The 144,179-nt window shown below is 39.0% G+C and overlaps 1 protein-coding gene across 2 annotated transcripts; it reads right to left on the bottom strand.

The window, feature by feature from the left end:
* Positions 1–51,195: 51,195 nt before the first annotated feature.
* dok7.S (docking protein 7 S homeolog) lies at positions 51,196–127,886 on the bottom strand. 2 transcript variants are annotated; one of them, XM_018243021.2, is made up of 11 exons: positions 127,677–127,886; positions 127,516–127,561; positions 124,428–124,658; positions 121,997–122,197; positions 94,747–94,866; positions 88,775–88,873; positions 86,863–87,737; positions 82,437–82,482; positions 81,280–81,345; positions 61,400–61,552; positions 51,196–52,728 (listed from the first exon to the last, which is right to left on the bottom strand). In XM_018243021.2, the coding sequence occupies exons 1-11, from the start codon at positions 127,728–127,730 to the stop codon at positions 52,592–52,594; spliced, it is 2,028 nt and encodes a 675-aa protein (XP_018098510.1). In that variant the 5' UTR covers positions 127,731–127,886; the 3' UTR covers positions 51,196–52,591. The 2 variants fall into 2 exon arrangements, with proteins under 2 accessions (XP_018098510.1, XP_018098509.1); XM_018243020.2 differs by lacking the exon at positions 61,400–61,552.
* Positions 127,887–144,179: the final 16,293 nt, after the last annotated feature.

The raw sequence follows: 144,179 nt of genomic DNA, 5'->3' as shown, positions 1-144,179 counted from the left end.
GATTTAATGCCCAAAACGCTCACATTTTTCGTGAAATCGCTGGAAACCCCCCCGAATTTTTTGTATTTTTGCCTGAGACTCAACACAGACCATGATATCTTCAAATTTGAAATGGTACCTTTGCCATTAACTTCTACAGGACCCGACAGCTTGGGAATGGAGTATTTTCAATTTTATAGTAAAGAAAACTAGAATTTTTTGGCATTCAGACTTTAATAAATAACCCCCTTAATGTAGCAGAAGCTGTGCAAGGGGTGCTACATTGTTTCAAGAGACAGATCAAAGTTTTTAATGCACTGTTTTCATAGCTACAATGTAATGAGAATCTAAATTACCGTAATTACTGATCAGACTTGTATATTGTGTATATTCTGTATATTGTGCTGCAGTCCCTAAACTCAGGTAAGTGACAGCAGGGCAGAGCATGCAAATTACCAGAAAAGGAGATGGGGAGCTACTGGGTCATCTTTAGAGGCACAGATCTTCCCTGCAAATGTGGCCTAGGGGTCTGTTTACTAAAGTTCGTAAAAATTGTCTATATCCCATCGCCTATCATTGCTGCAAATATTCTTGAGACAAAATGAACGCCGCTCGCATGTTTACTAAAGTGCGGTGAGACAAAATAGTCTTGGGATAAGTGGCGTTAATTATGCAAAGGTAGCAGTTTGTTTCAGCTTTATTTCTGGCAAATTGCAAGTTTTTTGGTGCAGGTTATCTGCATAATCTGCTTTAAATCTTGCAGATTTTCCTCGTGAGGCAACTTCGGCGACTTCGGAAAATGTGTGCCATCTCGCAGTTGAATTACATTCTAGCCGGCGGGAAGGCTTTTCGGGGAGCCCGAAAAAAAGAGGAGATATATCGCTGGGCGACTAATCTCTCCAGAATTTTAGCATGTGTCACCACCCTAAAGAGTGAACTGAAGTTTATCAGAGCACAAGTCACATGACTGGGGACACCTGGGAAACTGACAGTATATCTAGACCCATGTGAAATTTCAAAATTAAATATAAAAAAAACTTTTTGCTCATTTGAAAAACGGTTTTCAGTGCAGAAGTCTGCACTATTAACTGATGTGTTTTAAGCTGGAGTTATTCATGTTAATATCTCATTACATTGATTAAGATTTTAAGAAAAAGTTTCTCTTATCCAATCAGAACTATGCAATAGTTTGTGAGTGTGCCATGCTTCTAAATTATAACTTGTCAATAACTAAAGCAATAAAGTGATAAAATAATTCATTATGATTGCTCATTAAGGCTATATTTTTGGTGTTAACAAATTATATGGAAGAAAGCATGAGAAATCTGTGGGTGTAATGTGTCACTTCCAAACATTAGTGTATTTTTTCAAAAGTAAACCTCCTCAGACATATTCAATAGATGGTAAATATGCAGATTTAAATGGAAGTTAATGCAATTTCATACTTAAATTGAAATATTTTGTTTGCAGAGTAACCCTCTCCCCATCTAATTCAGGGAAATGAGCAGAGAAATGTTTTTTTTCCTGTCTCAGTTAAGCTCTTATCTAAGCTCCTATCTACTCCAGTCTCAGAGCTAAATCAGTCAAAGACTTTCTCTAGGCTACTGGGCAGTAAATGCAGACAAAATGTTTTAAAGGGGTTGTTCACCTCTAAATTAACTTTTAGGGGGTTATTTATCAAAGTCCAAATCTCTCTAAATATGTTCTGCTACAAACTCAGATCAAATCGGCTTGGGTTTTTTTACGCTTATTTATTATTACATTTTCCCAAAATTTGCTTTGCAGGAAAAAAAAAATTGTCATTATTTTTTTTCAGATATATATCCGATTTTCACGATTTTTTCAGATTTTTCACCCGAAAGCTACAAAAACTTTGGGGTACTGCACGAAACCCAGCGCACATCAAAAAATCATTTGGGACTTCTCCCATTGACTTCTTTTTCTGATTCAGACTTTTCCGTCCTCTGACTTTTAAATAAAAGTCTGATTTTATTTAAAAAATCACACGTTTTTCATGATTTTTGCATTCAGAGTTTAGTAATTAACCCCCTAAGTATGATGTAGAGAGTGATATTCTGATACAGCAATTGGTTTTCACTTTTTAAATTTTGATTTTTGAGTTATTTAGCTTTTCATTCAGAAGCTCTCCAGATTGCATCTGGTTGCTAGGGTTCAAATTTTCATAGCATCCATATCCATGATCCATGCATTGATTTGAATAAGAGGCTGGAATATGAAAAGGAGAGGACCTGAATAGCAATATGATATGATATGATAGCATTTGTTTTTTTGATGGGGTCTAAAAGCTGGAATAAAAATAAATATCAGTTGAAAAGTTGTTTAGAATTGGCCATTCTATAACATACTAAAAGTTAGTTGGTGAACCACCCCTTTAAGCTGGCCATAGATGTTGCGATATTAGTCATTGTACAACAAAAGCTTGGATAGCAAACATTCGATTTAATGCAACATCTGGGGGCAGCTTTATCAAGGGTCGAAGTGAAAATTCGTATTTAGAAATTAGAATTTCGAGGTTTTTTTGTGAAATTCGACTAGGAAATAGCTAAAATTCGATTCCAGTTTTTAAAAAAACTTTAATTGATTTTCGAAATTCATCATGTACTGGCCCTTTAAGAATTCAAATTCGACTATTCACCACCTTAAACCTGCAGAATTGCTATTTTAGCCTATGGGGGGGGACGTTCTGGAATCAATTTGGAGCGTTTGCAGCCTTCCTGAAGATAAAAAATTTTTTCAGAGAAAAAACTCGAATCAAATTCAATTCGAGTTTGCAGGTCGATTCCCATTTACCCGAGTTTGAAAAATTAAATTTTCAGATAAATTGCAGTTGGTCGAATTTTGGCCGACTTTCGAGTTCATGGGAGTTTAAAAAACTCCCATGAACTCCCTTGATATATCTGCCGCATAATATCTAACTAACCATTCAGCTTAAGGTATAGTATTTGAGTAGGAAACATAGCAAATTAGATGCTGTTCTGACCATTAATTGACAGACAACAATCGTATGAAAGTTATATCCTAGAAATAGTATTGACGGTCACCCATGGATGTCGCCAGGCAATACATGCAAAGATATTATTGTTAACCAACAGAAATAACCATAGCTGACAGATCGACATGGTATGAAACGGTCCCAAAATCTCTGCGTCTACGGCCAACTTACGTTGGCCAATGCATAAATATATACTCTGATTTTGGCAAATCAGACTGATCTGGTTGTTCTACCCCCCCCATCCAGGGCAACGATTGGATCCATAGGCTATGGCCATACTGTGTTGATTCTCAGCCTGCAGATAAACATACAGTGCTACGCAATATGTTGGCGCTATATAAATACATGTTAATAATAATAATAATAATAATAATAATAAACACCGGGCATGAATCAGCACCTACCATTGAATCAGAGCTCTTCTGTGGCTGCACCTGTACCAAACCTGTAATTTTTGTTACTAATATGGGCATTTACTGGGTACAGTTTAAGAAGCACTGACCGTTACTGTCATCAGCACCTTTCCCTCTGGTTTCATGATCAATAACTGTGAACAGCAAAATTTCCACTCGTGCTAATTCTATAATAAAACAACTTTGTTTTATTTTCAGTTCTTCCTGTGGGAGGTGAACAAATGAAGAACCTCTCTTAGTTACTTACCCTAAAATTGAAGCCCTGGTTTCAATGTGAACTCTGTCATGGAAGCTGCATAGTCATTAAAGTATTCAGACTGAAGTGGCAATCAAAGGCAATTGCTTATACAGTAGGAACTTGCATAATTAAGGGAAAGATGTGGAACCACACTGCCCCCCAGTGACTCTAAGCAAATGTTTTCTTTTGGATCCGATGAGGGCACTTTAAAATTGTATATATTCAGACTTTATTAGATTATCATTGTGTGCATTTTCAAAGTGCAAGAGAGGACCATGCTTGGTAGACTTTTGCCAGTAGATGTTTCGGTAGAAATTGACCTTGGTAAGGGTTTATATTTCTCATTAAATGAGTGTGTAGAAATTGATCCATTATGGAAATTGTAAGCTTGATAAATGATGAAGTACAGCAGTAAAGGTAGGGTTGATGATAGAAAAAAGGGTGTATTAATCTGGTTGTATAGTGCTTGGTTTTATTATTCTTCTTAATAGTGTTTTACTATACTGTATATGGTGCCTGTAAACACACAATGACTATAACATTCAGATCCCTTTATTTCTAGAATCCCTTTATTTCTAGAATTATGGGCAGGACCCACAAAACCAATCCTAACGCCATGCTTGTTCTCAGCAATATAGGTTAACAGTTAACAAGCCTATACGTCTGCACAAATACATATTTACTACAAAGGGCCATGAAATTGCAGGGTTGGACCCCCATACTGGTTGTAAGGATTTCAGGACTGCAGAAAGTCCACCATCCACTCTTAGGTTATAGCCTTTTTCTTGGACATTCCTATTATAATGAGGAATATATAATGAATAAACCCATTCATTCTTTAAAAGTAAAATATGCTTCTTGCTGATTTATCTATGGATTTATGCCCGAAATGCCCCCCTCCCCTGTGATGGTGGAAAGCCAGGGGAGATGCACTCATTGCTCTAATCTAAAACCAACCCTAGTTAAAGGTTAATTTAATTTTCCCCCTGCCTCTATGTACCATAGGACTGCTAAAGGCAACGTTCATAAACTGGATGCTCAATCAGGGATCCTTTGGGGAGCTCAAATGAATGAATGGTCCAGTTTGGTATGTCTTCTTGGTTCCACTTCTAGATACTCCTTAAAGCAGTTAAGGGGACTGTTTCGATGGTATTGTCTACGTTTAGTAACACTTTTATAAACTAAGGTGTCAAACAAGGGTGAGCCTAGTCCAGGGTTATCCTGCCTTTAGCGCATGCATGTCCAGAGTTGTATTCTACCCTTGATAACTACAGGTAACATCGAATATTAAACAAATAACTCAAATATATGCAAATACAATGTGTTATTATGAAAAATACATTGTCCCAAGGCCTAATTGACCTCAACATATACCGCCACACCAGCATTGATAGTTCTTTATAAAGATAACACAATGCAACAGTGAAAAACATGACATTTCCAAAAACACACGGATCCAGCCCAACCTCCAGTATTATCTTATTGAGTTGCATTATTGTGTTTTCTTAGATTTACCCTTATAACGAGTGACACAATATTTTGACAGAGCTGCTCCTGATTACTAAGCACATGATCAACCTGATCATAAACTAACTTATCAAGATGACACATATGGTTTGATGTGAATCAAATATATCACCATGAATACTCAGTGTTTTTTTATCTCGTATGAAGCTTAGGTTTGGGTGGTGTTATATAGAATCTATGTAACCCGCCTTATTACACCAGCCGGTGCAGGCACCAGATCCCCACACTCACTCAGCATATAGACACACAGCTCCTGACAAAAGGACTTGAGTGGAGATGTTATGGGTTTTTCAACTCTTTCAACTATTAAGGTGGAGAGCACTTGGCTGGAGCCCTGTAAAACAGCAGGGAACTCCACTGCTACTGTCATGTACACAGCAAGGCCACCAGCCCACCTACATCACAACAGGCAGTTATTACCACAGTTATGACCACATACAGGCAGTTAAGACCACATGTCATATGTTCAATATGGTACCAGTATTAAATATATGTTTGCAAATGCAGGGAGTCTGACTGGTAAAATAGGAGAGCTGGAGGTGCTGGTGCTGGAGGGAAAATATGATGTGATTATAGTGGCCGAAACATGGCTGAATAAGTCACATGACTGGGCAGTAAATATCAGTGGCTATACTTTGTTTCGGAGGGACAGAGGCAATAGAAAAGGAGGAGGGGTATGTCTGTATGTTAGGCAGGATTTAAAAGCTTATATAAGGGGGAGGTGATGTTAGAAAATGAGGGGGCAGAAGTCTTGTGGGTGGAGTTCTTCACCAATTGTAAAGAGTCCAGCAAATTAATTGTAGGCGTATGCTATAGATCTAGACACATACAAGAGTCCTCTGCACTCAACCCATTATCAATATATTTAAGACAGAGACATTATGTGCATACTGCTACTAAAAAATGCCTTACCCTTTACACAAAACAGGGATTGTTTGTCCATATATTGCAATATATTTAAGCTGGCCAACTACGTCAAAGTCATCCCATATCTGGCCAGTCCTACGCTCAATTTTCATCTGATTCATTAAGAATTCTATTGCTTCATTATACATTTTACAAAAGGGACTAGTTTTACCTGCAACTAACTTACTTTAGTAGTGAGCACAACTTTCCCTTGTTTGTTATAGTTATACAGGAGCAGTGACCAGCTCCATGTTGTAGCTCCCACCCCTCCCAGCTATAGTCAGGTGATCCCACTGGTGTCTAATAAAAGGGCAGCCAAGTTTGGGAGTTTTACTTTGAAAGCAGCAAGTAAGTTGCAGGTAAAACTTAGTCCCTTTTGTAAAATGTATAATGAAGCAATAGAATTCTTAATGAATCAGATGAAAATTTGAGCCAAATGACCCAGAACTTATAGCAAATGTGCAAGTCATTGAACCCCTGGGTAATAGTGACCATAATGTTATATCATTTAATGTCTGGTGCAAAAAACAAATATATACTGGGGCAACAAAAACCATGAATTTTGCAAAAGCTAATTTTAGTGCCTTGAGGGCTGCCCTACAGAGTATTTATTGGGGCATTAAGTTTTCAGCTAAAAACACAGAACAGAAATGGTTGTCATTTAAAATGATATTAAATCATTACTGTTCTCAATTTATTCTTAAGGAGTTAATGTAGAAGCTCTAAGAATCATCCTATGTGGCTTAATACAGAAGTAAAGAAGTTAATAGGGAAGAAGAGAAAGGCATTTAAAAACTACAAATCTGTAGGGATAGAAGCTGCATTTAAAGAATATAAATACTGTAATAAATGTTGTAAATCAGCAATCCGGAAGGCTAAGAAAGGAAATGAAGAGTTAATTGCGATAGAGGTGAAAACTAACCCTTAAAAGTTTTTTAAATATATTAATAGTAAAAAGATGCAGGTTGAGAGTGTTGCTCCATTAAATAATGGTAACAGTATGGTTGTAACAGATATAGAAAAGGCAAATGTGTTAAATCAGTTATTTTCTTCAGTGTATACAATAGAGGTGTCTGAGTTCCCAGGCTCACTTTATAGCTGCACTAATGGCTCAGCTCAATCTAGTCAGTGGCTGACTCAGGATATGATTCATAAAGCTTTAATAAAAATTAATGTAAACAAGGCTCCAGGGCCTGATGGCATACACCCCTGGGTTCTAAGAGAGCTTAGTTCAGTTTTAGACCAGCCCCTATTTCTGATTTTCTCAGATTCACTTTCATCTGGTATGGTGCCTATGGATTGGAGAAAAGCTGATGTTATTCCTGGCAATTAAAGGCCAGTAAATTTGACATCTGTGGTGGGCAAATTATTTGAAGGCTTGTTAAAGGATCACATTCAAAATGTTGTCCTAGTGAATGGCATTATGAGCAGCAATCAGCATGGCTTTATGAAGGATAGGTCATGTCAGACAAATTTGATTGCTTTTTATGATGAGGTAAGTAAGATGCTGAACAGGAGGGGGGGCAGTAGATGTGATCTATTTGGATTTTGCCAAAGCGTTTGATACTATGCCCCACAAACGACTGCTTTCTAAACTAAGGTCTGTTGGGCTTAATGAAGTCATTTGCACGTGGATAGGAAACTGGCTATAGGATCGGTTACAGAGGGTGGTTGTTAATGGGACATTCTCTACTTGGAGTAAAGTTCTTAATGGGGTCCCCCAGGGCTCGGTATTAGTTCCAATTTTATTTAACTTGTTCATTAATGACTTAGGGGAGGGTGTTGTAATGTAACTATCCAGCCCAATTAATTCCATCCAGGATGTGGCACTTGCAACACGATCTTGACAAACTGGCAATCTGGGCAGCTAAGTGGCAAATGAGATTTAATGTTGATAAATGTAAAGTCATGCACCTGGGATGTAAAAATATCCACTTATACCCTTAATGGGACTGCACTAGGCAAATCCATTATGGTAAAGGACCTTGGAGTCCTTGTAGATGATAAAACCTGGCTGTAGCAAGCAATGCCAGTCAGCAGCATCAAGGGCAAATAAGGTCTTGAGCTGTATTAAAATGGGCATAGAGTCACGGGAGGAGGGGGTCATTCTTCCACTGTATAGAGCACTTGTAAGGCCCCATCTAGAATATGCCGTACAGTTTTGGTCTCCATCACTCAAACAGGACATTATTGTATTAGAGAGGGTACAGAGAAGGGCAACTAAGCTGGTGAAAGGTATTGAAAATCTTAGCTATGAGGAAAGACTGGCCAAGGCTAATATATTAGATAGCTTTAAGAAGGGGTTGGATAGTGTTTAGCAAGTGAGGGAATACAGGGTTATGGGAGATAGCTCATAGTACAAGTTGATCCAGGGACTGGTCCGATTGCCATTTTGGAGTCAGGAAGGAATTTTTTCCCCCTCTGAGGCAAATTGGAGAGGCTTCAGATGGGTTTGTTTGCCTTCCTCTGGATCAACTGGCAGTTAGGCAGATATAAAAAAAAAAAAGAGGTTGAACTTGATGGACGAGTGTCTTTTTTCAACCTTACTTACTATGTTACTATGTTACTAGATATCCCTGAAAACATATTACTGGATTTTTAACACAAAATACATGAAAGATATGTAGATAACAAGCAATATCATTGCAGTGTGATGAAAAACTCATAATCAGGTAACAGGGTGCTGCTCAGACTGGGCCGATTTCTCATACAGCCAATGTTGGACTGGCCCAGCGGGAGACCGGGAAATAACTCGGTGGGCCCTGACCCTAGTGGGCCCCCACCGGGCCAGAGCCCCTCTTCCATCATTGTTTTTCCAAAATAAAATTATGTTTTTAGGCGCAGCGCCGTTTGCCCATGTGCACAAGCGATGTTGTTTGCACATGTGCGTGGCAAGCGTGCTTATTCGCATTACAGTAGGGGGGCCCTGGACAGTAGTCCCGGTGGGCCCATCCGGGACTGCAGTCTGTTCACATGCGCCAGGCGTGTGCATAAACTTTGGTTTCTTCTATACGTTCGCGTTCAATGTGGTTATGTGGCACATGTGATGATGTCACTTTGGCACAAAAGTTTGTGTATTTAAACCCATTTCTGCAGTGAATCAGTGCCCGTTGTAGGTCTATGTTTCATAGTTTCCTTGGTGTGCTTTCTGGATTGTCTTCCTACCGACCTTTGCTTGTTATGTGACCCTGCTTGAATTCTCCCTGTACTGCCATTTGCCTGTATTTTCACCCTTCTTGAACTCTGCCTGGACTGACCCTGCCTGTACCTTGACCTTGCTTCTGTTTTGCTCGAATACGTTACCTGAACTCTATACCTCACCACTGGTATTTCCTTCTAGTTAATATTCACCACGAATTGGCCCCTTTGCTTGCTCCGAACTCTCATCCTATTCCTCTCACACTAAGTCCTGGTGGCATCTAAGTATCTGAGGGCTCCTCCTAAAGCCAAAGGTGGTTGCTATAGGCAGAAGAGACCTGGATCTTGACGTTAGTTCTGAGTAGGGATGCACCGAATCCACTATTTTGGATTCGGCCGAACCCCCGAATCCTTTGCAAAAGATTCGGGCTGAATACCGAACTGAATCAGAACCCTAATTTGCATATGCAAATTAGGGGTGGAAAAGGGAAAACATTTTTACTTTCTTGTTTTGTGACAAAAAGCCACGCGATTCCCCTCCCAGTCCATAATTTGCATATGCATATTAGGATTCGGATTCGGTTCGGCCTTGCAGAAGGATTCGGCCGAATCCAAATCCTGCTGAAAAAGGCAGAATCCTGGCCGAATACCGAACTTCGGTGCATCACTAGTTCTGAGTTTTGGGTTCTGTTCATGGCACCAACAAAGCAGAGGATAGAGGCAAGACTAAATTCCACATGGATAAAATTTGGGGCTGACAAAACAATGCACAGTAAAGGGGGGTTAAATCCAAATGTGTGAGAGGCTTGGGTATAAAGATTATAATGAATACCCCTCATACACCTGCAGTTTAAGTGGGTATCCTGTGGAAGCACAAGCATCAGCTTTCTTTACCCTCTGTAGTACTATAGGAGCACAGTAAAACCAAGAGCTCCTAACAATTTACTTGCTCTGTCAATGTTTAATTGTGTTACTTAGCAGCTGCCTTCTAATAGCTCTTTCATTAATAGGTTGCATATTGACCCACCAAGGGTTCATCTGACATCACTACCTTCTCAGAAGAAACTACTAGATAGATAACTTCTTTTTTAAATGGCTACAGGGAGGCTAACTGTTAAAGAAGCTTTCCATCCGTCATGGTGTGGCATTTTTAAGACAATGGGCGAGATTCAACTCAATGAGAAAAAGGATTATCACGTGCAAACTCATGGACGGGATTCACTTTGAGATGCAATTCAATTCAGAAAAATTTAACTCACTCTTTATCACATGAAAACTCTATTAAAGTCTATGGGAAAAAACGAACTGAATTAAGAGAAAAGCCTTTTCTCCTCAAATTCAATCTCGTCCAAGAGTTTTCATGTGATAAACTGTTTAAAGCCATCATATGTTGTTCCTCAAGAACAAGAATGATCCATTTTGATGTGAATTAAATAATTATAAAAAATTAATAATTTCTTCTGGCACTAAGGTAATGCCTGATTAGATTTTTTTTACTGAAAATCTGACCTCATTCAGGGGAGAGATTCTCTAGAGATCTGAATTCGGGACTGAGACTCAGCTTAGCTTGAATTAGGCATCTATTTTTCTATTGTGGAAAGATTTTTGACTGCATTAAATGGGGATCATACCACTCCTAAATAATCCTGAATGTCTGCATGCAATTTGCATTTAGCTGCTGCTTTCAGGACTGTAAACCGTGTATCATTTTCTGTGCCAAGGTCTGTGTCCCAGAGATCCTTCAGAACCAATACATCTAGGATACACATGCCTTCACCCTCAGGACAAGTTCACGTGTTCCCGTTTTGTTGACTCCAATAGGGGTTTCCATGCCAACAGATTTCCTCTTGATAAATATATGGTTTTTAATAAGAGCAAACCAGACATCTATGTATCTCTTGTTGGGTTGGTCATGTTTGATAAGGATAACCAACGTATAAATGGTCATAACAAGACTCAACTCAATTAATGTGAGGCCATTACCAGGAAAACTCCTGGTGGGCCCAGCTGTCACTAGGCCCTCTTGCCTGTAACTATATGGCCCTATTTCACGGTCATTACTATTTCTTTATGGGGAAAAAACGTTTAATAATGGAAGAATATAGTAAATAGATATAAAAGACTAGGAGAATAAAAAGGTTGAATGAGGAGGAATAATAGTTTGGAAAGTCGGCCCATGGTCTAAGGTTTTCTCGTGGGCTCCTGGCATCCCAGTTCGACACTGTGTGATGGAAAGAATAACGTGTGCCAAGGCTTATTTGAGAAAAGGTAGACTTACATAGGCTTATCTGACTAATGAGCTGTAAGATATTGTGCAAAATGATGATATGTGAATAAATACTGTAGCTTGGATCCATTCTTTTGGGTCATAGCCCACCAAACCAAATCTAAATGGAAGTGAGAAGTAGTAGTAGTATGTGCCCAGAATATATATTTTTTGTATATTTGCTATCGTACATATTGTTATTATTACCGTAGTCATTTCAAAAGTACCAACATATTCCAAGGCAACGTAAAGGTATGTGCATTAGTAGCCACAATCAGTGTATTGTAACTGTTTTCTAGTGGTCATACAACACATAAATTGAAGTGCTCTGCTCATGGCAATGGATTATGCATTTTCCAAGGCAAGCGTAACCCTCGGCTCATAGGTATAAATAAATATATATATATATATATATATATATATATATATATATATATATATATATATATATATATATATATGTACTGTATAGACAAATACAAGAGTCCTCTGCACTCAACCCATTATCAATATATTTAAGACAGAGACATTTTGTGCATACTGCTACTAAAAAATGCCTTACCCTTTAAACAAAACAGGGATTGTTTGTCCATATATTGCAATATATTTAAGCTGGCCAACTACGTCAAAGTCATCCCATATCTGGCCAGTCCTACGCTTAATTTTCATCTGATTCATTCTATTGCTTCATTATACATTTTACAAAGGGACTAGGTTTTACCTGCAACTTACTAGCTGCTTTCAAAGTAGTGATGAAAAAAGTGGTGAGCACAACTTTCCTTTGATTGTTATAGTTTATACAGGAACAGTGACCAGCTCCATGTTGTAGCTCCCACCCTTCCCAGCTATAGTCAGGTGATCCCACTGGTGTCTAATAAAAGGGCAGCCAAGTTTGGTAGTTTTACTTTGAAAGCAGCAAGTAAGTTGCAGGTAAAACCTAGTCCCTTTGTAAAATGTATAATTAAGCAGTTGAATTCTTAATGAATCAGATGAAAATTAAGCGTAGGACTGGCCAGATATGGGATGACTTTGACGTAGTTGGCCAGCTTAAATATATTGCAATATATGGACAAACAATCCCTGTGTTGTTTAAAGGGTAAGGCATTTTTCAGTAGCAGTATGCACAAAATGTCGCTGTCTTAAATATATTGATAATGGGTTGAGTGCAGAGGACTCTTGTGTTTGTCTATATGTATTTTGTGGTCACACCCTCATTGCACCCCCGCCTAATGGTTTTAATAAATAGTGGTGAGCACAACTTTCCTTTGTTTGTTATATATATATATATATATATATATATATATATATATATATATATATATATATATATATATATATATATATAAGCAATGCCTTGTTCACACAATAAACCAGCCCACGTACTGTCTACACAGAGAAAAGATAAGAGATAAATGTTTTGAAGAGGCGACAACCTTTAAACAACATATTCAATCCCTCCAGCCTGGGTTAAAGGGAGGCTAATGTTAGTTCTTGTAGATGATTCACACGAATTCAACGTTCTAGAACTTTTCACAAACAACTCTCATTAAACAGAGGAAACTTGAAGAAATTGTTACTTAGAGCTGAAGTGGCTTCCCATAGATAGAATCTGTTCTAAATAAATCACAATGGGATCAGCGCTGGTGAAAGATTAATTAAAGGTCAGGCTGATTATTTGCCAAGTATTCTTAGACTGTTTATTTCTGGGGGAGAAAAAAGAAAAGAGTGAAGGTATTATTTCCCATCTTTGCATTTCTCAAGAAAGGCACATTTTATTCAGGTAGTAAACACGGTTTGACATTTAAAAATTGTAATTTGTGAATTTGTGGATCACTAATTAAGGAAGAAAACTTAGTGGATGGATAACCTTTTTGTAATTCAATTACATTGAAGAATTTGTAATCATTTTTCGAGAGGTTCTGCTTGAGCCGCTAGGGATAATTATTACAGGGTTTCAACAAAAGGAGCTAACTTGGTGCTAAGAAAAAAAAAACAATGAGCCAGAATCAATTTGATGAGAAAATGTTATTTTATGGTTTATCACTTAAATTGTTGGCAATGTTTAATTTTTTTAAAGCAAACTTTGGGGCAAATTCACTAAGCAGCGAAAATGCGCTAGAGACACCTTCGCCGCACTTCGCCAGGGCGCCGCTAATTCACTAAAATCCGAAGTTGAGCTCAGGGAGGCGAACGGTAGCGAATTTGCGCAAGCGTTAATTCGCCAAGCAAAGGGAAGTTACGCTAGCGATGCCTAATTTGCATACGGCGCCAAATTAAAGTACAATGGACGTATATGTAGCAGCAAATACATTACACTACACAAGCTGGGAAAACATCATAAAATAAAATAGAGTTGTTATTTTGCCCTACACATGTGCCCACTGTATAGTTTAGGTGCCATATGTTAGGAAATGTAGGGGTGAATGATGGTACCCCAAAAAAATGTATGATCTTTTTCAGCCTATCACCCTTAAAAAAGGAAAAAACGCCAGCGTTTTTTGGGACTTAGAAAAAATTTAAACTATTTTTGAAGTAATCCCTATCTACTCTATTACACTTCGCCTGGTCTCAGGTGGCGAAGGCAAGTCTGGCGCAAGAGGTAACATTCAGTAAAATGCACAAGTTAGTGAATAAGCGTAGTTACATTGACCCTTCGCCATAGCGCAACTTCGCCTGGCGTAAGTAGCGCTAGAGTAGGTCCACTTCGCTAGTGAATTTACGCCAGCGCCCGTTAGTAAATCAGCGAAGTAACGAAATGACATGACGCTGGCGAATTTGCGCTAACGTTAGGCGCTTCGCGCTTTAGTGAATTTGCCCCATAAGCTTTACTCATTTGTGCATTTGGAACTTAATCATAGGTTAAACAAACATGATGCATTAGTAGAAAGAAAGATATGTACTGTATGTTTGTACACTATGGTTCCATGTATTAAAACTGAATGGTGAATGTATTGTTTTATGCTTAAGTAAATATTGATATGCACAATTTACAAGTAGATATCTCACAGTATATCGTCAGATTGACTGCATGTAAGCCAATTTTTGTTTAGTCTAATTTTTTTTTTGTATTAGTTTTTTATTAGAAGTCCAGCATGAATAAACAAATGGTTTCACTTTTGCAATAAGTCATTCATGTTGTTAAAAGTTATATATGTGTACATATTCAATAAAATTATATAAAGATCTTGAAGGTTCATTTTTTCCAACATATATATTACGTGAACAGTTATAAGAGAAAAGATATTTGGTGAAATCTAAGGCAAGATTTAATTTTGAAGGGAAAAACATTTCTCCGAATTCAGTTCTAGTTGTTTCCCCTATAGACTTCAATAGAATTTCCATATGCTTAACAGTGAGAACACTGTTTTTCTGTCACTGAATTGCGATGGGCTCTATAGGAAAAACCGGGAATTGAATTAGGAGGTAAGCTTTTCTCATCAAATTGAATCAGTAAAAGTGCAGAGACCTGCAGCAATTTAACTGTAAGGCAAGGTCCAATACAATGTAAAAAATAGTGAGTTTTGCACTTTTTTTGGCATACATGTGGGGGTCATTTATCAACACTGGGCAAATTTCCCCATGGGCAGTAACCTATGGCAACCAATCAAATTACTGCATTCATTGTTCTACTTGCAGTTGGCTTCAAAAAGCTAATCACTGATTGGTTACTATAGGTAACTGCCCATGGGCAAATTTGCCCTGTGTTGACAAATGAGCCCAAAAAGGTGTGCGGAAGGGGAGCTTCAGGTATTGGATCTGGACATGGATGGGGGCCCCTGAGGGGGTGCAAGGGACACCTGAGGGGGTATCACCAGTTGGCCCGAGCCATACTTAAGAACTCTAGAAATGTTTAAGCAAGTGGAGTGATAGAGTGAAAGATGTTCATTTAGCCATTTACAAAATGAAGGGCATTCACCTATTTAATCATGGCTCCATATATCAAGGGCAACCTAATGTATTCAAGCATCAAAATCTTCACCAGTGAAATAACTCACCAAGTTGAACAGTGGCCCAGGTGCTCCTGCCCCAGGCCTATGACTAAGTGTCCCAGTGACACAAAACGCGTTAGGCATGAGATGTTTACATAAATAAAACTTTCATACTTTTATCTACTATCAGTTTGATCTATGCGTGACCTATCAGAGTGCCTTGCTCCAAAATTTTGTGTCTCCATATATCAAGGGCCCTATCAAGAACAGATCAGGCCCATAGGCTTTAGGTATTATTAGCCCGAATATTCTTATTTATGAATGTTTGTTGCAAATAAGCTCCATGTTTGGATGTACCTATACGTGCATATTTACTGCAAATCTTAATTCTGAATATGTATATGGGTGGGGGGAGGGTTATTAACAACTAGCATCACAAATAAGGCTTCTAGTTCCCTTTTGTTTTCTACTATAACATGGGTGTCAGTACAGGACAGAAATGGGTCTGCCTGTTTGGTTTGGTTGTGGATTATACTGGGTGTTCAGCTTCATCAATAGCACCAATAAAGAGTTCCCACTAGCTGCCTGAATAAAATCAGTTTAACCACAAAATAGCAATGGAAAAAAGCCAACACAATGGAACTGCTTTCAGATAAGCTTTTGTTTCTCCTAATAAATGTAACTGGAGAAGTTACAGTGGAACTTGCATTTTTACTGTTGAGTATTATTCTCATTATTACCAGGGAACTTTTCTCATCAAATTGAATCAGTAACAGTGCAGAGACCTGCAGCAATTTAACTGGAAGACATGGTGCAATACGTAAAAAATTAGTGAATTTTGCCCTTTTTTGGCATACTGTGTCCTCATGGGCCCTGCCAGCCCAGCCACTCCTTCCAAACCCCACCTGATTGCAGCAACAAGAAAAAGGGTATGCGGAAGGGAAATTTGCATACTGCTGCTCACTATAAAAATTGCCCATTTTATTTTATTAAGCTTATAATGTTTACATTTGTGAATCCATGGCATATTTGTGTCTATCTGTAATAGGATGGTTGAGAACTCTTGAGAATTTTTAAGCAATCGGAGTGATAGAGTGAAAGATGTTCCGTCACACAAAAACGGATGAGCCCCTTGGCTATAACAGGTTTCATCAGCTTTGGGCTCTTCTCTGGATAAAACTCCAAGGAGATGCAAGAAAAATATATAAATATCTAAAAAAGATTGAACAATAAAGTTAATAAAGCTGTGAATGATTGTCAGAGTCACTTACAAATCCACACAAATATTTCCATAAAGGCCATGCTGTTTCTGAGTAGCCCTTGACTCACAGAACAGAATAGCTTCAAGCCCGAGTGTTATTTATGATTCCCATTGCAATTAGAGAGAAGTGTCTTGCAGAGATTTGCTGCTTTTTGAAGCGTTTTCTTACAGAAGATCTCTCAGAAGGGTTCTTGACAACCAGGAATAATTTTTCATAGTTCTCAACCTTTCAAACAGCGACCAATGAGCACAATGTAGAAAGATAAAGGACCTTGATTTAATCCTGTTGAATTCACAAGTTCTTGGCAAGCCTGTGATTCTCATTTGTGTGACAATTATGGGGCCAAGAAGTGTTTGTTGCCATCGATCTAAGCCATGCATGCCCGCACATGTATCTCATTTGCTTGTCTTCTTTTACTGGAGGCCTTTGTAAGAAAAAAAACTAGAAATGTACTTCAAAGTTGATACTTTCACTAGGGATGCACCGAATCCACTGTTTGGGATTCGGCCGAATCCCCGAATCCTTGGTGAAAGATTTGGCCGAATACCGAACCAAATCCGAATCCTAATTTGCATATGCAAATTAGGGGCAGGAAAGGAAAAAGTGGAAAAAATTCTTCTTTTGTAATGTAATCACGTGATTTCCCTACTAGCCCCTAATTTACATATGCAAATTAGGATTTGGATTCGGTTCGGCCAGGCACAAGGATTCGGCCGAATACGAATCCTGGCCTAATCCCGAACCGAATCCTGGATTCGGTGCATCCCCAACTTTAACCCTTTTTAAGGTCTAGTGATGTGCCGGACACATTAAAGGAGAAGGAAAGCTCCAAGACAGTTTATTGGCAACAGATTAGCCACAATAGTGCAAGCTATAACACTATATTTATTCTGCAGAATGCTTTACCAAACAGCTCTAGACACTGTCTCTGTTTGTTTAGGATAGAAGCTGCCATATAAACTTGGTGTGACATCACTTCTTGCCTGAGTCTCTCACTTACAGCTCTGAGCTCAGATTACAGCAGGGATGGGAGGAGGGAGGGGGAGAGGAACAAACTGAGCATGCTCAAGCCCTGCCCTGGAGGTTAATGCTGAAAACAGGAAGTCTGATACAGAAGCCCATGAGTACACAATAAAAGGAAAGAAATGCTGTGTTTCTTTTGACAGGGGACTCAGAGCAGCATTACTTTGAGGATTTACTGGTGTATTTATATAGACCTTTCTGATAAAGCTTACTTAATTTTAGCCTTTCCTTCTCCTTTAACAGGTTAATGGCAAACTGAACATGGCTATGTGACATATTAAGGCATAAGGTTAAAAATCAATTCAAAATATACTGTTGGGATTAAGACTTTGTGACATGCTGAGGATGCAGTGGGGCCTGGGAGCTTGAGTACCACAAAAGCATTGAAATTAAGAAGGCTTGCGAGATAAACCAGGGGCACAAAAATGGGCACATGCCCAGATTATCCCATCTCTGCATGTTTATATCTAAGAGTCTAAGGGGCCTATTTATAAAGCCTCGATTTATAGAATTATTCCAGAAAGTGTCCATGGGCAGCATGCGCACTTATTTATCCACAGTAGCCCAGCAGTGCTCATGGGAGCCATCTTCCGGGTCTTTGGTCTTCTTCAGATCCTATTCCTTCCCTTCTGCAATTAACAGAACTTTTCGGCACATGGTACAAATACAGGACCGCCCCAGCTACGCATGCGCCAAATACAGCCTTCCCTTACAGAAGAAGATGGCTCCCATGAGCTCCGCTGGGCTAATCTGCATAAATAAGTGGGCATGCCGTCCAGGGACACTTTCTAGAATAATAAACTATGCAGGTAGGAAGCAGGGAGGGGGTACTAACTAGGGTAGTAGATGAGGCTTTTCTGTTTGGGGGGGGGGTTAATTCTCCTTTAATAAAAGGAAACCATCTCAAACCACAAAATATAAAATCTATCACATCTGTAATGTCTTTTTATATTATAAGCCCTTCTTCCCCACATCCAGAGGTAGACTCCTCTGCTCCTTTCCAAATAATCTCATCTTTCACCAATGTCCACCTCTCCGTACCCTCCTCCTACCCGTCTGAATATCTAGATCAGCATTAGAAGGGAGTTCCTATATTATCATCATTAATAAAGTAAACAAATAATTTAACAGATTATAGACCACTCACCCGCATAAGCAAGGCAACAATAAAGCAACACATGTCAATAAAATACAATGGGAAAAGCAATGTTTCATGATGTCTCTTATTGAAAAAACTGTCCCATTTTCAGCGTAACAGTCCCACTTTTGGCAGCTCAACCCGCAGTCCCTTGTTTGTACTGAAAAGTCCTGACTTTGTCTGCACTGAACAGCCAGGAAAAGACACAAAGTTTCTCACTTAATTGGCTTTTGGCAGAGAGCCCAGAACCAGGTGCAACAAAGATACTTTTGCAACAATTTTAAAATAAGTAATTGTAACAATTTAGATAAGCAGGTCTCTTGGGAGAAGTTAGACTCACAACTTAAAGGGCAATTCACCATCATTAGCAAAATTGTAATAACTGGGGGGAAAAAACACAGAATTATGTTCAAACTTTCAAAACCTGCCAAATTTTGTAAAATGAACATGGTAATTAGGGGGTCTCGTCACAATAATGGGCGTGGTCAATACAATTTTGCCGCACTACGAGCGACAAATGTTTTTATACCTCTATTTATTTCCAAAATGTTGGGAGGTATGATACTATATTAGGCCAAGAATGTGTTTGCATTGCTGTTTGCCCTTGCTTGCAAAATTTTCCCACCCAAAAAGATATAAAAAAGTATTCTAGGGTGCAAATTCCCCTAGCAACCATGCATTCATTTGAATAAGAGACTAGAATATGAATAGGAGAGGGATGGAATAGAAAGAGGAGTAATAAAAAGTAGCAATAAAAATACATTTGTAGCCTTACAGAGCTAGAAAGAGTCAGAAGAAAAAGGCAAATCTAGGAAAACAAACTCCACTTTCAATTCCAGAAATGTTTAAAGGGATCCTGTCACGCATAAGTTAATAGTGCTACTCCAGCAGAATTCTGCACTGAAATCCATTTCTCAAAAGAGCAAACAGATTTTTTTATATTCAATTTTGAAATCTGACATGGGGCTAGACATATTGTCAATTTCCCAGCTGCCCCTGGTCATGAGACTCGTGCCTGCACTTGAGAAATGCTTTCTGGCAGGCTGCTGTTTTTCATTCTCAATGTAACTGAATGTGTCTCATTGGGACATGGGTTTTTACTATTGAGTGTTGTTCTTAAGCTGGCCATAGATGTTGAGATTTTTAAAAGATCAGATCCTGAGACCATGATCTTCTTGGAACGATCGTACGATCGTACGAATTGACCATCAACTAAAAAGACCAATTTGCCAGGAAAACAAAGGGGAGCTGCCTGCTTGGCCCTGCAAACATAGATAGATTGCACTGGGACCGACAAAGATTTTTTGACCTGGCGATCAATTTCCTGACAGATGTCGGCCGAAAAATCGTAAGATGTTCGATCGTTTGAATCCCACTAACCACACGATAATTTCGAAGCAAGAAGATAATGTCGTTCGGCAAGAAGAATCGTCGCGTCTATGGGGAGCTTAGATCTACCAGGCAGCTGTTATCTTGTGTTAGGGAGCTGCTATCTGGTTACCTTCCCATTGTTCTTTTGTTTGGCTGCTGGGGGGAAAGGGAGGGGGTGATATCACTCCAACTTGCAGTACAGCAGTAAAGAGTGATTGAAGTTTATCAGAGCACAAGTCACATGACCAGGGGCAGCTGGGAAATTGACAAAATGTCTAGCCCCATGTCAGATTTCAAAACTGAATATAAAAAAATCTGTTTGCTCTTTTGAGAAATGGATTTCAGTGCAGAATTCTCATGCAGCAGCACTATTAACTGATTCATTTTGAAAAAAAAATTTTTTCCCATGACAGTATCCCTTTAAAGGAGAAGGAAACCCCCAGGGCGCTAAACCCCTCCCCCTCTCCCCTGTGCTGCCCCCCCTCCCTCCTCCCCCCTGGCCTACCTGTCCCCCTGGGCAAATGCCCCTAACTTTTTACTCACCCCTCTGCGCAGGTCCTGTCCACGGAGTACGCAGTCGCCATCTTCTCCCACGCGCGTCTTCTTCCTGCTCTGATCGGCGTTTTCTGGCGCATGCGCAGTAGGAACAGGTACCGGTACGGCTCTACTGCGCATGCGCCGAATGTCACGAAGTGAAATCGGAAAACTTCGTGACATTCGGCGCATGCGCAGTAGAGCCGTACCGGTACCTGTTCCTACTGCGCATGCGCCAGAAAACGCCGATCAGAGCAGGAAGAAGACGCGCGTGGGAGAAGATGGCGACTGCGTACTCCGTGGACAGGACCTGCGCAGAGGGGTGAGTAAAAAGTTAGGGGCATTTGCCCAGGGGGACAGGTAGGCCTGGGGGGAGGGGGGGCAGCACAGGGGAGGGGGGGAGGGGTTTAGCGCCTGGGGGTTTCCTTCTCCTTTAAGAAATTAAGATGGGCTGAGACTGCACTTCGGGATTTTTACTGTACTGTTTAGTTTAATTGTAATTGTAATGCTATAATGAATATAAGATCTAGTAATAAACTGAATGCTAAAGTCTCTGGTAGAGCGAAACGTTGTCCTGCTGTCTCTCACAGCATTCTTCCAGTATACAAAGAGTTACTTTCCAACAGAAAGGCGGTACACGGATACACGCTCAGCCAATCAGAACTGAGATCGCGTGTCCCGCACTGACATACATGCTTTCAGACCAATGAAAGGCATCGTTTGAAACTACGGCAAGTCGGTTGCTACAAAGAATACGTTCGCGTTCCGTAGTCCCCGGTACAATGTCAGGGAAGTATTATGGGCTGTTTCTACTCGGCTTCTCCCTGCTGCTTCTGCGGACTCGGGCGGAGGATGGAGCCGGAAAATACTCCAGGGACGTGAATGAGACGCGCTCAGACCGGGACTCCGCGGTGGAATTCAGGATAATGAGGCTGAACTAGGTTTGGGAGAAAGCGCAGAGGGTGAGTCATGTGATCGAGGTTGCGCAATCGCACTGAGTGGGTTTAGAGCTTGAACTGCAGCCCCCAGCATCCCTGTACTAGTTTAGCAAGCAGAGGCATCATGGGAATTGTAGTTTTAGATCATCTGTAGCGCTAGGGATGTGTTGGCATGGTTTGAGGCCGGTGGCTGAGTGGTATCCACATCATTTAGTCAGGGAAGGAGAGAAAGGGAAAGTGTCCCTGACCTCAAGCTTCATGTTCACTCTGGAGTCCTCCAGTTGTCGTCAAACTGCAGTGCTGGGAGTTTAGTATAATAAGTTAACAACCACCGGAAGGCTTCATGTTTCTCATGTCTGATTTATGTCAATTGAATCAAACTCAGCCCTAAGGGCCGCCATTGGAAATCACAGGGCCCCACCCCATATCCCGCTCACTCCACATCACAGTTAAAAGACCACACAGATATCAGCGCTAAAAAAGTAAACCCCCCCCCACACACACACAAATTATAAAAAGCTATTGGTGATCAGGGCCCCCTTACAAGTTAAAAAAAATTGGGGCCCCAAAAAAAATTTTAATTAAAAAAAAAACATTGGTGGCAGGGCCCCCCTTACAAGTTACAATTTAAAAAAAAAAAAAACATACGTGGCAGGGGCCTATAGAATATTAAAATAATACATTGGTGGCCAGGGGATTAAAAAAAAAGAACTGGTTTTCAGTAGAATTGAACTCAAGGCTTCAGAACTTCAACTTCACCTCCTTTCGTGACTATGGGTCTTTTCGGCGCTTCGGGACTTCGGATGTTTTCGTGACTTCAGGTCCTTCGGCTGTTCGGCACTTCCGCATTCGGGACTTGCGAAATGGCCGCGCTGCTCGGGCGCTCGTAAGGGGGGCCCGGCTCTTTCAAAACTGCAGCACTCCCAACCCCCCTTCATGCCCGGGACACTTGTCCCCCATGTCCCCCCCTGATGGCGGCCCTGCGTGTGTCCTTCCCATCACAAATGGACACATATCAGTCTGCTGAGAGTAAAAGTACAAAGTTGGCTGGAGGGAGAGACACCACCTGTACATACCTCCTAACATTTTGGAAAGAAAAAAAAGGGGCAACAAAATATTTGTGAGATTATGTGACCACGCCCATTTTGTGGCCAGACACCCTAATTACCATGTTCGTTTTACAAAAATTGGCAGGTTATGAAAGTTTGAACATATTTCTGTGTTTTTTTTCCAGTTATTACAGTTTTGCTAATGAAGGTGAATTGCCCTTTAGGGTAGACACATGGTCAGATTCAGGGAGATTAGTCGCCCAGCGACAAATCTTTTTTTCTTTGGCGTGACTAATCTCCCCAGCCGGATGACACTTAGAGCGCTTAGTTTTTTCCGAAGTTGTCCGAAGTTTTCTCCAACTTTTGGCGACTTCGTAAAAACAAAGAATGGCAATTACCATTCTAGCCGGTGCCCAAAAGGTAGATTGTGTCAGGAGCGCCCGATGGCGCTCCATTCCTCTTCGGCGCCGCACGGTGACGTAATGCGCCCGGCGCAAAATTGAATATTTAAGGACTTCCTGGTCATGGGTTCGATGCCCGATTGTAGGATTTCCTGTTTGGATCCTGGGTGCTTCTTTAATTTGTGTTTATTGTTTCCTGAGCTTCCTGAACTTCGTTTTTGCTACACTTCTGCCTGCCTACTGAACTTTTGCCTGGAATTGACGATTATAACTCTTGTTCTCTTCTGATACCGCTAACTTGGATTTTTACCCCTAAGCTTCCTCCCTGGTCCCAACTACTCCTCGATGGGAGCCGATAGGCCCCCTTACAGATCGGGATCTACCAGTAGACCTTTAGCTGGTGATCACTAGATCTCAAATACTTGTCAACAAACAGCTTGTCTAAATCACCCTCCTGTTTCATGCTTTTCATTCAGATATTTTTTTATGTTAAGGTTACATAAGAAATAAATATGTAAATATAACAATGTACATTTTTTTCATAAATCAATATTTAAGTAATATTTTCAATGGAACAGAATGTTATCAATGCTTTTATGGATGTAGATCATAATGGGACATCATTAAAAGTAGACCATGCATTATTAACGCGAGGTCACTCCTGTTCTAAAACAATCCATTCATGCAACTCTCACAAGTAACACCTGTTTCTAGGAGTTGCATAATACCTTGGTAATCCTATCACTATAACTACTCAGAATCACAGCAATTGGCATTGGATTAGTAGAAGTGCTCATATGCCGAGGACTTCCCACACCAGTCAGTTGAACTGAAGAAGCTGCTCGGAAAAGTAGTGAAACGTCTTCATACAAGTTTTTTTTCAAAATGAATCCTATTTTTAGGGACACTATTTATGTTTGGAGATTCTTGTTTAAGAATCATGGATATGACCACAGTTTTACACCTTTTACTCCAGTTTAGAATTTGGGTTCTTTTGTTTTTCCATTTCCCTCCCTTTTGCTTGGACATGAGAATAAGATTCCAACTTTGTTAGGTGAAATTTTGGACCAAGTTAAAGGGAAATTTTTTTTCATAGGAAGAGTTAGAGAGTAATTTTAATCTTTCTGAGAGTGAAAAGGTTTTATATTTTCAGATTAAAGAGCACTTGCGTCTATATTTTGATACTGGATCTTTGGCTTTCTCTGGACACAATCTGGCTCAGCTAGTGAACAAGATTATAAAATTTCCTTTTTGCGATAAAATTAATTATATATCCATCAATTTTTTGGATTTTCTATTTAAGTGGGAAGACCCTTTAAAGCTTTCGACTAGAAAATGGTTTTTGAATTTTACTATTTCATCAGGTCAGCTTATTAAATCTCTAAATAATTACAATATTCAATTAGGAGCTGAAAATTGGAGACTGCAACATTTTAAATTAACTCATACAGGCTTTAGTTGCTGTTATAAAAGAACTGATGAATCTAAGAATATTTATTTTTGCCCAAAATGTAATGCTGAAAATGTAGACATGTTTCACTATTTTTAGACATGTCCTCTAATATCTCAATTATGGAAAAGTTTAGAATTGTTTCTCTCTCTTAATTTAGATTTATAAATTAAATTGTGCCCTTTTTTTGCTCTTCTAGATTTAATTGATGTGACATAGGCTTTATTAATCGAGGCTTACAGGATGATAAATAATTACTTAATTTATTGATTTTTTTTATGAATGCCACAAGAAAAGAAGTTCCTTCTTTAAAAGAGATTTTGTCCTCGCTGGGTTATTGTTGTTGTGTTTGCAGGAGGCTTTTCTATTTGACTATAGGAATGACAAATCTTCCCATTCTTTTTATTATCTGTGGTCTAAATATTTAGATTTATTTGAAAGACGAGGTTGTTGTTAAATCTAGGGTTTATTTAACATCTAAGGGATGGTAATATGTTATTTTATGTGTTAATTATTTTATACTCTGATTATTATTTTGTGTTACTTCTTAATTTGGAGTTTGTATTTCACATTTATAACGTTGAAGTAATTTGCTGTTTTTTTCTTGTAAGATAGCAATTTTTGTCATATGGAATGTTTGCATATGTATTGTACTTGTTCATGAAACTAATTAACATATTGAAAGAGAAACGTCTTCAATGATTACTCAGCAAGTCCAGTTGTTTTAGAATTACTTATATTAGTACCATACTATACCTGGATGAATGAAAATATTCATAGTCATACTGGTAAAGAAAGTGTAGTATTCTGCTAGAAAAAAGACCCAATTTTAGCTTGATTGGACATTTTATCTCCAGAAAATAATATATACAAGTGAAATAATTGTGTAGCTTTTGTGTACCCTTACAGTTTTCAGCTTCTTTTCATTATGCCCCTTTACAAAGGCCAGATTGCTGTATTTATGTGACAGCATGAGATTATAATCTATACTTAAGGATCTGTTTATGCCCTGCCGAGTGGCTTTTTTGGGGTATACTGGGGGTGGAGAGACTTAGTTCTCCTTTAAAACTCTGATTGTTCCTGTGCGTTGTCAGAGTGAGACAAATACGGGAAAATAAATCAAATAGTGAAAAAATTGCCCTGTTGATGGATATCAAAGCTTGTCCCATTACAAATTAGAGGCCCTATGTAGCATGGTTTGCTCCTAATATGGCTACTCATCAAGGCTTTTATATTCAATGCTACTAGTGCAGGTTTTTATTAAAGACCCAGCTGATATTTTAAATCCGAGCCATTTCAAACAGGCCATTTTTTCAGAAACATGACTTCAAACTTTACTTTTAGAAGGACTAAACTCTTTGACTACACTGCATCATCCCGGCATGTTTGACTACTACAGGTCTTCCCACCTAGAGCAATTCTATTCATTATCCACCAAAACCCAGCTGGCTCACCCCCCCCCCCCAGTGTCCCTCAGAGGCATTGGGTGCATTTTGTGTACAAGCACCTGATGAAGCAAGTGGCCAAGCAAGATCATCAAAGATCCAGAAGAATACTGGGAGCTTGTGTGGGAGCATTTCATGTCACTTTGTTGACTGTTGTAAGCATGTTAAATCTGCTTTTCACATAGTCTCCATGCCTTACACCATTGTACTGCATAGAATACCGCATCTGTATTTATTTTCAGTAGCTTGCACCAAAGAAAAGGGTTTTTGTCCCTGGAGACTAATGTATTATTTAAAAGCAATCAAAATGAAGATGAAGCTGTTGAACGTGTAATTGTATGTGCCTGTAAGTGCTCAAGTCTCGGATTCAAAGCATAACCCAAAGTAACCTTCACACGCTGCAGCATCGTCCTGTAAATGTAAATGTTGTAAATGTATTTAACATGCTTGTTCCATGTTACCCTAAGAAAAATCCCAAAGGAAATTTGACAGGGAAGAGCTTTATAATTGGATAGCATATTCGTAGTCGATTTCATGCACACATAGAATTATTTTTTATACTATAGTAGAATATAGTTCTTGGCAGTACAGTGGAACCTCAATTCTGCATCCCATGATTTTAAGTTTTCCCTCATTTTACATTGTTGTTTTGCGGCCCCACCTATATATTATGTATAATACATTTCCCTCATTTTAAATTTTCCTGGATTTTACACCATTTTTTTTTTGGTCCCCTGAAAAACGTAAAATGGGGGTTCTACTGTATTCTATTTAGGATGGTGGTGGGAGTGTTCTGGTTATCCAGTGGCACATATGACTAGAAAATCATAGTTTTATGAAAATGGTTTTTAATTTAGATAAAGCAGGATTTTACAAATTGATTGTTTTATGCAATATATATTTTGTATAGAGACCTACATTGTTTGGGGGTTTAGTTTTACTTTAAGAGCTGCAGTCAGGCGGGGTTTTTAGACCATTTCTATATTCCACCACACACCAGCAGTGATCAAAATACCCTCTGTGCCACTGTCCTTTACCCATCATTCTTTTAACATGTCAAATATAGTGGTGCTTGAAAGTTTGAACCCTTTAACATTTTCTATATTTTTATATTAATGTGTCCTCATCTGATTTTCAAACAAGTCCTAAAAATAGATTGAGAAAACCTAGTTAAACAAATAAAACAAAAATTATTATATTTTGTCTTTATGTATTTATTGAAAAAAATGATCCAATAACGTCTGTGTGTGGCAAAAGTGAATGAATCCTTAGGAGTATCATATAATTTGAAGGTTACAAGGAATTTCAAGACCCGTGTTACCCTACCCAGAACTGGTCGACCATCAACTATAACTCCAATTGCAAAGCGTCTAATAGTCCAGGAGATTACAAAGGAGCCCCGGGTAACTTGTAATCAACTCAAGACCTGTCTCTTTTTGGCCAGTTTAGATGTTAGTGAATCCACCATCAGGAGAACACTGAACAGCAATGGTGTGTATGGCAAGGTAGCACGTAGAAAGCCACTGCTCAACCCAAAAATATTGCTGACCGTCTACAGTTGATTATGTGGACAAACCAGAAGTATACTGGAAGAAAGTTTTGTGAACGGATGAAGCCAAAACAGAACATTTTGGCTTAAATGAGGAGCGTTACATTTGTAAAAAGAAAAAAACTGCATTCTAGCATAAGAACCTTATCCCATATATGAAACATGCTGGTGGGAGTGTTCTGGTTTGGGCCTGTTTCCCTGCATCTGGGCCTTGACAGCTTGCCATCATTGATGCAACAATGAATTCTGAACTATACCAGAGAATCCTAAAGGAAAATGTCAAGACATCTGTCCATGAACCAAATCTCAAGAGACAAGCAGGTCATGCAGCAGGACAACGATTCTAAACACACAAGTCGTTCTACCAAAGAATGATTAAAGAAGAATAAAGTAAATGTTCTGGAATGGCCAAGTCAAAGTCCTGACTTTAATCCAAATGAAATGTTGTGGAAAGACCACAAGCAAGAGGTTCATGTGAGGAAACCCCTCCGAAATCCAAGAGCAGAAACTGTTCTGTATGGAGGAATGGGCTAAAAAATGTTATGGGTTGACTGATCAGCAGTTATTGTTGCACAAGGCGGTCACACCAAAAACTGAACGAAAGTAAGTGGATACTGATTCACTTTTTCCATCCTTAGACCCCTTACCTCATCCCTTTTGCATGGGGCTATTTTAATTTTTTCAACCAAAATCCACTTAAGTATGGACTTAAAGGGGCAGATCAATCTGATCAAGACATAAAAATTATTTTTACTCAGACACATTTTACTTGGACACTCAAGAAAGCGCTGCCTACCAAAAACTCAACCACTTTGCAGGTATTCTGCAAGTTTTTGACCCTTTGCAGGACTCTACTGTATACAGTTTCTCAACATATATTTTGTCCTGATAGGTTTAAAGGAGAATTCAACCCTAACATTAAAAATCCCCTACCCCCCTACCCTACATAGACCCCCCTCCCTCCACCCCCCAGCCTAAGTGTTACCCCGGGCAAATACCCCTAACGTTTAACTTACCCCTTGGTGCAGATTCAGGCATCAGAGTTCACGGGCGACATCTTCAGCCACTTTTGTAATCTTCTAAATGAGACTGGCGCTTTGGCAATTTTTGTGAGTTTTGGCGCATGCGCAGTTGTCGCAAAACAGTAAATTGCACCAACTGTGCATGTGCCGCCACGCCGGTCTCATTCAGAAGATTTCTGAAGAGAAGAAGGTGTCACCCATGAACTCCGATGCCTGAATCTGCACCGAAGGGTAAGTAAAACGTTAGGGGCATTTGCCCAGGGTAACACTTAGGCTGGGGGAGGAGGTCTATGTAGGGTAGTGGGGTAGGGTTTTTTTAACATAAGGGTTGAAGTCTCTTTTAAAACCCCTGGCAACAAAAAGCTGCTGACTTACTTTACAGAAGAGGAAGACCAAAGAACTAACAATGGAACATAGAAGCAACTTCAACAATCTTTTTGCAGGCTATATACACATAGGCCAATATAAGCACATTTACTTCAGAGTTTAACTAGGATTGGTTTTTTTTGCAGGCCAAGACATCAGCAAAGTTTTCTGATGACGAACTGGAAAGCTTGTGGCGTGAGTTTGTTCATCATAAAGAAAAAACCAATGAATACAACATACTTTTAGACACTGTAAGCAGGACAGAAGGTAGGGACTCCAATCCATTTGTGCTCCAATCCATTAATGACCGTTGATCTCATTTGTAGTTTCATTGCCCCACCCCAATAAATGCATGAGAAATGAAATTTAGCAGATTTATAAAAAAAAAAAAAAAAATGGCAATGGGTTGTTGAAATTGTAAAATTTAGACAAAGAGTGACTGACTATAGAATAAAGGACTATTTCTGATACAGTTATGGAACCTGTTATCCAGAATGCTTGGGACCTAGGGTTTTCTGGATAATGGATCTTTCCGTAATTTGGATCTTCATACCTTAAGTCTACTAGAAAATCATGCACATAAAATAAAGCGAATAGGCTGGTTTTGCCTCCAATAAGGATTAATTATATCTTAGTTGGGATCAAGTACAAGCTACTGTTTTATTATTACACAGAAAGAGATGGCCTTCCCGTAATTCAGAGCTTTCTGGATATGGTGGAATCCCATATTTATACAATGTATATGTATACAATGTATAATATATTGTCTCCACATCAGTGTTGGCTGAATGTGTGGCCAGTACAAGAATCTGAATCCAACACTGAAAATTTAAAAGTTTATCGCAGTGAAATTGCAAATGTGGAAAGAATATGAGAAAGGAATGAATGTGTCACCCTCACTTATACTTTTCTCTTGCAAAATATAAAAAGATTAAGAGCATTGAAGAAGCTGGGCACATCATTCCCAAAACTTGAACATGAGATGCCAACCTCCCCAGAACCAAATCTGGGTTATTTATGGTCATACCCATGGCACACCTAGATTATGGTGTTTGCTCCACCTGGGGTGAAAAGGAAAAAGTCAGCGAGTATTGACAGGTCTCCCCGAAAGCCTGAGATGAGCATTTAAAGGGGTCGCTCATCTTTACGTTAACTTTTAACATGTTCTAGTGTGTCCTATTCGAAACAATTCTACAGACCTACTATTTTATTGTTATAGTTTTTAATTTATTTGCCTTTTTGTTTTGCCTCTTCGCAGCTTTCAGATGGGGGTTGTCACTGATTGGGGCAGCCACAGACGATGGCTTCAATTTAATTGTTATTGTTACTTTTTAGCACGTATAATAAAATAAAAACACAAGAAATGAAGAAAACCAATTGTGAATAGTCTTATATTAAGGTCTATATCAAAAGTTAAATTAAAAGGTGAACCAACCCTTTACTAAAATGCATCTTATCTTCTGGTTGGTTTGATGCTTGACATCCCTACTGCTGTTGTACAGAGCTATAAGTACCAGTTTTCTAGGGTGATAAAAAACATGGACACTGGCCTAGAGTCCTGCACCGGGAAGGGTACTCGCGGAATACCCGCAAAGTGGTTGAGTTTCAGGCAAAAAGTCCCCAATTCCCTGGCCATGCGGCCAGTCCATGGGTAACCCGGCAAAGGTGATCCCACCCTCCTCTGTGGTCCCTGGAGCTTCCTTCTGTTTCCCAGCATTTTCGTCACTGGGGTGACGTCATTTCCGGTTTTGCGGGGCCCCTTGGGTCGGAGGGTAAGTTGGGCTATTGGGTTGGGTAGCAGTTTAGTGGGGGAAATTTGCAGGTATATGTCGGGTTTGGGTCTAATAAAATGGACCTGCGCAGGTCTCTACACTGGCCCATCTTTAGCACGGTCAGACGCTCAGATGTTTATATTAACAGTTTTTTTAATAGACCATAACCAGAAAGGGGGTTAGTTTAAACTGTGTCGCTGTGGGTCTAACCCTGCCCATTTCAGAACGGGTTATACATCTTCATAGGCCAAATGTGTAGGTGCTAACACTGCAGTGAAATGTGCCCCAATTAGAATTGTATTAATGGAGATCAAAACCCAACCTAAGCAACATGGGGAGCCATTTTTGGGTACTGACCCATAGGTTATGAATCATTGGTTTTCGTTTACAATAACGCCTACAATAAAACTCCTATGCACAGTTGTTTTTTAAATTTAGCTCAAGTAATCCTGTTTTTTTCAGGCATATCATAAATCTGTAACCGACATGCACATTTAAAAAAAAATAAATTCATAAGCTTTATAGCAGGTGGCACGCAATCATATGTCAGCGGCTCTGTTTATTTTAAGAGGTGCGACTGTGGCAGACAGGACGAGGTGGCGTGTAAAGGACAACTGTCATCCCGCCGATGGAAAATCAAGAGCAAATCTATTATACACATCGCATTCTCGCATCTCATAGCTTTATGGTTATGAAGCCATCACATATTTTACAAACTTCATTCTCCGAACAGTCTGCCCATTTTGATTTGCACACTGAATTTTATGTTTCTCAAGTAAAACTGACTGGGAAGCGGGAGCAGCTCAACTTCAGTTATGTCTTCAAGTAGAACATCTGCTTTATCTGTCTTCACAATAACACTCTGCCTTTAGGGAAAGTGTTAAATATATTTTGCTAAACAAAAAGTCAATTTAACACCTTTCAGTATGGGTTTAGATCTAATCGTCTTGAGTAAACAGCTGTAGAAAGTCAGTTATTCAAGCCTTTTAGATTTCAATATAAATCAAGTTTAATTACATATATGAGGTCAATGGGTTTAAACTATTGTTGAGGCCTATTACTCTGAGAAGCCCACCCCTAACAGCTTAGCAATCATTTTAGCTGTTTCATATATTCAGCTCATTTAAAGCAATATATTTTCTTATAAGCAATATATATTTTATAAAATACAGCTACGTGCTTAAGTAACAGCTAAATTGCCTAGCTAGAAACTAAATTTAGATATCAACGGCTTAATACATTAAGTTGTGGTCTATTAAGAAATAAAAGTTGCTTAAAGGAGAATTCAACCTGTAACATAAAAAAACCCTACCCTACATTGACCCCCTTCCTTTCTCCCCCCCCTGGGCAAATGCCCCTAACTTTTTACTTACCCCTTGGTGCAGATTCTGTCGTCGGGAGTTCACGGCAGCCATCTTCTTTTCTTCGTTAAACTTCTGAAGCAGCGTTTTGGCGTATGCGCAGTTGGAGTAATATTCTGGTCCCGAACAACTGCACATGCGCTGCAAGTTAGTAACATTTTTGGAAATATTAGTGCGCCGAAAGTCACGAAAATTTTGAAAATATTTGCGCCGAAAATGCCGTTCTGCTTCCGAAGTTTAACGAAGAAAAGAAGATGGCTGCCATGAACTCCCGAGGACAGAATCTACACAGAGGGTAAGTAAAAAGTTAGGGGCATTTGCCCGGGGGGGGCAGCTAGGCTGGGGGGGAGGAGGAAGGGGGGTCTAAGTAGGGAAGGGGGTTAGGGTTTTTTTATGTTACGGGTTGAATTCTCCTTTAAAAGTTAACTCTGGCCAAGGACAAACTTTCTGCCCAAATACAAAGTTATCCTTGGCATAATGACGCTGCAATGCTTTAACCAATTAAAGTTAAGAGAATGCTTTTGATATAACCTGATATGTGATAAATATCTGTGTAACGGTCAGCTTGGGCAGAGATCTCTCCGAGCTACCTGTGCTTAAATAAACTTTTCTGATTAAAACTTGATCAAGGGCATTGGCTGAATTATTGGAAACGACTATCATCAAGGTCCAAACCCAACACTATAATGTGCAAAACAATGTCTTTTTGTTACCGTTTACAATGAATCAGTACATTTGTAATCCATAAAAATGGAATTCTAATTAGTAATTATATGATAGAGTTGATGTATAAAACAACAACAGAGTGGTGAGCAGTTCTCACTAGGTGGGTCATAGTGTGGTTGCAGCTTCTTCCTAAAATTGTCATCTTCATTCATGAATCAGTTGACACTGTGCAAACAATGAAATGCCTAGTTTTAGGGCAGACAGACGTACCTCTGCCACCTGCTTTATGACGGCAGAGAGGGACATTTCAACCACTTGTGTTTTTCACCAAAGGACCGTGTCGTATGCCTCTTGTAACAGCTAGCCACCCTGTATCTGTGTGTGGAGTCTACACGGGTAGGATCTTCACAGATGTGTTCTTGAATGGGTCATTGGAAAGGGACCCTATCCATTTTTATGGAAGGTTATTAATACACAAGTAAATGTAAACAAAGTAAGAACTATATCTTATTTGCTTGGTGGTGGTGGGTTTGCCTAAGCTGTCGTCTCACCATTTGTAAATGCATCAACGGTGTCTCAATCCATTCTCCACCACAGAAGTTATAGTTATTTATCTAGCAGGATACAGTTGTGAATGATTTAAAGGCTAGTGTTGCCGCCTGGCCTGCCTTTCTGAGTTCTGAAAACCAGGCAAGAAATCTGCCACTAGGATCCCCAATATTGGCACTTACATTATCACTCCACCTATCGCCATCTCCACCATCATAACAAGATCTCCACACCCCCTTGACATCACCAACCATTTGTTTATAAACCAGAATAGGTTACAGCTGTATAGAGGGCTGGTTTCACTGATGTCTGGAACATTGCTCGCTCCAAGCTAAAAGTGTCTTTTTAGCATTATTAAATATAAGTTATGGATTTATCATAAATACTTTAAAAAATATATATACTTTTTTTATGTTTCCAAAAAATTCACAAAAATGTTATCAGCCCTGAAGAACATGAGATTAAGGAGGACGTTTTGCATACCAAGCACACTGATCTCAAAGAAAGGCTTCGAAGTATCAACCAAGGATACGAACGCCATGAGGGTTACGTAACTGCAAGAGGTATGCGTGCTCGGACACCTCGAGGATATCTCTGCTTTTAACCCCTTAATGCACAGTGGTTTGCACCCGAGTCAAGTCGGCTTGAGGGGGCTAAGCGTTTGTTGTCTTTGTACAGTGTGAAGTTACTTATAATCTAATGGATTAACTACATTTTATTCTTGAATCTAACGAACCTAGAGTGAATGATCTATGGGATATGGCAAAGGATGCAAACTTCTCTCATTCTGAGCTAGAATCATTTAAGGTAAAGAAAAGTCTATATGGAAGTCCATCTGTTTCATTGTTTGTTATGTGAAATGCTGCTTTTGGCAATATTTCTGTTTATTCAGGAACAGAAAAACATTTTGCTCTATAGGAGATATGTAAAATGTATTTTCAGAACATGTATTTTAAAACCCATATTCAAGGAGTAAAAATAGATGTCGCCACAGTTTGCCACTTCTAATTTCACGTACCAGTGGATCTTTTGCAGATACACCGTTTGTTCTTCCTTCAGGCTAACCGTGGGATTTTTTGTCTTTTCCATGAGAATGAGGTGGTTCTAATTGGTTTTACAATTCCATCTTAACCAAAACACATTGGGGTTATGTAATAAAAGGCACTAAGTTTGCCCAGGGAACGTAACACATAGCAACCAATCAGCAGGTAAAATTTGCTAGTTGCCTGTTTAAATACAGGCATCTTATTGGTTGCTATGGGTTACTGCTCCTAGTGTATTATACTACATATGGGGGATAGTCTTTCCATTATTTCATCTTAAGCACTCCATTACTAGAGTGCATACGTTGTACGTGGTATGGGCTTTGGCATTCTGCATCAACAGAATACCTGCCTTTGAGAAGACCTATTTTTTACTTGTGCTATGCAGGGAAGCCATTAAGGGACACAACTGTATTAATCAACCATTGGTTAATGGGCTTATTACATTATAGCTTTGGTAACACGTCTAGTGTAGCAAAAGGACAACAAATGCAAAAAATTCAAAATGGCAATGTAGTCTTCAGTGAAGAGACCTTCAGCAGGAGATTTTTTTCAGGCAGTTGTAGCATAGTTACTTTGTTCACTTAGTTTTGAGATGTTGTACCGTGTTAAAGAAGAAAATTACCGGCACTCAGGACTTAATGCAAGCGGGCCAAGCCCTGGGTGTTTATTTGCAGAGTAACGTTTCTGACGAATGGGGTCGTGCCCCTGAAACGTTACTCTGCAAATGAACACGCAGGGCTTGGCCCACTTGCATTAAGTCCTGAGTGCCGGTAATTTCCTTCTTTACCCAAGTACAATTGAGGGTGCCGAACCCTTTTTTTTTTACCGAGCACCGGATTAATATACTTTGAGAGGTTAGGGTGTGCTGGTGGTCTTTGTTTGGGTTGTACTGTGTTAGCCATTGAAAAAATGCAGAAAATGTAAAGTTTGGTGATACCTTTTATTGGCTAACACAGGCCTGTGTGCTCTGAAAGCTTGCAATTGTTACTTATTCAGTTATCCAATAAAAGGTATCACCAAACTTTACATTTTCTGCATTTGTTCACTTAGACATAGAAGTGCATTTATTTTTTGTTGGGTGGAATTTTAATGTAATCTGGGTATTTGTATTTACTGATAAATCCTTTTCTTGTAGTCCTTGTTTCTGTAGCACAGAGTCCCAACTTTTTTTTTCCTTTGGTATCTCTCTCTTACTTATATTAGTATGAACTGTCTACATCAGTGATCCCCAACCAGTAGCTCGTGAGCAACATGTCGCTCTCCTACCCCTCGGATGTTGCTCCCAGTGGCCTCAATGTAGGAGCTTATTTTTAAATTCCAGGCATGGAGGCAAGTTTTGGTTGTATAAAAACCAGGTGTACTGCCAAACAGAGCCTCAATCTAGGATCACAATCCACATAGGGGCTACCAAATGGCCAATCACAGCAATTATTTGGCACCCAGGAACATTTTTCATGCTAGTGTTGCTCCTCAACTCCTTTTACTTCTGAATGTTGCTCACAGGTTCAAAAGGTTGGGGATCCCTGGTCTACATAGTAAGTTAGGTTGAAAAAAGCCACACACCCATCAATTTCAACCTTTGAACTCTATTTTAACCTACCTAACTGCTAGTTGATCCAGAGGAAGGCAAAAAACCCCATTTGAAGCCTCTCTAATTTGCCTCAGAGGGGGAAAAAAATCCTTCCTGACTCCAAAATCAAACTAGTCCCTGGATCAACTTGTACTATGAGCTATCTTCTATAACCCTGTATTCCCTCACTTGCTAAACACCATCCAACCCCTTCTTAAAGCTATCTAATATATCAGCCTGTACCACTGATTCAGGGAAAGTAGCTAGGGAGCCTAGATCTGAAGGAGAATACCAATTTACTTTCCAAGATTATCCTGAAAGCCTCCAGCTTCAAGATCAGTTCTAGAGGAACATTTATTGGCTGCTCTAGATAATATGGCTGAATGTCTAAAGCAACCTTGACTCACCGTTGAACTTTTAAAGTGGGCTTTGGCCACAAAAGTTAAATACAAAAAACAAATGTAACAAATATTTGAATTTCTATGTTCTAAGAAGCAGATGGCTGATAGGGCCTGAAACATGAATTATTTTTAGCTTTGTCCAGCCACAGTGTGGGGTCTTATTGTGAAAGTTGATCAAATAGTCCAGGTCTAAACAGACCAATAAGTTTCCCTTGTTGTTGGATGGCTCTGTATGATGCAGTTTTCTACAGCAAAGAGAAGAGTTTTACTGGGTTTAGGGCTGTAAGGTGGTAGTTGTAAGCAAGCCCCCATTTCACTGCACATAGAACCACACATACATCTTGAAGTCCTTTGTGTACGGCTTGAAGTCAGCCATGATCATAGCCACATTAATATTCACAAGTAAGTCTCTCAGCTGACATTCATTGGTTGGTTGGTTGGTAGCAGTGACTTCATCGTATAATTATAACATTGTTTTACTACCTAAAGGAGGAAGTGAAACATTTTGAAACAAAAATTGAGAAGCACCAGCATTATCAGAAACAGCTTGAGATTTCACATGAGAAACTCAAACACAAACAGAAACAGGAGACAAGGATCACTTAATGAAGAGCAAAGAAAAGCACAGCATGCTTACCGAGAAGATGAAAGAACTGGGATATAAGGTTTGCATTGTTTAAAAAATGTATATGAACTTTCTCCAGATGCAGTGGGGTTATTGTATTGAACTACAGTCATGGGATCCGTTAACAGGAAACCCGTTATCCAGTCTCCCATAGACTCTATTTTATCCAAATAATCCAAATTTTTCTTTGTAATAATAAAACAGTAGCTTGCACTTGATTCAACCGAAAAATCCGAAAATTTTTTGCTTTTTGGGGAAAAGCCATGGGAAAAAATCATATCATTCAGATAAAACTCAGAAAATATATAATTCTGATTTTCTCTTGATTTTGAGTTTGTCCCCGATCCTATAAAATCTTGCTTTTTTTATTTATTAATAATCTCTCATCGTGGATTCTAGTTTGGTCGGACTTTTCTAGTTAAAAAAAAATCAGATAAATTCTAATTTTGATAAATAACCCCCTTAGTATCTGGAGGTGTTGTCAGATGATGGTGCTGTCAGCCAGTGATAATAATACAACATCATTTATACATGACTTTAAAATCATTGTTATTTATTTCAGGTAAAGAAACATCTTCAAGACTTAACAACCAGAGCATCTCGAGGTGGCGTTCGACATAATGAACTCTGAGGAAGTGCTTTCCATCTATTGTAAAATGAAGGGAAAAAATCTGACTTGCCAAAATCCTAGTGAAAGGTTGTAGGCATAACATAAATTCTTAATAGCCCTGTGCCTCTCCATTCTGCTCTAGTCATTTTCATTCATAGGCGGTCCAAATCATTTTCATAATATTGGCTTGTGCCTTTCATTTCAAAGTTTTTGCATTTCGATTAAACCGCAGATCTTTAGATCATTAACCCAATCCCACTAACATTTTCACGCTGTTTTGCTTTACCCAAATCAGTTGTCTGTAAGATCTTAAAATTGTACACTGCAAAATCTGTTATTTATGTTTTAGTACGAGTAGAAATACTCCTAAAAATAATTTAGGGGCAGATTTATCAAGGGTCGAAGTGAATTCGAGGGAATTTTCGAAGTAAAAAAATTTGAAATTCAAAGTAATTTTTTTGGATACTTCGACAATCGAATAGGATACTACGACTTCAAATTTACTTCGACTTCGATTCGAAGTAAAAATTGTTCGACTATTTGACCATTCAATAATCGAAGTACTGTCTCTTTAAAAAAACTTGCTGAAGTGCTGTGTTAGCCTATGGGGACTTTCTACAACCATTTTCTAAGTCTTTACACATCGAAGTAAAATCGTTCGATCGTATGCTAAAAACGTTCGAATCGTTCGGTTTGAATGATTTAATAGTTTGATCGAGCGATTTTACTTCGATCATTTGATGCCCAAATTCGGTGAAAAATACTTCGACTTCGATATTCGATGGTCGAATTTCGTAAAGTATTTTTTACTTCGAAATTCGACCCTTGATAAATCTGCCCCTTAGTGTTTTTTTTAAGAGCCTCTCACAAGCATTTCAGCAACTATTTAGCTCGCATTGAACAAAAAATTTTATTAAATATTTTATATGAAATTATCTGAAGTCAAGTGGTTTTATTGTGTTGAGTATAACAACTATTGAAATTGATGCTATCATTGGTTTTATGGGTAACCTCACCTTTGACTTTTACTGCGTATATCATACAAAAGTTAGAACTGCACTAGGTTAGATTCAGAGTTATTTCCACAAAAAATATTTCAACAAAATTATTAGTGCCGCATGGGAAGACCACAATTCTTACGACATTCAGATTAAAACACAAACAGTATAAAACCGAAATAAAACTGAAATAATTTTCCTTTATCTGCAATGTTAGGCAGGCCAACCTTTAAATAAGAACCTCGGGGGAGATGGAAGATACAAAGAGCACACAATAGTGTTACACTAAAAAATATTGCAGGCCTGTATCAAAGGGATAAGCGCCCAATAGTGTGTACCGCCAAGCTAGTCAATCCCGGTAACTTCCTTCAATACACTCACACTTTTCTTGACGGAATTAAGCTTTATATGTAAAGCATACCCTTTGCGCTGTTCTCCAGTGATCGCTTGGATTGCCTCCTTTTTCTTTTGCGCTGTTCGCCTCTGATCTACCTTCGATTTTGGAAAGATCGCTTCTTTGGAAAGTATAAAGGAAATTGTTTTTGTTCCGCTTTAAATAAATTACTTTTTATTTCTCAAAGTTATAAAAAAAAAAAACCAACTCGTTTCATGCGATAAAATAGGAACCTCGGGGGAGATGACTGATACAAAGAGCACACAATAGTGTAACCCAATGCGTTTCATGCGATATACATACTTCCTCAGTGGTGCTTATCCACCAATTGGTGTCTTGAACAATTTAAACGTTCGGTGACATCATAGCCTCTTTATCATACATATATACACAGTCCATTCACATCAATTTAAAAACCAGACATTGTCTCATAGTGTGTCAGCACATTTTAAAGACAAACATAATTGTGACCTGACTGGATTACTGTTCCAAGGAATACCAATGAAAAATGTGACAATGTAGAGGAGGAGACACTGTTCAATTGATCTCACGTGAAGAGACGTACTGGATTTAACAACTCAAAACCCTGGACTTAGGGGCAAATTCATCAAGGGTCGAATTTCGAGGGGTTAAATCCCTCGAAATTCGACTGGGGAATAGAATCGAATAGGCAATTCGGGCGAATTTACGCGCTGGCGAATAGTCGAATTGGCGAATATTCGCCAGGCGAATAGGCGCTCAATCGAATATTCGCTCGAAGGATTTTCATTCGATCGAATGCCTTTTTATTCGATCAAAAACTTGGAAAACAAGCCTATGGGACTTTCCCATAGGCTTTTAAAGCAATTCGGTAGGTTTTAGGTGGCAAAGTAGGCAGTCGAAGTATTTTTAAAAGAGACAGTACTTCGACTATGGAATGGGTGAATAGTCGCAGCGTTTTTGCGCTCGATCCTGTACTTCGACTATCGAATGGCGAATAGTTGCAGCGTTTTTGCGTTCGATCTATTCGAATAATTCTACTCAGGCGAATTTACGCCAATTCGATAGTCGAGGCGCACAAAAAAACACTGGAAATTCGAAGTTTTTATACTTCGAATCCTTCACTCGAGCTTGGTGAATTGGCCCCTTAATATTGAGATAGAGTTGAATTGTTTTTTAAAATAAGCTTTTTAAAATCGCATTAGATTAATATAATATATGTAAAATGTGCGGTTTTTAAATTAATGTGAATGAACTGTGTATACATATATGATAATGAGGCTATGATGTCACGGAACGTTTAACTTGTTGAAGACACCTATTGGTGGATAAGCACCACTGAGGAAGTGTGTATATTGCATGAAACGCGTTGGGTTACACTATTATGTGCTATTTGTATCAGTCATCTCCCCCGAGGTTCTTATTTGAAGATTGGCCTGCGTAACGTCGCAGATAAAGGAGAATTATAAGGAAAGTGCACAGTTTTTTAATGTTTGTGTATAAAATCATATTAATTGGTCTACTACAAATGGAAAAACAAAATTAAATCTCTGGTTGATCAGGGTTAGTAGCCCCCAACTGTTACTATTATTGATAGGTTTTTTAGAAAGTGTCTAATTTTGTTGTAAATATATTGAACTTTATTCACTGAGCTTTAACGCTGTCCTGAACTTTTGCCTGTGGTGAACGTCGTCTGTTTACATTCATTTACATATAAACAACCATAACTGCAACCCACAGATGAATCGGTGAAAAAACTTCATTAGATTGGGATCTTGATGAGTAATTTAAATATTTGATCTTCTTCAAGATCCCAATTTTCTTTGGATAACCAAAGAGCAGTTGTTTTTGCTTTCGGTATAGCAGAGTTATTAAAATAAAATCAAGCTGATTAAGATCTAATCATCCCTTCAATGCTGATATAGGGATTAAAATAATTGTCGCAATAACCAATATCGATTAGAGAAGATAAAACAGGTAACATGGATCATTGGCAAACTTATGATTTATTAAGGTTTTATACAAAGCATAACATATATATATATATATAAACTATAAGTTATTTACTTTATTCAACTATTTTGAACATTGTATTAATAAAATAATTGATAAACATCAATGCCTGAAGATTAATACAGGTACGAGACCTGTTCTCAAAAATGCTTGGGACCAGGGGTATTCTGAATAAAGGATCTTTCTAGAATTTGGATCCCCATGTCTTCTTAAATATCATTTAAATCTTAAAAAAAAATACAAGATTGTTTTGCCTCCAATAAGGATGAATTGTATCTTAGTTCGGATTGAGTACAAGGTACGGTTCATATTCCAGGACAAGGAAATAACTTCTAAAAATTATTTGTTTAAAATAGAGTCAATGGCCTTTCCGTAATCTACATCTTTCTGAATAGCTGCTTTCCAGATACTGGGTCTTATACAGGTATTTTACAGACTGCAGCCCTGAACCCTCAAAAGGTACTACTAAACAACATGGCTTAACTTATGCTGGATGGAGTGAAATGCCACAGGTTGAAGGACCCTTGCTGTAGCACATCATTACCAGTGGATGTATTCAAATTTCAGTATTGCATGTAGCACCCTAGAAATCAGTTCCACCTTTGTAAGGTGTATGATAGTGATGTGCAGACAGGGCCAAAATCCACAGGACCCCCGGGTTTACCTGTGAAAATGGTCGGTTCTGGCCGAACTCTGTACACAGTTTGCAGGCCTCGGGCAGGTTCAGGTTGAGCTCTTCCTTCAGCTCTCCCCACCCCTTCCTGTGCTGGCTTCTTATTATGGCAGCGTCCCTTTATAGGTGCATGCCTGCCCCGCCACCCCATTTGGGGTTGTCAGAGATGCGTGGGCCTAGATATAGAAGTGCCCTGTGGTTCAGGTTGGTGCAGATTCGAAGCGGGCAGATTAGGGTAGGGTGACAAAAAGTCAACCTGTAAATCACTAGTGTACAACCAATTTGCTAAAAACACAGGAAAACCCTCATTTTTGAAGTTTTGGCCATTGGACATTATGTTTGATGTTTGTAATCTCTCTCATTGCCCCAGAAAGTTGTTCTGCAGATGGATGAATTTCTTGGATTAAATTAGGATTGCTCACATTATAAAGTTAATGTTGAAAAATCGATCTACAAAATTTCGTTTTTAGGGGCTTTCTTATAGCCAGGCATTATAAGTAAATCTACTTTCTGAGAATTGTACTATGGACAATGAGAACAAATAACTTGTGCAAATGAATGTGATTCATTTTTTAGATCCAATGCCAACATGGTGGCCAAAGCGTCCTTTGGGGGTTGACGTTAGTGAAAAATGCCATCTTTACAAAAAAAGTGAAAAATGGGATTGATTTTACAAAATCATGGTAAGCCAGTTTTTTTACATTGATATACCTGATCCTGGCCCTTGAAGTACCTATTTCATGTTTTTTTCCCCTATGTGTACCTTGTTCTTAAACTATTGGGTTTTTAGACAGAAATAGCAATGACAATCAATGACAATCATTATCATGTACATCTACTTTTACCTTTAACTATGTTGGAAAGTGAATTTTATATTGTCCCATGTGCACGGACAATCAATACATTTCTATCACTTGTGTTAATGCACCAGATTTAGGCTTATTATGTAAATTAATTTGCATGGTCTATCTAACCCGATGCGTGTCATTAAGAATAAATATAAATACATTCAACAAAGAAGGTCTTATAGTTAGAAAAATGAATACTGAAACGTTTCACATCCACACAAATTGAAAAATGGGGACAGACAAAAACCAAATCATGCAGCTTTTATAAAATGTGTATTCTGTTACATGTTTGAGTCTATCCCTGTCAATGTTACAAATCCTAAACATAATCGTACACTAAAACAAACACAAGGAAAACAATTTGAAAACCAGTAGAAAAAATATTATTTTGTTAGAAATTGTAATTAAATATACCAAGGCAAAATACCTGAATTTCTGTAAACAATTCTTAAGTAAAGAAACTAATGTATACATCATAGTACACTAGACATTTCTATACAGTTACAAATACAATATAAACCAAAAGCAAACATGTCAGAAAAATCATTTGTTCATGATTTTACTTTTTTACATTATTCCAAGACACACAAAAAATATAAATACTACCTACTATAGAGTATTTTCTTTCTATTCAGTCTGTCCATATTACTGAATCCACCACCAGTTAATACAAAGTGTTAATACACAGTAGCTTAGTGTTCGCTAACATCATGGGGGTTATTTATCAAAATCTGAATTTTTCTATTTTTTTTTTTAAAAAAGTCTGACCAAACTAGAATTGACCTTATTTAATATTAAAAAAAAAGCTCAAATTAATCAGATCAGGGGAAAACTCGATAAAATTGAGCAAAAACACAAATCTTCCTATTTTTCCGGTCTTTGCCAAAATGCCCGAAATAGTCGGATTTTCATGCTAATTCCAGTGCAGACCACAGAAATTTCAAAATAGCATAGGGACCTCCCCCATTGACTTGTTTACAACCTCAGCAGGTCTGAGATGATGGGTTTTCGGTTTCAGACTTCTTCCATCCTCAAGTTTTTTCCACTAAAAATTCAGATTTTATAGTGGAGAGTGTAACAGAGAAGGTGCAATGATTCTTTGTTGTAAAGAGGGAGAATTAAGGAGAGGGTGCTACTGTACAAGAATAAAATACATAGTGAGTCTGAGAATGAAATATGGTGGGTGGTAATGTTAAAAGGATCAAGCAAGGGAAGAACGGAATCTTTTTTATATATTATATAGCCAATTATTTTTTATATATTAAATAGCGAAAAAAGGTGAAAGAAGATGAGTGGGTGTCAGAGAGAAAGCATTTTTAAAAGAAATAAGAAGAGGAAAGGGTGTTACCATGTATTTAAAGCACTAAAGGAATATGAGAGAAGTAATTGAAGCGATTAAATTGCAAAGTGTATATATTCTGTCCCTCAATCTGAAGCAGTACAAATTATCCAAAATACAAATACAAAAAGCCAAATCTATTTATTTTGCTCTACCAGCCCTGCATTTATCACTCATGTATTATAAGGGATAATGTACCCCCTACTGTAAATGATAAGGATATTAGAAGTGACTGAGGGGTTGTTCTGTGACCATATAAAGACACAAGGCTGCAGGCTGAGTTATACAGGGAATTCTGAGTATCACTCGTGTATTATAAGGGATAATATACCCCCTACTGTAAATGATAAGGATATTAGAAGTCACTGAGGGGTTGTTCTGTGACCATATAAAGACACAAGGCTGCAGGCTGAGTTATACAGGGAACTCTGAGTATCACTCATGTATTATAAGGATAATGTACCACCTACTGTAAATGATAAGGATACTAGAAGTCACTGAGGGGTTGTTCTGTGACCATATAAAGGCACAAGGCTGCAGGCTGAGTTATACAGGGAACTCTGAGTATCACTCGTGTATTATAAGGGATAATGTACCCCCTACTGTAAATGATAAGGATATTAGAAGTCACTGAGGGGTTGTTCTGTGACCATATAAAGACACAAGGCTGCAGGCTGAGTTATACAGGGAACTCTGAGTTTCACTCATGTATTATAAGGGATAATGTACCCCCTACTGTAAATGATAAGGATATTAGAAGTCACTGAGGGGTTCTGTGACCATATAAAGGCACAAGGCTGCTTCAAAATACTGTAGCATAGGGACCTCTCCCATTGACTTGTTTACAACCTCAGCAGGTCTGAGATGATGGATTTTCGGTTTCAGACTTCTTCCATCCTCAAGTTTTTTCCACTAAAAATTCAGATTTTATAGTAAAAAAAAACAAACATTTTTTTTTGCGTTTTTAGCATTCGGACTTTAATAAATAACCCCTTATATGTATCGTTAACATAATATTTGCATTCTCCTCAATAAAACTGCATGAAGATTTCAGCATAATCAAACCCTACTCATACAATTAGCTATTTGCTTGAACCAAGGAAAGGTGAATTCATATTTTTCCAATAATAGTAAAAAGTGTTGATTACAGTAGAACATGCTTACATTGTGACATCACTGATGTGGCCTCATCTGAAAAGCAAATTGATCCTTAAAGGAGAAGGAAAGGTAAAAACTAAGTAAGCCTTATCAGAAAGGTCCATCTAAATATACTAGTAAACCCCCAAAGTAATGCTGCTCTGAGTCCCCTGTCAAAAGAAACACTGCATTTCTTTCCTTCTATTGTGTACTCATGGGCTTCTGTATCAGACTTCCTGCCTTCAGCTTAAACCTCATTGCCCTGGGCAAGAGCATGCTCAGTTTGCTCCTCTTTCCCCTCCCCTCCCTTCTCTACTGTAATCTGAGCCCAGAGCAGGGAGAGACTCAGGCAGGAAGTGATGTCACACCACATTAATACTGCAGTTCCTATCCTAAACAAACAGAGAGTTTCTAGAGCTTTTTACTCAGGTATGGTAAAACATTCTACAGAATAAATATAGCATTCTAGATTGCACTGTTGCAGCTAATCTATTGGCAATAAACGACTGCGAAAATTTGCTGGTGAAAATTGGTCGAAAAAATGGGCACCGGCGTCAAAAATGGAATTTCGGGGACACGAAATGGCGCAAATTCGCCCATCACTAGTTATACCTAGGGATGTAGCGAACGTCGGAAAAAAAGTTCGCGAACATATTCGCGAACTTGCGCAAAAATGCGAACGGTTCGCGAACGGTTCGCGAACCCCATAGACTTCAATGGGAAGGCGAACTTTAACATCTAAAAAAGACATTTCTGGCCAGAAAAATGATTTTAAAGTTGTTTAAAGGGTGCAACGACCTGGACAGTGGCATGCCAGAGGGGGATCAAGGGCAAAAATGTATCTGAAAAATCTGCCTGTGTGTGCTTGGAAGAGATAGTGTAGGGGGAGAGCTGTTAGTGATTTCAGGGACAGATGATAGTAAGTTTGCTGGCTAGTAATCTGCTTGATACTGCTCTGTATTGGAGGGACAGAAGTCTGCAGGGATTTGAGGGACATTTTAGCTTAGGTAGCTTTGCTGGCTAGTAATCTACTGTTCTCTTTAAACAACTGCCATACGTTGACCTTGTAGGCATTGTTTGCCCAGTTTTTTTGGACGCAGCCACTGAAGCACAGTTGCCAGAAAAAATATGCCATATAAATGCTGAAAATAGTAATTTTTCGCCATACGTTGACCTTGTAGACATTGTTTGCCCAGTTTTTTTGGTTGCAGCCACTGAAGCACAGTTGCCAGAAAAAATATGCCATATAAATGCTGAAAATAGTCATTTTTTGCCATACGTTGACCTTGTAGGCATTGTTTGCCCAGTTTTTTTGGTCGCAGCCACTGAAGCACAGTTGCCAGAAAAAATATGCCATATAAATGCTGAAAATAGTAATTTTTTGCCATATACGTTGAGTCAACGTATGGCAAAAAATGACTATTTTCAGCATTTATATGGCATATTTTTTCTGGCCTCTGTGCTTCAGTGGCTGCGGCCAAAAAAACTGGGCAAACAATGCCTAAAAGGTCAACTTATACACTACTACAGCGGTAGTAAAATAAAAAAAGTAAAATAAAAAAAAATGAATATTAAAAAAAAAAATTAAAGTTGGTGCTGCTGAACTACTAGGAGCAGCAGATTAGCACACCAGTCCCACTCCCCAACACTGCTAGACTAATAGCACTGGGCTCTTATAGTAGTAGTAGTAGTAGTAGTAAAACAACAAAAAAATAAATAAAAGCAGTCCTTACAAGGACTACTGTTATTGCAGCAGTCAGCAGATGAGATCAGAAGCAGGACAGCTGCCCACTGCAGCTACATACAGAGCACTGCAGTAGAAGGTAGATTACTAGCCAGCAAAGCTACCTAAGCTAAAATGTCCCTCAAACCCCTGCAGACTTCTGTCCCTCCAATAACAGAGCAGTATCAAAACGATTACTAGCCAGCAAACTTTCAACTGTCCCTGAAATCACTAACAGGCAGCAGCTCTCTCCCTACACTATCTCTTCAGCACACACAGGCAGAGTGAAAAAACGCTGCAGGGCTTCGGTTTTTATAGGGAAGGGGAGTGGTCCAGGGGAGAGCTTCCTGATTGGCTGCCATGTACCTGCTGGTCTGGGGTGAGAGGGCAAAAAAAAGCGCCAACAATGGCGAACCCAAAATGGCGAACGTCGCGCGACGTTCGCGAACTTCCGGCGAGCGCGAACACCCGATGTTCGCGCGAACAAGTTCGCCGGCGAACAGTTCGCGGCATCTCTAGTTATACCATCTTCGGAGGGCGTAGTAAACTACACCAACACATGGGAGGCTTCATATGGACCATTAGCTCAGCCGCACATGGTTTTCATTTTTTAAATGCTGTTATCTATGCTATTTCATCAGAGAAATCGTGACCATACTATACTTGACTGCTTTTAATCTGTTTATGATTCATAGGATTCTCTAATAGCAACCATGCTATGCCCATTATATAGAAGGACACAATAACTAGAAAGTATTGATCTCGGAACGCTTGAAGGACAACTATTTCTCTTTATTTACTACTTTAAAAAAAGGTGTTAGAATTGCGTCTGCTGCATGAGTCAATCTCAATGAACTAATTGTTTTCTTGCATCACACCTTTCATGGGTCTGAGTATTAAATTTGAAAATTATATTCTTTTAAACTGTTTTTGTTATGGAGCTTAAAATCTTCAACATTTTATTAGAGAAAAAAATAGAATAATAAATGAGTGTATTTTGCTGATCTGCTGCAGACAATTTGCATTTAATTCTAGCATAAAGTTGCTATTGGCTATTTACAAATCATTACAGGACTACCAGGGCCCAGGTCGGACATTCTGTATTTCATGCCAGTGATAAACCTCCATCATCTTCTAAATAATGTTGTATAATACTTGTTGTATACAAAGTGTAAATGTTGGTGCAGGGCACACTGGTAATCTCACGTATTGATCAGACTATTGTATTGGTCCAGACTATTGTATAATACAGTGATCCCCAACCAGTAGCTCGTGAGCAACATGTTGCTTTCCAACCCCTTGGATGTTGTTCCCAGTAGTCTCAAAGCAGGTTCTTATTTTTGAATTCCAGGCTTGGAGGCAAGTTTTGGTTGTATAAAAACCAGGTGCACTGCCAAACGGAGCCTCAATGCAGGTTGACAATCCACATAGCGACTACCAAATGGTCAATCACAGCACTTATTTGGCACCCCAAGAAAATTTTTCAGGCTAGTGTTGCTCCCCATCTCCTTTTACTTCTGAATGTTACTCACAGGTTCAAAAGGTTTGGGATCCCTGGTATAATACATGCTACCTAGGTTTTACATCGTTGGGGCCCATTTACTATCAAATTAAAAAGAAAATTCTACAAGCCTCGAGTTTCTGCGATTTTCCTATATTTTTCTACAAATTTGAGATTTATCAAATTGATTTTTTTTCCGCTGGGAATTGTCGAAAAAAATCAAGTTTTTAGAGGTTTTCGAGGTATTCGCATTTTTTAGAGCAGCTTTTTTTATCGATCGTAATTTTTATATTCTGATACTATAATAAATTCCATGATAGCCGTGGTTTTAGAGAAAGCAAGTTGTTGTGCTTTCAAAAACCTCTAAAACCACTAACATTTGACCTGTGATAAATACGCCTCCACATCTTACTGACTCGTTTAATAAAAATGTATTGTTTAGATGCCTATAGTGGAATCGTAACACCCTCAGTATTTACCAGATCATCAAGCTATTTTAACTGTAGTCATAGGACTAAAATTAAACTGGAATTAAAGTGGGATATATAGTTTTGAGTTTCACTATAGGCAAACTTGTTTTATGTTTTGGGCTAGACTAGTGTAGAAGAATTCCAGGGCAGGGGATGATCTGTTGTTGGATACATGACAATGCATGTGAAAACAAATATCATAAATTCAACGTTTTTTTTTATTTGGTAAACTGGAGGTTGAAATCTTAACCCCAATGCATATAGGACTTTAACCCAAGTGTGCTTGACTAACCACCACACAGATTGCCTTAATTTCAATAGGAAAAGGATAAACTTTGGATCCCCAGCGTATCTCATTATGATATATACTACCCATCTCAAGATTTTTTTTATGATTTTTAAATATGCTGTTCACGTAAAAACACACATTAAGTGATGGGCGAATTTATTCGGCAGGCGTGAATTCGCGGCGAATTTGCGCGATTCGCCGCCAGCGAATAAATTCGCAAAACGCCCCCGAAAATTCGCCCGAAAAAATTCACCGGCGTCGAATAAAACCGATGCCAAAACGAGACGCCGTCGCCGTTTCGTGAACTTTTCGCCTTTTCGCGAATTTTCCGGCGAAGCGAAACGGCGCAAATTCGCCCATCGCTACACACATTTATATATTTGTGAAATTTAAAATCACTATATATGTCTGCTGCTAATACTATTTCTGCTACAAGAGAAAATCCAAAAAAGTTGTATATACCCTGCCTGTGTGGCTCACAACAGTGCTGATCAGTTAGGGGATAAAAGTAGAGAGTTTGATGGCCTCCATAGTGCACAACATCTGTACATTTCTTTTACCACTGTACAGGATATAGCATTAATTTATAAAGTACTGCCCATTATTACAACATAGAGAAATAGAGAAAATACTATCTCCTAACTTCTGTTAATAGTCTAAAAGTTCATAGGATTTTATACTAGGTAGATCTGTCTCTTGTAGAACCATTTTCTTTTGGTTGAAAAAAAAGCAACAATAAGAAATACTTAATAAAATACAGAATTCCCAGATGATGGATAAAGTTAAATTTAGAGGCTTACTTGGACCTGAGTAATGTGTTATCTCTTGTTTTTACTCTGCTTCAAAAAATGCTCAGGATTAAACAGATATGAAGTTTAAAAATTATAATTAGATTTTTTAGATGTTTCTAAATGAGCACCTAATGTAATTAAATATTTGCCCTTTAAAACAGATTTTCAAGTGGATGGTGCTAGATCAAACCTGTAGCCATTGTGAGCAGTAAAGCATTTATAGATTTTTTTAAACTCCATTCAGAAAACTCAAAAACCTTGAAAATGTTTTTTTAAAAAAAAATCATGTGAAACATGAAAAAAACAACTCAAATGCAGTAAAATTACATTCTACCCAACATTTGTAATGGGTCTGCCAAATTTCGAATTAGTCTCTAAAACTCAAATTGAAAAATAGCTTGAATTTCGGCAACAAAACTCCTGTTTGTTTCTACATGAACTCACAAGCTTTTAAAAACTGACTTTTTATATTCAAGTTTTTGATATTTTTGCACTTAATCTTGATCATTAGAGCTTTGGAAACTCAAATACAAATTTGTGATTTTTTTTCCACAAAAGAAACATCAAATTGTGGTACCAAGTCAAATTCAAATGTTGACAAATTTGCCCCAATGAATGTGTTAAAATGTTCAAAAGTTATTAGAACCAACTATCGATGTAACGCAACAAAAGATATATAATATGCTCCTAAAGGAATCCACTTTTCTTTAGTAGTATAAACACAGAAAAAGTAGTAGTACATTATATAGACTGGAAGATTCTTCTAATTTAATGTTACACAGTACTGTATTCAATTTAACATATTAATAAGTCTATTCAGTATTGCAGAAATGAAAAAAATATTTGAATACATGAATACAAAACACGTGAGAGTGAATTTTATGTGCTTTTGTGTAGTTCAATAAATGTTTATTTTTAAATTAATATAATATTTTTGAGTAATCATTGTATATTTGTTCCTCCCTGTAGACTTTCCTCTACAAATATAGTGTTGATTTTTTATGATATTCATAAAATCATTATTTCATTGTTAATTTAATTGTTTATAAATCTGTTACTATTGTCCTAAAAACTACACAGAGAATTTCATGTTTATGTTCTTGAAATGTAAATTCTAGAATGAAAAGATATAACTATAATGTAAAAATAAACATAAGCATTCTTCAGCTAATTACAGATAAAAGCACTGTTTGTAAAAGCACTGTTTGTATAATCAAATGTTTCTATTTTTACTATAATTTAACATTTGAATTCAGATACTTTGCTGTAATTGTACACTGGGGGCAATATGTCAAAACTCACATTTTAAGTTATTTTTCAATTTGAAAAAAAATCTTGAATGGGTGCTTGATATTTTTTCTTATTTATTTTTATGTGATCACTTTAAAAAAGTGATAACATAAAAATGAATCACAAAAAAAATGAATCACAAAAAAACTTTAATTTTGCTAATACAACTTACATTGACTTCTACAAGAACTCAACAGCTTTTAGATGCCAAATTTTTATATTTGAATATTCAAGTTTTTGTGCTTCCTAAATATTGAAATTTTGACTTTCAGAAATTTCTGAAATTCACTCAAAAAATAACTTTAATTTTGCTAATACAACTTACATTGACTTCTACAAGAACTCAACAGCTTTTAGATGCCAAATTTTTATATTTCAATATTCAAGTTTTTGTGCTTCATAAATATTGAAATTTGACTTTCATAAATTTCCGAAATTCACTGTTTTTGCCGCAATAAAACTCTAAATCGGCTAAAAAGTTGGATTTGAATGTTGATAAATCTGCCCCTTATTATTAATTCCATTTAAAGGTATGTGAGTCATCTACATACATCATATTTATGTTCAATACGTTTTACAAATAGTGTCACCTGCTGTTTTTACATTTTTATACAAATAACATATGCACATTTCTTCCTGGATTTGAAATTGAAAGACATATTCGAAATAAAGAATTATAATCAAGAAAAAGTTAATTAAACTCCAGTGAAGTACATAAATGCCCCGGAACATGTAATGATCATATACAGTAAAAAGGAGAAAATTCTACAAAAAAACATTGTGTGTAAGACCATTAAAACTGAGGAGGTATGTTGCAGAAAACCATTAATTATAAAATATATGCAAATTACATTAAATACTATAGACATATATAGATAGACACAAAAATAAATAGTATGTTATAGAAGTCCATACAAAATAATATTGCCACATTGAAGGACATATGGACTTTAAATTCAAATTCTGTTTTTAAATATCATTTAAATACAATATTCTAGACAACTTTGGACATTGCCTTCAACCATATATGATATTTTTTGTAAAATATTCCAGAAAACCTTAGGCATTGCCTTCAGCTCTATAAACTGCATTGACTGAAATATTCCAGAAAACAAAGTGTGATCATTTTATTGAACTATTTTAGAAAACCTTCAACTTTGCAACCAACAATATATAATAATTTAAATGGAATACTTAAAAAAGAAAAAAAAAGAAAACATTGGGCACTGCCTTCAACAAGATAGGATCATTTCTGTGAAATAATCCAAAAAAACCTTGGAGATTGCCTTAAACCAGATAATTCTACATGATTTCCAGTGTGGAATATGAGTTATGGAATGACCCCCTGTATCAATATGCTACATGTTTTTGCTAATAAAGTGTGAGCAGTTCTACAACAACAGGTAACCAAATCCTTTAATGGAACATTAGGCCTTGAGAGTTTGCAGCACATTTGGCCCACATACCACAGATATGGCCACCGATGCTCCTATGTTCAGAAAAAACAGTGTTGGTTTCTTCAGCAATTACAGGTTTATGGTTCAGTGCCCCTTAGGCTAAGGTGCACACTTGCTATTTCCTGAATCAGGTCACTGTTGTGCTCCTTTTCTTTTCTGTTCAAGCTCCTGAAGACGCTCTTCTCTTGACTGCGCATGTTGGGATCCTACTTTCTGGGCTGTCTCAGTTGCAGCAATATCTATCTGAGCATACTTGGTGGATCCTCCTCCTGTAAACCAAAGAAGATATGGTGTAAAGCTGAGTCATTTGAATTATTTGACAAAAAAGGTAGGGTTAATTGGGTCCAAGATGTTAAATTTGTTTTGTGCAATAAAAGTTTACCAAAACTTTGTTTGTATAAAGGTGAAATGAACAAAAAAAGTATAGAAAATTGTTTAAAGTGTTCTTCTAAACACTTTTACAACTTAAAGGGCATGTAAAGTGTAAAATAGAATAAGGCTAGAAATGCTGTATTTTGTATACTAAATATAAACATGAACTTACTGCACCACAAGCCTAATCAAACAAATAATTTATGCTTTCAAAGTTGGCTACAGGGGGTCACCATCTTGTAACTTTGTTATACATCTTTGCAAGACTAAGACTGTGCACATGCTCAATGTGGTCTGGGCTGCTTAGGGATCGTCATAAACAAAGCTGCTTGAGTTCTGCATGGCTGGGAAGTAAGGCGGGGGCTCCCCCTGCTGTTCATAAGTATGATTGTTTCCCTGCTCAGCAGTTAGGGACCGTCTGACAATTCCTATCCACAGCAGTAAATGAAGGGAGAATTTCACTGCATACAGTCAGGTTTCTTATAAAAACTGTACAAATTTTTTAATTAAAGTATATTGGAGATAGGTTTCTTTTTCATTAAAGAAAGTAAAAATGGGATTTTATTTTTTTGCCTTTACATGCCCTTTAAAGGGATACTGTCATGGGAAAATGTTTTTTTAAAGTTAATAGTGCTGCTCCAGCAGAATTCTGCACTGAAATCCGTTTCTCAAAAGAACAAACTGATTTTTTTTATATTTAATTTTGAAATCTGACATAGGGCTAGACATATTGTCAGTTTCCCAGCTGCCCCAAGTCATGTGACTTGTGCTCTGAAACTTCAGTCACTCTTTACTGCTGTACTGCAAATTGAAGTGATATCACCCCCTTTCCTTTCCCCCCAGCAGCCTAGCAACAGAACAATGGGAAGGTAACCAGATAGCAGCTCCCTAACACAAGATAACAGCTGCCTGGTAGATCTAAGAACAGCACTCAGTAGTAAAATCCAGGTCCCACTGTGACACATTCAGTTACATTGAGTAGGAGAAACAACAGCCTCCCAGAAGGCAGTTCCATCCTAAAATGCTGGCTCTTTCTGAAAGAACATGACCAGGTAAAATGACCTGAGATGCACCTACACACCAATATTACAATTAAAAAAAATACACTTGCTGGTTCAGGAATTACATTTTATATTGTAGAGTGAATTATTTGCAGTGTAAACAGTGTAATTTAGAAATAAAAAATACATTATAAAAATCATGACCGAATCCCTTTAAATTGTAGTTTTTGGTTTCATGATTTCTGTTTAACACTGCTAATATCATAGATTTGCAAAAACAGTGTCCTCTGCTATTCTGTCCAGCTGGCTGTCTGCCAGATTGTTAATCTTCTGAAAATTACTGAAAATGTTCCCTGATATTTCTCTGCTCAGTTGTATTATTGTTATCAACACTTTTACTCTATAAAACTAACAATGAGGAGTAGTACTGAGCAGAGACGCATCAGGAGCCACTTCCAGCAAAAGTACTATGAGCAATTTTATTTTATTTTTTTCAAATTGTTTGAAAACGAATAACATGAATTTGTTTGAATTATTTCCCTTTAAAGAATATATTTTCTGCAGCCCACTCCTGCATACTGTAATTATGATTCTTATTAAGTAGCAATAAATAACCGATATTCTCTTGCTCAAAATATCTTCCAAAGAGCCCACAAATAAAATGTATGTTTTCAAATAGTATATGGTTATGTGTCAGTGTGTGTCAAATTGTTAATTGAAATGTTTGCAGTTTGGTGATAATTAGAGATGTCGCGAACTGTTCGCCGGCGAACTTGTTCGCGCGAACATCGGGTGTTCGCGCTCGCCGGAAGTTCGCGAACGTCGCGCGACGTTCGCCATTTTGGGTTCGCCATTGTTGGCGCTTTTTTTTGCCCTCTCACCCCAGACCAGCAGGTACATGGCAGCCAATCAGGAAGCTCTCCCCTGGACCACTCCCCTTCCCTATAAAAACCGAAGCCCTGCAGCGTTTTTTCACTCTGCCTGTGTGTGCTGAAGAGATAGTGTAGGGAGAGAGCTGCTGCCTGTTAGTGATTTCAGGGACAGTTGAAAGTTTGCTGGCTAGTAATCGTTTTGATACTGCTCTGTTATTGGAGGGACAGAAGTCTGCAGGGGTTTGAGGGACATTTAAGCTTAGGTAGCTTTGCTGGCTAGTAATCTACTTACTATCATCTGTCCCTGAAATCACTAACAGCTCTCCCCCTACACTATCTCTTCCAAGCACACACAGGCAGATTTTTCAGATACATTTTTGCCCTTGATCCCCCTCTGGCATGCCACTGTCCAGGTCGTTGCACCCTTTAAACAACTTTAAAATCATTTTTCTGGCCAGAAATGTCTTTTCTAGATGTTAAAGTTCGCCTTCCCATTGAAGTCTATGGGGTTCGCGAACCGTTCGCGAACCGCTCGCATTTTTGCGCAAGTTCGCGAATATGTTCGCGAACTTTTTTTCCGACGTTCGCTACATCCCTAGTGATAATGCTGATTATGTCCTATGACAGCAGATAAAGACTTGGAAAATAGGGCAAGCTTACAAAAACCCAAACAATGGGAAAAATGTACCAGACTGGTAGTGCAAATTTGAAATCTTCAGATTAAATGGTTCACCCTAAGGGACAAATGTATTAAGGTTCGAATGGTAAATTCGTATTTCAATTTTTTATTTTTTTTGGTAAAAACTCACAAATTTGAATTTTAAATCACCAACTCAAATTTGAATTCGAATGTGAGATTTATCACACCTCGACCCAGGCAACAGTTCTAATTTGAATATTCGCCACCTAAAACTTGCTGAGTCCATTTACAAGTCAATGGCAGAGGTCAGTTGAACCATTTCATGGTTGTTAATTGCCTTCCTGACATTTAGAGGTTTTTTCGGAGGAAAACTCAAGTCAAATTTGACTAAATCCTAGGAGAACTAAATCCTAAAAATGAATATGGCTAAAAATAACTGGGAGCTTGGCTTTGGTTCTGGATTTTGGGAGCCAATTCGTGACATTGAGAAGCTAAGCTTAGGGGTCGTCACTAATTATCAAGCAGAAAATTAGATTGGCCTGTAATATAAGCTGATGCTACAGGGCTGATTATTAAATTCTGATGCTAATTGCAATGGTTTCTGTGCTGCTCTTTAGTAATTATCTGTATTAATTTCTAATCAGCTTTATATTGTGACATTTCTATTCTATATGTACTGTATATTGTGAGTGGGTCCCTAAGCTCAATAAGTGACAGCAGCACAGAGCATGTGCAGTGAATTCGCAGAAAAGAAGATGGGGAGCTACTGGGGCATCTTTTGAGACACAGATCTTTACTGCTAAGGGGCTGTGGTTGCCTTGGGCTGGTACAGAAGCACAACATATAATGTACAACATTTCTAGCTTCTTCTTTAGTTAAGCTTAAGTTCTCCTTTAAGATAGATTATATTGTCTGTTATCTTTTTTCAGAGTTGTTTATTGCTTTTCTTCATTTGCTTTTCCTGGGCTGAGACATCACTAGATTATGTAGGGTACAGCTGACATTGAAGGGCACACAACCAGTTCTACTTCAGGTATTTTGACAGAAGCTGTTATACTCATACAAAACTGATACCAATAACATTTCTATCTATTTTGAAGGAGTTTGTTTTAATTTTTTGAAAGAGTCCTTTTATTATATTTTCTAGCTGAGGTTTCCCAATAATCTATTGTTATACAGTAACTTCGTGATTTCAGATTTTTACTTTTATATGTTCATTAATTTAAGATAAATATTCTTACTGCTTTTCCATTTGATGCATATGAAGAATACATGGAAACCCTGGCACTTATCTGTATATATGTAGTGGCTGGTCAGAGAATGATAATTGCCTTAATTTTCTTATGCAGTTGGCAATTTGCTCCATCATAGTAACAGATATACAGTCGCTATGATCAGTCTATAAAGATCAGATCAATTATTATTTTATATGCTCTAAACTGCAAAATCTTTGGCCTCAATAAAAATAAAAAATAGGCTTATTGAAACAAAAAATATCAGAATTAATACTTAAATGCAACAGTATACAGCATATTTTATGTCAAAGGCATTGGTAACTATAACATCATGCTTTATTGTAAGAGATTAGTTTATAAAATGGATTGCCCACAAAAACAGGGGTTCCAATTTGCTGCCAAGACTCCCCCATAATGCCAATGTACCAACTGCCATCCTGGTTAGTTACACATTTAATTCTAAACACCACTCATTTATTATTATTATTAACATGTATTTATATAGCGCCAACATATTGCGTAGCACTGTAAAGTAAATGTGATTATACAACTAAATGACATGAATTACATACACAGAACATATGGAGTAAGAAACATCACAATCAATACAGGTACAAAAAGGTGAGGAAGGCCCTATGCATAGGCATACAGTCTAAAGGGAAGGGAGTAATACACAAGGTGTGGGAGTGGGCAAGATCGAATTAAGTGGGTGAGAAATGTGGTATTGTATGTTGTGTTTGGTAGTTAAGCAGATTGAGGGTAGGCTTCTCGAAAGCAGAAAAGTTGGGAGAAAGTCGGACAGACCGTGGGAGAGAGTTCCAGAGGAGGGGCGCAGCCCTTGCAAAGTCTTGATGCGAGCATGTGAGGAGGTAATGAGAGAAGAGTTGAGTAGCAGGTCAGTAGAGGAGCGTAGTAAGCGATTGGGTGAGTATATAGAGATGAGTTCAGACATGTAGGGTGGGGCAGAGTTATGAAGTGCTTTGAAAGTCAGTGTCATTAATTTGAATTTGATTCTGAAAGGTAACGGAAGCCAGTGCAGGGATTGACAGAATGGCGAGGCAGAGGATGAGCGGGTGCTGAGGTGTATGAGCCTCGCAGCAGTGTTCATTATGGACTGGAGAGGTGACAGTCTCTTAAAGGAATAGTTCAGTGTGAAAATAAAAACTGTGTAAATAGATAGTCTGTGCAAAATAAAAAATGTTTCTAATATAGTTAGTTAGCCAAAAATGTAATATATAAAGGCTGGAGTGAACAGATGTCTAATAAAACAGCCAGAATCCAACTTCCTGCTTTTCAGCTCTCTAACTCTGAGTTAGTCAGCGACTTGAAGGGGGGCCACATGGTACATTTCTGTTCAGTGAGTTTGCAATTGATCCTCAGCATTCAGCTCGGATTCAAAAGCAACAGATATGACCCAAGTGGCCCCCCCTCAAGTCTCTGATTGGTTACTGCCTGGTAACCAGGGTAACCAGTCAGTGTAAACCAAGAGAGCTGAAAAGCAGGAAGAAGTGTTCAGACTGACATGTTAGACATCAAATCACTCCAGCCTTTATACATTACATTTTTGGCTAACTAACTATATTAGAAACATTTTTTATTTTGCACAGCCTATCTATTTACCCAGTTTTTATTTTTACACTGAACAATTCCTTTAATGGCCAATTAAAAGAGAGTTACAGTAGTCTAGACGCAATATGACAAGAGAGTGAATAAGAATTTTGGCAGCATCTTGGGTGATAAATGATCGTATTTTGGATATGTTCCTTAGGTGGAAGTGACATGATTTAATAAGTGACTGGATATGAGGAGTGAATGACAGGGCAGAATCTAGGATAACCTGGGGAGAGGGGGTGATAGTGGAATTGTTAACTATGATGGATACTTCCGGGATGTTACTGGTGTTAGTTGGAGGAAAGAGAACCATTTCAGTTTTAGAGAGGTTTAATTTAAGGTAGCGTAGCGACATCCAGGTAGAGATAGCGGACAGGCAGGAAGAGACGCGAGTTAGGAGTTCTGGGTTGAGATCAGGAGATGAGAGATAGATCTGAGTATCGTCAGCATAGAGGTGGTAGTGGAAACCATACGAGTTTATTAATTTGCCGAGGGAGGAAGTATAGAGGGAGAATAGTAATGGTCCCAGGACAGAGCCTTGAGGAACTCCAACAGAAAGAGGTAGGGGAGAAGATGATACTCCATTGTAGGAGACACTGAAGGAACGATTGGTGATGTAAGACTGTAGGGACTGGAGAAGGAGAGGGTGATCTACAGTGTCAAATGCGGCTGAGAGATCAAGCAGTATTAGTAGTGAGAAATGATTGTTGGCTTTAGCAGTTAAAAGGTCATTAGTTAGTCGAGTCAGGGCAGTTTCCGTGGAGTGTTGTGGCTTAAAACCAGATTGTAGGGGGTCCAGCAGGTTATTGTCAGAGAGGAATGAGGTTAGTCGGTTGTAGACTAGGCGCTCAAGTAGTTTAGAGATGAAAGGTAGCAGAGAGATAGGTCGTGGTTGTCAAGATTGGAGGGATCAAGAGAGGGTTTTTTCAGAATGGGGGTGACAAGAGCATGTTTTAGTTGAGAAGGAAACAGTCCAGTTGAGAGCGAAAGATTAAATAGGTGAGTTAAGGCTTTGATTAGACAAGGATTGGTATTGCGGAGATGTTTTGAGGGAATTGGATCAATTGGGCAGGTGGTAAGGTGAGAAGAGGCCAGAAGCTTTGAGACTTCCTCATCAGTGACAGGGGTGAAGGAGCACAGGAGAGACTGGGGAGTGTGGAGGGAGGGTGGTGAAAGTCTAGGGGGGTTGAGTAGTGTAATGTCCCTTCTGGTAGTGTCAATTTTGTTTTTGAAGTGCTCAGCAATATCTTGAGCAGAGACAGATGTGCATGGAGGGGGTGGAGAAGGGGAAAGGAGAGTGTTAAAGGTGGAGAAAAGTTGTGCTGGTTTTTTAGAAAGGGAGTTAATGAGTGAAGTAAAGTATGTTTGTTTGGCTTGGAAGAGGCTGGTGTTATAGGAGCGCAGGGCAGATTTTTAGCTCCAAAAGTCTGATTCTGAATGGGATTTGCGCCAGCGACGCTCAAGTGCATGTGAGTGTCTTTGGAGCGCTTTTGTATGAGCAGTATGCCAAGGTTGAAGTGGTTTGGGTCTAGAACGTTTAGTTTTTATAGGAGCAAGCTCATTTAGGGCAGTGGTGAGAGTACCATAGTAGACAGATGTAGCCACATTAGGACATGAGATGGCTGAGATATTAGAGTGAAGAGAGTCAAAGGAAGAAGAGAGATGTGACATGTCTACAGCTTGCAAGTCACGGTAAGTACGTGTTTGGGGAATAGCAGGGGGTGAGGAGGGAGTTAATGAGAGTTGAAATGTGAGCATATTGTGATCTCACCAATGAATATGTTTAATGTGAATACATATTTGTTCAGCATTGTATGATTGCAAAACAGTGAATAGGAAAAATTATATCATAAACAAAAAATGCTAAGGCTGACCATGGCTGTGACCAAGGAGACACTGAGGGTCAGATTTATCAAGGGTCGAATTGAAAATTCAAATTTTCGAGTTTTTTATGGACAAAACTTTTGACTAGGGAGTTATTTAAATTCTATTTGAATTTTCCAAAGAATTCTAATTTCATTTTCGAGATTTATACTCTGGCCCTTTAAGAACTCAACTATTTGCCACCTAAAATCTGCCAAATTGCTGTTTATGTCAATGGGAGAAGTCCAGAGATAAATTTGGAGTTGTTTGCAGCCTTCCTGCCATTCGAGTTTTTTTCTCTGAACCGAGTTTTCAAAATTCAGATGGAATTCGATTCAAATTTGATTTAAGTTTTCGGGTCGATCATATTCGCCCGAGTTTAAAAAATGTGATTTTTCATTGGAGTCTATGGGAGTTTTATAAATCTCACATGAATTTGAAATTCAACCCTTGATAAATGTGCCTCTGAGTCGTCTGATGATACCAAGATCTTTCAGTGAATTACTAACCTGCTTATTCACTGTGACAGCAAACTCGAACAACAATTATATTTTGCTACAAATTTTTGGAGATTAGTTGGGAGAGAAGTTGATTTGGGAAATAAGTACCACTATTCTTGTCGCATGAATGTTGGGGCCCATTGTTATCCCAATGGCCAATAGTTAAAACCTATCTTGCCTCAGAGACGAGTCTGGTCAAAACCTGCAAGTAACTGTAGGTAGTGATGGGCAAATTTGTCTTGTTTTGCTTCGCCACGAATTTTCAGAATTTCCTGCAAAACTGGCAAAAAATTCACAAAACGCTGATTTTGACGCCAGTGACAATTTGCCCGCGTCAAAGTGGGCGTCGGCGTCAAAGTTGATGCCGGCGCCCATTAAAGTCAATGGGCATCCGTCAACCATTGTGCCTGGCAAATAAATTCGCCCATCATTAACTGTAGGCTCTTGATTTTTGAAGAGGCTGTTTAAACACTGTTAGGGGGCCGTTTAAACTTTCATGGGCACATTCACATAAACTCTAAAATGGAATAAAATTGTATGAACCAAGTTTGTAATGGAAATGTTGCAACATATTTTCTGCAATGAGTTCCTTGCTTGCCTTGCTTTGTTCATTGTTGTCTGGGAATGTTAGTTTTGTTACTAGAATATTCTGTTCTTGTATTCACTAATAAAGGGGACTTTTCCATCACCAAAGCGCATGCAACACAGTGATACAATAAGCAGAGACAAAAATGGCCTCTTGTCAATGTTCACTTTAAATTTCTATCCGCTGATGGAGTTGATTAACAATGGTTTATTACGGTGAAGACTTGGATGGTTTGGGTGGATGGGAGCAATTCATGTTACCTCTTATTCCTGTATTAGGATCTTGAAGTTCTAATGCCAAGTAATGGAGCTGTTTCTTTGCTGTAGGGCTGATGGGAATATTAACATATGTTGCTGATTCACTGCGAGGTCGGTCAGATACCAGTGGCTCGGCTGGATAAGCTGCTGCCCCTGCTGACCAGATGAAGCAGACATATTCTGGTTAATGCATACTTGCAGCACCGAATTGCAGATCGAAATCGTCCCTGCTAATGAACGCTGAAGCACAGACTGCACAGATTTCTAGGTATCATGACTAATTTGACATCAGAGCCATTATGAATGTCTGAGTAAATGAATTTCTTTTTCCAGCTTCACATATGGTTGTCTATTTTGAGTTTGTTGTCACTTTTGTACTAATAAAGATACTGGATGTGTTAATCTTCCACGGAGGTTAGTTGCTGCCCCTCTGCGTTAGAGTATATTGAAGGGAAGTGTACTCACGTGCAGCGCCGTTAGAGCACCAACCCACAAAAATAGCCATGCTTAAAATAAGTTAGAATGCACCTTATTTATGGGTTAATGGAGAGCCTTCCAAACTTTGTCATGTATAGCCTACAACTTTTGGCTTGGCAAAACAAGGTGACAGTTATATGAAAATATGGTTCTAGCAAATAAATAGTACCTATGGATATCTAAAATAAAATAGCTATAAAATATATGTTCAGTTTCACCCTAATTGGCTTTTTTTATGTCAAAGGCATTGGTAACTAAATACCTGTGTCCCTACTCCTGCCAGGTCAATTTTGGTAGCTAACTGGAAATGACTGAGCCTCCCTGGAAGAGAAAGTGATAAGTCATGAAAATGTCAGTTGGACAGTCATTGGCAATTTATTTAGTTGGGTTTAAGTGTCTGTTCTAATATGACTTTTTGTTCCATGGCCCCAACCATCATGCTTTATTTTAAGAGGCTCGTTTATAAAATGGATTTTCCACAAAAACAAGGGTTTCAATTTATTGTCAAGACTCCCCCATAATGCTGATGTACCAACTGCCATTCTAGCAATAGTACATGTGGATATCTAAGGCATAAAATATATGTTCGATTTCACCCTAATTGGCCTCCACACTAGGGCCCCATTCACTCTTTAAACAGACCCAGATGTGGCACTGGAAAAGCAATAATTAAAAGTCCTAATGTCCAAGAACTATACGTATCCTCCTAGGAGTTGAACTAAGTGGTAGGCTGCTACTTCTGAAAAAAGTAAGTTTTACAAGAATTGAAGAATAGAATATGACAATTCTCCTTTATACACTTGTGTGATCAATATGGGACAGATTTATCAAGGGTTGAATAGTAAATTTGAGTTTTCAAATGTCAAAATTCACACATTCGAATTTAAATTTTAATGTGAAATTTATCACACTTTGACCATGGAAACAGTCCTAATTCGAATATACAAATTTTTAAATTTTTTTATGGTCAAAACTCTCTAATTCAAATTGTAAATTGAAATTTCGAATTTTCGAGATTATACTCTGGCTTTTTAAGAACTCGAATTAGACTATTCAGCACCTAAAACCACCACCTTAAACCTTGCGAGGTTAATGTATAAGTCAATGGCAGAGGTCCGTTTAGCCATTTGGAGATGTTAATAGCCTTCCTGACATTCAAGTTTTATTTTCAGAGAAAAACTTGATTCGTACATATCGAATACGATTCAACTTTTTAGGTCAGAACCATTTGATCGAATATTAGCCATTCAAATTTTTTCTTATTTAACCTCCGAGTTGAATTATGAATATATTCAAATTTTAAAAAAATTCACATGAATTTGAAATTCGACCTTTGATAAATGGGCCTCTATATATGTGATCATAATGATTCATGATGCCTGATTCTTTCATCAACTACAAGCTGTCATATGATGGAAGTTGCATTTGGCAATAATGGGAAATGCCCAAACTGAGTACCGTATATACTCGAGTATAAGCCGACCCGAGTATAAGCCGAGGTACCTAATTTTACCTACGAAAACTGGGAAAACTTATTGACTCTAGTATAAGCCTACACACAACTACAGCCCTGTCTCCCAGCAGCGCACATTCTGCCAAAGCGACCCCCCCAGTGATCAACCGGACTTCTTTGCAAAGTTGATGGTGACAGAGAATTGCCAAACGGATTACTGTGTGCATTGTCCCACTGTCCCACTACCATGTGCAGAGGGTGCTGTTTGATATTGCCATCACTGTTAATCTTTCGTATAACCAACAGAGGGCGCTGTGTGATATTGCAGTCACTGTTATTCTTTCATATAACCAACAGAGGGCGCTGTGTGATATTGCAGTCACTGTTAATCTTTCATATAACCAACAGAGGGCGCTGTGATATTGCAGTCACTGTTATTCTTTCATACAACCAACAGATGGCGCTGTGTGATATTGCAGTCACTGTTATTCTTTCATACAACCAACAGATGGCGCTGTGTGATATTGCAGTCACTGTTATTCTTTCATACAACCAACAGATGGCGCTGTGTGATATTGCAGTCACTGTTATTCTTTCATACAAACAACAGATGGCGCTGTGTGATAATGCAGTCACTGTTATTCTTTCATATAACCAACAGAGGGCGCACTGTTATTCTTTCATATAACCAACAGAGGGCATTGTGGGATATTGCAGTCTCTCCCCAAGTGTACTGTTGGTATAGGAATGATTAAAAGTGACTGCAATCTCAGCTAGCCGAGGTAGACTTTTTCAGCACATTTTGGATGCTGAAAAAATCGGCTTATACACGGGTATATACGGTAGTCCTGAACGACTGAATGAATCACTGCAGTCCCCAGTTGCTAGCAACCCTTCTCTACTAAAATACTAAGGGGCAGATTTATTAAGGGTCAAATGGTAATTTAGATTGTTTTTAAATTTTGTTGGTGTCAAAGTTCACGCATTAGACTGTAAATTCGAATGTGAGATTTATCACACCTCTACCAGGAAAACAGTCCTATTTCAAATATGTGCCACCTAAAATCTGAAAAGTTCATGTACAAGTCATTGGCAGAGGTTCCGTTGCGCCATTTGGAGATGTTAATAGCCTTCCTGACATTCAAGGTTTTTTTTCAAAAAAACATTCATACAAATCGAATACGATTAGAATAGGATTAGAATTTTCAGGTCAGAACTATTCGATCAAATATTGGACATTCACATGTTATATATTCGAGTTATAATATAATTCACATGAATTCAAAATTTGACCTTTCATAAATGGGCCTCTAAATCTGTGGTAGTAATAGTTGGTTCAGAAAAAAAACGTTGGCATGTGTGCCAAGGGAAACTACCCCTCATATAAATGCACAGCTATCAGGTTGCTTGAAGTTCATCAAACAAGAACTTGTGGAGGCAGGTTTAGCAGTCGTGGAGAAAAAGTGACAAATACTTTTTTATATGACAATGATTTTTCTTTGTACTATAGCAATAGCATATTTAAGAAAAAAGTCAGAAGAGTCACGGTTACGTTTTGTTATGGGAAAATACAAAAACAAACAAAAATTACATTGTTCCTTTCATTTTTATTGATACTTAAAATCACGACTGTTTTAATAAAATGATAGAATGTCAATACATTTACTTGACAAACTCAGAGAGAGTTCCAACTGACTTCTATAGAAACTTCACAGTTTCTACTTGCTGAGTTTTTTCATGCAATTTTTTGCATTTCTATTTTAAATGCGGATTTGAAGTTTCAACATTCAACATTCTCGAATCATGACAAAATACAGTTTTAATTCTAAACGATGTACCCACACTGAGGGGCAGATTTATCAAGGTTTGAATTTCGAAATTAAAAATACTTCGAAATTCGATCACCGAATTTAAATAGTTCGACTTCGAATATCAAAGTCAAAGTTTTTTTCATCGAATTTGGGTATCCTGCAGTCGAAGTAAAATCATATGATCGAACGATTCGAAGGATTTCAGCGGTCATTTGAACGATTTTACTTCGACTTAGAAAAATGCTCTAGAAGGTCCCCATAGGCTAACATAGCACTTCGGCAGGTTTAATTTGGCGAAGTATTGAAGTCAAAAATTTTTTAAAGAGACAGTACTTAGATTATCGAATGGTCAAAAATTTGAACGATTTTACTTCAAGTCAAAGTCGTAGTATCCTATTCGATGGTCAAAGTATCAAGAAAATTACTTAGAATTTACGGGGTTTTTTGCTTCGAAAATTCCCTCGTATTCACTTCGACCCTTGATAAATCTGCCCCCGAGTGAGAAATGCAGATAAATGTCTTAAAGGGGTGGTTCACCTTTAAATTAACTTTTAGTATGATGTAGAGAGTGATATTCTGGCACAAATTGCAGCTGGTTTTCTTTTTTTGTGGTTTTTTAATTATTTAGCTTTTTATTCAACAGCTCTTCAGTTTGCAAATTCCCCTAGCAACCATGCATTGATTTGAATAAGAGACTGAAATATGAATAGGAGAGGGATTGAATAGAAAGAGGAGTAATAAAAAGTAGCAATAACAATAAATGTGTAGCCTTACAGAGCGTTTGTTTTTTAAAATGGGTCAGTGATCCCCATTTGATTACTGGAAACAGAAGAATGCAGCAAATAATTCAAAAACTAAAAAAAGAAAAAATGAAGTCCAACTGAAAAGTTGCTTAGAATAAGCCATTTTATAACGTACTTTGGGGGTTATTTATCAAAGTCCGAATTTATGTCAATATTTTCTGCTACAAACTCCGATCAAATCCGCACGAGTTTGTTACGCTTATTTATTATAACATTTTCCTGAAAATTTGCTTTGCGGGAAAAAATCAGATTTTCATGATTTTTTCATCCGATTTTCATGAATTTCAAGATTTTTTCGGAATTTTCACCTGAAAACTTCGAGGTATTGCACAAAACCCAGCGCACATCAAAAAATCATTAGGACTTCTCCCATTGACTTATATGCAACCTTGACAGGTCTGAGATGCCGGATTTTCAGATTCAGACTTTTCCATCCTCAGGGTTTAATAAATAAAAAATTTGTGATTTTTTAAAAGTTTGATTTTATAAAAAAAAAATTTGTGATTTCTGCATTCAAAAGAGACAGTACATGATAAATTTCGATATTCTTTTTATATATTTTTTAATTTTTTTCAAATTCGAATCAAATTTGGACTTTTCCCTAGTCGAAGTACACAAAAAATAGCTTGAAATTCGAATTTTTTTTCATTTGAAAATTCACCTCGACCTTTGATAAATCAGCCCTCAAGTCTAATAGAAAATCATGTAAAAATTAAATAAACCCAATAGGCTGGTTTTGCTTCTAATAAGGATTAATTCTATCTAAGTTTGGATCAAGTGCAAGTTACTGTTTTATTATTACAGAGAAAAGGGAAATCATTTGGAATTTTTGGACAAAATAGAGTCTACGAGAGACAACTTGTCCGTAATTAGGAGCTTTCTTGATAATAGGGATGCACCAAATCCACTATTTTGGATTTGGCCAAACCCACAAATCCTTCGTGAAAGATTTGCCCAGAACCGAATCCTAATTAGCATATGCAAATTAGGGGTGGGAAGGGGAAAACATTTTTGCTTCCTTGTTTTGTGACAAAAACTCACGCAATTTCCCCCCGCCCCTAATTTGCATATGCAAATTAGGATTCTGATTCAGTTCGGCCGGGCAGAAGGATCCTGACGAAATCCCGTACCGAATCCTGGATTCGGTGCATTCCTACTTGATAAAGGGTTTCCAGATAACGGATCCCATACCTGTATAACATAGTTCAATCTTACTCAACTTACTGAACTAATTAACTAATTAATTAAGTGACAAATCTCCAGGATTAATTTGAATCCAAATCCAGCAAAAAGTTAGGAGAAATTAGGGGAACTGGTACATCCCTACCTAGTTTAACGAAGCAACAGGGGAATATGATGATGTTCTATACAGGACATATACTTTAATTGTGACTTTTAATTTAATACTCTTAAATTATGACAAAATGGAATCTCAAATTTTGCTAAATCTCCCCCAAAGAGTGAGAAAAGAAGATGTATGTGTTAAGGGGCATCAACAAATTGCACTTAAGGGGACAGTAACATTGGGGACATTATATTAAGGATGCAATGAAACCAACATTTTTGGATTCAGTCAAATACAGAATCCTCCATAAAAAATGTATAGTATATAGTATAGTAAGCAGTCCATTAGGATTCCTTTAAATTACAGATCTGGATTGGTTTGATTAAGGGGGTTATTTACTAAACTCCGGTTGGGCTTTTTTGGGCAAAATTCAAATTTTAGGTTTTTTTGACATTTATTAAAGGGGTTGTTCACCTTTGATATAACTTTTAGTATGATGTAGAGAGTGATATACTGAGATAATTTGCAATTTGTTTTAATTTTTTATTATTGAAGGTTTTCGAGTTATTTAGCTTTTTATTCAGCAGCTCTCCAATTTGCATTTTAAGCAATCTGGTAACTAGGGTCCAAATTCCCCTAGAAACCATGCATTGATTTTTATAAGAGACTGGAATATGAATAGGATCAGTAATAAAAAGTAACAATACATTTGTAGCCCTACAGAGCATTTGTTTTTTTAGAAGGGGAAAGCTGCAAAAAATCAGAAGAAAAGGACAAATAACTTAAGGGGCAGATTTATCAAGGGTCGAAGTGAATTCGAGGGAATTTTCTAAGTAAAAAAATTCGAAATTCGAAGTAATTTTTTGGATACTTCGACCATCGAATTGGCTACTACGACTTTGTCGAAATCGTTTGAAAATTCTACCATTCGATAATTGAAGTACTGTCTCTTTAAAAAAAACTTTGACTTCAATACTTCGCCAAATTAAACCTGCCGAAGTGCTATGTTAGCCTAGGGGGACCTTCTACAGCATTTTTTTTTAAGTTTTTTGAAGTTGAAGTAAAATCGTTCGTTCGTACGATAAAATTGTTCGAATCGTTCGTATACCCAAATTCTGTGAAAAAAGTTCGATATTCAAAGTATTTAAATTCGATGGTCGAATTTCGAAGTATTTTTACTTCAAAATTCGACCCTTGATGAATCTGCCCCATAAACTATAAAAAAATAAATATTGAAAACCAATTGAAAAGTTGCTTAGAATTGGGGCCTCTGCCATTGATTTATACACAACGTCGGCAGGTTTGGGATGCTGGATTTCTAGATTCTGGCTTTTTGCTGCATAGGGCTTTAAAGGGGTGGTTCACTTTTAAAGGGATACTGTCATGGGGAAAAAAAATTTTTTCAAAATGAATCAGTTAATAATGCTGCTCCAGCAGAATTCTGCACTGAAATCCATTTCTCAAAAGAGCAAACAGATTTTTTTATATTCAAGTTTGAAATCTGACATGGGGCTAGACATATTGTCAATTTCCCAGCTGCCCCCAGTCATGTGACTGATAAACTTCAGTCACTCTTTACTGCTGTACTTCAAGTCGGAGTGAAATCACCCCCTCCCTTTTCCCCCCAGCAGCCTAACAACAGAATAATGGGAAGATAACCAGATAACAGCTCCCTAACACAAGATAACAGCTGCCTGGTAGATCTAAGAACAGCACTGAATAGTAAAAACCCATGTCCCACTGAGACACATTCATTTACATTGAGAAGGAAAAACAGCAGCCTGCCAGAAAGCATTTCTCTCCTAAAGTGCAGGCACAAGTCACACGACCAGGGGCAGCTGGGAAATTGACAAAATGTCTAGCCCCATGTCATATTTCAAAATTAAATATAAAAAAATCTGTTTGCTCTTTTGAGAAATGGATTTCAGTGCAGAATTTTGCTGGAGCAGCACTATTAACTGATTCATTTTGGATTTTTTTTTTCCCATGACAGTATCCCTTTAAAAGTGAACCACCCCTTTAAAGCCCTATGCAGCAAAAAGCCAGAATCTAGAAATCCAGCATCCCAGACCTGCCGACGTTGTGTATAAATCAATGGCAGAGGCCCCTATACTATTTTGAAGTTTCTGTGGACTGTGCTGACATTAGCCGAAATTCCGACCTTTTTTGGGCAAAAATTCAAAAAAACTCAGAGAAAGCCCAGAAAAACTTAGAAACAATTATACAATTCGGGTCTTCACTCGATTTTATTGAGTTCTCACCCGAACCAATTAAATTGTGCTTTTTTCAAAATAAATCAAAGGTCAAATCGTGGATTCTAGTTTGGTTGGACTTTTTTTATTTTAAAAATTTTAGAAAAATTCGGATTTTGACAAATAACCCCCTAAATGTAAAAGATTCAGTTGAATCCAGCAAAAAAGTTATGATAAATAAGGGAAATTGGTGCATACCTGTATATATATATATATATATATATATATATATATATATATATATATATATATATATATATATATATATATATATATATATATATATATATATATATATATAATGAATGGCTGTAATATTTTGTCCATTGGTTATGATACTGCTGCTGGCCAGTGTCCCTTTGGTGTTATATATAAATATATATAAATAATGCACCTCACCACCCTAAGCTCATGTAAATATTGAATCGCAGGTTTGCAGGCAGTAGAACAATAATACTTTAATCTGTACCTGTTGGCCCCTCTATCAATTGCTTAAGAAGAACAATATAAAAGAAAATACTTGGTATTAGTGTAATATTGGCAGAGTTTGATTGCAGAGACACCGGGCTTGGAAGCTTCATATTCTGCACTATAATGAAAGAGCTCACAGTAGATCCTTCCTGAGACCTGAGGCTTTTCTTGGCTTTATAAAAAAAGGTCTCTATAAATCCTGCCAACAACCTGGGGAATTCACAAAGGACACTTGCTACCGGCACTATCTGAAGTTCGGAATTATCTGGCTTTTTATTCGCTCATTGTTTTCCACATTGAATAGAAGTCATAAAAAGATATGTTTTGGGGGTTTTTTTACACTCATTATGGGCTACATTCACAATAAAAATGTTCTTATGAACCGAGAGATTATTTATTATAAGGTGGTGGTAGAATAACTATATTATATGCGACAGGTATGGGATCCGTTATCCGGAAACCTCAGAATAATGGAAAGGCTGTTGCCCATAGACTCCATTTTTATCCAAATAATAAAAAATCTTAAAACTTTTTCTGTGTAATAATAAAACAGTAATTGTACTTGATCCCAACTAAGAGATAATTAATCCTTATTGGAAGCAAAACCAGCCTATTGGGTTTATTTAATGTTTACATGATTTTCAAGTAGATTTAAGGTATGAAGATCCAAATTACGGAAATGTCTGTTATCTGGAAAACCCCAGGCCCCAAACATTCTGGATAACAGGTCCCATACCTGTATAAAAGAAATACTATGTACTATAAAGAAAGAGTTCCTTGTAGAAGGTCCCACCTGGCCACACTTAGGGGCACATTTACTAAGGGTTAATTAACCCTCGATATTCAACCATCGAAGTAAAATCCTTCGACTTCGAATATCGAAGTCTAAGGATTTACTGCATTTAGTTCGATCAAACGATTAAATCCTTCGTATCTAACGATTGGAAGGATTTTAATCCATCGATCAAATGATTTTCCTTTGATCAAAAAAAGCTAGGAAAGCTTATGGGGAAGGTCCCCATAGGCTACCATTGGTGCTCTGTAGGTTTTAGGTGGGGAAGTAGGTAGTCAAAGTTTTTTTTAAAGAGACAGTACTTCGACTATAAATAGTCGAATAGTCGAACAATTTTTAATTCAATTCGAAGTCGTAGTCGAAGTAGGCAATTCGATGGTTGAAGTAGCCAAAAAAAAACTTCGAAATTCAAAGTTTTTTTCATTCGAATCCTTCACTCGAGCTTAGTAAATGTGCCCCTGCATCTTACACTGGAAACTTACTACGAAGGTTGAATGAAATTGTGTGAAACAGACTCATTTGATTGGTTGGGACCTTGTGTTGTGTCTTGTCTATCAGTCCATAAGGGTCCAGCATAGATCTAACAGTGCTGGGTATCCTCAGTTAGTGGCTGATATTGTTTGCACATAGGGTTTTCTTTTTTTTATGAATATTACATCAAAACCAAAGGAGGGGAAAAAGTCATCTAATCAAATTCAAGCCAGAAATGCAATTGGTGCAATAAAGCCTAAAGTTGGTGCATAGAATACTATTGCCCATAGCTTTGTGCTTTTAAAATTGGATTATGTGTAGCTAAAACAGTAGCCCATTGGAGCCCTTCATATCCACAGGTGGTTTTTTGCTATCTGCATGGAATTAGATGTGTAGGCCGTGTATCGTCCTCTTTGGGTCTTGCCCAATGTTGCTAAATGTGGAAATGTACAGCCATAGGGCAGACAGAGAAATTAACCCTTTTACCTGCACATTACATGCTGGCAACAAGTCTCATTTTTAAAATGCCGCTGCATTGTCTGCGCAATTGGAGCTCAGTCAACAGTCAGCTCATGGAATTGACATCTCCCAGCAAAAAGTAGTTAAAAGTAGAGAGGGGTGTATGTATGGATGCTGGGTTTTCATTTGGAGGGGTTGAACTTGACGGACTTTGTCTTTTTTCAACCCAATTTAACTACTATGTAACTATGTTAGTATAGTGAATAAAGTACCTCCTCTTGTAAAATATGAGGATATTATAAGTCACCGAGGAGTTCCATGACCATATAAAAAAAATTATACAGGTCATGGAACTCCGAGATTATGTAACTTTTAATATCATCATATTAGGGGTACATTATTTATTTAGATTTAGTGAGTCATGTTTCAAAAATGACATCACTAAGCTTTGTTTATAACTGATGACATCACTAATTATAAGGATATAATTCACAGGATATTCATAGGTTTTGTGTATTATATCCTGTACTCATAATCTTCCCCAATTCTGAAATGTCTACAACTAGTGGTAGAATATACAGTATATATATAGTGCAGCCACAGCTGTATGCTTCTTTCTGGTCTGTTGTAGAAAGGAGTTTGCAGCTATTGTGGGTGCTGAGAGTTGTATACCTCCCAACATTTTGATAATAAAAAGAGGGACAACATTTTTTGACCACTCCCATTTTTGTGGCTACACCCCGTAATTACCATGTTCATTTTACAAAATTTGGCAGGTTATGAAAATTTTAACATAATTCCGTTTTTTTCAGTTATTACAGTTTTTCTAATGAATGTAAATTGCCCTTTAAGCTGTGAGTCTAAATGTGGCCATACACAGGGAGATCCGCTCATTTGGCGATGTCAGCAAACGAGCGGATCTCTCCCCGATATGCCCACATTGAGCTGGGCGATATCAGGCTGATCCGATCATGGGCCCTAGGGCCCAATGATTGGATCAAAATGGAGATTATATGGGCAGTTGGATCACAGGACTGCATCAATGAACAGATTTTTTGCCCTGCCCGATTGACATCTGCCCGACTTTCGGCCGGATATCGATCGGGGAAGCCCGTCAGATGGCCCCACACACGGGCCAATATGCTGCCGACTCAGTCTGTCGGCAGCTTTTATTGGCCCATGTATGGGGGCAATAACTTCTCCCAAGAGACCTGTTTAAATTGTTACAATTACTTATTTGCTTATCTCAAAATTGTTACAATTACTTATTTGCTTATCTCAAAATTGTTACAATTAGTGGCACCTGGTGGCTGTTCTGGGCTCTCTGCCAAAAGCCAACTAAAGGAGAATTCAACCCGTAACATAAAAAAACCCTACCCCCCTTACCTACGTAGACCCCCCTCCCTCCTTCCCCCCAGCCTACCTGGTGCCCGGGGCAATTGCCCCTAACTTTTTACTTACTTTTACTTAGGGGGGTTTATGCTACGTGTTGAATTCTCCTTTAAGTTAGAAATATTTGTATCCTTTTCTGGCTATTCAGTGCATAGAAAGTCGGGACTTGTCAGAACAAATGCGGGACTGTGGGTTGACCTGTCAAAATCGGGACTGTCCTGCTGAAAAGGGGACAGTTTGGAGGTATGGAGTTGTATAGGGCCACAGGCTAGCCACCTCAATAGTTTCAGACTTTTCTTCTTTTTATAACATTTTTTTTCAGGGTCAGACACCCTGACCCTGACCCGGCAGTCACCAGGGGCCCCCTCCTACCCCTGTTGCGTGCATGCGCTGACACCGACAATGGGTCAGCTGATCAAGGAGTAGGTTTGGCTGGGCGGCCCAGTCTGATCCTGCGTTTTTCTATATGGGAGCCAATCGAGTCCAGGATAAATGCCTCCATGTCCAACCTTATAAATGGCCCTAAGCTTTGGTTCAGAGAATTCATTTACCAAAGGGATGCTCTGTGCAAAGTGCAACATTTAGACACACACTGTCGTGTTTTATACACAATATTCTGTGGGTTCAGTGCTGCTGTTGCCCACAACTTTCCATCTTGTCTTTGGAAATCAGCCGGTGAAGTCAGATAGAAGAACAAAGTACGTCTTCCTTGAAAGGGAATTAGAATTCCTAATGCAGAGCAGTCCTGTATTTAGCAATACCGCTTCATATCACTTAGTGATTAGTCTATTTGTACACAATTGTATTTGCCGCCTCTTAAACGGCTTTCCTTTTGTATTATATCCGTATTTCCACCCATGCTAATAATTGTATGAGAGATTTATGTTATCTATTATGAAGGTATTATGAGCCTATAAATATGGTTTTGGAATCAATGTCGCAATCAGCAGAGTTTCATTAAGCGGAAGAGATGCTTGAGCCCATAAAAACATCATCAGGCAATTTATTTTTTAAGCATGGAAAAGCAGATCCAAGTGACATAATTAAATGGACTCAGAGTACATAAATAGAAAGGAATTAAACAAATGCTAAAACATAACCAAACAAACATGATTCAATATTATATCTATGCTAGAAGCCAACTTTCTCGCTCATTGGGTCCAGTAGGGATGGGCGAATTTGACCCGTTTTGTTTCACCAAAAATGCGCTGCCGGCGAAATGTCGCGGACGCCCATTAAAGTCTATGGGCGAAATTTTTTGACGCGCGTCTTTTTTTTGGGGATGCATGCTGCCATACAAGTCTATGAGCGTCAGTTTTTTAAGCGAAACGAGGCGAAAAAATTCGCCCATCCCTACAGAACAGTTAATAAGGAGGCCAGTAGGAGGAATGGCGAGATACACTATCTGGCACTTTGCACTACACAGTTCACTAATCTGCCACCACTATATTTGCCACGTGCAACAATGTATGCAGAAGTGCGTCAGGATCCAGAAGGAATTGCAGAAAAAAAAATATTTCCTAGCCAAGGCTGGATTGTAACACATTGGGGCTCATTTATCAACACTGGGCAAATTTGCCCATGGGCAGTTACCTATAGCAACCAATCAGTGATTCGCTTTTTAAAGCCAGCTGCAAGTAGAACAATGAATTCAGCAATCTGATTGGTTGCCATGGGTTACTGCCCATGGGCAAATTTGTGAACAGGTAAACAAAGTTGGAGCAAGGCACTCAAGTAGGTCACGCACAGATCAGACCAATAGGTAAAAATACGAAAAAATATTTATTTAGATAAACATCTCACGCCTAATGCGTTTCGTGTCACTAGGACACTAAGTCACAGCCTATGACTAAGTGCCCTAGTGACACGAAACGCATTAGGCGTGAGATGTTTATCTAAATAAATACTTTTTCATATTTTTACCTATTGGTCTGATCTGTGCGTGACCTACTTGAGTGCCTTGCTCCAACTTTGTTTACCTGTTCACGGATTGCCCATTCCCTTGGGCTGAGGGCCTGGGGCAGGAGCACCTGTGCCACACATATAATTTGGTGAGTTGCTCCATTGGCGAAGCTCTTTGCCTGTACATGTACTGTATATTGCATGGTCAAATTTGCCAAGTGTTGATAAATAAATCACTTGCACCCCCGCCTCACACCTGACTCCACCCCCCGGTCATACCCCCAACCTCCTCCTCCCACTGCTCCTTGTATCAACCTGCTTACCCCGCTGGCACTGTATCTTCAACCCATTAAGATCTCTTGCACTAGGAGTGTGGGAGGGAGATGTCAAAATGTCCCATCCAATCCCTATTGTTGAGGAGGCCAGCGGCTGCTTGCTGCCCTCATGTTTTGCCTCCCTAGGCCTGTCCACAAATTCGGCCTGTTCCTAGCTACCAAAGTCATATCCCATAACCAACTTTCTTACCACATCCCTTAGTTCTCCTTTTGTGTTATAAAACTAATAAAACTCTCCATTGTAGAGCCAATACACTAGTGGGGTTAAAATTTTGGGGAAACTCAGCGCACATCAAAAAATCATTGGGACTTCTCCCATTGACTTATATGCAACCTTGACAGGTCTGAGATGATTCTGACTTTTCCATCCTCGGAGTTTAATAAATTCCGAAAAATTCTTGATTTTTCAAAAGTCAGATTTTATAAAGAAAATCACAAATTTTTCGGAATTTTTGCATTCAGAGTTTACTAAATAACCCCCTAGGTTCTTTACAACCTGCAGAGTTGGATACAGTAAACTAAAGTGTCCGCATGAGTTCTCATTCTAAATGGAGCTCCCTGGCCAAAAGCCACGATAACTGTCACTAAGGGGCCCATTTACTAACAATCGAATTGCAATTTTTTTCCCCACAAATCTCGAAAAATTTATGTTTTTTTAAAAAATTTCTACAAAGCTGTAAAATTCTAAATGTAGTAAGTGAAGAAACCACAAAAACCTTTAATACTAAACCTCGCCAAGTTGTCAAGGTGCTATATAAGAAATGGGAGCTGATCTTATTGGATCGCTTTTAAGCAGATCGGACTTTTAGAGGTTTTTGGGGGTTTTTTCCGAAAAAAATACCAATCTTCAGAGGTTTTCATAGTATTAGTGTTTTTAGTAAATTGTTCAGCACTTTTTTTGTTACAATTTATGGGGGAGAAGGAGAAGTAAACCCCTTAGTAGGCCGAAGAAGATGGCGCCCATGAACTCTGATGCTGCGAATCTGCACAGAGGGGTAAGTAAAAAGTTAAGGGCATTTGCCCGGGGTAGCAGCTAGGCTGGGGGGGGAGGAGAGAGGGGAGTGTATGTATGGTTGGGGGTAGGGTTTTTTTAATAAGGGGTTTACTTCTCCGAATCCGAAAATCGCCATCTCAGACCTACCGAGGTTGTATATAAGTCAGTGGGAGAGGTCCCTATCCTCTTTGGAAATTTCTGTGGTCTGTGCTGGAATTAGCCTGAAAATCCGACTATTTCAGACTCTTTGGGCAAAAATCGGAAAAATTCTGGCTTTTTGGAAAAAATCCCCAAAAATCTAGCGATTCTAGAAAAAACAGTAAAACAATCGTATGATTGGGGTTTTCACTCGATTTTAACCTGTTTGTTCCTGATCGATTAAATCGTGCTTCTTTAATAATAAATAAGGTCCAATAGCGGATTCTAGTTTGGTCAGACATTGTTTATTTAAATAATCAGAAAAATTCAGATTTTGATAAAATATTCGGATCTTTTAATACAATTTTAATAAATTCAATGACAAGCTTGGTTTTAGATTTTGTGAGTTTAGTTGTGGATTCAAAAACCTCTTAGGTCACTAAAATCTCACCTTAAAATAATAAGCATCCACATTATTCACATTCTGTGTTAAGTATTAAATTTGCAACGTTTTCTACAGATACCAATGACCTGGTACCATTTGCTATTCACCTGTTAAAAAGCAACAAACTTCTTGGTTACTATGAATTACTGCACCTGGGCAAACTTTGTATCTTTTATTACATATTTGGAGCTGATTCTTAGCAATGCCCCTCATCTGTATTTAAATCTATAGCTGTACGGTTTAGGTTTGTTTTTTTTATTTTTTTATTTTTGGCTAATTTCCCAGTGAAGGTAATTTAATGCTGCAATGTGTTATTTTTAATCACATCCTTGGCCTCCATTCCATATTGGAATCTGCTCTCACTGATTTATTTAGTTCTGACATAAATGGCTTGATGATATGCACTGAGCCACAAGGTTGATTTAAAGCTAAATAGTAATTTGGAAGGAAATGGTTTGGCTCGGATTCATTATTGATTTTCTTGAGAAAAAAAATGCCCCTTTGGTCTGCATCTCATGTTGGCCATTTAGTTAGATGTTATCTTTCTCACATTCCATTTTCTCAGCATTTCCTACAGTTTCACTACAGCCTCACACTCCTGGGTGCTCAGTAAAGGTGGCCATACTCTATAACAGTGATCCCCAACCAGTGGATCGCAAGCAACATGTTGCTCTCCAACCCCTTGGATGTTGCTCCCAGTGGCCTCAAAGCAGGTGCTTATTTTTGAATTCCAGGCTTGGAGGCAAGTTTTGGTTGCATAAAATCAAGGTGTACTGCCAAACAGAGCCTCCTGTAATCTGCCAGTTAACATAGGGGCCACCTAATATCCAATTAAAGCCCTTATATGGCACCCCAGGAACTTTTTGCATGCCTGTGTTGCTCCCCAACTCTTTTTTTATTTTTGAATGTGGCTCACGGGTAAAAAAAGGTTGGGGAACCCTGCTCTATAACATCCACTAGTTTTGGCTACAGCGGATCTTTCTCCTGATATGTCCACCAGAGGCAGGAAAATAGTGGGTTTATCAGATTGTTTGGCCCTAGGGCCGAAAATAATGGGAACAGGTGGTGATGGGACGATTATTGCATCAAACCTGCCCAATCGATATGTGGCCGATTTTTGACCAAATATAGGTCCGGGAGGACTGTCGGAAGGCCCCATACATGGGCAGATAAGCTGCTGAGCCTTTACATTCACATTTGTTATTTACTGGAATTAGTAAAACATAATGGGAAAATTTCTAATAATATGTAGCACTACTGCGCACTTAAAAGTAGAATTTGAAGAATCCCCTAAGTAAAAGATCCATTTAGCATCTCTTTTCCAATGATTGTTAAAGGAAAACTATGCCCCCAAAATGAACACTTAAGCAACAGATAGTTAATATCATATGAAGTGGCATATTAAAGAATCTTACCAAACTGGAATATGTATTTAAGTAAATATTGCCCTTTTACATCTCTTGCCTTGAGCCACCATTTTGTGATGGTCTGTGTGCTGCCTCAGAGATCAGCTGACCAGAAATACTGCAGCTCTAACTGTAACAGGAAGAGATCACCTGACCAGAAATACTGCAGCTCTAACTGTAACAGGAAGAAGTGAGGAAGCAAAAGACACAACACTGTCTGTTAATTGGCTCATGTGACCTAACATGTATAGTTTGTTGGTATGTTTGTGAGTACAGTGAATCCTAAGATCCCAGGGGGCGGCCCTTATTTTTTAAATTGGCAATTTTCTATTTATGATTACCCAATGGCACATACTAATAGAAAAGTATATTATTATGAAAATGGTTTATTTACATGAAGCAGGGTTTTACATATGAGCTGTTTTATGCAATATCTTTTTATAGAGACCTACATGGTTTGGGGGGTATAGTTTTCCTTTAAGGATATTGCCAGGCCTTTTATTCTGGATGACTTTTTTGATACCTATTACTGATACATAGAGGCATAGAGTTAATAAAGTCACATTTCAGTGGTATTAGAGCTTTTTGAAACCACAATTAAACTCATTTTCTCTAAAACCACAAAATGCCATGAAAGTTATTAAAAGATCCAAATATGAACAAGTAAAAATGGAAACAAAATGCTGACCAATGCACCAAAATCTATGAAACCCTCTAAAAACCTCTTAAAATTCATGTTTTTTGGACAATTACAGGTATGAGATCAGTCATCTGGAAACCCGTTATCCAGAAAGTTTTTTCTCTGTAATAATAAAACAGTACCTTGTACTTGATCCCAACTAAGATATAATTAATCCTTATTGGAAGCAAAACCAGACTATTGGGTTTATTTAATGTTTGAATGATTTTTTAGTAGAGTTAAGGTATAAAGATCCTAAGAACGAAAAGATCCATTATTCGGAAAACCCCAGGTCCCGAGCTTTCTGGATAACAGGTCCCATACCTGTACGATGAAATGCCTGAACTGTTGTGTGATACTGACCAAACTAATAATAAATCATCAATATATCTTCTGTAATAAATTATATAATCCTTAAACTGAGTTGTTCAGAGGAACTTGCTTATCAATATATCTGTGTAGATGTGCTGGATCTTTGGCAATAACTAACTACAAATTAGGGCTTAGCTTTGCACCTCACTGGGAGACTCAGAACAGGGAACATAATTCTCTTTTCCCCCACAGGGCAATATAAAGAGTAGGGATGCACCGAATCCACTATTTTGGATTCGCCCGAACCCCCGAATCCTTTGCAAAACATTCGGCCTAATACCGAACTGAATCCTAATTTGCATATGCAAATTAGGGGTGGGAAGGGGGAAAACATTTTTTACTTCCTTGTTTTGTGACAAAAAGTCATGCAATTTCCCTCCCCATCCCTAATTTGCATATGAAAATTAGGATTCTGATTTAGTTCAGCCGGGTAGAAGGATTTGGCTGAATCCTGCCGAAAAAAAGCCAAATCCTGGCCAAATCCCGAACCGAATCCTGGATTTAGTGCATCCCTAATAAAGAGAGCAGACACAAGACCTGTGCGTTTCATATAAATACCGGTTTGTACAGCATTTGGCAGTGCTTTATTTATGAGGGGTGGGCTTGGGATGGTACGTGGGTCTCATAAGAATGGATAGGATTTAAAGCAATAAGATGTTGAACAGATCTCTAATAATCTGTAATGACTAGGGATGCAGGGAATCCAGGATCCGGTTCAGGATTCGGCTTTTTTCACCAGGATTCACATTTGGCTGAATCCAACATCCTGGCTGAAACCAAATCCAAAAAAAAATCACATGATTTTCATCACACAAACAAGGAATTTTTTTTAGCCGTGCCTACAGCGCACAGTTCTTTCTCCCTTGATCCCCTGATTTGGATATGCAAATTCGGTTCCAAATTCCGTTCGTCTTTAGAGGAATCTTTCATAAAGGATTACTGGTTCGGCCGAATCCTAAAATTAAGATGGCGCATCCCTTCAAATGACGTACTCTGAATTTGGTGCTACACAACCTTTGTAATCGATGGTTAAAGTTTCCAAACTGATGCCTATACTTAGTCATAACCTATTGTGGTTTCACATTAAAGAAAATTAATCAGTTGTAATTAACTTTCCAATATACACTCGTTATAAATTTTGTAAATGTAATTGCTATCTCTGTCCCGTGATATTTTCTACACCTCTGGTTCGAACTATTGACAATGTAGCAGAAGGCAGCTGATTAACAGACCCGTGAAAAGCATTCAGAGCATTGTAGAAAGTGGTTTAAGGAGAACTATTTCTGCTACATTGTTTTAACAGTCAGGGCCAATAACACAAAGCAGACAAAGGGACTGATAAAACTTGAAATAATAATTACATTTACGTGTTTAATTTATATTGGGAGATTACTAAGGGGTTTATTTATTAAAGTCCAATGCCTATAAAAATGCCTATGTAAAAAAAAAAACCTTTTTATTTTACCCTAAGGATGGAAAAAGTCAAAATCCAAAAATCCGGCATCTGAGACCTGTCGAGGTTGTATATAAGTCAATGGGAGTAGTCCCTAAGATATCCTGATCTTGCTGGGTTTTGTGCAAAAATTCTATTTTGTGGTTTTCGGCAAAAATCTGAAAAAAACGACTTTTACAATTTTTTCGGGTTTTTTACCCGCACTGGAATTTTTCGGGAAAATGTATTGATAAATAAGGAGAAATAACCCATGCGGATTTGGTGGAGTATATTTCAGAAAAAAAATTTGATTCAGATTTTGATAAATAACCCCCTAATATTTACATTTTCTTTCATTACTGAAAACTGTATTTTTGGCTTTACATTTCCTTTAACCTATCACTGGGGTTCCATATGTAATAGTTTTGTTTAAAAGAAAGTCCTACTGAATAAAAATTAGGCAAATGGAAGGCAATTGAAAAATAAGTAAAAAACTCATATTGTAAGTCTTACCTGCACCAAGCAAAAGTGTCTGTCCCTTAGGCAGTTTAGGGGCTCCCGCTAATGCAGGTGTAGCACCTGAAGGATCAGTAGGAAAGCAATATAAATATAATTACTAATGTGTTCAGTGAGCCAGAAAGCAATAAATATATTACTGATTCAAGAAACAAATAGATTTTCATTCACTGTGCATGAGAATCTACAGATGTATGAAAGCAGCATAAACCTAAAAGCCATGCAGCACTATGTTGCTTATGTTATGGTGCAAATGCTTGGGATAGACTATTTCAGGGATAGCATTAGCTTCATAAAGAACATGGCACAAAGTGCAAGAACATAATAACATAACTCTTTACTCAGATTAATAAGCAAATAGTGATGGGCGAATTTGCGCCATTTTGCTTCGGCAAAAAATTAGCGAATTTCGTGCGAAATTCGCGAAACGGCGAAAAATTCGCCATTTGTGACGCCGGCGCCCGTTTTTGACGCCGGCGTCCATTTTTTTCAAAAAAATTTTTTGCCGCAAATTTTTGCGGGCGTTTCGCGAATTTATTCGCTGCAAATTCGTGCCTGGCGAATAAATTCGCCCATCACTATAAGCAAATAAAGTTGAATTTTAGCAATATATCAAAATTAATCTGATTTAGTGGTCACAATTCTCCTAATCACCTGTCACCGCCTACAAATCAAAGTATTTTAAATTGTCGGCCAGTCGGATACTGGTGGTGATGGGAGGACATTGCTCAGAAATGATCCTTTTCAGGGTAAGGCATCAATTAAAGTTATTTTTATTGAGTTTTTTATAACAGGCCTATGCAATTGGACAATCAGTATCTAGAATGTGGCCCTCCAAGGAATTTTTATGGCCCTCTAGACTGGGATCCTTTAAAATATGTGCAAAGTGCAAAGAACTAGACCAATATGCCATGGGGGGGGCAGGGCTGGACTGAGAGTCAAAATAGGCCCTGGCATTTCAGGTACAAAGAGGCCCAATCAGCCTACACAGAGGCCCAAACAGACTCCACCAGCCCACTAAATACTGACTTTCTATGGCACTTTATAGCAGCCCCTCTGACATTTGCCAGAACCCACAGATGGAAACAGACAGCACTGAATCGTTTTAAAATTGCTATGTGATGTTAAAAAATGATGTATGATGGTAACCGTACCTTGTGATGTGTTGGGTAACATCCCCATCTGTGAAGCTGCAGCTCCCTAAAGCGAAACAAAATATTTATACAATTATAATGGTTACTAGAAGAGGCCCAGAGTAAGCTGATATACCTATAAGGTACACACCTCAATGGGATCCCATCACACACACAGGACTACCAAGAATCTGCTCCCACCCAGTACCTTATCCAAAGTGTTCCCACTACATAATCTAGTCTTTTGCCAGCAGAGATGCCCAGCCTAAAATTTCCCACATGGAAGTAAAAGTTATTTTGAAAGAAATGTAGAGATATGATCATACAATTTCCAGTCTTCAGACATCCGTGGATTTGATGATAAGTCAAAGCCAAAAGAAAGCAAGACATACCCAAAATAAGCATTACTTTCCCTTTATGGACAATAAGGGCCTTATTTATCAAAATCTGAATTTTTCTGACTATGTTTAATTGAAAAAGTCCGTTCAAACTAGAATCCACCACGGGAACTTATTTATTATTAAAAAAGCACAATTTAATCGGATTGGGGAGAGGCTCCATAAAATTGAGAGAAAATCTGAATCGTCTGATTTATTCGTAGTATTTTTCCCAAATCGCTCGATTTTTTTCAGACATTTTCCAGAAAAGCCAGAATTTTTCAGATTTTTGCCTGAAAAGTCCAAACTAGTCTGATTTTTGGGCTAATTCCAGCGCAGACCACAGAAAGTTCCAAATAGAATAGGGACCTCTCCCACTGACTTATATACAACCTCGGCAGGTCTGAGATCGATTTTTTTCAGATTCTGACTTTTTCCATCCTCAGCGTATAATACATTTTTTTTCCACTAAAAATTCAGATTTTATAGTTAAAAAAAACTTGATTTTTTTGAGTTGTTGACATTTGGACTTTAATAAATAACTCCCTAAGAATCCCCTGGGTTTAATAAAGTTATGTTTCTGTGCCCTAAAATGATAATTCATTGGTAGAACAAAAAAGTTCTGTAAAAAATAAAATAACAGCCAAGAACCAAGAGTAGAACAAAAGGTTAATAGACCCATTTATAATACAAATTAAATAACGGCCCTGATGCATTGCAGGAAAATTGTGGAATAGCAATGAAATCATATTCCTTTAAATGATTTGAATTTTAAGTTAGAGGAACAATCACAAAAATAAAAATTTACATACTGAAATAAGAAACTTTCAAAATATAATCCAGAATCATTTTAATTCAGAATCATTGCTGAAATGATCAAGTTACTCTTTACTATCTCACTCTCCACATCTGTCTCTCTTCATTGTCTCTTCAAGAAAGAGTCTTTTTTTGACAGTTAGATCGAACGCAGGCTTTGGGGAGGTGCTCACTTTACCTAGAACAGGGGTACCTAACCTTTTATACCCATGAGCAACAATTAATGCAAAAAAGATTGGAAAGCAACAAAAGCATGCAAAAAGTTTCTGGGAATATCGGCTATTTAGTAGCCCTATGTGGACTGGAAATATACAGGAGGCTTTGTTTGGCACTAAGCTTGGTTTTTACGCAACCAAAACTTGCTTTCAAGGCTGGAATAAGCATCTGATTGATTTGAGTCACCGGGAGCAACATCCAATGGGTTGGTGAGAACATGTTGCGCACAAGCCACTGGTTGGGGATCACTGAACTAGACAATATATTAGAGCTCAAACCTTTAAAATCACCAGAAATCGTGTCTCTCTACATGCAGAATTTATGCTTAAGTCAGTTATTTTGTTAGATTTTGTTGGTACTGGAATCACTAATTTGAGGAAGCTTTAATATACCTGCTAGGAAAGGAAGCCCCTCCTATAAGATATATTGGATCTAACTGTCAATCAAATTCTGACATCCGACTTCTTCATGAAAACAGAATGAAGAGAAACAGATGGTGAGAGAGGGAAAAAGAAAATAAATTTGAATACATCAGAAACGGAACGGAGAATTTTCAATTGTTTATAATCAGAAAGTTTCTTATGTCAAATTTTCATTTTTGCAATAGGTCCTCCATAAAAGAATTGTTCAGTATAAAAATAAAAATAGATAGGCTGTGCAATATAAAAATGTTTCTAATATAGTTAGTTAGCCAAAAATGTAATGTATAAAGGCTGGAGTGACTGGATGTGTAACATAATAGCCAGAACACTACTTCCTGCTTTTCAGCTCTCTAACTCTGAGTTAGTCAGTGACTTTAAGGGGGGCCACATGGGACATAACTGTTCAGTGAGTTTGCACAATTACACAATTTTTATGTAGGAAAAAACCCCAGATGGTGTTAAAAGTCCGAATGAAAAAGTACTCCAACTGAGACTTGCCGAGTTTGTGTAGAAGTCAATGGCAGGTGTCCCGTTGAGATCCTGATTTGCGCTGGGTTTCGTTCAATGATCTAAAGATTTGTAGTTTTCGGGTGTCAAATCCGAAAAAGGCGCAGGTTTCAGGTGTAAAATCTGAAAAAGTCAGTTTTCACCAACAAATCTGAAAAATGTGTACTATTCAGATTTTTTCACAATTTTTTACAGAAAAATGTATTTATAAATAGGTGGGTCGGAGTCGTTTTCAGAAAATTGTGAGAACTTTTCCGATTTTGATAAATAACCCAGATCCAAGGATAACAGGTCCCATACCTGTACTATAAGCCATCTCAAGGGAATGATATTATATAAAAAAAAATACACAGATCGTTGCCCAGTAGGTTCATCTACAAATTATTTGCCAAACTGTTACATAATGACATATTTATGTGTTACTTTGCTACTAATAGAATGACTGGTCTAAACAACAATTTTTTACTGTCCATTCATTTATGGATTTCGCCACTGCACCCATCTACCCCATGAGCAGATGCCCCTATTGTACCAACTCTAAACCATCTGTTTGATAATGCAATACGTTTTGGAACTGAAGGAAAATAATTTGCTTGTAAGTTAAGTGAAGCCTACTTTATAGCTACCTGCAGGTTATGGAAGCAATGACATTTACTGGAATTCTACAAGCGGTATGAAAAAAATTCACATTTTCTCCCCAGACCAAAAATTGGAAAAAATCTAAACAACAAGCTGATGAACAACTTACATTTTTAACACCCAGCAAGGCCATGGGACTTTTGCATATTAACCTGGCATGGGATTTATAGAGTGGTGGGAGACAATCCTTTAGTGACTTAATCTTGCATAAAATGCTATTTGATTATTACCAGTCCTACTAAAACACAATAATGAAAATTTTATTTTTAAAAGTGATATCCGTACAATATTTACATTACTTCAGGATTCGCCATTTTCATTGGCAAAATTATGTGAACCTTAAGGATTATGAGGTTTCAACCAGACGTAAGTTTGATGGTCTCCTGTCTTCCCTTATTGTCATTATCAAAGTCTATGCTTAGATAATTAATCCTTTTGTGAAGGCAAATCATCTCCGTTTCAGAGAAACTTCTGAACACCTCCCCACACCGCAATGTATAAAAATTCAGGCTGATGTTGGTTTTACCCAAGGGTGATGATTAAATGGCATGTAAAGTCTAAAATAGAATAAGGCTAGAACTGCTTTTTATAAATATAAACATGAACTTACTGCACCACAAGCCTAATCAAACAAATAATTTATGCTTTCAAAGTTGGCTACAGGGGGTCACCATCTTGTAACTTTGTTATACATCTTTGCAAGACTAAGACTGTGCACATGCTCAGTGTGGTCTGGGCTGCTTAGGGATCATCATAAACAAAGCTGCTTGAGTTCTGCATGGCTGGGAAGTAAGGCGGGGCTCCCCCTGCTGTTCATAAGTATGATTGTTTCCCTGCTCAGCAGTTAGGGACTGTCTGACAATTCCTATCCACAGCAGTAAATGAAGGGAGAATTTCACTGCATACAGTCAGGTTTCTTATAAAAACGGTACACATTTTTTAATTGAAGTATATTGGAGATAGGTTTGTTTTTCATTAAAGAAAGTAAAAATGGGATTTTATTTTTTTGCCTTTACATGCCCTTTAAGCAAGTATATCTCCAGAGAAAACAGGACGATACTAAATGACAAAGAACTGGAAATGGAACACTCAGTCTAAATCAAAAGCGCATTCACACAGAAGAAATCCAGGCCAGCTGAGAATAGTGGCGGTGCAGAACAGAACAACCTGCATGGCCAGAGAAAGCAGTTTACACACGGAATTTAAGCAGTGAGGGTTTAGAAAACATTTTAGATCACATGGGTGCAGGAATACAGATGTTTTAAAGAGCTTTGACTCATAAGAAGTTCTTTCATTTCTAATGCAATCAATTCTAGTTCAATGATATTATAAAGTAGAAGATTTCAGACAGACAGGGAAACATACACAGCAAAGTTTGTCATAACCTGTAGTCCCATCCAACCAATCAGATCTCTGATTTTAAAATTAAAACTGCAACAAACTGCAAGAGAGTTACTAGAGCTGCTTTACCTTTAGCCCTCCACAGACTGGGCATGATGCAAAAAGCGCTCTTGTAATCCCAGGCTGAGGGCTGCATATTTCACAAGTGTCGGATGAGGTTCCAGCAGATGGTGGTTCCAAATCAGTGCTCTTTGGCTCAGGCATCTGCGGTTGTGGTTTTGTAGTTGTCCATTTTGGAACAAAATCCACATAGGTTTCTTCAGCGGAGTCCTTGCTCTCTTGATGCAAGGAAAGGTGTCTACTCCAGTCGTGGCCTTGTTCACTGGTGGCTTTTGTCTCCATCTGTGCTAGCAATTGCTTAGCATCAGTAATGCCATGAGTTGCTTGTGAATGGTCCTGGGATAATGTGGAATCTGAACTCTTGGGCAGAGTATCTCTAGCAGCGCCATGTAATACACTTCGGGGTGTGTCATAAAGATGTCTGACAAAGCCCGGAATGTGATACTCAGAGCCTCTATGTGAATCAACAGGCTGGCAAGTACATACATTCTGATCTGCAGCTAAGTTCAATGGTAAGCTTAGCAATGAACCAAACTCTTCACTCTGGCAAATGTCCAGGCTCTCAGCATACGATGAAAAGCTCCCAGAGTAGGAAGAGTGGCTTCCCGTCGCTATGCCACTGTCGGAGGAGCTTTGACGACCTATATCCTGCAGCTGCCTAGACTGTACCGATTTCTGAGGAGGTTTAGCAGTACGGTGAACCTCAGCATGAGCTCTTTCATCCCGGAGGTGACTGCCCTTTGCTGCTGACATTCCATGACTCTCTGCTGAAGTACTGGCTGACGAGGCTGAAGAAGCCTCCGGCCAAATGGTAAGTCTGCTCCCAGCACTGGCATCTGAATGGCTGGTGTCCGAGGAAGAGCTGGACAAACTTCTGTCATCTCCTGGCATAAAATATGTAAAAAAACAAAATCATTGTTGTGGGCAGATATACAGATTTACAGATAGATACATAGACATGGCTAGAACTGAGAATGATGCTTAAAAGTCAGGCAGATGTCGATTGAGCCCGTCGGATCGCAGCTGCATCTGTTCGTTGATGCGGTCCCACTATCCGACCACCCCCGAATGGCCTCCATTCTGATCCGATCATTGGGCCCTAGGGCCCACGATCGGATCAGCCTGATATCTTCCACCTCAATGTGGGCATATCGAGTAGAGATCAATTAATTTGGCAACATCGCTATGGCCAACTTTATTCTTCCCCCTCTCTGACATCTGCCCTATTACTTTGCCCAGTCCTGATGTCACCAGCTGGTAGGGATGTAGCGAACTGCCGATTTGGTGTTCGCGAACGCCGTTCGCGAACGCCGTTCGCGAACACCGGCAAAAAATGCGAACGTTCGCGGACAGTTCGCGAACTTCGAACACCCGCTAAAATCGTTCGATTCAAACGATCGAAGGATTTTAATCATTCTATCGAAGGATTTTCATTCGAATCGAACGATCGAAGCCATTCGATCGAATGCTTTTCATTCGATCGAATGCTTACAATCGTTCGAACGAATGGAAATCGTTCGATTTTTAGCGGTCGAAGGAATTCGAATGGTCGAATGGTCGAACGACTTGTATTCGAATCGAACGCGAACTCAAAATGCGAACGTTCCCAAACGTTCGTGAACATTCGGCGGACGCGAACGGTCGAAGTTCGCGCGAACTAGTTCGCGGGCGAACAGTTCGCTACATCCCTACCAGCTGGGGGTGGGTTAGGGGCAGAGGCCAAGAAATTTTCCCTTTTGAAAACTATTATAAAAAGCATTTAAATAAAGCTCTTTGTTAAAAATACCTTTTTCATTCCCAGTCGAAAAATATGGTTATATATGTCCCTTTATAGGACATAGGAGACTCTATGGCACTATACAAACTGCCCAGTGCTTTATAAGTCAATGATGATAACTTGGGAGCCAAGGTACCATTTTACCTCCCAGACTGTGATGAGACAGCAAACTGAGACGTTTCTCTATCTGCAGGGTTTCATGCGCCACTCGCTCCTCCATATAGGCGGGATTGAAGTTAGGATCTGGAAAACAAAACCACAAAATAGGATTAAATCCATAACATACAAAACTAAACAGGACTGTTTCTGCCTGCGTTTCTCCTTTCAAAAGATGTAAACAGAACAGAACTTTGTATTTAAATTTATACCTAAGAGAAAATGCTGGCAGTTGCCTGGCGTTGGCTGTTGACTTGCCAAACTATATGAATCCCCCTTTAAACCAAGGCAAGGTAATTAGACTTTCTCACCAAGGGCTCACATTCTTTTTTATTGTCAGTACCCATTCCTTGCCTATCGACCGAAACATCGGAACATAACTTATATTTTCTGGAGACTGCAGTTATTAATGTTATGTAATATATTACATTATTACTTTGTCTCAACAGAAAACCTGTGTAACCATCATAACTATGCCATTGAGTAGAAATGTGTTCCCATAGGTAGGTCCAAGGGTAGTGTTAGTGGTTCCTATCCTAGTCTATATAATCTGGTGTCCCAACCTATTTCACCCATGAGCCACAATCCAATGTAAAGGAACTTAGCGAGCAACACAAGCATGAAAAACTTTCCTGTGGGTGCCAAATATGATGTGTGATTGACCATTGGTAGCCCATATGTTGACTGGCAGCCTACAGGAGGTTCTGTTTTGCAATACACATGTTTTATGCAACTAAATTTTGCCTTCAAACCAGGAATTCAAAAATGAGCACCTGCTTTGAGGTTACTAGGAGCAACTTTCAATGAGTTGAGGAGAAACATGTTGCGCCCAAGCCACTGGTTGGGGATCAGTGATATAAAGAATGGGAGCAAATGATTCTGTCTCTTTTGACTATGTTAGTGTCTGGGGTGGATGTGCTGTGGAACCTCAGTAAGAAGACTATGAAGATTCTCATTTATCCAGGTCATGGTATATCTAGTATAAGTAATTCTAGAGCAACTGGACTTGCTGAGTAATCATAGAAGACGTTTCACTACTCATCTGAGCAGCTTCTTATGAACTGAACTGAAGAAGCTGCTTGGATGAGTAGTAAAACATCTTCAATGATTACTCAGCAAGTCTAGTTGCTGTAGAATTACTAATAGTAGATATACTAAGTAAGAAGATAATGCCCTATGATGTCTACCTCTAAAAGTAGTTGGTTAAACGTTGCCCAAGTGTTTATAGAGCTACACTTGGGAAGTCACGTGACACAAACGTGGTGGCATGCAGGCATCCCCTATGCCACCCCTAACTTGTACACTAATCAGACGTTAGAGGGCAGGGTAGCACCAGAACTAGGGGTGGGCACATGAAGAGGCTTGTGTCTCAGATGCAAAAGGTTTGGAGCACAGTTGGAGGGGTAATCTACGTGGAAGAGAGTGTTTGGAGAGCTGCAGAGCTAGAGTGCATACGGGGGGATGAATATAGGGTTTGATCCAAGAGCAAGGGATGAGGTGTGTGCGGGTGAAGATGGGTGTAAATGAGTACTTGCACATTTCCAGGTTGTAGTAAATGAACACACTTTAAAGTGCTAAACAAGTGAAGATTTTTACTACTGTTTAGTAGTCTGAGACCTTAATCTACAACACAGAGCAAATATAGACCACCAGCAGTTACTTTAAGTGGAAATGAAAAAACGAATGTGAATTGCAGCTCGGCTGCAAGCGGCACCTACACATAAAAGTGTGCGATATCATTTAAGAATCAAGCTGATAATTAAGACTCACAAAACTTTCTGCATTATGACTTGGGAACATGCTGTGCCAACCACAAATAAAATGTTTTTTAATGGCACATCCCTAGGAATGTCTGAATCAGACGGCAAATGAAATTAAACTCTGCAAGTTTCTCTTTTTACCAGGCACTATTTTAGTACGTGGTAATTCTCCCGGAATGTTCAGTTGTTCATTGATTTGGGTAACATGTCGCCTGCCTACTTCTGTTACAGCCGTACACACTCTCGCATACCGTGACATGTAGGGCATATAATGTATAGATTCTGCTAAGTGGCACGTACTGTATTTATAAAGTTGCATGAAATATTTTTATGCTGGAAAAAAATAGGTTTAAATGTACACAAACATGCTAGATTATATCTGCCAATGGGGCAGAAGTGGCCGTCGCTAGTGAAAATTCGCCAGAAATCCCATCCGCATGGACATCTACAATTTACTAACAGGCATTGAGGACAGTTCGCTAGTGAAAGAGACCGTCACTAGCGTAGTTTCGCGCCGTATCACCAGGCGAACGATCGTTATTCTGCAAATTTTACAGAACGTTACCTCTTTCGCCAGAGTTTCCTTCGCCACCTTAGACCTGGCGAACTGATAAAATGAAGCTACATCAGTGACATCATATCCTGTATGCCAAAAAGTAAAAAAACTCTCTAAATAGAAACACATATTTTAAAGTGGGATTGCCTTCAAAAGTAGTAACTATTAAAGATTTTTGTGTTAACATTTTTTTGCAACCATTCAGGGGCATGTCACATTTGTTTAAGGGTGGCCTCATGTCTATTAGAGGGTCTCTTATGTCTTTATTTTGGTGCCTTGGACATTTGGACAAGTGGCCACTTCCAGCAATTTCACCAACATCTCTACTAAAGACATATTTTGCAGGTGAAAATGTGCCCTTTAGTGAATTTGCCCAGAGACAAAACTTCACATTTGAATGAATTAGCGTAGTGGTTGCGAATTTGCACCTGACGAAGTGGTGCAAAGTGTGGCGGGGCCTTTGCAGTTGAAAATTAACCCTTTAGTTAATCTGCCTCAATCACTGTACTCAGGGTCGGACTGGTGCATTTGGGGCCCACCAGGATCCAAACATCGGGAGCCCCACGCTTTGCGCAAAAAACGACCGATCAGGGAGCAGGTCTGGGCTGGCTGGGGCCCACTGGGTTTTTTTCCAGTGTCCCGTTGGCCCAGTCCGACCCTGAAGTCTTTTACTTCCAAACTTCCAGTTACAACCTGTATTACTTCCTGTCAGGTGATCAGTGAGTGTCACACAGAGTGCCACAAAATGGTGGCTAAAGGAAAGTGTGTAAAAGGGCATTATTTACTGATATGTATTCAGCTTTAGACTGGGGGGGGTCTGGGCTCACTAGAGCTGTCACATCAGAGGCCCACACCTCCCAGGGCCCCTGTCCCCCATCGACCACAAATCCCCCTGAGTACTCTGTCCAACTCCCCCCCACCGGCACGTATGTTCTTCAACACGGGTTATTGATGTTGTAAAAGTACCAGTAGACTATTAGGCTGTTGTGACTTCCATCTGGTGTATGAAATAGTGAATTGCTGGGACACAAAGCCAAGTCATTGACAGAAGAATGCTGGTGGGCCACCCAGAGAGCCATTGCTTGGTTACTGAACATGCAAACACATGGGTTGTTATAAGGTAGCATACTATTCCTCATTATAGGAGTTATAATGTCTCCAGCCCTGTGAATCCATCACCAGCTCCCAGTTGCTAGTTTGTAATTATCTAGCGAAATGCTCTTTAGATCTTGGCTGGGACTTTAAGCCACCGTTCTCTCTCTGTCTCATTTTGCCCCATGATTCCATGAAGGACAAATGGGAGGAAGAATATTAGAGAGGTCAGGTTGACTTGACACGATCGTCCCCAATCAAAGATGCCTCAGTTCCCTAAGCCATACATTATCTTGTTGCTTAAAATATGTGCCATTAAAAATATGCCTCTTCTGTTGTTTGTCTGTGACGTCGACTTTTTGATTTTTTTTCCTGGAAGCCTGAGTGATAAGCTGCAGTTTAATATGGATAAATAAAAAGGATATTTTCCTTGTGTCTGTATGGTGGGATGAATATGCACAAGCATGGCAACATTTTCATTAAAATTCTCCTCTGCTCAGAGCTTTGTTGAAGTCCATGAATTTTATTAATGCTTAATCTGCAGCTTCTATAAACATAAAGATGTAAATGTGTATGACCTTTGTGCAACGTACTCTAAAGTGCATATGTCTCAGTAACCAAGAATAGTTAAATACATGGAATAATATTAGGCAGCTAATAAATGTGCCACTACACCCTTACGTATTTTATAACTCTCTGTAAAAAAATTGACACTTGTTGACAATGCCAGGGTCGGATTGGCGCATTTGGGGCCCACCGGGTTCCTAACCTCGGGACCCCGTACACATGCACAAAAACCGCGGTGTGCACATGCGCAAGAAACGGATAGCTGCGTGCATGCATGTGCACAGCTCGCACCGTGCCGCATATAAATTTTTTTTGTTCCACCTGATAGGGGAGCAGGCCTGGGCCGGTGGGGGCCCATGGGGACCTGGACCCACCGTTTTTTTTCCCAGTGTCCCGCCGGCCCAGTCGCACTTTGTACCCTGTCTGCCACGCAGTATATGGCCCCTAACAACTTCAGACTGGGGCCCCACACACCCCAGGGCCCCTCTTCCCAGCCCAAAGTTCCCTCTGTCCCCCACCTGCATCCTCCCCACCGTAACTTTTCTCTTCCAGCACTGCGCCTGGAGCCAGAGATGAAAGAAGATATTCCATTCTACATATCTCTTAAAGGAGATGTAAAGGCAAAAAAATATCCAATTTTTACTTTCTTTGATGAAAAAGAAATCTATCTCCAATATACTTTAGTTAAAAAATGTGTACTGTTTTTATAAGAAACCTGACTGTATGCAGGGAAATTCCCCCTTCGTTTTACTTACTCTGACAGCTGCAGATAGTAAACTTCAGACTGTCTCTAGCTGCTCTGCAGGGAAACAATCATACTTTCAAACACTTTACTTCCCTGACCTTGAGCAGCTTTGTTTGTTTCCCTGTAGAGCAGCCGGTGACTGTGTAGAGATTTGTATCCACAGACCCAGTCCAGTCTGTATATTCGGATTATTAATCAGTCTTGCTGTTTCAGCGTCTGACAGATATTATTTGACTTCTGCTGTTTTGATAATTTAAGATGATCCCTAAGCTTAACCTCCCAAACTGAAGTCCAGACCACACTGAGCATGTGCAAGGTCTTGGTCTTGCAAAGATGTTATACAAAGTTACAAGATGACAGCCCCCTGCGGCCAACTTCGAAAACATAAATCATTTGTTTAATTCGGCTTCTGGTGCAGTAAATTCATATTTATGTTTAGTAGACAAAATACAGCATTTCTAGCCTTATTCTACTTTAGACTTTAATCACAAAGTGCACAGGAGATATGTGCTAAATTCATCATTTTTGGATTCAGTAAATACAGAAAAATTTGCTGATACAAAACCAAATCCTAATGTATCTATTCAAATTTGAGAAACGTAAAACTTTGATCAGCTGTGGATAAAAAATTCTCAAATTCCGCTGTTTCGTGATATTAATGGTTTAGATTTAGTGTAGTCTGAACACATAGGGGGTTATTTTTTCCAATTTTTTCTGGTCAGACTTTTAAAGGGGAAAACTAAATTTTTTCACAGAAAAAAACCATCTGATGGTGTTTAATAAGTCAGAATAAAAAGTACTCCAACTCAGACCTGCAGAGTTCATGTAGAAGTAAATGGGCGTTGACATTTTGAAGATATTCTGATCTGCACTGGGTTTTATACAATAATCCGAAGATTTCATGGTTTCGGGCGTCAAATCTAAAAACGTTTTCGGCAACAAATCCGAAAAAAACCGTATGAATCCGATTTTTGCCAGATTTTATCAAGTCTTTTCCCCCACAAGACATGTGCGTGAAAATGTATTGATAAATGTTGGGAAAGTCGGAGTGGTTTTCAGAAAATAGTGAGAACATTTAGGATTTTGATAACTAACCTCCATAGAATTTGGCCAACTATGAATCTTGCAAAAAGTGCTAGGATTAGGCTGAATACTAAACTGTAGAAATAAACATATCCTATTGGCATGATATGAGACTCAAAAGGTCAGAAATAGTATTTTCTATCATTTCCCTACTGACCTGGAAGGACGGGTCGCAGCCCAAATGGACCTTTGGTTGGAGAAATGCCACGGACTATGCAGTCAAAGAGAAAACTGATCTGATCACCTTCTGCGCAAGAAAGAAAAAAGACACCGGCCCCTGCAAGGAAAAATAAATAGAAACATCAAATGTGTCTTAAGTCAAACTTCGTCTAAGATGTATATAAACATTTTACTAGATATGTAATAATGAAACAAGTCATTAAAAATGCCCCATCAGTGTATCCACAATCAGGTTTGTATTGGACTGAAATACAGGTATGGGACCTGTTATCCAAAATGCTCGAGACCTGGGGTTTTCAGGATATCTTTCCGTAATTTGGATCTTCATACCATGTTTACTATAAAATGATATAAACATTAAATAAACTCAATAATGCTTCCAATAAGGATTAAAGGGCGTGTAAAGTGTAAAATAGAATAAGGCTAGAAATGCTGTATTTTGTATACTAAATATAAACATGAACTTACTGCACCACAAGCCTAATCAAACAAATAATTTATGCTTTCAAAGTTGGCTACAGGGGGTCACCATCTTGTAACTTTGTTATACATCTTTGCAAGACTAAGACTGTGCACATGCTCAGTGTGGTTTGGGCTGCTTAGGGATCGCCATAAACAAAGCTGCTTGAGTTCTGTATGGCTGGGAAGTAAGGCGGGGGCTCCCCCTGCTGTTCATAAGTATGATTGTTTCCCTGCTCAGCAGTTAGGGACCGTCTGACAATTCCTATCCACAGCAGTAAATGAAGGGAGAATTTCACTCCATACAGTCAGGTTTCTTATAAAAACGGTACACTTTTTTTTAAATTAAAGTATATTGGAGATAGGTTTCTTTTTCATTAAAGAGAGTAAAAATGGGATTTTATTTTTTTGCCTTTACATGCCCTTTAATTATATCTTAGTTGGGATCAAGTACAAGGTACTGTTTTATTATTACACAGAAAAAGGAAATCCTTTTTTAAAATCTGGATTAATTGGATAACATGGAGTCTATGGGAGAAAGCCTTTTTCAGTAATTCAGAACTTTCTGGATAAAGGGTTTCCGGATAATGGATCCAATACCTGTTAGGGAATATAATATGAGATTTGTTTTTCACCAGTGTAGTAACCACTAACATCAAATCAGCAGGTACTGTATAATTTACTGGCCACTGCAAATGAAAGCAAATATCTGATGGGTTGCTATGGGTTACTAGACCTGGTGAAAACTTTGCAACTTTCATTCTATTTTTCTTACTTTCCAGAGATGGCATAATAGATAAGACAGACAATAGGATGATTCCATTGCATTTATCCCCAGAGGGAGCGCATATTAAAAATTCCCTCTCTGTTTTGCTATGCAGACTATCCACGTTGCTGTCCTTACAGAAAGTAATGCACCATTCCAGCTTCATACCAATAGGATATAATTAGCAATGTTGTTCCAGTGTTGTACATAGATTTCTTGAACCTTGAACATAGTTCTCTTGTTCTATTTGTGATTCCTGAAGACTTAAAGAGTAGTTATGTAGTTTCAGCGTAAAAGACAGTGGGGCTCATTTATAAACTTTGCGCAGGGCAGAATGGTCCGCACAGTGAATATATTTGCCCTGCACATGGTAACATTTATAACAGATTTGCGAAATTTTTTTTCGTACTGCAAATGCCTATAAGAGCTTTTAAAATCGCAAATTGTGAATATTATGTGCCCACTCTGCATTTGAATTAACACCTCAACTTTGGTGGCGGAGAAAATATTCTCAAAACAGTTTTGCGAATTTAAGTTACTATCAACGCTATTTTCGCGGACAACAACCTCACACAGTGGGCGCACTCAATGTGCACTTCAAAAACCGTCTGTTTTGGTTTTTTGCTCAGGTTGGGACTGACTTTACTTTGTACACAAAACTACTAAAGTTAAAGTTAAATATAGAGGAGAAAAGAGAAGGTTATCCAAGCTGTCCATGGGAGAAGATGTATACTGTAAAGAGGGTAGCGCTATTTAAAAGAAGGTAGAAAACAGGGGGAAAATTAGATATCCTCAGTTTTATGTTGTCCCAGGAACTTATTTTAAAGGATAGGTCTTACTCTACTCTACCACCCCTAACTCTGTAATAGAACAGCTCAAAAGACTGGTTTCTGTGAAACAAGCAAGGCTTACATTTGTATTAAAAGGTAATTCACATCCTTGTTATCAGCCATGCAAGAAATCCAGTTGTCATAATTGTTGTTTTTAAATGGTGGGTTTGTTTGGTTTTTCTAGAATCCCAGCCTGAAATTCAGGGGGTTATTTATCAAGGTCCGCATTTATCTCAGTATTTCTAAGTTAGAAATCCGAGCAACTCCGATTGCCCGAATGGACCTTAAAACGCCCGAAAAAGTAAGATCAGGCAAAAGCTTTCCCCGAAAATTCTGAACTGTTTGTGGTTTCTGCGCAAAAAACTACGAAAACTACAAAAAAATCTTTTTGCACAGAAACCACAAACTCATTGGATATCGGTATGAACATCAGCACAGACACTGGGACCTTCTCCATTGAATTATACAGGACCTCGAGAGCTCTTAGACGCTGGAGTTTCAGATTCAGAGTTTTTAGATCAACGGACTAATTTGTCGGTTTTTTTTTTACTCCGAAAACTACGAATTATTAGAGGTTCGGATATTCTGAGCTTGCTCAATAACCCCCTCAGTGTGCTATCCTAAGTATTATTGTGACTGTATTGGCATGGATGACCTTACATGTATTGGTGAATCACCAGAAACGGGAACCAGGTTGAGGAAGCAGCAGAAATATAAAAGGAGAATAAAGAAGAGCGTTGGAAGGACAGAAATGTTGAAGTTCAAGGCAATTGAGCAGGATGGAGTTAGGGGTGTACAGGACAGCAATACGAGGGCAAATCAGGCAAAGGTTTATCAGAAGTGGGACAAGCAACAAACATCACACAGGTCCAGGACAGACAAAGGTCAGGTGTACAGGTTCTGGTGTCAACTTGAGTCAGGAAATTCAGAGCTATGGGCAAGTGACAGTTACATACATAGTTACATAGTTAAATCGGGTTGATAAAGACCAAAGTCCATCAAGTTCAACCCCTCCAAATGAAACTCACACTCACACTGACCCCTCTATACACTCACATAAACTATATATACCCATATCTATACTATAGATTAGATTAGACTATAGACAGTGAGGCAAATGCTCAAGCAAGAATGAGAGAAAACTGAAGTCATTGTAAAGCCAATGATTGGCTTGTCCTTACTGGCAAATGAGCCTGCTGGCATTCATCACACTACATGGCAAAGTCAGACGCTATTGCTTTCCCTGCCCAGTGGTTAAGGAAGACTAGTTGGAACCTGAAAGTCCTTGGTTTGAACCCCTACCAGCAGTACTTTACATATACTGTAGGATATCTTGATGTTCTCATGCACCCGTGGCATCAAAATAAGATATGATGGATCCTCACCAAACACTGCACCACAAAGAGGGGCTTGAAGTATAAAAAAACAGTTCCTTAAGGGGCATCTCCGGCAGCTGAGTGTCTAATTGCCACATTTAGCGGATAATGTAAGAAGTGTATTTCAGCTGAATAATTCAAAAGCTGAGAGATCCAAGTACTGGTGCCCTGCACTGTGGGCAAGACCTATGCTTGAACTCTGGATTGGAGCCCAGACCAGCTCTGGCAATCTCTGTGACAAACTGCATCATATTATTTCACGTCAAGAATAAAGTATCTGTGAAACACATTTCAGCCTTTTTTGTTTTTTTACAGATCACATCTTTACCTACTTTCTTTAATTAAAATGATTTGTCAATCTCAAATACAAGCCTCCACCTCAACAGTTTCTTAATTGAATTTTCAACACAACAAAAAAAACCTGCCTGGGCAGCTAGCACAATTAGACTGAATTTCCTTCAAAATAAGTGTGTTTAATAAAGGAGTAGATGTTGTAGACTTACTCCAAGATGGTTCATATTCATGGGGGGTTCTTTTTTGGTGGTTTTTAAATTCTTTCCATTTTTATAGAAACAAGGAACTTGCTTTCATGAAATTTGTGCTTTTTGGTTGCTGCTGGGGGGGAGGAGGGCAGTGCTGTCTTTACACCCAACCCCATGGTCTCATGGAAGGTGAAAATGATGGGAACTACAACAAGCAGCTGGCCAATGTTCCTGTGTAATCTATACAGTGATCCCCAACCTGTAGCTAGTGAGTAACATGTTGCTCTCCAACCCCTTGGATGTTACTCTCAGTGGCCTCAAAGCAGGAGGTTATTTTTGAATTCCAAGTTTTGGTTGTATAAAAACCAGGTGCACTGCCACCAACAGAGCCTTAATGTAGGCTGGCAAGCCACATAGGGGCTACCAAATGGCCAATCACAGCCTTTATTTGCCACTCCAAGAACATTTTTCATGCTTGTGTTGCTCCCCAACTCCTTTTACTTCTGAATGTTGCTCACGAGTTCAAAAGGTTGGGGGTCCCTGAACTATAGCAAAAGGAAAACTTAAGGAAAAAGATATAACCAGGTTAGGAACCAGGAACTTCTTAGTAATAATGTTACTAATATCTGTGATTATGTTCATATAAACTAAATGAAAAAAAAAAATTTTTTTTCAATCAATTGACAAAAAACGAGAGGAGGGAGAGGACAATGTACAACATTGGTGTCCGTGTGACATTCAAAATTGTGACGTATAGAAACAGAACTGTCTCTGCATGTGACACTTGCAAATAAACTGTCATATTTTTACAGGTTTAGAAACAGAACAGAATAACTGATTATCGATAAACATTGCCCAAATGGGTACTTTTTTTTTTCTATAATTTTATCTTGTGAAAAACATTGAGGAGGGGATTTCCAGAATGCTGTAGTTCTCAAAACTGAGAAGGGAGATTCATTATACTAATTCTCTACATTGGCACTTGCAATTGAGCAATTAAAGAACCATTCAGCTCTTATCAAAATCCTGGCTGTTAACACCTTCTAGGATGAAGGCTTAGCTGTATGTAAGCTGATACTTATTTCATACTACTAATATCCTTAGCTGAAATTCAGATGATATTAATTTCCCCCTATTTTAAAAGACTGTTTCAGAGAAAGGGTGATGTTAGAAAGTGGGAGGTGAGCACAATTGATAATCTACCCCCCTCGAATCTTGTTCTGAAACATGTTACCACCAACTTCAAAGCATGACCTCTTGTTCTAACCTTCCTTTTTATCTGGAAGTCCTTGTGTCTAATGGTGTCTTGGAGCATAGCATTACCATCAACCTTTTTTTGTCGCCCTAGAGGAGACCAATTGCTTTGCTGGCAACACAAAGTTAATTAAAGAGAATTCCTGTAACTACTTCCCTAAATATCCTGGCGATATTGCAAAAATCTATTCCATACCTTATGAATTAATCAGTTAATCCACTGAGCTCTTGGCTTGTACATTGAGCGTCTAATATAACGTGTACAGAGCTTAAGGGTTTAAGGATTGCTGTCTAACAAGGTAGGATAACATGACACAAACCTAATGAAGTTTCGCTAGAAGTTTCTGTGTGTCCTACGAGTTATGGATACAGATCAATGTAATATCTATTTTTACCATCAAGTCAAAATCTGTAGCAAGGATTTTTTTCGGATCTTTAAATTCTAATGTTTACCTATAGATTTGTTAGACATAGTAGGCCTTAAATATACTGCAATGTATGGATATATTGTTTAAACTGTTTGTAGGTGAGGGTATGTCAAAGGAGCTATAAGCAAAAAGAGTCATTGAGATAAAGGTTGAGATTTGTTCCTTGAAATAAAGAGATGTCGTGTACTTTGCTTGCAACCCATAGGGGCCTATTTATTAAGCCTCAAATTCGTCTCGTTGAGTTTTTAAAGGACAAGGAAAGCTAAACTAAAGAAGTAGGCTAGAAGTGTTGTACATGATGTTTTGTGCTTCTGTACCAGCCCAAGGCAACCACAGCCCTTTAGCAGTAAAGATCTGTGTCTCCAAAGATGCCCCAGTAGCTCCCATCTTCTTTTCTGCTGATTCCCTGCACATGCTCTGTGCTGCTGTCACTTACTGAGCTTAGGGACCCACTCACAATATACAGTACACATAGAATAGAAATGTCACAATATAAGGCTGATTAGTAATTAATACAGATAATTACTACATGGCAGCACAGAAACCAGTGCAATTAGCATCAGAATTTAATAATCAGCAAACCTGTAGCATCAGCTTATATTACAGGGGAAGCTCATTTTCTGCTGGATAATTAGTGACGAGCCCTAAGCTTAGCTTCTCAACAGCCAATCAGAGCCCACTGAGCATGTGAGTGTCACAGACACTTTCCAAGATGGTGACCCCCTGTGACAAGTTTGAAGTCCTGGATCATTGCTGCTATTGACAAGCTGAAACTTTAGCCTCGTGCAATAAGGTCATTATATAAAATATGGCATTTTTAGCCCTATTTATTTTTAGGGTTTAGTTCTCCTATAAGGGGGAGCAACTAGAATTTTTAGAGGAAAAGAACCTCACATTTTTCCTGATTTATTATGCTCCAAAGCTACTAAAGAATCTGAAAATACTCCAGCTAAAACCTGTCGAAGTCATGTAAAAGTCAATTGTAAAAGTCAATGGCAGATGTCCCTTTAACAATTCGAAGATGTTTTTTGCCCTCTTGATCTTCAATGGTTTCTGGCTGTTTGATCGCTGGTTTTCTTTTGAAAACTTCAAGGTTTTCTGGCAACAATTAAAAAGAAAGTTGCACCAGTCGAATTGTCACACAATTTTGTTGAGACTTTTCCTGCACGTCCAATTTTTGTTAGTAAATTAAGCCAAATTGTGGTTGGGAGAAGGTCAAATTTTTATTTTCGAAATAATGAGAAATTATATATATATATTATATTTTTATATATTCCCCACCCCCCATAGTGTATGACTGGGAGCCCAATTTTCATGTAAACTCAAAGGTATGCCTTTCCAGGTGGGAAATAAAAGCATCCTATTACTGGCTTGGTGAAATACAGTGTTTCATGGTGGTAAAACCAAAACTTACTGTACAAAATGGGAAGTTTTCCTTTTAATGTTACAGTAATATACTTAATACAGGTATGGGATCTGTTATCCAGAAAGCTCAGAACCTGGGGTTTTCAGGATAAGGGGTTTTCCTGTAATATTGTTCTCTATACTTAAAGTTTACTAAAAAAATTTAAACATTAGAGAAACTCGGTAAGATTTTTTTGCTTCCAATAAGGATTAATTTTATCTTAGTTGGGATCAAGTACAAGTTACTGTTTTATTATAATGGAGAAAAAAAAAAACACAGTAAAAATTTAATGATATGATTAAAATGAAGTCTATGGGGTATATTTATCAAAGAGTGAAGTTAATAGTGAAGTTCCACCACTAGAGTGAAATTCCGCCATTTCCCATTCATTTCTATGGGGTTTTTAAAGGCGTATTTATCAAAGGGTGAAATTTCACTTTCACCCATTGATAAATACAGCTTTCAAAATCCCATAGAAATGAATGGAGAGCTGCGGAATTTCACTCTAGTGGCGGAACTTCACTCTTTGATAAATTTACCCCTATGGGAGACGGCCATCCTGTAATTTGGAGCTTTTCTGGATAACAGGTTTCCGGATAATGGATCCCAAACCTATATCTGCAGAATTTTTTTTTATTATGCACCCTAAAATAACTTTTTACTTTTGGGAGTCTCAGCCCACTGGTTTCTTCGGTCTCTTTGTCAACATTTATTTGGCTTATTTCTCTTATCTAATGGTCCCCCCTATTAATTTTGACAAGAATAATATAGGAAATGTAATAAAAGTTGCAAAGTGTGTTCTAGGGCTAGTAACCCATGTCAATTAATTAGCAGGTACCATTTGCTGTCCCCAGGATGCAAGCATTTGATTGGTTGCTGTGGGTTTGCAGACAATGCCAGTGTCGACTTGACTGTAGAGACAAGTAGAAAAACTCTGTGGGCCCTAGTGTTCATGGTCCCCTGCCGGCTCACACCCGCTCTACACAACCCGATCACATAAAGAATTGATGTGTGTAAAGCAAATATGCGCTGCTGGGGGATTTGCTACTGGCAAGGGGACTTTAGGGGGGTTGCCCCGATGGCCCAGACCCTCCCCTCCCCCAGTTCGACTCTGGACAATGCTGATTCTGTGTCTTTAAATACATTTCCCTATTTGTTCTTAGCCAGCAACTTGCCAACATGTACAGAGTTAGTTAACAAGCACATTATAACTGTGAGGCTATATTTAGCAGTTTGGGAATCTGATCTGAACTGAAGTGTGTGATCATATGCAGAAGTAGAACTCGTTTTCACTGTTGTGCAATGCAGTTACACCATCTCAAACATATATACAGTGGGACATGCTTTTGGGCTTTGTTACTGGCCAAATTGATGAATATTTGGACAATTTTGTAACACACACAAATAACCAAATTGCATGGATCTGATTGATTGGATGTTAGGTCTGTTTGAGTATAGTATATATGATGTCTCTAGTCACCAAATGACTCCATAGACACAACCAACTGTTGGTTATTTTGGCCAATAAGCTGCAGTGCAAAAGTGCCACCGTTATATTGGTCAAATTGCACAGTTGAGGTCTCATACATGGACAGTTCCAATAGCATCAAATTGTATGTTACAATTTGCACTCCAAGTGCCACAACTTCTTTTTCCATTTTTTTTTGGGCAACTAAATACACAAACAAGATGTTGTTGTCAATGTTGAGGACAAGTCAGCTGTGAGACCATTTGGTTTGTGCGCTGAAGTCTCCATATCTTGTTAGTGTATTTTGTTGTCCAAAAAAAAAACGGAAAAAGACGTTGTGCATCTCCTTTATTTTGTAGAGACTCTGGTGGGACGATCATGTGTGACCTGTAAAGTCATGTGGATAGAGATTCTGCTGCTGCTGCTGGGAAAAGTTTGTGGAAGTGCTGGGATCGCATGGACACTGAGGTTGATCTGCTGCAGGGATTGTTTATGTTAATAAACAAGGCAGAATTTTAAATAATGGCTCCATACAATGTAAAAAAAACATGTAAAATGTCTGCTCAAGAAAAAATGCATTCCATTTTACACTGACGATTGAACATTCTGACAAATATCTGAGAGTGCGACTTCTTCAAATGGTTTCTACCTAAAAATAACCCAATAGCATGCTGCCCAGACACAACATACCATTAGTCTTTGAAGGTTTTCAGCAATCCAGGCAACGGAATACAGTACATAGCAGAGTTTTGCTCAGGTGGCCACATTTTCTTGAAACAACAGTGTAACTGTTTAACTAAGAAATCATCATTTTATAGGACCAGAAAGACATGAGCAGCCTTACGAGAAATCCTTAAAAACGGGACTAAATCATGTCATTACTTGTAATTGACTGTTTATTTATGTCACTGGTGCCATATGACTCGGCAAAAATGTTACTGTATATTATACAAATGTTATCATCTTCTATAAATAATGATCAATATTATAATTCATATTGGGGTTCCATTGCATGTATAACCACAGCCTAGTGCCTATATAGTCACCAAATATCACATTGACTTCTAATATCCTTATCATTTACAGTAGGGGGTACATTATCCCTTATAATACATGAGTGATACTCACAGTTCCCTGTATAACTCAGCCTGCAGCCTTGTGCCTTTATATGGTCACAGAACAACCCCTCAGTGACTTCTAATATCCTTATCATTTACAGTAGGGGGTACATTATCCCTTATAATACATGAGTGATACTCAGAGTTCCCTGTATAACTCAGCCTGCAGCCTTGTGCCTTTATATGGTCACAGAACAACCCCTCAGTGACTTCTAATACCTCTATAATTTTATATTCAGAGTACATAATCACCAAATACAAAAGCATGTATTGGCAGCAAAATAAATATGCGTATGGCGGTAACCTGGATCAAGATAATTACTGCTCTTTGCTTTGCTTCTTTACTTACTGAAGCCACTGTCAGTGAGTTATGGAAAGGAAAATTGCAATGACTGAGATTTATTATATTATATAGAAAATTTTAGGCATGTCTGCAACTTTAATACAATAACAATTCAAGAATTAGAAGTCACAGTGAACCCATGAAGAAAGCCACAAGCTACTTTATTGTAATGCTCAAATTATCCAGAGAGAACTCTTCTGCAGCTCATACCTGAAAAATTGAGGATAATTATTTGTGAGAGCAATGTGGCTTTTAACACATTAAAACAGGTTCTCGGATATTAGACAGTTTGAAGTTACCTTATTTGGGGACTTATGTAAAAAGCCATTACCAGAGGCAGATGACTACAACTACGCTCCATGCACAGCAGCTCTCAGTTCTGAATGAGCAGTTACAATTAGGAATGTGTGTATTCTGGTAGGTGTAAACCCCCTGCCCACCTATACAGATTGTCACTAAGGACCCCACAGATCTCCTCCACTATTCCTGTCACTCATCATTTAGTTGTGTTCCCACCAGCTGTGAATCGTGCTTTGTTGAGCCCACAACCTTGTTATTCATGGCTGGAAATAACATTGTGGTTGCTTAACTGTAATAAATATTATTCAATTATTATTCAATTCTTAACATGAGTGCTGCTGTGGGTAAATTGTGCACTCTTAAAGGAGAAGGAAAGGCTCCCCAAGTTGTTGTATTTACTTACGAGATACCCCAGACAGGAAGAGGATCAATCTGTGGTGCCCACGGGAAGAACCCCGAGCCACGTGATACCCCAGGCACCAGCCGGTGAAAGTAAGTACATTAAAGGGCAGATTTATTAAGGGTCGAATTTCGAGGGTTAAAAAACCCTTGAATTCAACCCCCGAAGTAAAATCCTTGGAATTCGAACAACGATAAAATCCTTCGAATCGAACGATTCAAAAGATTTTAAGCGATCGATCGAATGATTTTTATTCCATTAAAAAAAACTTAGAAAAGTGCTCTGGAAGGTCCCCATAGGCTAACATTGCACTCCGGTAGCTTTAATGTGGCGAAGTATGAAGTCGAAGTTTTTATAAAGAGACAATACTTCAATTATCGAATGGTCGAATAGTCGAACTATATTTACTTCGAATCGTTGTAATCATTTGATTCGATCTAATTTGACCAATTCGATGGTAGAAGTACCCAAAAAAATACTTCGGAATTTGAATATTTTTGCATTCAAATTATTCACTCGAGCTTAGTAAATCTGCCCCTTCGTGTCAGGAGTGCTCCTGCTCCCGTCCGCGGAGAATCCAGGATGGTGGCACCCATGGTCGCAGTGTGGTTTCGTGATGTCACAACGCAGCTTTTGGACGCCAAATTCAAAATAAAAGGACTCCCAGGACACCGGTTCAATGCCCGACTATAGGATTTGTTTCAAGCATTTCTGGGTGTTCCTGAATTAGTGTTTATTGCATTGCTGGACTCTTGACCCTGCCTGTACCTTGACTTTGCTTATTATCTGCCTGCCTTCTGAACTCCTGCCTTGATTTGACTACGTTTGTTCCTGAACCCTTGTCTGTTACCGTGAACTTGAACTTTGGCCTAAAGCTTCCTCCTTGGTCCAGACTTCCCCCACTGGGGCGATAGGCCCCCGACAGTAAGTAAGTAAACAATCACTAGGGGGTGCCTACATTTTGGCACCCCCAAGCAAAATAAGACTTTCCTTGTCCTTAAAACGAGAACCAATAGAACCAACCAACCTTTAAAGGAGAACATACAAATGAGTATGGCTAAAATAAGTAATGATGCAGGCCTTCAAAGTTGTCTACAGGAGCTCCCCATCTCGGATCTTTTAAGGTCATCTTTTGTGAGTCAGAGGCACTGCACATGCTCAGTGTGCTCTGGGCAGCTGTAGAGAAGTTAAGTTTAGTCGTAATTTTAAATTCTCAAGCAGAAAATTAGGTTTTTCCATCATTGAAGCTGATGTTACCAGGCTGATGTGATTGTCAGGGGCGTAACTACAGAAGAAGCAGACCCTGCGGCTGCAGGGGGCCCAGGAGGTATAGGGGCCCCATGTGGCTCTACTCAATGATCACTTTCAATATGTATTGGTACAACTTCACAACCTCTGGATATTTTGGGGGCCCTAACATAAATTTGCTGTGGGGTCCAGAAACATCTATTTACGCCACTGGTGTTTGTTTTCTTTTATATATATTATATATACAGTATATTTTTGGAAAACCCATTATACAGAAAGATCTGGAAGTCCATCTCCCTCCGTTTTAATCAAAAGTAACATTTTAAAAATTGATTTCCCTTGTCTCTGTAATTATAAAACAGTAACTCGTACTTGATCCCAACTAAGATATAATTAATCCTTATTGGAGGCAAAACAATCCTATTAGGTTTAATTAATATTTAAATGATTTTTTAGTAGACGGTGTGTGGAGATCCAACTTACAGAAAACCCCAGATCCTGAGGATTCTGGATAACAGGTCCCATATCTGTATTGCTTATTAATATTATTACTAACCAATAAGTGGTTTGCTTTTTAATGCACATATAATTAATATTGGCTCATGACTATTACTTAAAAAATGTGTTTTGTTTTATTTTTGCTTTCCTGATGCTTGACACCTGCTTTTAGCCATGCGTTTATTTTGGGGGAAATCAGAGCTGTCACATGTCTCAGTTACAGGCTGCTGGGGTTATCTTTCCTTGTTTGTGTATCCATTCAGTAGTTTTCCCCAATGAAAGCCATGCCCTTTTCACAGATGGATCTATCACCCTTCCATAATAACTAATATCAAGTAGCACATGAGCCATCCATTCTACAGGGGTTGACTAAACTAATCCAACTATTTCATGTTCTTACTTTATTTAAACTACCATGTGTAACATTTTTCTCTTCCCTTTTTTTACTTGGATGTGGCCCTTCAAGGGATTTTTAAGGCCTCCAGTCTGTGCAAGGGCATGTGCACTTCTTTCTATGGCATCTTCATTGTAATTTAACTTGGTCCTTTAACAAGCGCATAATAAGTATTCAGTCCACTGTATGTCGAAAGTTGGACAGCACCCAAAGTACTGTTCTGTAGCCTACTGAAGTTGCTTATTATCCTATCATGTTCACCAATTGTTTGAAAGCTGGAAGACTAATCATATATGGCTTCCCAGTTGGAAAAGCTAAAGCCCCATGTAACAAATTTATGGGGGCTGATCTGGATACGAGGGGGCCATTTAGATGGAAGATGTAGTTAAATAACCTTATTATACGAACAAGGAACAGCAAGTTGCACCTCAGTCATTTTTGCAGCACTAAAATACCAAGCAATCCCCTGCCAGCTGCACTGGTGGATGAATTTTGGGACTTTTTTTCACAATACTTGGAGAACTAAAAGTTTGCAACCCCAGGTTTACAGTATATGTAATGACTGAAGACATGTTCTACTGCCCTGAGCAGATAAAGACACTTGTTTTAAATGTAGCTTACAATTAATTTCCCACCATTGTTTCTTCTCCTACTCTGCATACAGCAGTGATCCCCAACCAGTAGCTAGTGAGTAACATGTTGCTCTCCAACCCCTTGGATGTTGCTCCCAGTGGCCTCAAAGCAGGGGCTTATTTTTGAATTCCAGGCTTGGAGGCAAGTTTTGGTTGTATAAAAACCAGCTGCGCTGCCAAACTGAGCCTCAATGTAGGTTGACAATCCACATAGGGGCTACCAAATGGCCAATCACAGAACTTATTTGGCACCCCAAGAAAATTTTTCATGCTTGTGTTGCTCCCCAACTCCTTTTACTTCTGAATGTTGCTCACAGGTTCAAAAGGTTGGGGATCCTTGGCATGCAGTCTGCATACTCGGCTGTGCTGGAATTAAATTAACCCCCACGTGGTTTCAGGCTTCTAAACAATTCTTCCTATAGGGGATTAGTGAATTCATGAGTGCCTTCCCCCTTTGTTGGCTTTGCTTCTGCAGCCGCTGAACCACACATCAGGAGCAGTGTATTTTATCAATGCACATATTCTGTCCTTGTAAAAGGTTAAAATACATCAAGATTTCTGATTCAGAAATCCTGCACCGAACATTCCCCATCTCAGTCGTGTCTTGAAACTGAGTTCATCCCACAAGCATTTGGCAGCTCCGTTATAAGAGGAATGCATCACTGTAATACCATGCAGCTGTTTACTAGATTGGAGATTGCACACGCTCCCTCCTCCTGGAGGCCCAGGGATACTGTGATTTGAAATCCCAAGCAAGTGCAAAAACCTCTAAATAGGAATCTAATCTTTAAGGCTAAAGATATGGGTAATATTCTATGTGTATCCTAGCTGTTAGACCTGATGCTAGTCTGGGTTTTTGATCAGCCTAATTTGCCGTGAACCAAAATGTAAATTAGTGCCAACATGCATCTGCAAAATCGACAGGCTTCCAGCTGTTTCACTTCCAGCAAACCTCAATAACCATCAGCTTGAGACTGCAGACTGAGGAGAACTTGTCAGATATCTCTGCACTTTCATACCTACACTTCACTTCAATGTAAATCATCTACTCCCATATATATATGCCAAGGAACCTGCCAATCCTGTTGTGAATGTCAGTGGGGGAGGCAAAATATCACAATGTTTCTCGTAGCTTGTTGCATTGTGAGTCATAAAGATGGTTAAGTTCTTCAGCTAAATAGTCTAGTAGTTTCTTCATCAAATGTAAACACCTCTTCATTGCTTTTGTAGGTTCTGAAGTATAATAAGCACCTGTGCCACAGAAGTAGTGATGGGCGAATTTGTCCCTTTTCCCTTTGCCGAAAAATGTGAAACTGTGAAAAATTAGCGAAATGCAAATGGGCATCTGAAAAATGTTGACGCATGACGGTTTTTACACGATCGACTTTTCTGATGCGTGTCCAAAATTGTTTGCCGTATTCAAATTTTCACTGTTGAATTTACACTGCAGTTTTGCAAATTTCTGCAGAAATTCGCAGCGAATTTGCGCCTGGCGAATTTATTTGCCCACCACTACACAGAAGTTATGGTTCCAAAAACAGACCTGCACCACATCCCACACCATGGGATAGAGTCCTGCAGTAGGTCGGGTACCCTACCCGCGGGATACCCACAAAAAAATGCTGATACCCTGCAGGATGAGGGTAGGGTTTTCGGGTGCAGGTATAGATGCAGGTCTGCAGGTCGCAGGTTGCGGTTTGGTATGTGGGTCACATATATATTTCTTATGTTATATATATTTTACTCCTTTTAGAATTTTACAAAACTTTTTTTGTCTCCACCCACTTTTGATGATGTAACGTCTGGTTCACAGCAACAACACTTCCTTATTAATAGTGGTCGGCAGGTTGTGGATAAGGCGGTTGTGCGCCGGGGTAAGGTAGCGAATCCAAGTGGGTAAATTTGCAGGTTGCGTTTCAGGTCGCGGGTCTCAAACGGGACTTTACCATGGGATCTAATGTACAATATCAGAGTCTCATGGACAAGCAGAAATATGTCCACACAAGTTACTGCTTACACAATAAAATATTTCCTACAAAGTTCTTAAAGATCTTTAAGGGTTGCCTTCAAGGGGACCCGTCAGCCCAAAAAATTATTCAAAATCCTATTTTATCACATTAGTCAAGCAAAATGAACTTTAATTACACAATATAAATTATTTGAATCTTGTTTCCTTCAGTCTGGGAATTCATAATTATAGCAAGCAGGCAGGAGCCATTTTGTGGACACTGTTATTAAGGCAAGTCTTGCATCATGCCTAGGCATAGAGGAGGGGCAGAACATATTTGATTGACAGCTGAGATTTTTAAATGTGTTTACAACAGCTATGAATGCTTTCATGAAAAATAGCAATTGGATTTCAGGTTTAATTTGAAAAGGACTTTTTTTATACAGATTTTTGTGTCTGGGTGACAGGTCCACTATAATATTATATATAGATATCAGTTGACCTGCCAAAGATGGAGATGTAAGAATGTTTTTTTGGAGTTACAGCTCTGCCTTCAACCACTAGTATGTATAACCTAATGTTTGACAGCAACTGGGAGTAAGTTGGACGAAGCATTGGGTTATATAATGCCTTTGTATGATACATCTCTATTAGTTTTGTACAGGAGAGAAAAGGAACCTTTATGGGCTGCCACTTATTAAGAGGTGACCCTCTGATAGCACACTCAGTTCCTGTTTTTGTTTTGTTTTTGCAGACTCTCCACTGTGTGAGCTATCTTGAAGAGTACCTAATGAAATGATGACCTCTTTCAGTAAAGTATATGGCTAGAGATCCAGTAAAGGACATGATGCCCCCCCATCACCACCACCATAGCATCTATGCTCAAAATCATCACACTTTCATTGATTCAAAATGTCTATCAGCCTGATGTTTGAGGATATCTCTCAACCCCTGCACGGAGTATTGTGTGTTGTCTGCAGGTTTGTTTCTTTGTGAAGTAAATGACTTGTGCCCCTGAGTAAAGAAGGTCAGCATGCTGAAGACGTGCTGAAAACTAACATTTTATTGGATTCCAATCCTTTTTTTTCCATAGCACAAGCTTCCAAAACATACTATAAAAGTGTTCCCTTTCTTTGTGCCATTGAGATATCTCAAAAGTAGAGCAGTACAAATACCACAAGGCAGTCTATGTATGGATACATGTACGAAAGTGTTTGCCTTATACTGTTCTGGAGCCATATCTTGTTGCATCCGGTAATCTAACATAATTGCCTCAAACTAGGTTAGCCTTAAATATGAGAACAAGTGGCAGATCAAAGCCAATCATTTTACTGTCAATTGTACAAACCGAGGAGCAATTACAGGGGATGAGTGGTTTATTTTGGTGAAGTGGTGTAGGATGACTTTTCATCTGTCTCTTTGAAACGTGCTTGATGGGCTAGTTAGCACAAAACTTAGCTAAGACATTTTTTACAATATTCCCTTGTACCCCTGTACAGTAACTGCAGCATTTTCAGTGTAGCGTTACTGAGAACCCATTTTATCCGTTTCTTGCTTTTTGTGTCTGTGTGTTGAAGGCTTGGAACAAAGGGGCAAATTCACTAAAGGGTGAATTCTCACATGGGAAGGCTTCGCCACACTTAAGGTGGCCATAGACGTAACAATTACGATCTTTCTTGGAAAAGATCTTTCCAAGAAAGATCGTTCGTTTCAATACACACGTGTAGAGCTAAATCGTCAGATATACAGGTAGATATACGGGAAGAAACAATAGAATTCTACCTGTATCTGACGATTCAGCACTAACAATGGGCGATGTTTGGGTCCCTTCAAAGGCACCCGATCAAAATTTTCCGTCCAGCCCGATAGACGAGCCGACCGATATCCAAGTCTTCTGTCGATATCGGTCGGCTCTTTTTCCACCAATACATGAAACGAATATCGGACGAAAATTCGTTTTGTACGATATTATCTGTGCGTCTATGGCCACCTTTAGGGCCACATTGCCATGCACAAATTCGCTGCCACTATGCTAATTCACTAAAATGCAAGTTGCATCTTGGCAGCCGAACGCTGACAAAGTTTCGCTAGCATTAATTCGTCATTGCAAGTATTTCATAGCGAACATTTGCGAACGTTCATTTCTGCCTAGCGAAATTTTGTTAATACACTTAAGCTGGCCATAGACTCCAAGATCCGCTCGTTTGGCGACATCGCCAACGAGTGGATCTTTCCCCGATATGCCACTTAACTGCGTGGCTATATCGGGGGTAATTCGAACGTTCGGCCGTATGGCCGAACGATCGAATTATGATGCGCCAAGCGGCTCCGACGGGTCGGTCGGGTAAAAATCCAACCTTCCCGATCGATATCGTGGCCAGATATCGATCGGGAAGACCCGTCGGAAGTCCCCATACACGGGCAGATAAGCTGTCAAATCGGTCCAAACGACCGATATCGGCAGCTTTATCTGCCCGTGTATGGCCACCTTTCCGCTTAGGTCAAATTGAATAGGGCGGGTACATATAGGTCACTTTTTTAGAGATGTTGGTGCAAATGCTTGAAGTGGCCACTTGTTATTAAATATGTTCATGGAAGCGAAATAAAGACAAAATAGGTCCTAAAACAAATGTGGCCTGCCCCTCAAATGTTAAAATACATTTTTTTTTAATAGTTGAAACTTTTAAAGACAATCCCGCATTAAAACATGAAAAAACGTCAGCGTTTATTAAAATTCGTATGACTTTTCGGCATACAGGATATGATGTCACTGACACAAGATTGAGGAGGATGTAACTTCATCTTATCAGTTTGCCAGGTCTAAGCTGGTGAAGGAAACTCTGGCGAAAGGGATAACAATGAAAAATTTGTACTTTAGTGAATTTGCAGAGTAACGATCATTTGCCTGAGCAAAAATGCGCCTGGCAAAAGGCTGCGAAACTGTGCTAGCGATGGTCCTCTATGCCCTTTAGTAAATGTTACTGCGGATGGTATTTCTGACGAATTTTAGTTAGGGATGGCCACTTTAGTAAATCTGCCCCAAAGTGTTTCCAGTCATTATTAGAACATTCAATAACATTACAATTCATACAGCTACATCTGCCCACTGCCATAACTATAACATATAAAACATATCAAACACTGGTACATAAAAACTGCAGTTCATCATACACATAATAGAATGGTCCCAATGTATGTGGGATCCTAGGAGACCCCATCCAGCACTGCAATGATTTCCATATTCTATTAAATGGATTCACATTCTGTTTAATTGTCCTTAAATCATTATCTAGGTATGCAAAGATACCCACAAAAAGTCAACACCAAGTTGGCCAACGCTATTGTATAATTATTCACAAAGGTGGAAGCAGCCCAAGCATTTTAAGCCAGTTCTCTTCATTAGGTTAGGAAACATTTATTAAACGGATATGCTATGTGCACATTGTTATTCATGTACTAAAGAGAACTTCATCTGTTACAATAAACCATTAATAGCCGTGCTGGTCCAGTTGCAGTTATCCATTGGGCTCCTTCTTGAAACGTCTCAATGAAAAGTTATCTATAAAGCAAATAGAAGATTTCCTGATTGCTCTATAGAGTCTATAGATTAAAAACATTGGGGGTTATGTAATAAAAGGCATTAAGTCTGTCCAGGGGCAGTAACCCATAGCAACCAATCAGCATGTAGCAATTACTGGTCACCTGTTTAAATGCAAACATCCTATTGGTTGCTATGGGTTATTGCCAGAGCCGGGCCAACCCGGCCAGGCACCCTAGGCAGAAGCGCATTTACGCGGAAGATGCCAGTGCCAGTCGGGGAGAGATGGGACCGGACACGGGGTAGGCGACAGAGCAGGTACGTGCCTGGCGCCCCCTCAGCTTTGCGCCCTAGGCACGTGCCTACTCTGCCTGCCCCTAGTTCCGGCCCTGGTTATTGCTCCTGGGCAAACTTAGCGCCTTATATTATGTTTGGGTGACAATGTTTTTCCTTAAAGGAGAATTCAACCCCTTATTTGAAAACAACCCTTCCCACTACCCTACATAGACCCCCCCTCCTCCCCCCCCAGCCTAACTGCTACCCCAGGTAAATGCTCCTAACTTTTTACTTACCCCTCGGTGCAGATTCTGTCCCGCAGAGTTCGCGGCAGCCATCTTCTTCTCTTCGGTAATCTTCTGGAAGTAATTTCCGTATCGGCACATATGCAGTTGGAGCAGTCTGACAGTCTCGAAAAACTGTGCATGTGCCGAAAGTCACGGACAATTCCGAAGAAGAAGAGCCGAAGATTACCGAAGAAGAAGAAGATGGCGGCCGTGAACTCCGCTAGACAGAATCTGCACCGAGTGCTAAGTAAAAAGTTAGGGGCATTTATCCGGGTAGCAGCTAGGCTGGGGGGAGGGAGGTCTATGTAGGGTAGGGCGGTAGGGTTTTTTTTAAAAGGGGTTGAATTCTCCTTTAGTGGGATATTAGGTTCACTTGCTAAACTAGACCAAGTGCTAGATGTATTTAGTCCCTTAGAAGACACAAGGAGTAAACTCAAGGGAGTATTTTCTGTCTTTGGCATAACTGCTATCTTCCATGACTGATCCCATCTGTTCTGCTCATGCCCCTTGTCATTGTATTATATGGGATTATCAAACGGGGTTTAGATTGACAGCAAGGCTTTGGCTAGAGATAACAAGCATTTTTACAAGAGATCAATGGCTTGGCATGGCACGGCAGAATCAGTAAGGAAAACTAAAAATAACTTTACATGTGCAAGGTAAAGCTTTACTCCAAGAACATAATCATAAAAAATATTTTTAATATTTCCATTAGATCCACTGAAGGCCTAGGGGCCAGATTTTGCCTTCCATGTGATTATTGAGGAATTCATCCCTGCCCAAAGTCTCAGGGTATAACAACATAATTTGTTATATAATGCAGCCCTATATATAGCATATTATACAATAAGCCACTCCACACACTGTAGGGAAGGTAGAAAGCAATAAATAGACAAATGCAAAAACTATTTTTGTAAAGGGGACGGAGATCACGTAGTTACTTTGGTTTAAGCAAAAATATCTCTCTATTTTGCACCCTGATTATTGAGTTATTGGCCTGGGGACAAAATGATTAGTATGTGGACGGCCAAATCAGGTAAAGCTCTGGTATATGGGCAGCCTTACTTGAGTAAATTTTACAGTATATCACATAAAATAATATAACAATAAACAATAAAATCACATAAACATACCTTTTTTGGGGAACACGGATTTGCTATAGCGAAAGATTGTAGAAAACATTTACAGAGGGATAGCCTGCAGCCATTTAGAGCTTATCGAAACCAGTCACAGAACTTGACCAGCCTTTAGCCAATCAAAGCATTTAAAAAAAAGCCAATCAAAGCATTTGTTAACAAATGTTTCGCTAAGAAGAAAGCAACGCTAGCGAAAATTCGTTTAAAAATGTCCGAGCTGATGAATTTTCGCTGGTGCAACGCCGCCAGCATTTATCTGCCGAGATGAAACGTAGTACTTTTTATGAATATGCGTATTTGCTGCGAATAAACATCTGATGAAGTTGCGCAAAGTGTGGCGACACCTTCCGAGGTGAAAATCCGCCCTTTTGTAAATTTGCCCCAATATGTTTGGCACCCCCATTTTATTAAATTGCTACCTTCAAATGAAGTGTCTAAGTAGGCGTCCCCTAACTTGCAACTGTAAGAAACTTACCTATGCGGCGGGGTCGCCCACCGCACCATCGGCGGGGACGCCCGCCGCATGGTTCTCGAGCCGGCGCTGGCGCCAGCGCCATCTTGGAATCTAGGGCGCGTGTGGCGCCAGCACGTTTTTGACGCCCGTTTGGCGTGAAATTTGTACCTATTTAAGGCCCATTCTGTTTCCCAGCCGGTGCCCGTGATAGAACTTTGTTTCTAAGTGGTTTCTGAGCCTAGTGCATCTGTTCCTGTTATTCTGTATCCTGTTTATCCGTGTTTGACCCTGCCTGTATCCTGACTATTCTGAACTCTGTATCCTGACCTTTGCCTGCCTACGACAACTCTCCTGCTTAATTAATCCTGCTGATTGACAACCCGGTTTGACCCTTGCCTGCCTGACGATTCTGATATCCGCCTGCCTCGACTCTGCCTGTCTGACGATTCTCTTGCCTGCTCCATTTGTACCGTAACCTTCGGCCCAAAAGACTCTGCTACCTGCCGTGCCCCTCTGCTAGCCAGAATATCTCGCCTTGTACCCCTCGTTAAGTCCAGGTGGCACCCAAGTAAGCCGAGGGCTCCTCCCGAAGCCCAACGGTGGTCACACTACTGGTGAAGCCGAGCCGAGACCAGGGTACTTGGCACCTGTTCTGGTATTGGGTGCCGGCCGTGACAGCAACCCTTAGAACTCTAGCACTTGCCCCCAGGGAATACGAAAATTACCCTATTGTGTCATTGGGATATTATATCAAGTCAGACATAAACTCTAATATGTTGATTAAAAAGATTTAATTAAATGATTGCATTCTGGGTTTATAAACCTTCCCATCAAGCTTAATAAAACTCAATTGTTTCACACATGGATTCTGATTATTGCGGAACCAGCCTAATAACTGTCAGGTTATATTTTCCAGTTTTGTTATGTAAGAATAATTAAATTAACTTGGCTAATAATCAAAAAACACCATTTCACACATCAAAAGTGATAGAACAAAACTAGATATTTACTGATGTTCTTGCCTTTGAGGCAAAAGTCTAATATACTTGTGTTTTGTCCAGATAACAGAGAAGATCCTTGAGCAAAACTTCCTTTAAACAAAGGAAAAATGATCATAAGGCTAATGTCACACTTGGCGTTTTCTGCGCCCGTAGAAATATGCTGCTTGAGAGAACATTGATTTGCTGTATTCCATATTATGTATTATTTTGTTTGCTTGTGTCAAAATCTGTCCTGTTTGTGCATTGAAAGGTGTATAGTCAGTGCATGCAAAAAATGCTTCAGAAAGTAGTGGATCTGTCTATTCTCTGTTGGCCTATTTACATTGGAGGAGAAAAAAAAATGATATTTCTCTACTGTGCAATTAGATTTAAACATAAACCCAATAGGCTGGTTTTGCTTCCAAGTATTATTTATATCTTATTTTAGATCAAGTACAAGGTACTGTTTTATTATTACAGAGAATCATTTTTAAAAATTTGGATTATTTATAGTAAAATGGAGTCCTTTTAAAACAACGGCCTTTCCGGAGTTTCTGTATAACAGGTAACAGACCCCATAACTGTACTGAAAAGGGAACATATGTTCCCTATAGCAATATTAGAAGAGGTGCAAGACGACTACAGAACACTGAGGGCTCCATTTAGGAAAACTTAAAGGAAAATTCAACCCTTTAGCAAAAATATCCCTACCCCCCACCCCACATAGACCCTCCTCTTTCCTCCCCCCAGCCTAGCTGCCCCCCTGGGAAAATGCCCCCAATTTTTTACTTACCCCTCTGCGCAGATTCAGGCTTTGGAGTTCCACGCAGTCATCTTCCGAGTCTTTGGTTAGCTGAGGCGGAGACCAGCGAAGTGGCGCATGCGCAGTTGGAGCAGTTTACTTGTTTGCCACAACTGCGCATGCCACAAAATGGACGGAAATTGCCGAAGCCCCGGAAGAAGACACAAAGACTCGGAAGATGGCTGCGGGGAATTGCGATGCTGGAATTTGCTCCGAGGGGTAAGTAAAAAGTTATGGGCATTTCCCGGGGGAGGGGGAGCTAGGCTGAGGGGGTTGAATTCTCCTTTAAAGGGATGGATCACCTTTAAAGGAAAACTATACCCCCCAAACAATGTAGGTCTCTATTAAAAGATACTGAGTAAAACAGCTAATGTGTAGAACCCTGCTTCATGTAAATGAACCATTATCATAATAATATACTTTTTTAGTAGTATGTGCCATTGGGTAATCATAAATAGAAAATTGCCATTTTAAAAAATAAGGGCCGCCCCCTGAGATCGTAAGATTCACTGTGCACACATACAAACCACATGTAAGGTCACATGAGCCAATTAACAGACAGAGTTGTGCCTTTTGCTTCCTCACTTCTTCCTGTTACAGTTAGTGTTGTAGTATTTCTGGTCAGGTGATCTCTGAGGCAGCACAGATAGAGTCACGAAATGGTGGCTCAAGGCAAGAGATGTAAAAGGGCAATATTTATGTAAATATATATTCCAGTTTGGTAAGATTCTTTAATATGTCATTCAATTTGATATAAACTTAAATATTGCTTAAGTATTCATTTTGGGGGTATAGTTTTCCTTTAAGTTAACGTTTAGTATTTTATAGAATGGCCACTTCTAAACAACTTTTTAATTGGTCTTCTTTATTTATTTTTTATAGTTTTTAATTGTTTGCCTTTTTCTTTCCAGCTCTCAAATGGGGGGCATTGACCCCATCTAAAACACAAATGTTCTGTAGAGCTACAAATTTGTTGTTATTGCTACTTTCTATAACTCATTACTCATCTTTCTATTTGGGGCCTCTCTTATTCATATTGCACTCTCTTTTTCAAACCAATGCATGGGTGTTAGGGTAATGTGGACCCTAGCAACCAGACTGCTGAAATTGCAAACTGGAGAGCTGCTTAATAAAAGACTGAATAACTCAAAACCCACAAATAATAAAAAATGAAAACCAATCGCAAATTGTCTCAGAATATCGCTCTCTACATCATACTAAAAGTTAATTCAAGGGTGAACAACCCCTTTAACATACTAGAGAGGTCCTAAACTTTTGCATGGATCCCTCGTTTGAATACTTCCTGCTGGTCATTTTTTTTCCCTGAAAAAAAGTTTGGCAGGTTTTAGGTGCTGAGTTTTTAATTTTTTTAAATTAGTTCACTTGGGTGGAAAAAATGATCATCAGGAAGCTGAAGTATACGAATGATGAAGCTATGTGGGAGTTTAGGAACACTCCTAGGCCTAATGCTCAGGGCCCTTAGTGACACAAGGTTCTCTTGATCCACCATTGCTCTGGTGACTGGTTCTCTAGTAGAGGTCAACCAATTGATGGAGTCCTCATACTATTAAAGTCCGAATGGCAAAAACACGAAAAAATTCGAGTTTTATTTAATATAAAATTCAAATTTTTAGTGGGAAAAAAACTGAAGATATCCTTATCTATGCTGGATTTCATGCAATAATCCGAAGATTTTGTGGTTTTCATGAAAAAATCCCAAAAAAATTTACAATTCAATTTTTTAAGATTTTTTCGAGTTTTTTCCCGCACAGGAAATTTTTGGGAAAATGTATTGATAAATAAATAAAATCTGTGCGGATTTGTATGGACTTTTTTTACCAAAGATCAGAAATTTTTGGATTTTGATAAATAAGGCCCTAAGGTTTGAACAATAAAGTGGAGGCCCGCGCACAGACAGACACAGCAGCAAATTTCTCATCAAAAGAGAAAAGGCGTAAGAGCTGGAGAGAGCAGAACTTGAGATGGTCTGTACAGTGTGCATAATACTGTATGTCCAGGTCCTTAGCAAGGTCACAGCTGACACACAGGGAGGTGCAGATATGAGAATCGTTTTGAAGACCAGAAATAGGAGCTTGCACTGTAGGTGGTTTTGTTACATAATGAGAAACCAATAGAGGGATTTGGAAATGCATGAATGGGTCCTGTATTACATGAAAGGGAGAGTAATTACAGCTGCACTTTCAAAGGAAATATATCGTCCTAGAAAAGACAAAATCCCACTCATTAAAGAGATATTATATTTTAGGAATCCCCCTCCCATGTCTTTCCAGACAGGGCTTAGTAGTCTCGCTAGTGATACCAAAGAACACATTTATATAAAAGAGCTGCTCGTCCTTAGGATCCCTGAACCAAATGCTTTCATCGTGCAAATTTTTATGTTTTAATGCCCTAAAAACAAATAGCAATTGTTCTATCCAGTCCACAAACATGAGTATCATTTCAGGGTCATTTTCTGCAAACACAAATTAAATATCCCTATATATAAAATTGGGAAAAAGAGGGCCCATTAGGTCACAAGGCCTTCTATGACACTGGGCTCCAAATAATTTTTTGCCCTGATACCCCTCCTTTGCCTCCACCTACAAGCACTAAACTTAGGTGGAATGAAGAGATGAAAGAATAACTCACAAGGACTCATGTAAGAAGACCTCGGACAGAGCCTTCCTCCACCCACCCCTAATAAACACAAGGTTCTCTTGATCCACCAAACAGCATTGACAGCCCCAGGTCACTCTGCCTCGAAGTGGAGAGCTGAGACACAAATATGGAAGGCAGGGTGCAAAGTCTTTATAGGCTTTACAGAATGCTGGAATGTAATTTTCCCCCAAATTTGGAATCCGATTAACTAAATTGTAACTTTTCCAACACTTTTGCATTCCTCTGTACCTCATTCCTGTTGACACATTCTCCATGTTTTACTTTAAAAACCTTAGAAATCCAAGGCCTTATGTTGCATCTATTGACCGTTATTGATTTCTGATGCCTACAAAACTTTATACAGAACATTTTGCAACAATGACATTGAAAGTTTATGTTATGTTTTTGTACTTTCCCGTATTGCACACAACTCACCAGTACACCCTATGGGCCTATGACTACGTGCTGTAAACACAAAACGGCTGCTTCTGTAGTCAACCAACAATGTTTTTACTTCTCTGCCTCTTGATGGACTTCTAGAAGTTATACGGTTGAATCCTCTCTCCTAGCTAAAGGCTCAGGGAAGTTCACTTGGGCTTCCCCTCAGTGAGTTGTGCACATAACATTTATCCATTCTGTATCTGAAAACCCAAGAAATCCAAGACCTTGTGCTGACTCTATTGACTGTTATCAATTTCTGATGCTTTCAAAACTTTATACAGAAGATTTTGCAACAACAAAATTGAAAGTTTATGTTATGGTTTTGTACTTCCCAGTATTGCACACAACTCACCAGCACACTCTTGGCCTTCTATACAAGTTCCCTTGTGCTTGGTGGGGGGGAGCAACTCTCCCAAGGTATTCCAAGAGAAAAACACTCCAGCAAACATGGTAGACCAAGACAAGCTTGATTCTGAATGAAGTTCTATCGGTCACATATACACACATATAATAACTTGCCCTATAAGTGGTCTATAAAGACCACTAGACCAGTACTACTACTTTCTGGTTGGTTGCTATTTGTCATTGAACTGTTGCAGAACTGTTGACTGCATATGCGCATAGTAATCTGCTCACTCTTCTATATATCTGTGTGACCCAGGCTGTGAAAAGGATTCTGGAACAGAATATAGAACAGCTATTCATGTGTGAAGGAGATGCTCAGCCAGTTGCAGTTATTTTGGGCCAGAGGAACAGAACATTTCTCATGCGTCACTATCTGTTGCTTGTAGACTGAGGCACAAAAGAGGTCCCCTAAAAGCTCAGAATGTTATTTAGAAATGAGTATCATAATTATGTTAGTTTTACCTTTTTTTCCTTTTTTTCCCTACTAGTCTTTTGCCTCTCTGTTTTCTATTTTTCATATTGAAATTTGTGATAAAAAACTGCATTACCTGGAAACAAAATATTGTCACATTCACAAGTCTTCCCTATTGTGCCTAAATAGTAAATACAGCCCTGCTCAGCAGTTTATTTTCCTGGCATGCATATAGAACTTCCAGGCTAATCAGTCACAATAAAAGCTGATCAACAAGGTTAAACCCACCAAATGAATACTTCACTCTACAAATATCACCATAGCAGAATTTAACTGTACTGTGCACGTTTAGACCCAGAAAATAATATGTTGATAATATATTAAAGTTTATTTTGTTGATAAGACATTATTGATCGTTGCATTATATTACCCTATAAAATAAGAAATGAATGTATGCATTAAAGATATTAACAGAAACGTGTTACTTACAGTATCCACATCTGGTTCCGCCCTCAAACACAAACCCATTTGCCACCGCTCCATAGCGTCGCAGATCGGTTAACTTCCACTGCCCAATGACCACGGGAGGAATATCTCTTGCCAAAACTAATATATCATTGCACAAATGAAGTGTGGCGAGTCCACTTTCCAACTTGGTACCAGGCAACACACCAACATGGAATCTGTGAACTGAGAGGGGGAAAAGCAGTGGCTTAGACTTTTCAGTGGAAGACCAGTTCTCAACAGTTCAACAATAAAATCTGTAATCAGAATAGGACATGGACATTTTTAAATATAAAGGTTTATACATACATACTCCATTTTAATAAAATAATTCTAATTCTTAAAAATGATTTCATTTTAGCCTGTAATAATAAAACAGTAGCTTGTACTTGATCCCAACTAGGGATGTAGCGAACTGTTCGCCCGCGAACTAGTTCGCGCGAACTTCGACTGTTCGCGTCCGCCGAATGTTCGCGAACGTTTGGGAACGTTCGCAGTTTGAGTTCGCATCGATCGTTCGACCATTCGACCATTCGAATTCCTTCGACCGCTAAAAATCGAACGATTTCCATTCGTTCGAACGATTGTAAGCATTCGATCCAATGAAAAGCATTCGATCGAATGGCTTCGATCGTTCGATTCGAATGAAAATCCTTCGATCGAACGATTAAAATCCTTCGATACGATTTTAGCGGGTGTTCGAAGTTCGCGAACTGTTCGCGAACGTTCGCATTTTTTGCCGGTGTTCGCGAACGGCGTTCGCGAACACCAAATCGGCAGTTTGCTACATCGCTAATCCCAACTAAGATATAATTAATCCTTATTGGTACAGGACAATCCTATTGGGTTTAATTAATATTTAAACGATTCCTTTGTAGACTTAAAATCTGGATATCCAAATTGCAAAAAGACCTCCTATCTGGAAAATTCCCGAACACAAGCATTTTGGATAAAAGGTCCCATACCTTATGGGGCACACTTACCTAGGGTCGAATATCGAGGGTTAATTAACCCTCGATATTCGACCGTCGAAGTAAAATCCTTCGACTTCGAATATCGAAGTCGAAGGATTTAGTGCTATTCCTACGAGCGAACGAGCGAAGGAATAATCGTTCAATCGAACGATTAAATCCTTCGAATCGAACGATTCTAAGGATTTTAATCGATCGAAGGATATTCCTTCGATCAGAAAATTGTTAGGAAGCCTATGGGGACCTTCCCCATAGACTAACATTGGCCTCGGTAGGTTTTAGGTGGAGAACTAGGGGGTCGAAGAATTTTTTAAAGAGACAGTACTTCGACTATCGAATAGCTGCAGGGGATCGCAGGAATAGACGCACTGAATTCTTTTCAATGTGGCTGAACTTACACAGACGCATGTAAGCGCCGAACGCAGATTGGGACACAGCATGTTGCATTTTTACTGCGTACGGCGCTTACATGCGTCTGTGTAAGTTCAGCCACATTGAAAAGAATTCAGTGCGTCTACTCCTGCGATCCCCTGCAGCTGACTGCATGAAACCGGAACGCAGGGGAGTGCAGGTAAAAACGCTTGTCTGTTAGAGCGCTTAGTGCTCTTGTACTTGCATTCTGGGGCCTCTGTAAATAATCTAAGCAAATGCAAACAGTAAGCAGAATGGGTAGCAATCAAATAAACAACCATCTTGTTTCAGCTGCCCTATAGCTTTGCTCATATGCTTGACAATTACCCAATACGTGTTTGCCCGAATGCCAAAAACTGGAAAAATTCAAGTAGTTTTACTATAAAAATTTTTAGTCCAAAAAAAACTTGAATTTTTCAGGATTTATTATGAAAGTCAGAATCCTAAAATCCGGCATCTCAGACCTGCCGAGTTTGTATATAAGTCAATGGTAGAAGTCCCGAAGATATCCTGATCTGTGCTGATTTTTGTGCAATAATCCAAAAATTCATACGATCACATTTTTCGTAAAATTTTTACTATTTTTTTGAGTTTTTTTTCCAAAATCTTTCAGGAAATGTATTGATAAATAGGGGAAATAGCCCATGCGGATTTGGTCGGAGTATATTAAAGAAAATAATTAGATAAATTCGGATTTTGATAAATAACCCCCTTTATGTCTAGCTGTTGGATTGAACCTTTAGTTACTAATACAGGTATGGGACCTGTTACCCAGAATGCTCGGGACCTGGCATTTTCCTAAAAATGGATCTTTCTGTAATTTGGATCTTCATACCTCAAGTTTATTAGAAAATCATGTAAACATTAAATAAACCCAATAGGCTGGTTCGGTCTTCAATAAGTTTGCATCAAGTACAAGGTACTGTTTTATTATTACAGACAAACAGTAAATCATTTTTTGGATGAAATAGAGTTTATGGGAAACAGCCTTCCTTCTGGATAATGGATCCCATAGCTGTAGTAATCTTATTTACCTTCACCCAAACTGTATCGGATCCGTACGTCCCATGCATTCATAATGTCTTTGTTATCAAATCCCAGCATAACAACTTGCGTAAAACAAATGATGGCGAGCGTCTGGCTCATTCCCTCATACGAAATCCCTGGATCCAGACCACAGATGTCTTCCAACGTCACACTGCTTTTCTCTTTGTGCCCCTTCGTCCTCTCCGATTTATCTTTGTACACCAGCATTAACAAGCAATCTGGGAAGAACATTGACATTTTCAGCTTGTAATATGAAAGAAATAAAATGTAATGCAAATTTGCTTAAAGCAATATCTAATCCAACCTAATAATTTATGACACATTCTCAACATGTGTTTAATGAATAGGACTTGTGTTTTTTGCCTATTGCTTTAATTAAAAACCCTAGTTTGGGGTATTTCTTGAGCTAGATGGAGCAAACAGGGAAATTGAAAGGTGTTTCATTTTCTAAGTTCCTGGATCTTATGAGAATTTAGGGGGGGGGGTAGATACTTAATCAGATGAACCCCTGGTATAATGAAATATATTATTTTCCTTTAAAGGATCAGTAACACTAAACAATGAAAGTGTTTTAAAGGAAAGACAATATAATATATTGTTGTGCTGCACTGATACAACTGGTGTGTTTGCTTCAGAAACTGTACTATATTTTATATAAGCAAGCTGCTGTGTAGCCATGAGGGCAGCCATTCAAGCACAGGATACACAGTAGATAACAGATAAGTACTACTATAGTTTATATAAACAAGCTGCTGTGTAGCCATGAGGGCAGCCATTCAAGCACAGGATACACAGTAGATAACAGATAAGTACTACTATAGTTTATATAAACAAGCTGCTGTGTAGCCATGGGGGCAGCCATTCAAGCACAGGATACACAGTAGATAACAGATAAGTACTACTATAGTTTATATAAACAAGCTGCTGTGTAGCCATGAGGGCAGCCATTCAAGCACAGGATACACAGTAGATAACAGATAAGTACTACTATAGTTTATATAAACAAGCTGCTGTGTAGCCATGGGGGCAGCCATTCAAGCACAGGATACACAGTAGATAACAGATAAGTACTACTATAGTTTATATAAACAAGCTGCTGTGTAGCCATGGGGGCAGCCATTCAAGCACAGGATACACAGTAGATAACAGATAAGTACTACTATAGTTTATATAAACAAGCTGCTGTGTAGCCATGAGGGCAGCCATTCAAGCACAGGATACACAGTAGATAACAGATAAGTACTACTATAGTTTATATAAACAAGCTGCTGTGTAGCCATGGGGGCAGCCATTCAAGCACAGGATACACAGTAGATAACAGATAAGTACTACTATAGTTTATATAAACAAGCTGCTGTGTAGCCATGAGGGCAGCCATTCAAGCACAGGATACACAGTAGATAACAGATAAGTACTACTATAGTTTATATAAACAAGCTGCTGTGTAGCCATGGGGGCAGCCATTCAAGCACAGGATACACAGTAGATAACAGATAAGTACTACTATAGTTTATATAAACAAGCTGCTGTGTAGCCATGGGGGCAGCCATTCAAGCACAGGATACACAGTAGATAACAGATAAGTACTACTATAGTTTATATAAACAAGCTGCTGTGTAGCCATGGGGGCAGCCATTCAAGCACAGGATACACAGTAGATAACAGATAAGTACTACTATAGTTTATATAAACAAGCTGCTGTGTAGCCATGGGGGCAGCCATTCAAGCACAGGATACACAGTAGATAACAGATAAGTACTATTATAGTTTATATATACAAGCTGCTGCGTAGCCATGGGGGCAACCATTCAAGCACAGGATATATATATATATATATATACAGTATGTTTACATCTAACTTTAACTTTGCACTGAATCCAGCTGTCTGTGAAAATACTTAAACAAATTGCTGGAACTTAAACAGAGCATGACAACAGGCGTTTACAGAATGCATGCCACCTACCCGCACACCCTAAAGGAATAAATAAAAGATAATAATACTTTTCCTGTCCAATCACAGCACTTGGAACAAAAATGGGGGGAGTGCAGGAGTTATTGGATAGCCCTTTGGAGAACTACAATAAATATAATTAGCTGCCAAATAATAATAATCTTTTTTGCAGATTTTTGTAGGCCCAAATAATAGTTTTTTCTTACGTTTCCCTTTATCTTTAAATAAATAGTAGAAACCTTTAATAGAAAAACTTGCAGGCCAATGGCTTTGTGGAAATCTGAAACCTATTGCTCCAATGTTGCTTCACCCTCCTCTTCCCTACAGTTTTCAGACCTATTGGAGAGAGTCCTGGTTCCTATTTCTGGCACATCAATGTTCTTTCAATAAATTCATTTGGAACCAACTGGTTCTATACCAGCTCACAGACATACTTTTCAGAATAAATCCATTCTAGAAAAGTAATATAAAATGTTCAGATTTGCTTAGTAATGTGATTTTAGTACAATCCAGAGCTGTAAACTTTACTTTGAACAAAATTTCGAGCTCCCAAGCTCTATGGCGTGTGCCGTATTCTGGGAAACCGCAGCGACTGCCTTTAAACTCAGTTCACTTAAAGCAACACAGTATTATGTTTCAGATGAGCGAAACCCATGTGAAATTCTAGATCACAAAACTTAAAGGGGCTGTCATTCTTGAAAGCAAGTTCCCTTGCAATAATCCGCAGAGCCACGCTTTAACTTTCCCGGATAGTGTACAGAATTCCGTTCCTTTGTAGAACATACAGCATATTTCTTGTTCACTGTTTTATAGTGTAAGCATTCAAATTAATTTGCTTTCTATTCTTAGGACAGATGGTACTTAGATACTAATTAGCAACATCCCATTACAGACAATTATAATACTATACAAGAGAAAGTAGCCTCCGTGAGCATTTGGAAAGGCAACCCCAGCAATTCTATGTATCAAGTTATATAAAGTTCACTGAAAGTTTTGCATAAGTGCAGCACAAAATGAAGTTGTCTAGTTGCCTTAAGCGTTCTTATATCCTTCATGTAGAGAAATAGAATCCAGGTTGTCACAGAATGTGTGTGAGAGAAATCAATATATGGACAGGGTCCTACCTGCTACAGGCGAAGGTTTCCTGAGCACCACCCATCTATTCTTCCACTGTAATGATAAGAGAAAACACAGGTCAGCACAGAATTCTGTAGCAGAAATTCCAGGATAAAGTTGTTTCATGGAAATATAGGTAGACGGGGGAGAAAAAGTCTAATTCACTGACCTTTTTTCCATCTCTCAATCTGACTTGACCCTCCACCACAACCGAATCCGTCATCTTCAGTCATGGTTCCAAACAGCTGCTCCCTCCTCTCTCTCTCTCTCCCCTCTCCTCTCTCCCTTTCTGAATGTGTCTAGGCTGAAGGGTCACTTTCAAAATAGCTTTAATAGCTCTGCATAGCAGGGGACAGGGGAAAGCTCCAGCCTGTGACACACAGATTGCAGAACAAATGGTCACCAACTTCTGCAGCCTCCTCCCACTCTCCCTTCTCCAGCCTCACTGGTGGGCACAGAGCTTCAGTACTTGTCTGGAGTCTTGAGCTTTTAAGGGAAAGAATGTATTAAAGGTTTGATTTTGTATTAAGAAATCAAGCGGAAAATGTGCAAGAAGGATCAAAAGAATGTGAAATGCTGATTAGGCATGCACAGTAATCCATTTTATTATTTGTCTTTCACAAAGCTGGGTGGGAGAATTTCTATGTCCGGGAAATAACATTTTCTCTAAGGAATAAGATTAGTTATTGTATTGATTAAAGATAGAGTTTTTCTGGTATCCTAGTGTCAGGGTCGGACTGAGACGTCGGGGCACACTGATACTGTGACTTGACGGGCCCTCCCTGAAAACTTCCAGCACTCGGCACCTATTCTCGTACCACTCCCTCCCTTGCATGTGTACACTCAGGGCCGCCATCAGGTGGGCACAGGGGGTACTGTTGGCTCGGGCCTTAATGGGGGCACCTTGACAGCGCCAAAGCCATGCCACACCTCCGAAGTGTCGAAGTCCCGAAGAGTGAAACTCCCAAAGAGTCGAAGTCCCGAAGAGCTGAAGTCCCAAACAGTCGAAGTCCCGAAAAGTTGAAGTCCAGAAGAGCCAAAGTCTCGAAGAGCCGAAGTCCTGAAGAGCCGAAGTCCTGAAGATCCGAAGTCCTGAAAAGACAAAGTCCCAAAGAGTCGAAGTCCCGAAGAGCCAAAGTCCCAAAGCCGCGAAAAGACCCAAAGCAAGGAAAGGAGCCGAAGTTGAAGTCCTGAAGCCACGAGTTCAGTTCTACTGAAAACCAATGTTTGTTTTTTAATTTTATTAAATCCCTAGCCACCAATGTATTATTTTAATACTCCATAGGCCCCTGCCACCAGTTTTTTTTAAATATTCTCTGGGTCCCCAATGTTTCGTTTTAACTTTTATGGGGGACCCTGGCACTGCAATTTTTTTAAAAAATTTATAAGGGGGCCCTCACCATCAATGGCTTTTTACAACTTATGTGGGAGGGTTTTACCATTTTAACACTGATGTCTGTGGGATCTGGGGTAGGGCTTGGGGGGTTTGGTGGCCCCATGATTTCTAATGGCGGCCCTGTGTACACTGCCGCATACTCTCATCAGGGGAGAGGGGACAGTGCGGGTGGGGAAGCAGGCCTGGGTCACCGGGGCAGTTATGGTCAGGGGCACAACAGGATTTTTCCAGGTGTCCTGCCAACCCAGTCCAGCACGGCCTAGTGGGCGTATAGCAATATGCCTGGTCTGAGATGGCTCATTCGATAGCGAATTGGTGCCTGCGCCTGTTAGTGAATTGGCAATGTCCCTGCAGGTGGCAACGCTGGTGAAAAGTCGCTAGCGTTAGCCACTTCGCCCTTTAGTGAATCTGCCCTCATGTGTTTTTTAGAGAAGAGGAATGCTGACCCAGGATAGACAGTAAGTGGTTTAAGTCATTGAGGGTGTCTTACAAATTGGCACCCTACTCAATTAATGTGACTTTCCTTCTCCTTTAAATATGTATGGGTAAATGTCATAACGGTCGATAATGGAAAAGTATGCACAATGAGAAATTATTTATTTGTATGATCAATTTTTTTTTCCTATGCCCAAAAGTATTTAGTGACCCAGTTGCCAGTGGAGAAAAGACTGTGAATATTATTGTTTGTACCAGTGGCAGCATAGTTAATAAATATTCATATGTAATGCTGCAATGTTATAACCTTTAATGAAAAATATTTAATTGCAAAATCCTAATTTCTATTCTTGTTTAAGCCCACTGAGGAGATAGGGGGTAAACTCTGTTACTGCCTCCCTTCACCATGGGGCCTGGCAGTGTCAATAAATGTTGCCCCTTATGCCCATGGATGACTAGTTCCACTGCTATTAGAATCCCCTTCTTCCACAAAGTGTCTCTGTCAGAGTCACATACATTTTTAATAGTTTTAAGTTTGTTCACCAGAAATAAATACTTTTTGCATTTGCTTTCCATTTTTTATTTTTTATATTTTTTTCCATAATTGAACTTTAAAGTTTTATGTTCATCCAGGAGCAGATAATGAACTGTTACAATTGGATACATTTAGTGGCTACCTTTAGTTGATAAGTTTTTGATACATTTCTCAGCAGTATCTTTGGAATATTAGCAGCTATTGTATCAATTCTAACAGCTGCCTTTAATGAAACCCAGGGATTCTGCTCAGCAGGGACAAAGATAAGAAATGGATCAACTAAATGTATCAATTTAGAACAGTTTACAGGGTCAGCGCCCCCCCTCCCGCTTTAGAAGTTGAAAAATTACACTTTACACTTCAATATTAGAAAAACGGTCGCACATAGAAAATATTGCGAAATTGCAAAAAGGTTTTATTTCTGGTGATCTATCTGAAAACAACTCAACTTGAAAAAGTGTATGAAGGTGAACAACCCCTTTAATTGCACAGCAATTCAGACCATCCATACAGAGCCAGAAGCACTACATGGTACCAACTTAGAACAAGAATCTGACAGAGCTGGAAATCTCTGCTATTTCTCCTGAAGCATCTAGAGGCCAAGATGTGGTAATACAGTCTAGTCTAGTCCTAGAAAATGCACTCACAAGGTATTTAACAGGTGGATTAAATCAAAATAGGATTTCTATCAACTATTTTGATTACACCTACAGAGTATATGGTCACTTGCTGTACTCGAAGTCCAACCACACAGTCATTTTTATTTCCCTGGTGCAAGTAATACATGCCTAAGGGTGTGAAAGACTATTATCCCAACTTCTACTATAGGCACCATCTCTCCCTACTATACCTGCTATCCATCAGTCACACTCCCTTCCCAGAGACTATTATCCCACTGTTACTATAGGCACCATCTCTCCCTACTATACCTGCTATCCCACAGTCACACTCCCTTCCCAGAGACTATTATCCCACTGTTACTATAGACACCATCTCTCCCTACTATAATTGCTATCCCACAGTCACAGTCCCTTCCCAGAGACTATTATCCACTGTTACTATAGGCACCATCTCTCCCTACTATACCTGCTATCCCACAGTCACACTCCCTTCCCAGAGACTATTATCCCACTGTTACTATAGGCACCATCTCTCCCTACTATACCTGCTATCCCACAGTCACACTCCCTTCCCAGAGACTATTATTTACTGTTACTATAGATACCATCTCTCCCTACTATACCTGCTATCCCACAGCCACAGTCCCTTCCCAGAGACTATTATCCCACTGTTACTAAAGGCACCATCTCTCCCTACTATACCTGCTATCCCACAGTCACACTCCCTTCCCAGAGACTATTATCCACTGTTACTATAGGCACCATCTCTCCCTACTATACCTGCTATCCCACAGTCACACTCCCTTCCCAGAGACTATTATCCCACTGTTACTATAGACACCATCTCTCCCTACTATAATTGCTATCCCACAGTCACAGTCCCTTCCCAGAGACTATTATCCACTGTTACTATAGGCACCATCTCTCCCTACTATACCTGCTATCCCACAGTCACACTCCCTTCCCAGAGACTATTATCCCACTGTTACTATAGGCACCATCTCTCCCTACTATACCTGCTATCCCACAGTCACACTCCCTTCCCAGAGACTATTATTTACTGTTACTATAGATACCATCTCTCCCTACTATACCTGCTATCCCACAGCCACAGTCCCTTCCCAGAGACTATTATCCCACTGTTACTAAAGGCACCATCTCTCCCTACTATACCTGCTATCCCACAGTCACACTCCCTTCCCAGAGACTATTATCCACTGTTACTATAGGCACCATCTCTCCCTACTATACCTGCTATCCCACAGTCACACTCCCTTCCCAGAGACTATTATCCCACTGTTACTATAGACACCATCTCTCCCTACTATAATTGCTATCCCACAGTCACAGTCCCTTCCCAGAGACTATTATCCACTGTTACTATAGGCACCATCTCTCCCTACTATACCTGCTATCCCACAGTCACACTCCCTTCCCAGAGACTATTATCCCACTGTTACTATAGGCACCATCTCTCCCTACTATACCTGCTATCCCACAGTCACACTCCCTTCCCAGAGACTATTATTTACTGTTACTATAGATACCATCTCTCCCTACTATACCTGCTATCCCACAGCCACAGTCCCTTCCCAGAGACTATTATCCCACTGTTACTAAAGGCACCATCTCTCCCTACTATACCTGCTATCCCACAGTCACACTCCCTTCCCAGAGACTATTATCCCACTGTTACTATAGGCACCATCTCTCCCTACTATACCTGCTATCCCACAGTCACACTCCCTTCCCAGAGACTATTATCTACTGTTACTATAGATACCATCTCTCCCTACTATACCTGCTATCCCACAGCCACAGTCCCTTCCCAGAGACTATTATCCCACTGTTACTATAGACATCATCCCTCCCTACTATACCTGCTATCCCAAAGTCACACTCCCTTCCCAGAGACTATTATCCCACTGTTACTATAGGTACCATCTCTCCCTACTATACCTGCTATCCCACAGTCACACTCCCTTCCCAGAGACTATCATCCACTGTTACTATAGGCACCATCTCTCCCTACTATACCTGCTATCCCACATTCACACTCCCTTCCCAGAGACTATTATCCACTGTTACTATAGGCACCATCTCTCCCTACTATACCTGCTATCCCACAGTCACACTCCCTTCCCAGAGACTATTATCCACTGTTACTATAGGCACCATCTCTCCCTACTATACCATGGCCACAGTCCCTTATCCCCACTGTTACCATAGTCCCTTCCCACAGCCCTTTCCCAATGGGTTTTCCCCATAGTGTAACTATGGGGGGCAGTGGAATAGTGGCCCTGGTGTTGACAGGCAGAGAAATTTGCAAGTAGCTGGGAGTTGATGTTATGCCACTGCTATAATTGCACAGCCACAGTCTCGTCCCAGAGGCTTTTATCATTGTTGCTGCTGTAAACACTGCTGTGCTGCCTTTGCAGTCCACAGAGCCTACCTACAACTGCTACTGTGAGGGCACACGTTGTTTATTGCTGATGACACTGATTCCTAGTGGAATAAAATATAACAAACTCAGCTGAGAGTAGACTGGAATTTTATTTATATCGTTCCTTATTTTCTGAAAACCTCTAAGCCCGCATGAACCAGCATTTGCATTTCTAGGCTTGTGCAGCATTTGCATTTCTAGGCTTGTGTGTGTTTTAATGTCTGTGTATACTCTGTTTTTTTTATGTAGTCTAAGAATCTCATATTTCCCCCTCATGTCTCTGGCATCAGAAATAATCCCTCTGCCCCCGAGAGAGAAATCTCTTGCAGTCTGTCAGTCTGAGTTCATTTCTATACTTTCAGCAAGCACGGTGGCACTAAGCAGCAATAACTCCAGCAGGGCTCATGTGGAGAAGGTAAAATAAACTCAATGCAATGGTAAACAGATTCTGTGACTTCAGTCAGATGTTGTCAATGAACAGAGCCTAACGTTACAGTTCCTAAACATGCTTGAGCTTTGGTTGAAGTCAGGTGGAACTATTACATATGTTTCCTCATGAAAAATATCTTTTGTAATGGTATGTGCCATTTGATTTTGAAGTTGCTTATAAAACACTGCCATTTTAAGCCCTAAAGCCAATCCATCTGGTTGTTGTGAGGCACTGCAATCACACACAAACCAAGGGCACACATACAGTACATGCTAGATTAAATCAGCCAATGAATGGACAGAGCTGTGTCTCCCACACTTCTTCCTGGTTAATGTTGAGGCTGCCTTATTTCCTGTCAGGTGATCAGTGAGTGGCACACAGTGATTGACAAAATGGTGGCTCGAGATAAAAGATGCAAAAGTGCAATATGTATTGATCTTATTCGAAAATAACTTATCCAGTTTTCCTTTCAAAATAGAACAGACTCAAAAAAAAATGAAATTTCCCTGTCTGGGCTGTTTTTTGCCACTGCATTATTGAGGGGGACTGTAATACCCTTGTGGTGCAATGCATGTGGGGCTTAAATCTAGGCATGTCAACATTTGTTTCCAGTGGTGATATGTGGGTTGAGATGAATCCCGAGGTGCCCTGTCTTGAACCAGAGGCACAGTCAGTAGCAGAACACGGTGTGGGAAGATGAGTGGACATGTTGGGCACAGGTCCAACAATGGCAACATTCTGTGGGTTTGGGCCCAGGTGCAGGTTAAAGGAGAACTAATCCCCTCACAGTCAAAAAGCTTCCACTGACCTGCCTCCCCCTGCACAGTGCCACACCAAAACAAGTGTCGCCTCTAGCAACACCGACCCAAACATGCAGAACAGTGCAGAGGAGTACAAGAACTCCATGTTCACCAGCCGACACTTTAGCTTTTTGCACATGCACAGTTGCAGCCGGAAAGAAAAGAAGAGGATCCGGAAAATACAGAAGCTAGCGAGCATGGCACCCCTGAGCTCCGCTGCACTCATATATAGGTCACTAGTAGGGGTGTTTCTGGGGCAACTCCTGCAATGCCGACCCCCTTGCCTGCTCACCTTTCCTGCACAGGGGTCGGGGGAAGGCCGCAACACTAGTATGGAGAGTGCAATTTAGTTCTCTCGCACTAGTAAAGCCAAATTTCCAGTTTAAAAACCTGGACTTCGGCTTTTAAGGTACCAGGAGTGGCTTTTTGCTGCCTTTAGAAACCTATTTGGTGCTGCCGTCTGAGGTGAGTTTTTCAACTCGCTTTATTGGCGCAGCGCCCCTCCCATTGAGGGAGCAACAGGCAAAAAATTGGCTGAGAAACACTGCATAGCCTTTTAGGATGTGTAGATGTTTCCTATAGGATTTATAACATGTATGCATTGATTTTTTTCCAGTCAAGAATGACCAGAGACTGCATTATCTGCATATGGACTGATGCACAAACTGGCAAGGGAAATTCCTGCGATGGATGTACCACATTGGAGCAGTATCATTTGGGTGCACTTGGCCACACCAAGGAGTTGTAAACATGTTTGGTAAGGTAGAAATATATACTAATTAGGGATGCACTGAATCCAGGATTCGGTTCGGGATACGGCCAGGATTCAGCCTTTTTAAGCAGGATTCAGATTCGGCCGAATCCTTCTGCCTGGCTGAACCCTAATTTGCATATGTAAATTAGGGTCAGGGAGGGAAATCAAGTGACTTTTTGTCAGAAAACAAGGAAGTAAAAAATGTTTTCCCCTTCACACCCCTAATTTGCATTTGCAAATTAGGGTTCGGATTCGGTTTTGTATTTGGCCGAATCATTCGCAAAGGATTCGTGGGTTCGGCCGAATCCAAAAAAGTGGATTTGTTGCATCCCTAATACTAATGCTATGTCATATGTCAAATTCACCAAAATTGCTACAAAATTGTGTGAATTTATTACGCATTACTCATACGTTATCTGGAGATTATTTTTCTGTTGAGCTGTGATATAGAACAGATTTCATGCTGTATGAAGAGTAAACTCTGAGCAGTATGACAGGAGGGCCCCAGAGTTATTTGTAGGTTCTGTTAGCTAAACATGCTATGGTAGTATTTATTTCCAAAACTTCTTTAAGTTTGACAAAGACCCTGCTGAAATCACATAAAGGAAATATAAGATACAGATAGATAAAATAGAAATATCATAGGAACAGAAATATAGCGGTATAAAAACATACATACAGTACTACTGAGCATCCATTATGGGATGTGGGATACCTGTCCTCCCAAGGTAAAATAGATAATATTTTTTTTTATATTTACTGTCATATTTACTTATATTTCATACACCAAAACTGCTGAAATGAGTAAAGATTAGAGAAACAACAGATTTATCTTTGTCAGAGGTTAACATTGGGGACCATAAATAAGATTTTTTACAATCCATACCAAAATGTTTCAAAATTACTTTTTTTAATTTATCCTTATGTTACACCTAAAAACAACAAAGCTGCTAATTTATGAATGCAAATGTGCAAAATTTCAGCCACAACTCACCATGTTTTTTTAACTCACAATGCAGCTTTTTTCCACATAATTACAGCTTCATCGTGTCCACCATGGGGGAGCTGCATTTGGGCTGAAATTTTTCTAAGATCAGTTCTTGTCATTTCCAGCATTCACCTTGAAACAACCACAGCTGCACTTCCACTTTATTTGAGCCCTAAAATGTATTTGACTTTTTTATGCCCCTAAATTACATTAGGCACATCTGTAATACTACTAATTCCTGTTTCCATTGGGGAAAATGAAATAGAGCAGACAGCCATGCCAAAACTTACCCATATTCCTATGTATAGTCACCTATATAGTGCTGGCAGTAGTGAGTTAAGGTGGCCATACATGGATAGATCCGCTCGTTTGGCGATGTCGCCAAACGAGCGGATTTCCCTCCGATATGCCCACCTTGAGGTGGGCAATATCGGGCTGATCCGATCGTGGGCCCTAGGGCCCAACGATCGGATCCTAGCATTCGCAAACGGGCGGTTGGATCGCGGGACCGCATCAACGAACAGATGCGGCCGCGATCCGACGGGATTTTTAACCCCATCCGATCGAGATCTGGCCGACTTTCAGCCAGATCTCGATCGGGGAAGCCCGTCGGGGGCCCCCATACACGGGCCAATAAGCTGCCGACTCGGTCTGTTGGCAGCTTTTATCGGCCCGTGTATGGCCACCTTAAATCTAGGGACTGATTTACCTAATTCTCCCTTCAGATAAGGGCTCTGACATTCCCATATCCCAGATCCCCTCTGGGCTCCAGTAACATATTGTTCTACTAAATTGTTATAAAATCCTGGTCATTTCTATTCAATATATATGTAGCTTGCTGCCTGGTTTTCCAAATTAAATAAACCCCCTTTTTTTTAAAAAAAAAAAAAACGCCTTTCCCTTTAATGGCAGGAGCCAGAGTAGAATGTAACATAACACTCTACAAACAACACCCCAGTTACTTTCAGAGAAGGGGGGCTTTATATTCCTAGAGAATTCCAAAATGTGCTTCTGCCATGAAATTGGATCTCTTTCCATGCATAAAAAGTTTTATAAAGAATTGGAAGCCGTGAAGATCGTTTCCCTAAGATTCTAACATTACAAAGTGGGGAGTGTTTATGGCAGGAGGAAATGGGAAAATATGAAAAGGGCGTACGCAGGAGTACAGGAATAAGAGAAAACAGAGGGCTTTTTTGTAGTAATGTGATACTGTGTATTAGCTAAATGGTTTGTGAACAAAATACAAGTTTTCAAAATTTAAAACTCTTCATCAGACATGATATATAGTATATATATATATATATATATATATATATATATATATATATAATTTTTTTTTTTTTTTCCAGAAAAGACTTAGATAAGGTTATGTTGCTTGTCTTGATTCCACCAAATAAACACCAGTATGCATATTTAGTAGGGACATGGAAAGTGGCCATTTGATACTGTCCCAATTGAGGAGTCCATGTCCTACAGCATTGTTCTCTTGAAAGAACTGGGATTCTTTCTCTGGGATGCACATTTTCTTGAGGTTAAAGTTGTTTTTTCGTGAAGCTTTATCTATATGTAAGTCCACTATTCTTAATGTTTGTCCAACATATTGGCAGCCAGACTTTATTGTATGTATTGTTTAAAGGAATATGTTTCTTCCAGTTTTGGGAAAGGGACCCTAGGAATGTGGCATACTGATTGGGAGCAAGCTAGCTCATGTTACGAAACACTCTAAATGCATGAGCTAGTAAGAGTAGCTGTGAGCTTGTGAGCCCTACCAATAAGATTGTAGTGTGGGGTTGTTCTCCAGTTGATACCTACCAGACTGTAGGGACTCCAAGAAACCATGATTTCTTGTGAAATTATGTGTGAATTTTATATTACATCTTGGAGACACTATTTATCTGTGTGGGCTCAGCTGAAGAACAAGTTCAATACAGAGGTGTTGTACCTAGAAGAGCAGCTGTATGGCACTGCCCCAGCACCTGTAGTGTTACAGGGATATTTAAGGCACATCATTAAATAGAACAAATTTGACAGATATGAGGAAGTTTCCTGTATTCAGTTTCCCATTTGAGCATGTGAAATCTGTACCTCACTTATACTTTATATGTTAATACGGGTCTGACTTTTTGGGGGCTTATTGCCACATTTTACTGCTTTCAGTGAACGTTGCACAATTTGTTGTTACACAAGTTGTTTAAGATGTGTGGGCTGTTGTCGAGCAAGGGCAGGTCAGAGAATATGTACAGTATATATCTGTATTTCTCAATTTGATGTCTTTCTGGAGCACTGGTTGCAGCCTCTATGTGAGGGTTGACTATGCCTGATCATTAAGGGTACACAAGTATCTGTATGTATCTCCTTGTATTTGAAAAGGTCATCACTGGGAATTCTCATTGCTGTATGTTCCTTCTCTGTGGTCCTGCCTGATTAACAAAGTTTTGTCTGATGTTGGTTAGATTTTGTTGGTTTTGTGTTTTTTAAGCAGATTTGGGTGTATTTACTGGCTATAATCAATGGTATTTTTGTGTGTGTACGGCAGGAGTGCCCATACTTTACTAATGTGAGGTCTACTTTAAGTGAGCTTGTCCCATTATGATCTACATCCATAAAAACATTCTGTTCCATGGAATATATTACTTAAATACAAAATTTATGGGAAAATGTATATTGCTATATTTAACAATATTTCTTAGGTAACCTTTGCATAATACATCCGTATCTGAATAAAAAGCATGAAATAGGAGGGTGATTTAATCAAGCTGTTGGTTGACAGTGTCTTGAGATCTACTGATCACCAGCTAACGGTCTACTAGTAGATCCCGATCTACCTTTTGGGCACCCCTGGTGTATGGGGTGAAAGCTGTACTGTAAAAGCTGTACTGTAAGATAGTGTGGTGGAACTCTCTACTACAGGTGAATTAAAAGAGCATTTTGCAAATACATTCTGTTAACTGATTATAAACGATAATTACTTAAGGCATACAATGATATTTAAAAAGATAATTTAGCTATGCTGCTAGGGGAAAATCCATAGCAACAAATATATTTTAGGTTTCCAGAAAGAAATAAACAGTAGAAAATTAGCTCAAAAGCATTGAGACTAATGCAGAAAATAGGAGCTTGGTGAATAATATATGAAAGAGCAGTGTATAAATTGTATGGATGATATAAAAAAGAAAATTAATCCGTAGATGTGTGTTTCCATGGTAGCGACTTTGAAACTGGAAAAAGGCTTCTATTTTAAACTGGAACTAAATGTTAAGTCTTGAGTGTAAATTTCAGCACAATATAATTTGTCTTTTTTGCCAGTGATGGGTGAACTTCCCGTGAGACGGCAAAAAATTTGCGAACCGCGAATTCTGACGGCCGTGTCAATTCTGACAATCGCGTCAATTTTGATGCTTGTGTTAAAGTCAATGGGCGTCCGAATAATGTTTACACAAGATGGTTTTGACGCGAGCGGCTTAATAATCAGTTACTTCATTATACAATTCTGCTCTGCGCAGACCATATAGACATATACTCAGTACTCCCAACCAACTTTTTTGCCAATCTTGTGGATGCCGTTGAGTGCTTATATACTGTCACTTAGAAATTTATGAGGGCCAGTTGGTATTATGTGGGTTGTGATAAAACCACAGTCTTATTAGGTAACAGGTCAGAAAAGATAATAATGCAAGTATGAACATCTCTACTGGCCTTCAGCTAAATGCAAAATTAAGATCCTAATAATAAAATAAATATAATAGCCTATGGCACGCAGGGTGTTTTGTTCATCATTGCCCTCAGGTGGGGAACATTAGTGGACAAAACACCCTTTCCAAATAAAAACACACATGGGATGGTTTCTGACAGACAGTGCCAAAACACTCCATTGACCTTATCAATGCTCCATGATCTGTTAACCTTAGTATTAGGTTAGAAGCTTAGCTTAGTAAATAGCAAATATTTTATCCAGAAAAGATAAATGCATAAGATATTATATGTTTCACTGTGCTGTAGTCTATGGCAAGGACTCGTGCTGAGCACATTTTCATGATCCGAGTGCCATCTGCAGCCTTTTCAGATGAGACACAATGAGACTGACACCCACCAACACAGAACAGAGGGGGCTGTTTAACTTGTTGATTAGCGGTAATGAACACTGTGTGGTATCCATGGATGCCTGGGATTATCCATACACAGTCAGCTGTGACTTGTAAATGTCACCGAGGGCTTCAATTATCTGTAATTTGTCAATCTATCAGTTTCTAATCATCTGACATCAGGAGAAGAGATTGAACGGAAAAAAATAAGTGTAATATGGGACTTGCCACAGTCTAATGGCTGAGGTGACTAGTAAAGTTTCACCTCTGCAAGGAAAATGAACAGAGCAGAGGAAAAAGATAATTATTGAATTTATAATGTGAGGAGGGGGAGGAATTCACTAGGATGTATCGAAAGCAGTATCAGCATGCAGTGACACCATCCCTTACAGCCAAGCATGACATCTCTAACATACTGTATGACAAAGTGCCAATGGTTCTTACGATATTATTGAATAATAGACTGAGAAAATATTAGGTGTGTGTGTCTTTCCTTATGGAGTTAAACAAGAACTGGGAAAGTAGGTTACAGGGGTTAGATGTGAATGGTTAACTATGAGGATGTTGTTTGGTTAATTAGGAGATGTGTAAGGAGTAGGATAATTTATTTAAAATAAGTTATTTCCATTTGGCCCTCATGTGGCGCTGTTGGGGAAGGGGAAGTCCCAGCGAGAGGTGAAATAACTTACTTTTTGGCTGATAAAAGGATTATGGGTATGATGCTGATGAGCCTGAGGCTTTCAACCTCAGAGAAGTACAAAGTGGAGATAACACTTTGGGGCAAATTTACTAAAGGGAGAAGTAGCTAACGCTAACGAAAATTCGCCAGCGTGACGTCATCTCGTTACTACGCTAATTTACTAACGGGCGCTGGCGTAAATTCACTAGCGAATTAGACCTACTCTAGCGCTACTTCGCACCCTCACGCCAGGTGAAGTTGTGCTATGGCGAAGGGACGTAACTACGCTTATTCACTAACTTGCGCATTTTACTGAACGTTACCTCTTGCGCCAGACTTGCCTTCGCAACCTCAGACTGGTCGAACTGCAATAGAGTAGATAGGGCTTGCTTCAAAAAAAGTCCCAAAAAATGCTGGCGTCTTTTACTTTTTTAAAGGAAAACTATACCCCCAAAATGAATACTTAAGCAACAGATAGTTTATATCAAATTGAATGACATATTAAAGAATCTTACCAAACTGGAATATATATTTACATAAATATTTCCCTTTTACATCTCTTGCCTTGAAGCACCATTTCGTGACTCTATCTGTGCTGCCTCAGAGATCAGCTGACCAGAAATACTACAACTCTGACTGTAACAGGAAGAAGTGAGGAAGCAAAAGGCAGAACTCTGTCTGTTAATTGGCTCATGTGACCTTACATGTGGTTTGTATGTGTGCACAGTGAATCTTACGATCTCAGGGGGCGGCCCTTATTTTTTAAAATGGCACTTTTCTATTTATGATTACCCAATGGCACATACTACTAAAAAAGTATATTATTATGATAATGGTTCATTTACATGAAGCAGGGTTTTACACATGAGCTGTTTTACTCAGTAACTTTTAATAGAGACCTACATTGTTTGGGGGGTATAGTTTTCCTTTAAGGGTGATAGGCTGAAAAAGATCGTAAATTTTTGGTGTTAAGGTCCCCATAGATGCAAAGATGTTTAGTTAGTGAACGATCGGTTTCAGTGCAATCCGACCAATCCGTCAAATTATCGTGAGGTTAGTGGGAATCGAACGATCATGCAACTTACGATTTTTCGTCCAAATTGATCGGCCAGGTTAAAAGAATTATATGGGTCCCAGTGCAATCTATCTATGTTTGCAGGGCCAAGCAGGCAGCTCCCCTCAGTTTTGCTGGCAATATCGCTTGCAGTGGTCTTTTTAGTTGATGGACAAATCGTACATTTAAACGATAGTTTAGAGATAATTGTGGTCTCACAATAACGAAAAGATCTTTTAAAAATATTTACATCTATGGCCAGCTTTAGTCTGTCTACATTATGGAGGTAGGATGTCTGGGTGGATCATCCTCTTGTTCCTTTTACATTGCAGAGGCAAGTTGTGTCTCAAGCCTGGGTTGGGCCCTTCCTGATAATTAATAAATAAAAAATAAATACTTGGTGAAATTCCAATTTTTTATTGAAAATACACTGGGAACAATTCTCTTTTATACTGAATGTTATAGTTATTTCCAAAATATATGTCTTTTCTCCCTATATATTTACTACCAGTCTTAACTTCTATGGTACCATATACATAAACTTATTTTAGGGTGCCCATAATTTGAAAGCAAAAGAAATAAGATGAGGACACAATAAGGCAGATTTGCTAATGTTTTTTTCTGAACTTTTTCCTCTTCTTAAACCAATGAAAAATGTAACCTGAAAGTGATTTTTTTCACACACAACCACTATGATAAATAATTTTACACAATTGTGGCTAGCTCTTCAATCAATGAAAGGTTTGCAATAATGTTGGTGCAAGTCATAAAACAAGTTGAAAAATATTCAGCCAAAATTCAGTTTTTCATACATAGGAAAAAATACAAATTTGGCAGGGGTGGGATTTATAATTCCATTTGAACATTGAGGGCTTTTTTCAGCTCCTTTGCTAATCTTCATAAATTTTGTCTAAGTAAATCTTGTCTCTATTCTTTTAATTGTTGGGGAAAAAGCAGCGCTGAGCATGAACAACAGTATTTATGCATATGGGCAATGCACTTTCATTTTCATTTCTAAATTGAGAGCTACAATCTTGCACCCTGCTCTGAAATTGTATATACACATTGAAATAGTCAAGTCATATTGGTCTATTTAGTACAAAAGCCATGAGGTAATGAGTATGAAAGATAGCCGAAAGATATTCCGATCAATACAATAGAACAAAACTGGTCCCTTTCTGCTCTGCAGAAGATAGAATTCATCTTTATGAGATTTTCAATACATTTTCATTAGGTTTAGCTGGAAACGTATCATGAATAATTCTCAACAAAGCAAAAATCAAGGATAAAACCTTAACGGTGATAAATATGGAGGGAGAAAATAGATTTTTCATCTCCGATTAAATGGTTGTAGTTATGAAAGGGACTACTGCTCATTGGAAGTATATATCAGTTTTTTCTATAACACAGTTGAGCCATACACGATGATAGCTCCCAGTGCCTTGTTGAAGTAGAATTCTATGGCTATTAAATAGGTATCCCTATCAGGAAAGGGAAGAATATAATATATTTTATATATATATAAATTTTGTTTTATTGACGTAAATGGCGTTTTGGTGTAGTGGCTACTGCCCATGTGACTGGCTGTGTTTTATAAACCCCATGTTGAAGGAGGCTCTATGTTTTTGGCTTTTTGCCTTAGACCAGTGATCCCCAACCAGTGGCTCATGAGCAACATGTTGCTCTCCGACCCCTTGGATGTTGCTCCCAGTGGCCTGCAAGCAGGTGTTTATTTTTGAATTCCTGGCTTAAAGGTAAGCTTTAGTTACATAAAAACCACATCTACTGCCAAACAGAGCCTTCTGTTGGCTGCAGGTCCACATAGGAGTTACCAATAGCCAATCGCAGCCCTTATTTGGAAGTCCCAGGGACTTTTTTCATGCTTGTGTTGCTCTCCAACATTATTTTACACTTGCATGTGGCTCACGAGTAAAAAAGGTTGGGGACCCCTGCCTTAGACTATCTGTGCTATGAGTCATGCAAATGTCTGCAGGCTGGGAACAATTGATATAAAGTATCATTGTTGCCATATTATCCTGCTCTACGATGTTCTTCCAACTTACAAATGCTGCTGTACAATGCAATGTCCTGCTGTATTTGTAGGGTGATATTTCAGAAACAATGCAGAATATTTAATTGATTGTATTTAGAAAGTTTCTTACTTCAGTGTAAGGAAGCTTATTTTTCATTTTCATTTTCACGCTAGTTCCCCTTTAACAATCGAACTTAAGAGAAATATATACAGTATGAGTAAATAGTGCCTTTAAACATCTTTTACCTTGATCCCCCATTTTGTGTTGGTCTGTGTACTGCCTCAGAGATGCTGACCAACATGTACAGTAATTGTGCCCTTGTTTTGTTTGTGCGCACCATGAATCGTAGGATCCCAGGGGCCGGCCCTTTCTATAAGGATTACAAAATATTGCATACTACTAAAAAAAAGGATATTTTTATGA

Source organism: Xenopus laevis, chromosome 1S (genome assembly GCF_017654675.1).
Source record: "Xenopus laevis strain J_2021 chromosome 1S, Xenopus_laevis_v10.1, whole genome shotgun sequence".
NCBI lineage: Eukaryota > Metazoa > Chordata > Amphibia > Anura > Pipidae > Xenopus > Xenopus laevis.
Note: the sequence above shows the minus strand (reverse complement) of the source record. Positions and strands in the feature narration are given on the sequence as shown.

What these genes read in the sequence shown, in the direction of transcription:
- dok7.S (XM_018243021.2), bottom strand. Translation starts at nt 127,730, where the DNA reads ATGACGGATTCGGTTGTGGTGGAGGGTCAAGTCAGATTGAGAGATGGA. An exon ending in GATTGAGAGATGGAAAAAAG is followed by an intron (nt 127,562 to 127,676) that starts GTCAGTGAATTA and finishes TTATCATTACAG; the next exon opens with TGGAAGAATAGATGGGTGGT. An exon ending in GAAACCTTCGCCTGTAGCAG is followed by an intron (nt 124,659 to 127,515) that starts GTAGGACCCTGT and finishes TGTTCTTCCCAG; the next exon opens with ATTGCTTGTTAATGCTGGTG.